The 144179-nt window shown below is 50.1% G+C and overlaps 1 protein-coding gene, 1 long non-coding RNA gene and 3 pseudogenes across 6 annotated transcripts; 2 read left to right on the top strand and 3 right to left on the bottom strand.

Moving 5' to 3' along the window:
- Nucleotides 1–34441, bottom strand: part of LOC144330566 (uncharacterized) — a 39522-nt pseudogene extending 5081 nt beyond the window's left edge.
- Nucleotides 34442–34468: 27 nt separating this feature from the next.
- Nucleotides 34469–44029, top strand: LOC144330565 (presequence protease, mitochondrial-like; annotated as a pseudogene).
- Nucleotides 44030–84714: 40685 nt separating this feature from the next.
- On the bottom strand, nucleotides 84715–127156 carry LOC114680388 (uncharacterized). Of its 4 annotated transcripts, XR_013397040.1 has the most exons (8): nucleotides 126934–127156; nucleotides 118175–118338; nucleotides 94555–94734; nucleotides 93228–93378; nucleotides 89966–90088; nucleotides 89102–89264; nucleotides 87939–88138; nucleotides 84715–85100 (listed from the first exon to the last, which is right to left on the bottom strand). XR_013397040.1 is itself a non-coding variant. In XM_077942949.1 (7 exons), exons 2-6 carry the CDS (start codon nucleotides 118212–118214, stop codon nucleotides 87961–87963), a joined length of 672 nt encoding a protein of 223 aa, XP_077799075.1. In that variant the 5' UTR covers nucleotides 118215–118338; nucleotides 126934–127156; the 3' UTR covers nucleotides 84715–85100; nucleotides 87939–87960. The 4 variants fall into 4 exon arrangements, 3 of the variants coding, with proteins under 3 accessions (XP_077799075.1, XP_077799077.1, XP_077799076.1); XM_077942949.1 differs by lacking the exon at nucleotides 89102–89264; XM_077942951.1 differs by lacking the exons at nucleotides 89102–89264; nucleotides 118175–118338; nucleotides 126934–127156 and adding exons at nucleotides 107137–107322; nucleotides 107769–107915.
- On the top strand, nucleotides 124361–127301 carry LOC100423322 (uncharacterized; annotated as a pseudogene). The gene has a single exon (XR_013397039.1). The product of XR_013397039.1 is annotated as an uncharacterized LOC100423322 (transcript).
- An 8856-nt stretch (nucleotides 127302–136157) lies between these two features.
- Nucleotides 136158–137854, bottom strand: LOC114680387 (uncharacterized). Its single transcript, XR_013397641.1, has 3 exons — nucleotides 137725–137854; nucleotides 136845–136940; nucleotides 136158–136314 (listed from the first exon to the last, which is right to left on the bottom strand). It is a non-coding gene; the product is annotated as an uncharacterized LOC114680387 (long non-coding RNA).
- Between the last annotated feature and the right edge of the window lie 6325 nt (nucleotides 137855–144179).

Genomic DNA, 144179 nt, shown 5'->3' with positions numbered 1-144179 from the left:
GTGAAATATCCAGGCCCCAAGACCCACTCAGGAGCAGAAAACGAGGAAGGATCCCCGGACAGACCCTCGGGAGGGCAGTCAGCAGGAGCCACGGAGGCCACCAGGAGGGAGGGAGGCAGGCAGGGAGGCCAGAGGTGATGTGGCTAGAGGTAACATGGTGGGGGGATGACACGACGTGGTGGGGGGAGGAGACGTGGCCAGAGGCAATGTGGCCAGGGAAGGAGATACGGCTGGAAGTGACAAGAGGGGTCTCCAGGCCTCAGACTGTGCCTGATTTATGGATGACATTTTAATTAAGATGTTATCTCTAACTTTAAAGTAGCAATTTAGAACCATTGTGTACATTTCAAGCACGGTACAAATATAACACATTTCCCAAACCGAAGAACAGTGCATTGAAGGAAAAAATAGCAGCTCACCAATAAAAAGAGTAAAGAAAAAAATTCATTTTAAGATCAGAAATAAAGAGATCCTACAGCTCTTCTAGTCCAATCCCCACCCTAATGTGAATGGGGGGAAAGGGAAGTAGATTCTAGTCAGTCAGAATTCAAGGCAAAACCGATCCACTTTACTTTCTACTTGACAGAAAACAAGAAGCTCATCAAGGAATCCCTAGGAACAGTAGCTTTAGGAGTCCCCAAAATGCAAAATTCACCTTCAAATTAAATCAACTGCTAAGTGTGTATAAAGTTATTGTTTTCATTATTGCCTTCCTCATTCCCAGGGGCTTTATTTAGACATTGTTTCCCCCTAATTGCCTCCAACACACCCAGGAAATTTAAACCCCACAAGTAAACCATCTCGATTAACACACAGCATCCTTTAGGAGCAGACAGTCCGTTGCTCTAAGACGTTCTTGTCACCTAAGCACTGAGTACAGCCTGAGAACGCACCACACACACACACACACACACACACACACACACACACACGAACTTGGACAGACAACAGGTGAGATGTGGCACATGAGGAGGAAGACGAGACAAATGAGCTTCACCGACTTCACCGACACCCTGGATCCATGAAGAAGTGACACATGCAGCCTGCTCGGGTGCCAGTGACTCCTCAAAAACAGCCAAGGGCAGCATTTGGAGAAGCAGCACCGCAGGCCAGGAGGGTCTGTGGGCTTCAGAGGGGAGGGGCGCCCCCGACCAGGTGTTGGGGGCTTCAGAGGGGAGGGGCGCCGCTGACCAGGTGGCTGGGGGCTTCAGAAGGGGAGGGGTGCCCCAACCAGGTGCTGGGGACTTCAGAAGGGAGGGGTGCCCCGATCAGGTGCTGGGGCTTCAGATGGGAAGGCAAATATGTCCAATTCATCCTGTCACTAAAAACAAAATAATCTGCTATCTCCATCACAGATGATGCAGTCAGGTTTCCATCACCGGGGTGGTTTTTTGTTTGTTTGTTTTTTTGACATGGAGTTTCTGCTCTGTCGCCCAGGGTGGAGTGCAGTGGCGCGATCTCGGCTCACAGCAACCTCTGCCTCCCGGGTACAAGCGATTATCCTGCCTCAGCCTCCCAGGTAGCTGGGATTACAGGTGCCTGTGTCACCATGCCCGGCTAATTTTCATATTTTCAGTACAGACGGGGTTTCACCATGTTGTCCAGGCTGGTCTTGAACTCCTGACCTCAGGTGATCCTTTCAAGTGCTGGAATTACAGGGGTAAGCCACCACGGCCTACGATTACTAGTGTAATTTCTAAGCCACTCTCTCACACCCACTCCCCCCCCCCCTTTTTTTTTAAACCAGCTTTATGGCTATATTTTTTCCAAGAGAACACATTACCCATTTGAAGTACAAATAAGACACCATGTTTAAAAACCAAAAATGCCAATTCAGATAGAAATCTCCAAATACCCAGTCGATTTGAGCCTTGAGAATAAGATCAAGCTGTTGGCTGAATACAACTTCCCTTTCCATCTGTCTGCCTGTTAGACACAAAGACGAAGCCACGAGCTAGGGACATAAAGGCAGCAACCAGGAAGGCAGCCGAGACTCCAAATAAAAGCTTGAAGGACCAACACAAAGGTACCACACCCTGCACGCCCTCCTCTCCTTCCTTTTCAGAACTTCCAGAGGATGAAACAGGGACCTCCTCAGATATCCCATGGTGCAGGCGGCGGCAGCCTGAATGAGGCCACCAGGAAATCACATTCCACAAACAGAAATTCTCCATGTGCTTTACATCCTCTGTCTCTGAAGAACTATGCCAGTCTAACAGTCTCTAGAAAACTGCATTCAAGTGTCATTTCACATTTCAAGCAAAAAAACAATGGTGGAGCATGAGGGAAAAACATAGCCATGTGTTCTGGGGTATTAAAAATAAGTTTTCTTCTGTTATAAACGTATAATTATACATTCTCAGATTTCTGTATAATTGATATGCTTCCTAATTAGCAGACATAGTAATAAAAAGTGAATTCCAAGTGTAAGATCGGAGGACCCATTCACATGGCTTCAGGTTCTGCTACTGTGTTTCAACTTAAGAAAATGGTTCTGTGTATTGGTAACAAGGCGTGAGTGTCTGTGAGGCTGTAATCAGGGTTCGTGTTGGCTCCCTAGCAGAGGATGTTACACTGTTACATTATCTTCTACAAAAAATCCTGAAAAAATGAAGGCTGAATAGACATACACACCCTCCCAAAATAATCCAAATACCCATCGATATGAAAAACAGATGAATTACAGTTTCCATCATGGAATATTCCTCAGCAGTGAAAACAAACTATAGTCACAGGTTCCAACTAGGATAAAGAAAACCTTTTAAACACGCTTAAAGTGAACTGACTAGGCAGAATTCCTCGATTACAGGCATCAGCTCCAAAAGGGTACAGTTCTGAATCCTGTGATGTAGAATTAGTTATCAACCCTGTTTAGGGACACATCTAGAAAAAAGCAAAATAATGACTACACAATTTTACATTCTTTGCAAATTATAACTACTATGAAAATTCTAAAAATGTGAAAATCTTCCCAACTCTTCCTTTGACAAACTTCAAAATAAATGCCCTGGCATTGCTTGCCACACCCACGGGTGTGCCAAAATAATTGAAAATATACCCAAGTTAGTAGAATCGAAACTTGAAGATGTACGAGTGGTCCCTGCCTCGCTATCTCTACATCGTGTAGAAATTTAAGAGCAGGTAGTGGCACTGCAATGCAAGGCTCAAACCAACTGGGTATTTGGAAACTTCTGTGCAAATTGACATTTTTGGTTTTTAAACATTGTGTTATTTGTACTTAAAACAGATAACTGTTTGGTTCCCTTGGAAAAAATACAGCCATAAACCTGGTTTAAAAAAAAAATAAAACGGGAGTGGGTATGAGAGACAATAGCTTAGAAATTTTACCAGTAACGGCAGGGAGCAGTGGCTCATGCCTGTAATCCCAGCACTTTGAGAGGCAGGACCCACAGGGCCTTTGAGGGCACCGGTCTCCTCTGTTGCCTTCCTGCCAGACTGACCCCAGGACATTCACTGGGTTTCCATCCCTGTCTCATTCAACATCCCCCTCAAGGGTAGCCTTCATCCTCATCTGGGGCTGAACTCTGCCCAATTTCCTAAATCTCTGCCTTTAGAGCCTGAAAACACCCACGCCCAGGGTAACCCTATGTCCACGTTTACCCCAGAGAGTCCCGATTTTATCTGTTTCCCCAGCATCGCCTTAGTGATAATATATCCTGTAATATCGAACTGCCTTCACACCTCACCCACACTGTCTCCCAGCAGACCCCACTCAGATGTACCTGCCCCAGACCCCACACCCGTCTGTGCATGCTGCCCTGCTCCGCCCATGTGGGGACCACCTCTCTTTCTTGAGGAATCAGCTGGCGATCATCTCCTTGTGGAGGGCTGCCCTGACTTCCAACCCTCACCAGCAAAGGTAGAAGCCGTCCTCGGCACTTCCCCCAAAACTCAGGTCAAGTATGAAGATGGTGCAGATGCTAGCTGTGCCTGGGATGCCATGGGCAGGGTCCCCAGATGCTCTGCACATGGCCCGGGGCACAGCCTGAACACAGCAAATGCTACAGAAATAAAACCGACATGCGCTGACCTCTGATAGGGCCTCCTTCACCATCCACATCTGTCTCCCCTCTGGACAGTAAAATCCATAAGACAGGGAGGGCTTGTCTCACTCATCTTCAAACTCCCAGGGTCACCCTGGCAGGTAAAGGGGACTCAAATGTCTTCTGAAGGAAGCCGCTGGTTAGCTGCCAAGTTAAAGGGCCTCTGAAAATCAGAGCTCAGCATAGGAGTCCAGCACACTTTATGATGAATGACTCCAACCACGGCAGAACTGGCCGTGGAACCAGTGCTGACCAATTCAGGGTTTGTTCACTGTTTCTCAGTTCATTATCATAACTCACTCTAACACAGCAGCCATGCACAGATCCTCAGACATCTACACAGAGTGGGACGATGGCGCCGAGTCGCGTAAACGTCCCATTGCAGCCTGGGAGACACCAGTCACACGCGGACCTAGGGAGAGCGCAGACCTCGCATTAAATCGGCTCCGTGTAAACAGCACTCCCTGCCAGGCCCTTTCCTATCTGCACAGCTTCTACAAATTCAACTCTCGCACCTGACACCTAAGAATACTGCATACCCCTATGTGAACGCCCCACTTACCTCCCAAAATGACCCGGCATGGCCGAGTACAAACCATTTCAACATAAGGGAACTGGAGGGCATGTGGGGCTTTCCTGAGTCCCTGCTGCCTCCTGACTGGAAGGTCCAATGCTTCACACACCCCTAGTGAAGGGCGGGTCTCTTTGGCCCCCTCAGAGTCAAGAAAACCCTTGTTCACTTTCTCAAGACCACACACAACCGAGTCACAAAGCAGGGCAGAACCTCCACTCTCCGGGTTCAGGTCATGTAGAGTTTACGACCTGCTGCTGTGATCACTGCAGGAAATGATGAGCCTGATTCCGGCTTTGACCTCGAGCTGATCAGCATTAACTAATTTCACTTTCCAGGACCAACTTCAAAGGCCTGCAAAGCCAGAGAAGGGAGAGAAGAGGGAACACGCCCTCACCCCAGACGTGCTGCAAGCACGCACTTCTCAGATGCGTCCCAAGGTGCACAGCGTGTCCGGTGCCTGTTCATGTCCACTGACCTGCAGGTCTTCTATGTGGTATCAGCCTCCTGGGCACTGGGGCAAGAGGCATAATGACAAGTCCCCTCAGCAGCAAAGGTGAGGTGCAGGGACCCAACGCAATAGAACTGACCTTTTTCTGACAGTCTTAAAACAGAAGGAAAATACTGTACAGCCAAAGTCCCCTCACGCAGGTTTATTTACCTGTGACTCACAGGCCATGACAGACAACTTCAGGTTCTTACCGATTCCTATTTTCCCCATCCAGGAAGCCTTTCTTTTTTAATATCGTACAAAATTCCCATTCTGTAGGCCAAAAACAGCAAATATTAGCAGTTTCCTACGGTTCAACCGAATAAAACATGATCACGACCTTTTGTGAAACCATGAAGAAAAGGTTCATATCTCAATATGTGTTTCCAGACTGGCTTTGTTCCTGAAGCACTAACTCTGTTCACTCAGGATTTTAGACTCTGAAGAATAAACATCAGTATCCCACCAAGAAAACCAAAAGAATGAAATAATTTTGCATCCACCTTGGAGCCTTTTTAGGACAAAGCAGGACACAAACTTTTAAAAAGCTGCCGTTGTCCCTCTGTATACACAGGGACATGGATTCCAGAACACCCCCCGAGTTTACCCAAATCTACGTATCCACAGGACCCCGCGGCCACCCTATGGAACCGCATGTAGGAAACGTTGGCCCTCCACAAAGCCAGGTTTTTTCAGTAAGGGTTAGGTTAGAAAAAAAATTAACATAAGTGATCCTTCGAAGCTCAAAACCCATGTCGTTCAGGGTCAGCTGCATTTACTATTCGTGTCATACCTGAGGTCTGAAAGCCATCATTCTCAATACCTTAACATGATGGTTAACAAACTAACTGTTCTGATTAGAAAGAGGAAAAAGCTTATTTTTAAGCTGACAGAGTGGGCGCTGCTACGGTGAACGAAGAACAGACCTAAGCAAGCACCAAGGCTGGGGTGACTGCCTGTGCTCAGACCCACCAGGGCCCGTTCCTCCATCTCCCTCTGCTGAAAGGGATAACCGCTTCTCCCCCATGACTAAAGGGCCTTTTTAAAATATTCACACGAGAAGTGCTATGAAAAGCTGAAAGGTCACAGATGACATTTTTAAAAATAAACATTAACTTAAGCATTTAACAAGCCCATTATGATTTAAAAAAAAAAAAAAGGAATTAAGTTGCTGGGTGTGGTGGCTCATGGCTGTAATCCCAGCACTTTGGGTGGCCGAAGTGGATACATCACCTGAGGTCAAGAGTTTGAGACCAGCCTGGCCAACATGGTGAAACCCCGTCTCTAACAAAAATACAAAAATTAGCCAGGCATGGTGGCAGACGCCTGTAACCCCAGCTACTTGGGAGGCTGAGGGAGGAGAATCACTTGAACCTGGGAGGGGAGGTTGCAATGAGCCGAGATCGTGCCATTGCACTTCAGCCTAGGCATTCAAGTGTGGAACTCCATCTCAAAAAGGAAAAAAAGTATAAAGTTTTCCTTCCAATGAACCTATCATTCAGCCACTGAGGTAACCTATAGGTACTTATTCAGCCATGAGATACACCACAGGAGACATAGGCGAACAGGACACAGTTCCTCCCTGAAAGAAGGCTGCACCCCAACAGAAGGCAGGCACACACTCCGAATGGAATCGGCATAGGGAACAGATGCTGCTGCAGGTGGAACTGGCAGCACAGAGCACCCGCTCAAGTGTCTGAGAAATAAGGAGCTGTTGGTAGCATCACCTACCGCACCTGAGCTGGGGCGCTGGGGAGCCTGTCATCACCACCATCACCCGGGGCAAAGACCCCCAGAACCACACAACGACCTTACAAACTCACCGAGGAGATGACAGATATGTGCCTGGAGTGATGTGAACACGCAGACATCAGGGCCACGCGCGGCGTTGGTTTTGTGCATTGACTTGAGCGTGCCCCAGGTGCCCAGATGGCTGGTTCTGCATTATTTCTGTGTGAGATGCATGTTTGCCTCTGGACTGAGTGGAGACCCATCCTCACCAGTATGGAGGGTACCACCCTATCCACCCAGGGCTCGAGTAAAACAGCAAGGCGGGGAAGACTGGGCTCACTCCACCTGTCTGGCTGATGGGCCAGTGACATCTGTCTTCTGCCGCCCATGCTCCTGGGTCTCAGCTCCTCAGACCCGGGTGGGATCTGCACCCTCCGCTTTTTAAGTCTTCAAGCCACACCCTCCCAGGGCTCTAGCTTGCAGGCTGTGGGTCCTGGGGCTTCCTGGACTCCGTAGCCCCTGCAGCAAGCCTCCCTCTGGAGACACACACACACCCGGCTGGCTGTCTCTCTGGAGAGCCCTGACTAAAAGCCGCCGTCTTCACAGTTTCTTTCTAGCCCTAAGATCCCAGCGCCCCTCCTACAATTCTAGGCGGAAAGGTTGACGGAAACCAATGGACAGAGATGTGTGCCGAGGACACGCCAGGCAGCGGCGCTTGGCAGGAGGGCACTAACCCTCTAAGCAAAGAATCAACGTTGCTTGCCACAAAAATGAGAACGGTAAAGATTTCTTCAAACAGAAATGAGTTTGTTTCATGATTTGCTCTTAATCATAAAAGTAGGCCTATTAACAATTACATAAGTCTTTAGAGGCCCCTGAACTACTCCTGTTCCTTTGTGTTTTTATACAAAATAAGCCTGAGGTTAAAGAGAGTAACGTCACTGGCCGCAGCTGGGGCCACGCGAGGACACAGCTTATACCCATGAGGTCCCTGGGTGCCGAGTCCTTCCCTTGCTATTTATGGAAATATGGGAGAAACCAGGAGGTCTGAGCATGGACCTGGCCATGCTCCCAAGGGTCAAGGAAAGCACCCATCTGTCCAGTCTTCCCTCCACCCCACGGTTCCCTCCTACCCGGACTCTTGGGCTGACGCGGCTCATGCACTCAGCAGCGCCACCATTAAACGTTTAGCTTCGCATCACCAGGGCCTCCTCTGGCCTCCTCTGACCACCCCTGGACCTGCAGTCAGCACTAGTCTGCAGGACATGCGTGGACAAGGCTGATGGATCACGGCCTTCAACCAGGAAGGTGCCAGGCAAGGAGTCGGAGACACTGGGGATGGAGCAGCACTCACCTGGGGAGGCGAAGGCCGGGCACCGGCCACCACCAAGGACCTCCCTTCTCACCCTGAGGGCAGCTCACCCAGGGAGGCTAAGGCCGGCACCGGCCACCACTGAGGGTCTCGAGGGCCCTTCCCACCCCGAAGGCGGCTGCGATCACATTTCCCATCGCACCAAGAGACCCCTGTATTGAGCACAAAGCTTTTCAACATTCGAATCAATAAGGAATCACAACACGGACATTCCCTCAATCCAAATGGCCAGCCCATGAAACAGACACGCAATCCTCATACACATTTCCTGTGGGAAAGTCAATCCGTCCCTGGGGCCTTGCGCCAGGGGTGGGGGAGCATCATGGGGAGAAGCCCCAGCCTGGCTCCTCCCCCTACAGCTCCTTTTCCCTCTGCCTCCCGGCCCCCCCACCCCCTCCCTAGCTTCAGAGGCTCCTTCCTCAAATTCTTTCCCCTTGATGAAGTCATTCATTCCCAAAACACAAAACAAAGGCATGGGGGCTCAAGAGAAAATCCACACCATGGCTCCTGTTTTAGATTCTCGTAAGTTTGAGAATAACCAAGCAAGAATCTTTGGCATCTGAATGTGGTCTGAAGGCATCTGAGCACAATGCCCGGCACTGGCCAGGAGTAGATCATGGGTGTCTGGGACATCTTCATAACTCTACACCAATTATTTTGAAACATCACTAGCAAAATAAAACCATGTGAATAGCTACTTCTCTGTTAAAAGTAGGAAAAGACTCCAAGCTGCCCTCAAGGAACATCCTTCCCATGAGGAGTTTCTGCATCGAGCCTTTCAGGCACAGGTGTGGCCCCCGGGCCCGACTCCCTCATCCCCGTGTCATAAAGCAGCAAAGACGGTGGGGAATAAAGCAAGTAAAGGAGTCAGTCCCGCACAAAACGGGCTCCAGAAGCCACAGCCCCTCTCGCAGTGTGGGAGCCAAGTCCAGAGACCTGGAAACCCCCGGGTTCCCAGGGAGGAGGGCAGAACAATGCCATTTCCCCCTAGTTTAGGGAGATAGCACCCCACGTCCTCTGGCCTTAATGGAAGAGATACTTCACATAAATGATTCGAATGAATCCACCACACACAGAAAATGGGCTAAGGGCTAAGACACCCATTTAAATGCCTGCAAAAACACATTAAAGGAACACACAAATAAGCAAGGTTCTTCTCTTATCCAAGAAATATTCAGAAACAAATCCAGCAAGCAATCTCTTTGCAATCAAAAGACCAATTCAGAGGTGCAGATTAAAAATCAAGACACAACTGAACCCTTAATACACCAAGAACCAAGTTCCATGGAAGTGAAATCACGTCACCACCTCCCAGCTGAAGGAAGCAGCACTGGCCACTGACCAGCTGTTCAGTCGTGGGTCAGTGAACGAAAGGCAATGCTGCCCAGGACAACGACGAGATGTTAACCTGAACAGGGCAAAATCGCAGAGGCTGGAGGGACCTTCCAGGTAACCCGGCCCCCTCAGTGGACAGAGGACCCCCGTGAGGCCACAGAGCCCAGAGCTCCAGTGTGCTCGGGACAAGCTCTCAACTGCAACCCTGATGTCCGAACGCCTTCTGCCCTTCTCTGTCTCTGCCCCATTAACAGGGAATCCGTGAATGCTAAGGAAATGTGATGCATTTCACAATACATTTAGATTTCTAGCAAATTAAAGATAAACAGTGAGAAACTTTGGGAATTAACCAAAATACAGTTCACTGAATGCCCAAACTCAAAGCTAGTCTCCAAGAGGTGATAAGCTGTGTGTGGTGATTAATGCCTGTATATCCCAGCAGTTGGGGAGGCTGAGGCAGGAGAATCACTTGAGCCTAGAAGGTTGGGGTTGCAGTGAGCTGTCATTGTACTGCTGCACCCAGCCTGGGAAACAGAGTGAGACTGTCAAAAAAAAAAAAAAAAAATTAAAAGAGTTCAAATGAATTCGCCCATACCCTTTAAATTTTCATTTGGGTGCATGAGGTGATCTAGTTCCTTTTTCCCTTGCAATACATGAATAATCTAACAAATAATTAAATATAATCTAACAATTACATGGGAAAATTTAATTATTTTTCCATTTCATTATTCCCTATATCAGGGAAAAAGTTAAAATTATTCCCCTCTTTCAGAGAAAAAGCTAAAAATCATTTTAAACCTTCCTTCCACAAAACAATGTTCAGTCATCTCTATCTGCTTTATAACGTGGAATTCAGCTTCACATGTCTACAACACAGTTTTTGTTAAACAGCGTTTACGTAGACAGGCAAGAGAAACACGGTCTATGTAGAAGCAGCAGAAGACACGTTTTAACAGAAAAGGGGGAAGATACCACCGTGCGGATCTTCTGAAAATTCTGTCCTCATCTTGCCCACACAACACACAGAAAACAGCCAAGCACGTGTCTAGTGTCCAACAGGAGAACAGAAAGGACAGGGATCCCACCAGCTGTTTAGTGACCAGCCCCACTTGTCACCGCCACATAACAAAATCTGCACGGCAACTTCAGCACGTTTCATTCATGATTCCACAGAAATCAGGCTGAAGAACTGGGAGATGTTTTATCCACCTTTAAAATCCAAGTGTGGGACTAATAAACACATTATGGGTTCACTTAACTTTTCCAAATTTTTACTTGGAGAAACCTATTAAGTTCTTGTCAGTTACATCCTTAAGTTTTTCAATAATTTTTAAATGCAAAGGTCGGGCAAGACTTGTAAGGAGGTACACACATACGGCCCAGTGCGGTAGCTCACACCTGTAATCCCAGCACTTTGGGAGGCTAAGGCGGGTGGATCATGAGGTCAGGAGATCGAGACCATCCTGGCTAATACGGTGAAACCCTATCTCTACTAAAAATATAAAAAATTAGCCAGGTGTGGTGGTAGGCGCCTGTAGTCTCAGCTACTCGGGAGGCTGAGGCAGGAGAATGGCCTGAACCCAGGAGGCGGAGCTTGCAGTGAGCTGAGATCACGCCACTGCACTCCAGCCTGGCGGACAGAGGGAGACCATCTCCAAAAAAAAAAAAAAAAAAAAAAAGGAGGTACACATACATGCCACGTTCTTCTCTCAAAGAGAAGGGCCCTTTTTTAAGATTCCAGATGGAAATATGGTTGTCTCCCTGCTTTTGAGAGGATGGGCTGTTTTAAGCATGAACAGACTTTTCCTCCATGCACCGAGGATACACCATGGGGGACATTGCTGCCGCCGCCTCCCCAGTCTCTGCTCAGGGTGGGGCAAGGGGAGCTCATCTGTCTCCCGTGTACACTGTCAACAGGCCAGGGGCTCAGGAGGGGACTTCCAGGACTCGCTGAAGGCATTAGTTAGCAGGGCAGGCAGTGCCTCGTGCTGGTGGGCATCCAGCAGTAAGGGGGTCTTGCACTTTACTCCCCAGGCCCAGCCCCAGAGGAGAAAGAGGCACCTGTATCATAACTAATATGTATTTATAGATACACAGAGACTCTGCAGTGCAAGGCACAGAACTAGAAGGAATCATGGAAATAAGAGGGAAGACCTTTGGTTACGACTGGCACAGCCACCCCAAGCCTCGTACTTCCTGCCGGAGCCCTCACTGACCAGACTCCTCCGGGGTCACTGCCGCTGCCTTGCCCAGCTCACGACAGGGCAGATGGTGACAGAGCCTCAGAACAACCTCCCACTCCTTCCTCACCAGCCCAGGGGACGAGCTGCTCATGAGTGTCCCAAAGCCTGAATGCGGGAACACAGAGGTGACTGAGCAGAAAGGGGGACAGCCACAATGGCCACGGGTGTACGGATATTGCTGGGCAACCCAGCAGCGCTTTCCACCTTAAAGAGGACGGCCACGGGTGTGCAGATGCTCCCGCGTGACCCAGCAGTCCTTTCCACTTTAAAGGGGAATGGCCACGGGTGTGCAGATATTTCCGGGTGCCCCAGAACCCTTTTCACCTTAAGGAGATTTTCACAGTCTCATATCAGTCTCCAAACTATTCAGTGAGGTTGGAGGAGTACCACTGTGGACCAACACTGATTGGCACCAAGTAAGGGCAATTTTATAACCAAGTCTCGATCATAAAAGAATCAGGTCTTTGGCCAGCTGGTCAAAGCTCTTTCTGTAACAAAGTTGGATAATTAAGTTGCACTTTGGTTTTCCAAATCTTGCTACAGAAACCACATCTTCCTAGGTGTGGCTCCGTGGTGTCACGTGCACACATCAGTAGCCAGGCTTGCCAAGACTCACGGCACATTACACGTTCACCTGAGAAGGCTGCTCTATCATTGAGGGCTCTGGCGTGCTCTGAAATGAATTTGCCACTTCAGCCTACACTCTACTTCCTTGTTTGGTTAAAGAAAACCAAAAGGCAGAATTCGTTTTGGCCAATCGCCTGCTGACCCAACTGCAGAGGTTTTAATTATAGTACTTTCATTGCATCCTAGAAAGCAAAGTCATATAGATCAACTCATTATTACCACTCCAAAGGTTTAGTAAATCTCCAGATAATCAGGTCAACATTTTAACAAGCTACATTAAGGGTTATAATACTCAAAATTTAAAACTACATCCATGCTTCAAAGACCACCATTCCCATTTTAGATGGCCAAATGCATATGAGAAAGAAATGTGCTGAGTGCATTTTTTTGCTAATCTTATAGAGAAACTGCCACTTTAAAAATGGCTCTAGTTCCTGGCTCCAGATGGGTGTGGTGGGTTGCCTCACTCATTTTCAACTCCACCTGAAGCTGGGAAACTAGAAATTCATTCCCAGAATTCAGGGCATGAGAATTCCCACTTCTGGAAACAGCCTGGAATGCAGACTTATAGCAGAGAATTCTTTCCTGCCCACCCTAACCGTCCTCTGTGGAAGGCCACAAAGACAAGTCCACCTACCTAGGTGCAACTGCACCACGAAGAATCATTTCAAGGTGGGAGGTGCCCACTGCTCCAACGGCAGGCCTGCCGGCATCTCAGAGCAGCCAGAACTGCTCCCTCCTTCACAGGGAAGGGGAAACAAGGCCAGGAGGAAGTGGTTGGGGAAGCAAGCGATGGGGTGGCTGATGGGGGATCAGATTTCCTCAGAGGGGCCTCAGGTTCGGGTAAGGAGAGAAGAGGAGGAACCAAGATTTGGCTAACAAGCGTTTTGTTCCGATTGATCAGTGGGAACAGGCAGTTTAGCTAATCCCTTATAAGGCAGAGATGGGGGGGTTTGAAGGCCTGTGCCTGGGCTTGTCCTCAGTAAATGGGCATTCGCAAGTCAGCCTAAACCACATGGGAAGGGGCTTCTTGCAGTAAACAACGTGGGGGCGTAGTTGTGGGGAAGGAGAATGTCTTAACAATCACTGTTTTACAGGATCACAGGGCTCAGGCAATATTCAGTATTGTCACACACCAAGGTTTTTACAGTCTGAAGAAAACTACAGTCCTAAGGTGTCAGTTCTCAAAGCCCTTAAGTTCCTACTGCTAAGATTCCCAGAGGGTCTCCACTTCCTGCACCAAACCCCAACTTGCACAGGCACCTGCATCTTCCTCCTGCAGCAAATGCAGATGAGAAGGCTGCGGCTCTGTTGCAGTAATGATGCCATGGCAGCCCTAACACGGCACCAGAGCAATGGCTCTGGCCTGAATGTCCCCAAAACCTCATGCTGAAACCATCTCCAATGGGATACATTAAGAGGTGGGGCCTTTGGGAGGTCCCGCTCTCAGGACTGGGTTTGGTGTCCTTGTTGGGAGGCCTGAAGGAGCCCTCTTGCTCCCCCACCATGTGAGGCCTGATGAGATGCCCGCTGCCACGCAAGACCTGGCCAGATGCTGCCGTCTGTGAGCCACAAGCCCTGGGGCACCAGATCTGCAGAGGTGCCTTGACCTTGGACTTCCCAGCCTCCAGAGCTGTGAGCAATAAATGTCTATTCACAAATAACCCAATCAACAGCAGCCAGAGACAGTAATGTTACATTAGTCACTTTCTCAGTGGGCCAGAGGCCTCCCCATGAGCCACCACTGTAAAGCAAGAACTTCCTGAAGGATGGAAAAGGGTTCACAAGGAATTCTACCCAGCACCAAGGTGTCTGTCCTTTCTCACAGGAAGACAGCTGAGCCATGGCAGGAAACTACGGGGTGGGTGGGGCTGGATAGTAACCTGTCACCTGCTCATCTAAGCCTCAGTCTCCCGCCTCTTGACAGCAGGGGTAACACCCCTCACCTGAGCTGTTGGGAGAGGTAAGAGTGCTGGGTGATTAACAATTGTTAGCTCCACAGAAATTAGGCAAAGAATTCGCCCCTACGTCTTATAAAACCAAACCAGCCCAGGAATTCCACATCACTACTAATTTGCATGGGAAAATGCTGGATTCTCATAAGCTCTGGCATGTCATTTGTATTAATAAAGTTTGCAGAGGTTTCATATACTAAGTATATAAAACAGGAAAATAAATCATGCAATTTGGAGGCTGAGGCTTGGAGGCTGAGGCAGGAGAATCACTTGAACACAGGCGGCGGGGGTTGCAGTGAGCTGAGACCGTTCCACTGTACTCCAGTCTGGGTGACAGAACGAGACTCCATCTCAAAAAAAAAAAAAAAAAAAAAGATATTGCTACTTGATACTAGTAAAGTGGGCAGATTCTACATGCCAACTCTTATTCAAAGGTCACCTAACACTGACTCAGGAACTCTGTCCCTGATGTGCTTGAAGTTTTAATGCTAAGAGTGTTAAAGATCACTCCCCCAGGAGCTCTGAACAAGTATTTCTGGTATACGCTGAACGAGACCACACACTCTGTGACCGAAATCTAACTTCACAGACCCAAACTACAGAACCACAGAAGACACCGCTTCTGTCCAACTTTGTGTTCTGCCATCGTTTGTGTCCATTATTTCCTCCAAACCATCTCATTAGAATTTAGAGCACACAAAAGGCCCATACAACAGGGTTACTTTTCAAAGGTTTGGAAGTGAAGAACAGATACAATGCATTAACTTCCTATTGCTGCTGCAACAACTTACCACAAATGCAAACCTCCTCTCAACCCTGGAAGTCAGGAGTCCCAGGGCTGAAGTCAAGGGGTCAAGTAGGTTGTGTTCCTGCCTGGAGTCTCCCAATTCATAGAGGCCACAATGCAGCTTGGCTCACAGCCCCACACCCCTCCGACCGCTGCCCCAGCCTCAGCCCTGCACCCCTCCAGCCCCTGCCCCACCCTTGGACCCATGCCCCTGCGGCCCCTGCATCACCCTCCCACCCCCACCGCCCTCAGCCCCACAGCCCTCTGGCCTCTATCTCCTTCTCAGGTCTCCTCCTCTGAGGCAGACCCTCATACTCCCTCTCAACCAGGCACATGTGAGGACACTGGACCCCACCTGGACAACCCAGGGTCCTCCCCCATCTCACTGTCCGTTACAGTCACATCTGCAAAGCCTCTTTTGCCATGTAAACTTCATTATACAAACATAATCATTTAACAAGTCCATTCTAATGATGTGAAAATTGGCATTGTTTTCCTAATGAACAGATCAGTCACCCATGTAACCTATAAATATTTCACTATTAAATATACAATACTGTAGGAGACAGAGATGAGGAAGACGGTTCCTCCCTGAAAGACGACGGACCCTAGACAGAGGGATGAACATTCTGAACAGAATCAACATAACTCAACATTTGAGTCGGAGAGGCCAAGCAATAAGACTTTCAAAAAAGCAACCAGAAAGTATGTACCAGTGCCTGTAGTTCACAGCTGAGCCTGGTGTCATGAGCACGAGCGTGCGGACATGCACACCAGGCCCAAGTTTAAGATCAAATATAAGGAGCTTTCCAACTATAGTATTTAACTAACTCTTTCTACAAAAATAGCCTCTTGATTACAGTTTTTATCCAAAAAGTTCTTTGTAATTAAAGAAATTAATTTTTCCCTAAAAGACATTTCTCTATCTATTGCCCCATATAAATGAAATGGGTATACTAAAGAAAAAAGACAAATGTTTGACTTAGCGGGTTTGCCTATGACTTGGATAAGCATGATTTTCTTCTGACCAAGCAGGGAGCAGCTGGACCACACTGGAGGGAAGGAAAAACAAATTTCCACTCTGACCTCAGTTGGGCACCAGAGTCTTCCCTGTCAGAATGTGGGTGTGGTGCTTCCCACACACCAGCCTCTGACAAAACTCAGCCCAAGGGTGTGGGAAAAGGCCATCTACTTCTGAAAAATCTATAAAGTGCAGACACATCAAAAGCTTCAGAAGACTGTAAAGCGCCAAGGAGACCACTGCACCCTTGGAGTTTACAGCAAATGGTCAGCATCACAGGTGCCTGAGGTCCAGGGTCAGCTCCCAGCTGCCGCGACGCCATGAGCGCAGCCCTGGCTTCCCCTCTGACACAGAGAGCTGGTCACTCTGCCGGCAGCACTCAGAGCTCAGAACATTCTAGATGAAATCAACGTGTTCCTTTTAAAATGGGGAACTGGACAGCATAACTGAAGCTCTACGACTATCTCAACTACTGGGCTTCAGGGTAGCATTAGGAAATCATGAGAATCCAAATCTCAATTTCATACAGATTCCAGATTCACTGCAGGTTCCAGAATTTCCTGAAACATTCTTCAGATTTACTCAGGATTTCCTTGCCAAAGCTAATAAAGTCTACATTCCTTATGGAAAGCCACCATAAGCACCACCACAAATAAGATCAACTGGGGCCCGCCCTTCACACCAAACATATAAACTGTTACTCACACAAGACTGTGCTGGAGGCAGCTCTCAGCTGAAGCTGAATCCGTGAGACTTCATTATCCCCATTTTGGATTGAGTGTGAAGACTCTCAGCAAACCAGGGCCCCAGTGTGAAGGAGAGAACAGATCCTCTGATGCCTGCCTGAACATTTCCTTCCCACCTCTGTCTTGGATATTGAACACCCTCAGAGCTACTGAGTCACCCACATTTGCAGATCATTTATCCTACTACCAGGATAACATAATTATGCGATAAAAATGCCTTCTCAGGGCTTTGTCATACTCAACAAGGAAGCTCAGAAGGCTAGGTAAGCCCAAGAAAGGGGGAAGCAGCCTCCAGACAGACAAAAAACAAGGAAAACCGTGCAGCGACTCTCTCAAGAGAGCAGAAACAGAGCGCGCTGTAGCCTTTCAGGCCCTGCTGGCCGCAGCCCTGCATTAGGTGGCACCATTTCCACAGATGCATCCTGCTGGGCCCACTTGAAAGGTCCCGCTTGTGAGACATTCACCCCCACCTTCCAGCTCCTGCAAGACCCGCTGCAGCCCCATCCATCCCGGTGGCCGACTGTGCAAGTCTTCCTGGGAGATCCCTCAGAGCCTGCACAGCGACTGAGACTAGGAAGCACCAAGTATCCAGAAACGCACAAACCCGTTCTCGTGCTGCTTCCTGGGTTCCAACTTGTCTTCAGAACGAGTCCTGCATAAACCCCAGGCTGGGGAGCCAGCCACGGCCCAGCAGCACCCAGTTCATGCGCTCCACACAACCCACAGGGGACCACCGAGACCCCAGCACGCTCTGTCCTCGGGGCAAGACTCCAGCCATAGCCACAGTTCAGGATTGGCCACCCCCCCCGCTGCCGTAATTACCTGCTGTGATCTGAATTCTCATTGGTTGGGAAGGGGATGTCACTGCTCAAGCACTCCCTGCTGCCTCCTTGCAAACAAACAAATATTCAAAACCCCTCTTAAAGAACGTTTACTATAACCTCAAAACAAGACCCATCCTGAGACCAGGGAAGATACACACGCATTTCTGACATCTGGTGGGCGTCAGTGACCGACACCACGGCTTCCGTGTGGTGTGTGAAGCGGGAGGCCTGTCACGGTGACTCAGGCTGGGGTCTGAATAGGGGTCTTCCAAGCAACTAGGCAACCAGGACCCACACCCCAAAACCCACGTCCCTGCACTCATGTACCTGCCACAAATGCTGCGTGGCCATCGACACCAGTTGTGAACCAAGACCGATCTGTGTCCTGTGGCCCTCACAACATCCCTACATGCCTGGGCCCAGCACAGGCCTGCATGGCACCCTGCTTGCCTCCAGTGGGGCTCTCTCCTGCCAAGGGGGATGGCCCTGAAGTCCGTTGAGATTTCCAAAGCTCTACAAAGTCATCCTCTCTCCTGCTTGTTCAGAAGGCCTAAAGCCTTGAAGATACCAGTGAGAATTGAGCTAGCCTCTTAAGGCAGCTCAAACACCTAAACACAGGAACGCTGGACCTCTCTGCCCTCGAGAGCAGCTGATAACCCACTGGGCTGAGCAGAAGGCACAGACGTCACATCCAGATGCCAGTGGCGCTCACGTTTGCATCCCAGGAGCCACCATGTGAGTCCCTCCAAGGCTTCCAAGTCCCACTTGATTGTTTTCATCGTATCTCTGTAACATCAGAGACTTTATACCTAATGGTATCTATGAGATCGTCTCTACTTTTATGAGCACACATGCTCCCTGACTTACCATGGGATGAAACTGTTCCAATAAACCCAACGTAAGCTGAAAATATCCTAAATAGAAAGTGCATTTGACATAATAGTTTCAACTTACAACGGGTTCATCCAGAGGCAGCCCATCTCGGGCCAAATAATGCACTGAATATGACTAGTTCACACCATCACAAGGTTGAAAAAAAATCACAAATGTAACCATTGTGAGCCAGGGACCTCCTGTATTGTGGCTCCTGTCTTCAAAGACAACAGAAACCTCTTCTTAGACAAGAATCAATTTATAATCCTCAGAATGTTAAACTAAAATTAGTTTAACAATCTACAGGTTCAAACAAAGCCAAAGTAGGCCCACAAGGCCATTTGTGCCATTCGCTAACACACATGACTCTGCAATAACCCTCACCACAGTCCCTCAGGGTGGATCCCAGAGGCGGCTGAGGCTTGTGGCTATGGACACTAATGACACCAAAATCAGAGTACGCAGGTGCAGTCAAGTCATATGACTTCTCCACTAGAATATGCACAAATGTTCATCAGCAAATCTGATCTTTGCTTTATCTCCCTCCCATGACCTAAAAAGGAGTCCACCACACACACCACACTTCAAAAACATAATTCATACTTGCATTCAATTCTGGGCATTCGGAATAGACCTAATGGGGAATTAAACCTCTCCTCCAACCCATTACTTAGTCTTCTTAGAGGATGAAGGATTTTGCATAACACAAGGCAGCATATAAAAGATCTTGTATAGAAACGTACTTTCAAGTGGTCCTCATTATAGTAATTCAACTAATATACAAAGGACCCAACACACAGCACAATGTCTATTAGATGATTAATTTGTTCCCCTAAAAATCCTAACATCTACACAGAGAAAATACCCGATACACATTTTATCATTCTTTACCACTATAGTCATACAAAGGAGTATCACAAAAGCAAAAGAACACATTTGGTTTGACTCGCAGTTCTAAATTTAATATAAAATTGCTAAAACCACCAAGACAAACATGACTATGAAATATTTAACGACCTTCACCTAAATTCAAGTCACCTTTCAACCACCAATACCTCTGCTCTCCTTACAGGAACTTTTCAAAAGTAAATCCTGGAATTAACAGGACAAATTTTTCTGGTGATAGAAATTAGGAAGAAATGGGTTGAAGGCTGTCCCTTGGCTGTCAAACTTTTTCTCAATAATATTTTGTATAATAAAAGCATCAAACAGATCTTTGCATTAACTTACAATCTGTCAAGCAATACTGGAGCAAGCTTTAAATATTAGCCACATTCTGTCAGGGCTGACTGACATTAAATCAGCATCAGTCTCATGTCTTGCAGCATCCACAGCTCGTCTTCTCAAAACCACTTAAGATTTCATAATTAACTCAATTAAACAATGGAAGTCATCCCCTTGATCTTTGACATGAAGGGACAATTTTCCCCCAAAATATTACCTTTCCTTCACATGATTTAATCTGTGGTTAGAGTATTTAACAGGATTTCTTTCCTTCTTAGAAAATAAAATATACACATTTCCAATATGAAACACACTAACTGATAATGCTATAGCTTAACCAGGTCAAAAGCGTTTTTTTTTAAGTTAAAAAAAGAACCTAACTACATCTTTGGACCTTATGTGAGGTGGTGTCCAGGGTCACTGGGACCCCTGCTTGGTCAGTGCAGCGGGGTACCAAAGACAGAAACCCAAGCGTTCAAAGCCCCTTCCCAACGGTTCATCCTAGTGGAAGCCATGGGCACAAAGGAATGCGGCATTCCACGGAGGGCTTTGGGGGAATGGCTGCTTGAGAACATCAAAGTGGCTCACGCCCCCCGAATATGAAGCCAGTGACTGCTCCCAGCTTCAGTGCAGCACCATCCACAGCAGCCAAGGTCCAGAATCACCTGAGTGCCCGTCAACAGGGGATGAAGGGAATGTGGCCCAAACATACACAGGAGCAATACTCCACCACACAGCGCAGAGCCTTGTCATCCGCGACAGCATGGATGGAGCTGGAGGACATTACATTAAGCGAACGAACCAAGCAAAGAAACAGTGCGTGTTCTCACTCATAAGCAGGAGCTGAGAGCAGATCTCATGGAGGCCAAGAGTGGGTGGTCAACAGGGCCCAGCAGACCCACTCATAAACAGGATGGGCAGAGGCTGGTAACAAGCACAAACACACAGCCTAATGGGAGCACAAGACCTACTATTGACAAATCAACAGGGGCATGGCAGTGGGTCATCTACTGTGTATTATCAAAACAGCTAGAAGAGAATAATTTGAACATTACCAGCACAAGGAAAAAATATTTCAAGTGAAAGACATCCCAAGTACCCAGATTTGATCAACATAGGGATGAATCAAGATATCACGTGCACTCTGAAAATATGCACATACATTATGTATCAACAAAAACAAAAACCAATGACAGAACCATTTGCGAAGCAAGTGCAGGAGAAGAATGGGAAGCCCGACATGGTGTGGCTGTGTGTCCCCACCCAAATCTCATGCTGAACTGTAACCGTGTTGGAGGTGGGCCCTGGTGGGAGGTGATTGACTTATGGGGGTGGTTTCTAATGGTTTATCACAATCCCCCAAGTGTTGTCCTCATGATAGTTCTGAGATCTGGTTGGAGGTGCATGGTACCTTCCCCTTCACTCTCTCCCCCCTTCCAGCCATGTGAAGACATGCCTGCCTCCCCTTCACCTTCCACCATGATTGTAAGTTTCCCCAGTTGTAGAAGCGTGTACAGCCCACAGAACTGTATGCCAATTAAACTTTCTTCCTTATTACCCAGCCTCAGGTAGTTCTTTATAGCAGTGGAAGAACAGTACAGTCCTCAGGACCAGCAATATTTTCCTTCTACCCAGCGGCCAACAAGGGTCCCACACCCTAGCTGATTTTCCCAAGCCTTTGCCAGAATGCTGAGGCTGTTTTGGAGATATTAACTTTCCCCATCTCTGGCAAACCAGATGGGGCATCCTATTTGCCTCTTACCACCTTTCTCAGAGAAACCCTACCTCTAAAACAGCCTCTGCCAGGGGCCTCCTTCAGCAGCAGCAAAGCTGAGTATTCCTTGCACTTTCCTTCTTCTGAACAAGTAAACATCTTAAGCTTGTTTTTCCATCTTCCCAGCTCATTGAAAAAAATATCTTATGCTTTCTATTTTCCTCACACACACACACATAGAAGAGAAGTGCCGTGAGAGCATGGGCTCTTGTTTTCCTGGATCTGAACCTGGCCCTCAAACACTAGTCGAATTCATACTAACACGATATCCAGAGGCAGAAATGCAAATATCCCCACCACTTCAAATACCCTAAGGATCTAACAGGCCGAGTGGCCCATGTAACTATGGTTTATGCTGGGCCATTCAACTGGTGTCCAAATCCCTGTCCAAGCGAGCCCTTTAATTTTGAGACTTTTCAGACAGCTTTTTTGTTGTTGTTCTGTTTTTATTAAAGGGATCTATTACAATTACAATCAAGAATATCCCAGGCCAAGTGTGGTGGCTCATGCCTGTAATCCCAGCACATTGGGAGGCCAAAGTGAGCGAATCACCCGAGGTCAGGAGTTCAAGACCAGCCTGGCCAACATGTTGAAACCCCGTCTCTACTAATACAAAAATGAACAAGCCATGGTGGCAGGCACTTATAATCCCAGCTACTCAGGAGGTTGAAGCAGGAGAATGGCGTGAACCATGAGGTGAGGCTGCAGTGAGGCAAGATCGTGCCACTGCATTCCAGCCTGGGCAACACAGCAAGACTGTCTCAAAAAAAAAAAAAGTAAACCAATACACCCACTTAGTTCTTCACCAATGTCAGATACATCATTAAAAGAAAAATAATATGAAAGCATGTTTTTAAATTTCAGTGTTCAATTTAACCATATCTTTTAAGAAGATATGAAGACAGAATTTCCCCAAGGATTGGGGGAGAAAAAAGCAGTTAAGAAAATTTTAAAATCTCAGGAGAAAAACGAGTGTGGGGTAAGACCTCAAGGCGAAACTTTTTCTTTGCACTTCGATTTCAAAAGAACAGAGATGCCCAAAATATGAACTCTCCCATCTGCATTTTATATTCCTCTGTGTCCTTTGAAAGGCTGGAGATGGGATCCCAGGTTCCAAAGTGCCTGGCCATGGCTCACATCAGGTGGCATCTTTCACAGCCTTTTACTCCCCTGACTGTGCCTAGAGAGCTCTGTGGCCCAATTTACACAAAAAGGTCCAAATTTACACATGTTCATCACTTTGAGCAAAGTCTCAAGGAATGAGACAAATATTGACACTCCACAGAAGCAAGTATTCTCTTCCGAAAAGTCAAGTGTCAGGTTCCCATGAGCCAGGCAGTTTGGTTACAGAAAGTACTGGCTGACTTGCTGGTTTAGTGTTAAATGCATTTAAAATGTTAAGTGATCCGGCCCCCCTCCCAGTGGGTGTGCGCGTTGAGCTGGCTGCAGTGGTGATGCTCACTGACCAGGTTCTTTCCTTTGGTTTTGCTTCAAGCAGCGCACCCCACATCCAAGAAGAGACCATAGGAGGGCATTGAGGTCTAGGACTGTTCTAAGGAGAGCTGCAGGCCAACCGCCTTGTCTGCAAATAGTCTCTCATTTCAGAGGAAATCACTGAACAGAGTTCATAACACGTGAATTTTAAAAATTCCTATTTCTAATTTCATCCCATTAGAACTTTTGAAGAACAGATGTGCACCTGATCCAACTCAATGAGAGGAAACTCGGACAGTCCCTCACAGGTCCTCGGCCTCCTCCTCCCACCTAGAAAACGTCAGCTCAAGCCGATCACAGCACAGTGTGATTTTCTGTAAATAATGTGCACGCCTGCATCTGAGCTGAGGTGTGAATGTCTGGAATGTGCCTGCCAGGCCCAGGAGGAACTGCAGCAGTTGTGGGGACACAAGCCGCTAAGGAATCCGATTTGGAAGGAAATCAAGGCAACTAAAACCAGTTCCACGGTTTTTTCTTGGCAGGGCTTGACCAGGCAAACTGCTGTCACTGTTGCTAATTCATGGTAAGTGGGATGGGGACTTAACAGTAAGTGATTAGAGCAATTACTGAATTTGCTGTTCAAATACAATGGCACAGATTCCTGAGAATGGAAGAACTGTTGCCCAGGAATAGAGTTCAACAGGTCCTCCCCACGCCCCAGGAAACATGGCATTTCCTCGCACCTCCGCTTTGGTCCCCCGGCCACCACCCTCCTGATCTCGGCCATCTGATGGCATCACTCCCCACAGCTGGAAACAACTGACCTCTTGTCACCCTCCCATCTACCCTGTCTTCCTCCAGCCCAGCATAGTCAGGGATGCCCACATACAAGACCAAGAAACCAGGGTTATCCTAAACCAGTGCCTGCATTCAAAGTACTCCACAGCAGGACAATCACCAATGGCCAATAATCCCAGAATCTTCCACCTCAAAACGGGAGCACATTTAGATTCAAGTTGACAACACTGCATTCTCTTTGCCATGTACACATGGAGGCATGTCAGGTTCCACCTAAAGCTATCATCAGGTTCCACGCTGCCCAGGGGCCCAAGCCTAGTCACTCTGCATGATCTCAATTCACCACCCACAGAGAAGCCTGCAGTTTTCTTCTGGTGCACGGTGTGGATGGTGGATGGATTTCCCCTGAAGACTTGGAGACCAGTCAGCAAGGCCCGGACTTGCCCTTCTGCTGTCTACACACAGTACCCAAGTCTAGCAGTGCTGACCCTGTGGTGGGATCCATCTGGGCCTGCAGAGGACCCGGGGCACAGGAACCGTGCAGCCTGGCTGCCGCCAGAGGCCTAAGGCATCCCCACGAGGCTCTCTAGCCAAGGTGCCTTCACCACAGGCAGAACCATGCAAGAGAACTGCCTGCTGAACTGGAAACGTCCCAATCTGCTCAGCCAACACTGAAAGACGACAGCCACCTACAGCTGCTGAGCCCCAAAGTGTGGCCACTGGGCCTGAAGGGCTGAATCTGGAATTTAATCTGTGAAGTTCTTTTCAAATGTGTTTAGCTATGTAATCAAATCTTTATTCTAATTAAATGTAAAGGAGCCTCCGGCTATGGGCTCCCTTGTCGGGCATCACAGCTCCAGGGAGTAAGAATGGGAAGGAGAGGCCCAGAGCCTCTCTGCATTCTCCAAGCTAATTCAACATGTCATCATAAGGAAAGGCACTCCAGCAGGAGAGGTGTGTATGGAAAGAATGGGGTTGCCTCTGACACAAGCATGATCCCCATGGCATCACAACTGCCTCAGCCAACAAGCAAAAGACAATGATGCCCACCTCGACAGGCCACCGGATGTGAAGACGCACCCCAAGCCCTAGTCCCACAGCAGCCAGAGACCACCCGCTGCTCGTCCCAGGTAAAACAGGCAGAGCTTCCCGAGCCCTCAAAAAGAGGAAGAATTAAGGCAATTCCCGTGATTCCCACGACATACATGACACTCCTCACAGACAGACAGACTTCGCTGTGAATGTGCAGAGGACGGTGCAGTCCCTAGGTGGGCTGCTTCTTCCATGGATCGGGGAAGAAACCAGATCCGTTTCCTTGTAGGAGAATCATTTGTACCGTGATTAGACAGAAGATAGAAGGTGGCTGATGTTATCAAATCACCAAGCACCGCACGGCTGCTTCTCCAAGGAGGACCTGGAAACTTGCAGCCACCGGCGTAGGGGCCGCAGTGTTTACAATGGAGACACGGGTGACTGAGGTCTGGCTTCCTCAGGGAAGCTAAATTTGAACTTTCACCACTGAGGAATCGGTCATTTACAGTCACTCACCCTCAATGCAGAAGAGGGCTCAAGACACTGCACCAGACTTCAACACTCAGGGTTAGCGTCAGGGTTAAATTCACAAGTTTTACAAAATGTATTTACTTGGGATGCCAGAAGAGATGTAGCTTCACAAACACCGCCCCCCCCCCCATAAGGGTTTGCTTAGCTCTTTCACCAGTGGATCCCACCAACAGATGACACATCCACACCTCGTCCATGGCAGCACAGAAAACCACTTGGAAGACGGCCACTCCCACCAAGCTTCCTGGCTTTGGTGTTTAAAATCTGCATCTCAAGCTACCAATGAGTTTCTACACAGAATTGGAAAGAACTGCTTTAAAGTTCATATGGAACCAAAAAAGAGCCTGCATCACCAAGACAATCCTAAGTCAAAAGAACAAAGCTGGAGGCATCACACTACCTGACTTCAAACTATACTACAAGGCTACAGTAACCAAAACAGCATGGTACTGGTACCAAAGCAGAGATATAGACCAATGGAACAGAACAGAGTCCTCAGAAATAATACCACACATCTACAGCCATCTGATCTTTGACAAACGTGAGAGAAACAAGAAATGGGGAAAGGATTCCCTATTTAATTAATGGTGCTGGGAAAATTGGCTAGCCATAAGTAGAAAGCTGAAATTGGATCCTTTCCTTACTCCTTATACGAAAATTAATTCAAGATGGATTAGAGACTTAAATGTTAGACCTAATACCATAAAAACCCTAGAGGACAACCTAGGTAGTACCATTCAGGACATAGGCATGGGCAAAGACTTCATGTCTAAAACACCAAAAGCAACGGCAGCAAAAGCCAAAATTGACAAATGGGATCTAATTAAACTAAAAAGCTTCTGCACAGCAAAAGAAACTACCATCAGAGTGAACAGGCAACCTACAGAATGGGAGAAAATTTTTGCAATCTACTCATCTGACAAAGGGCTAATATCCAGAACCTAGAAAGAACTCAAACAAATTTACAAGAAAAAAACAAACAACCCCATCAAAAAGTGGGCAAAGGATATGAACAGATATTTCTCAAAAGAAGACATTCATACAGCCAACAGACACATGAAAAAATGCTCATCATCACTGGCCATCAGAGAAATGCAAATCAAAACCACAATGAGATACCATCTCACACCAGTTAGAATGGCAATCATTAAAAAGTCAGGAAACAACAGGTGCTGGAGAGGATGTGGAGAAATAGGAACACTTTTACACTGTTGGTGGGATTGTAAACTAGTTCAACCATTATGGAAAACAGTATGGCGATTCCTCAAGGATCTAGAACTAGATGTACCATATGACCCAGCCATCCCATTACTGGGTATATAACCAAAGGATTATAAATCATGCTGCTATAAAGACACATGCACACGTATGTTCATTGCGGCACTATTCACAATAGCAAAGACTTGGAATCAACCCAAATGTCCATCAGTGGCAGACTGGATTAAGAGAATGTGGCACATATACACCATGGAATACTATGCAGCCATCAAAAAGGATGAGTTTGTGTCCTTTGTAGGGACACGGATGCAGCTGGAAACCATCATTCTTAGCAAACTATCACAAGAACAGAAAACCAAACACCGCATGTTCTCACTCATAGGTGGGAACTGAACAATGAGATCACTTGGACTCGGGAAGGGGGACATCACACACCGGAGCCTATTATGGGGAGGGGGGAGGGGGGATGGATTGCATTGGGAGTTATACCTGATGTAAATGACGAGTAGTTGGGTGCTGACGAGTTGATGGGTGCAGCACAGCAACATGGCACAAGTGTACATATGTAACAAACCTGCACGTTATGCACATGTACCCTAGAACTTAAAGTATAATAATTTTAAAAAAGCATAAAAAAAATCTGCATCTCATACGTGAGATTACACTCCTCTGAACATCAGACATTGCGACTGTCATTTCACCCAAAAAGGCTTTAGGAAATGACACGTGGCCCAGACGCCAGAGGATGCCGGCTGTCTTACTGTAGCCTAATTCCTTTGTGCCTGTATGGAGGCTTCACAGATACAGCCCGGTCACATTAATGACCGTATGAGAAGCTCAGGGCATAGACGAACTCAGTACTGAATTTTTCCACATTTATCGCCCTTTTGTTTTATCCAGAAGACAGCTGAGAAAGGCTGGGGCAGATCATCTCCTCGAGTGTAATGACTCCAACCACTTCTCTTCACCCCAGGTCACCCCTGTCACATGCTTTTGAGAAACCAAAGCAATCCTGTTCTCTTCACTCCGGGTTCCAAGTACCAAATTCCTCCGTTTTATCAATTAGATTATCAAGCAGCCATTTGTAATCTGGAATGCAATCTGATACAAAATTTAAAGTTAATTTAGGTTGCTGTAATAGCTTATTTACGTTATAGACAAGGCATGAATGAAAACTAATCTGTTTGTTCATAGGACCAATTTTGTAAACAATCCAATTATTCAAGCAATGATTGTCTTCAGTCAGATGCAAATTTGCTCATAAAAGATTTTCCAGCAGGAATTTTTAAATCCATGGTGTGTATTTCCTGAGCGTGTCTCTGCACCTCCCCAAGTGCACAGCAGGACTTCCCAGGGCATCCCATCAGCAGGCCCACTGAACAGAGTAAGCCCGCAGCCCCCAGCCCAGGAATCAAGTCCGAGCCCCAGCAGCCGCTCGTCCAGCCGGGGCTTCCTCACCCAGCACAGCACCCAGAGGTCTCCCAGGTTTAATGCCACATGTGTGTGGAAAATAGAGTGCTGGAAGGAGCACAGTGGACATTCTACAAATGCAAATTCCCTCCTGGAACAGCCCAGCAACTCTCTGTACCTTCCTCAAAGTACCCACGCCCGGCAGGCATAGAGAGTCTAATGGGGTGCCTAGGAATCAGCATTTAACATGATTCTGATGAATAAAAAAGTTTGAGAGGCTGCCGTGGCCTCCACACATCTGCAGGCTCTGAAGAGACACAGATTCAGGTAACAGGCCAGACAGGACAAGGATGGGGAGGTGGAGGGCAAATTCCATGGACCACCAACCACCCCACCATCCCCACTGAGACTCTGATTTAAGGAGAGGCAAAGCCAGGGAGAAAAGATGCCCGCACTACGCGAGGGACTGAGATTTCACCTGAAGTGCGCAGTATGTGTCTGAGGGCCAAGGTTGGGCAAGCCGGGAGCACAGAACAGGGTTCACAGGCCCAGAGGTGACCCCCAGACCCCACGCAGATCTCCCAAGCACTGCCTGTGTCTCCTGCCTGGTTTATTTCCTGCCCCCCTTCTACTGTGTTGGTTTCTCAGCTGCTCCCTGAAATGCACGACCTCCGCCCCCCACCACCACACCCGCCTCTCTACAAGTTTGGTGGACTGAAAACAGCAGGGGGTGTAAGAGCTGGGCTCTGGGGCCAACGTCCTGCCTGAGACATTAGTTCCACCCCACCCAGCTGTGATGTGAGCCCCTGAGAGTTCTCAAATGTGAGATGGGAAGGTAACTGAATCCACGTCCCAGAGCGGCTGTGGAGACTGAGATCACATGCTGCCACACCTCGGCATCCAGCACACGTGGGACCCCAGCTGTGTTGCCCCTGATGGGAATCCCTCTATGCCCCCTCTGCCACCAGAGCCAACTCCCAGCAGTAGCTGTGGAGGGTACGTCCTCTATTCCCACTCCACTCACCTCCCATCGCTCCACTCAGTGACCTGCCACGCAGTGGCCACCAGCAAATCTGGCCCCATTGGATAACCGGCCACCACATCTCCCCCACACTTTGGGGCGTCTTCCACTTCCGGTTGTGAAGGGGGCCCAGAAACCGCCCTCAAGGGCGCTCACCTGTTCCTTATTGCACGTAATTACCTGCCACGCAGGACCACCAGCAAACCCGGCTCCACCATCCAGGCTCCGGTGGATAACTGAACCCCACCCCATCCCCCACCTTGGGGCGTCTACCACTTGCAGTTGCGAAGGGGACCCAGAAACCGCCCTCAAGGGCGCTCGCCTGTTTCTTATTGCACGTAATGACCTGCCACGCAGGACCACTAGCAAACCTGGCTCCACCATCCAGGTTCTGGTGGGTAACTCCCCCCATCCCCTGCTTCTTCCTGCATTGGGAGTTATACCTGATGTAAATGACGAGTAGTTGGGTGCTGACGAGTTGATGGGTGCAGCACAGCAACATGGCACAAGTGTACATATGTAACAAACCTGCACGTTATGCACATGTACCCTAGAACTTAAAGTATAATAATTTTAAAAAAGCATAAAAAAATCAAATAAAACAAAACCTGAAAGGACAGGTCTGTGTAGAAAAACAAACTACTTGCGATTCATCTTCCCAGTTCAGGCTACAGGAACCTCATTTCAGCCCTCACTGTGTTCTGACTGTGGCTTGGTTCCCATAAGAAATAAAGTCAGAATTCCAGTCCCTGTCTCCTGGGCGGTGTGGCAGGCATATATACCTTCATTTATATGAGGAAAGGCGTGGCGAGCCCCCTTCCTTCAGTAAAACTGCACAGTTCCCCGAACCCTGATGTCATCCCCCTCACACCACTGTGAACACCGGGACAGAGCACATTTCAATGCGTGCACCTTCGTGGGCTAGTTTTCTATTTCTCCACTAAATCACCCCAATTTAGCACCCTAAGCACTGACTTATTTTCTCACGTTTCTGGAAGCTGGAGTTCAAAACAGGTCCCACCAGCTAACGTCGAGGTGTCGGCAGGGCTGGCTCTGGGGAAGCGACCGTCTCCTTTCCTCCCACAGCCTCTAGAGGCTTCCGCATCCCCTGGTCCATATCGCACCTACTGTCTTCAGGACCCACAGGGGCCCTGGCAGAAATATCAGGAACCCGGGCTCCAATGCTAGGGCCAAGCCTCCCCCACCCTCCCAGCTCCTCACGCATGCCCGTGCGAGCTAATATAGATTCCACTTTAACTAGTGTCACCTGTGTAAGTGCCCAGCTGTGAACTGGTTAATCTTGCCCACACAGACCCCGGGAATAAACTCACAGGCCATGGACCACTCCACAAGCAATGAGTGACCACCTGCTCGGGGATCTCCATGGCCCAACAGAGCCCTCCGGTGCCTCCCTATGGGCTCAGGGACCGGCAGCCGGGGTCTGCTGTGCCAGAGGGCCCTGGATAAAAAAGACAGCTCCCATATCAGGAGGCACCCGCCCACGGTTGGGTTCCCGGTACTTTAAATAGCCCAGGTGGACAAGCCGCGCCGCGTGCAACTCCATCACCAGAATAACGACTGCACGTGGTGAGTGCATGGGTGGCCACCCCTCAGTCCAGCTGGCCGCACTAAGCACATCACCGCCGTGACACCCAATCAGACTCAGCTGCTGGCACAGTCCAGGCATCAGCCCCCCAAGAACATTCTGGATCACAATTCACAGTAGTGATTGCGATCAGGGCCACACGTGGCTGAATGTATTTACAGGAGGACGCCGCAGCCAATCTGGCTGGACTGAGAGCATTTCCCACTGTACATTCTTACAACATCATTTTATTTGCACTTTATTAAAATTTTATGGCTTTTTTCTGCCTATCTACTTTATGGGAGTGTTTCTTGTTCTTATGACTGCAGTGATACTGCGAGCTACAACTATCAATGTGTAAAATTAAACATTTCACAAGCAAGCAGCCAGAGGCACCTAACCCGGAGGCCTGTTTTCTTCTCTGAGCCAAACCTACATTGGACTCAAAGAAAACGGCACACGGAGAGGGGCTGGATCTCCAGCGCCCATTCCTAGGGGGCCTCCTGGGGAGCAGATATGGAGGAAGAAGCCCTGGGCAACTGCACTGTCCTACTAAAGAAATGTACATTTGGGTAAATGTAAGCACCAGACTTAAGAGATTAAGCAAACCATGAAAAGAAACCACTAATCACAGCTTCTCCAAAACAGAACTAAACTCCCTTTAGTTTCAATTGGAAAAGCAGAAGTGATGATCAGGATACAAAAAAAATGACAAAGTATGTGAACACAGGAGAATGAACAAGGACCACTGTCTCTTCCTGTGTCAGTGGGAGCCTCGCATCTAAGCTGGATTTAGAAGGTTGCTACTTTGGACTGAAAGTTATCCCCACCCCTAGTTAGTAAGCAAGTGGAGCAGAACGCTTCAATTATTTCAAGGTTTACGGGTAAAGCTCTGCAACTCTCAAAACCATTTTAATCGGTGTGAATTTTAAAGTGACTCAATCTGTTGGCTGGAGTATCTAACGGCTTAACCATGGGGTCATGTTGGAAAATTTTTCCAATTGCTTTTGTTTTTCCCTACTGAAGATGGATTTGAACGTTCTCGCAGTTTGCAGTTGGCTGGTTCTGATGTTTGGTCCTGAGGAGGCCCAAGTACCCAGAGAGGAAGAATCTGAAACCTCAAGACACTCGAGTGCTGTCTGGGGAGATGGAGACCCCAACCCCAGGGCCACTGATGGACTCAGCACGGGTGCAGGGCCGCCCGACGCAAGGGCCACATATTTGCCGCTTACAAAACAACATAAGCACCCACCCTCAGGTGTGCACACATGCTCTGTACACGCTCACGTCTGTCCATGCCAATACCAGCACACACCCCCAGGTGTGCACACATGTTCTGTACATGCTTACGTATGTCCGTGCCAACAAGAGCACACACAACCCCCGGATGTGCACACACGCTCTGTACACATCTGTCCCCACCAACACCAGCACACACCCCCAGGGGTGCACACACGTTCTGCACATACTCATGTCTGTCCATGCCAACAACAGCACACACCCCTGAGGTGTGCACACACGCTCTTTACACATCTGTCCCCACCAACACCAACACACACCCCCAGGGGTGCACACACGCTCTGCACATACTCATGTCTGTCCCTGCAGCCTGAGTCAAACAGTCACAGAGAGGCAGAGGAGGAGAAGGAAGGAAGCGATGGGCACTGAGGTCCTGGGCCGGTTCCCCTCCCTACCTCAGGAGAGACCCCTCATGTGATTCTGCCGTCACCCACCCTTCCGCCTCCATCCTCTGTCCTCCCACATGGATCAGGAGGACGCCCACTGCACAGAGCTGTGATGAGCATGAACAGAAGATGGCAGGAGCTCATGCCAAGGTGCTGAGCACAGGGTCTATAGAGTGCTTCTTTCTGCTGTGGCTGACATCATCAAACAAGAGGCTGACATGGCTTCCAGAGAGAAAGTCACTCGCTGAGAAACTGAAACGTGTGACCTAGGAGCCTGTGAAGGTCTAAGAACAAACCAACAAACCAAAGTTTTGTTTGTTTTTCAAACACCATAGCCTGTTTTTTACTTTTTTTAATGCTCTACCTTGGGTATCACTTAGTTTAATTTCAAATTAAGTCCAATAAATACACAAAATCACAGGACTGAGCATGGAACATTGTTTCACTTCATGTCCTCCAGCCTTTAGGACACATTAAGGAAAGACATGATTCCAGGATTCCCATTAGAAAGGCTGCCCTGAGGCACCTGTTGCAGCAGCCAAATTGCAGCTGTTGATGCTGCCCCCAAGCTGCTTGGATGAAGCAGAAGATTCCAGAGGTCTCCTCTCTTCTGCCCCTCGCCCAGAAGAGGTGAGGGGAGAAAGGTGAGAGAAGACAGGAAGAAGGAGGAGGGAGGGAGGGAGGGAGAGAGGAGGGGAGAGGTAGGGAGACGGGGGGGGGCGCAGGGGGAGAGAGGAGGGGGAGGGAGGGAGAGGGGAGGGGGGAGGGAGGAAGAGAGGAAGGGAGAGGGAGGGAGGAGGGGCATGTTCCATCCACCAAGGCAGCTGCACTGCAGAGAGAATGGAGGGTGTGTTGCCTCTCAGGACAGCAAGTTCAAGCTGTTTATAATTGTTAGCGTAAACAGTGACCAGCTGAGGACAGACTTGGCTTCCATGGAATTCACAGATTCCAGTCATTAAAAATCCCTTCTGAGTTTTCATCTGGAAAACTTTGCAACTGTATTTAGGGACAAGAGGCAGAAGATGAAGCCAACACAATTGGGCTCAAACCGCCATCCTTTTCCTTCTCTCCGCATCCAGGACCCGCCCTGAGCCCCTGAGTGTGAGGACCCGGAGCTGCCCAGCCCAAGGGCGCGGCCCCTGACCAGAGGAGGGAGCTGCACAGGGGGGCCCCCAGCACGTGGATGGCAGGATCTGTGCTATCTCAGTCCCAGGGTCCCAAGCAGAGAAGGTCTGGGGCTCCCAGCTGAAGCTTTGCTGTCTCCTCTGTCACCAAAGTCCAGAAGGACTGAGTGGGACCAACGCAGGACCTGCCGGTTCCTCGGTGGCTGCCAATGTGGCCCTCAGGTTGCGGGTGAGACCCTCTAGGGGAGCCCAGACAGCGGTGAGAATCACAGGCAGGAGTGCTCCAGGGGCCCCAAAACACAAGTGCAGCCTGAGGAAGGCAGTGCCCACTCAGATCCCCGTCCAGGCTTGTGTGCCACACTCGAGAGGCACACGGCACCAGAATATGGTGCTTTAAGTGGCTTTGTGGGGTGTAGGAACACAAAGTGGGGCCTCGAGTGGCTCAGAAGTCACTCCCACCAGCCCACGGGGACCCGGGCGGCCCCTCTGGTCGTGGCTGGAATCTCCCCAGGGCAGGCTCCAAAGTCCCGCGGAGGAGGTGAGCGTAGGTCTAGCTCTGACCTGAGGAAGGCCCCTGACAAGTATCCTGAACATGCAGCCACACAGCTGGCTGACTCATCTGAAGGGACCTGCTGAGCCATGAGCCAGGGATGGCTGGAGAGAACTCGACTAACACATGATCCCTGCCCAGGCGCCCACGTGGGGCTCCCACTAGAAAACTACGGAAGCTGTGAAGACGGAGGTGTGCATGGGGCTGTGAGAACCCAGGGAGGAGCCGCAATGGGGACCGGGAGGGACAGAGGGCTGGGCCCCACAAGCAAACGAGGGAGGCCCTCAGTGCCATGAAGACCCCCTGCACCCACCGCTGCAGGCTTGGCTGGCAGCACGACCTTGGCTGCAGGGGCCCAGGAGCACGTGTGTTTGGCAGGAGCTGCCCTCCTGGAGCCGCACTATGGGTACCATCATTTTACAGGCAGGTACCTGATATCAATGATGACAATCAACCATGCCACTCTGAATTACAGCCATGTCCTCAGCGGGTCACTATTTACGCTGACAATTACAAAGAGCTTGAACTCGCTCTTCCAAGAGGCAACAAGCCCTTCATTATCACTGCGGCAAGCCTCGGTGCGGCCCTCCTCCTCCACCGCTTCCCGTCGGGGCAACCTGAAGTCCCATGACGGTGACTCAGAGCCAGCCCAGTAGCTTCAGTGCAGGAAAAATCACAAAATCTCAAACACATCCTAAACATGGGCAGCTGGTAGGAGCTGATTCCTAAATTAAACCTGTTCGGAGGCTTTCTGGGCTAGCACAGCTCTGATCACAGGCTTGCGCTTTCTGCTTCCCCTGAAGGGCGGCGAGGAGGCCAGGCTCTGCCATTCTGCAGGCTCCGCTAGGTGGAGTCCGCCCTGTGGCCTCGGTGGCCTGTGCCAGACAGTGTGACCGCCGCCCGCAGTGAACACTCGGCACAGCAGAGCAGGCTTGGGGAAGAACAGAAAGTGACCTCTAAGCCTGCAGAAGACGCTAAGCCACGCACGGCCTCACGCGCACTGCGTGTCAATCACGGCCTAAGCAGGAAACAGTTCTTAATGGTTCCAGTAAATGCAAAGGCCCCCCTGGAAAACTGCGTGAACCTTTCTGACTGCTCATAGGTGGAGAGCCACTGCCTGAGACACAAAGGTAAAGAATTAACCTGAAACTGCATATTATAAAACTTATTTTTAAATGACGGTACTTAATTTAAAAGACTCCCAAAGAATACTGCATTAGAAAGTGACAGAGTGAAACTGTGAGGCTGACCACAGGAGTCCCTGGAAATTTCACCAAATGTTGTGTCAAAACTGGGAAACAGAAGAACCGCACCTGACGAAACATTCGATTAATCACTCGAGTCCTCCCCACATACGAAGCTATGTTAAAAAGTGTTCCCAGAAGGTAAAGTGAGCAGGAGGGCTGTGAACACACAAAGAGAGAGCCACTTCGTCCACGGACCACAACAAAAGAAACGCTAACGAGTGCCGACGACACGCTGGAGTCCAGGACTCCAGGCGCAGCTGTGAAGGTGACACTCAGGGTCCCACTGTCCAGATGGGAAGCCAGGGTGGAAACACCAGGGAGCCTGCCCCAGGGTGCAGAGCCAGTGAACGGTGGTTCATACTGGGCCAATCCCAGCTGCCAGGCTTTGGGGCTCCTGGGGACAGAATCCTGTTGACTTCACTCTGGGGTGCGAGAGGTGGCAGCATCCCCCAAAGGCACCGGGAGAAGTGGTGTTACCCTCCATCCCCTGTCCCCGGCATTACCCTCTGTCCCCTGTCCCCAGGTTGCTCACCATCCTCCTCACCTCCAGGCCCCTCTTCCTGTCCTCCCTCATTTTCCTGTTCACCCAGAGCACGTCACATGACTCTTCCCTTTTCAAGAGGCTCAGCTGCACCCAGAGGCATTCCAGCCTATTCGGGACGGGACACACACCCTGGGGAAATGCCAGCACAGGGCCAGAAGGGCCTGAGACCCTCTCACTGTTGCCCAGGAAGGATGGAACAGCCCACCATCATGTTGCTTGTCAGGCAGGATGAAAACTTCTGTGTCCAAAATGTTCTTTTCACTAGAACTGTTCAGACCATTCGTGAACGAATCGGTTAAATACCAACAAGGGCTATTCCCACTTATTCTCTGGCTACAGTTTTCCACCCATCAGCAACCACACTCCTAGGACTTATCCCTAACGAAGTATCAGCGCCTTGTACCTTTTAGGAAAACCTCTTTCTCTCCAGCTTTGTCCTCCTTCCACAAAAGGTGCCTCTGACTGCCTCACTCGCCGTACCAGCATTTCACTTGGCTACAGAGGAAAATCTGCATGGGGCTCAGAGGTGGGTGGTCCCCGCATGGGCAGCAGCTCTGTGACATCCTCTGAGGAGCCTGGCCCAGGCCTGCCCCACAGGCCAAGACTCTGGCTTCTGGCACTTGGGCCCCCAAAGCTGCTTTCCCTCCAGGCATCATGCCCCAGGCAAGAAGGCCGGACAAGGGCTCAGGGCTGCTGTGGGTCGAGAAAGCCTCCCGACACCTCCCACTCCAGGACCCCCCATCAGCATCCCAGCATCTGGACCTGTGTCACCAGCCGCTCCGCCGTACAAGAGAATTGGATTTTCAGCTGGGTGTGCTGCTTCCCTAAACAAAGTAGGGTGTTGTTACTGAGGAAAAAGGAAAAAGCTGGCATCTTCTTGGCAACCCCGTGACATCCAGCCACCGGTTCTCACCACCCCAGAGATGTCCACCCAGGGCAGATAGTGTCTTCAACCAAGTGTCACTGACCCAGAAGTGCAGTAATTAGTACACTTTCACCAGAGTCACCCACTCCTTCACCTTTACACCCAAGAAAAACATGTTTGCCAGGCAAATTAGATGTCTGTGAGGTGTAAGGAAACCCCAAGCCTGCTTTAAGCCTCAGACTTTTGAGACAGTTGAGGGCCATGCACACAAGAGCAAGGCTGCACCCGAAAGCTCTGCTCCTGCCGGACGTCACGGAAAGACTGCACGGCTCAGCCACAGGGACCCTTCCAGGAATTCACCAGAGGGACCTCCGTGGTACACGCAACGATGTGCACTTCGTTCAGCCTCGAACAGACCATGCCCTCGTTCCAGGGTCGGTGATCCACCTCCTGCTATCAGCCCCCCACCTCACCGAGGGTCTGCGTCTGCATCTGTCATAACTTTGCTGTTTTACCCGGGTACTAAAATGCACCATCGGGATGTTTAAAGGTCTTTAAGTACCAACATTCTGGGTGCAGTTCTTGACACTTTAATGTGGTCACTCGATACAGGCCTCACAACTCTGAGGTAGCTCATACCTTTCCTACCTAACCAAGGAAGAAACAGAGGCATGGAAGGTGTAGCTCCAAAGGAGCAGGTTAGTATTCAAACCAGTGATCTTCGTCACATGCTGACCTACCTCTCAGGCTGAGATAACGTTGAAAATTAACCAGGTAGAACAGTGTTCCATAAATCAGCTGGAAATGGTCCTTGTGGATGGGCCTGTGGTTATTCCCTGAAGAACAAGACCATTAGCCCAAAAATCCACCTATGTCACACTCAAATGTTTACATATCCAATTATTTTTAAAATACTCCAATCAAGCATGTTTACAGCCATTTAGAGCCATATAGATTGTCTGCTTTGCTGACAACCCAAGACCTCTGTCAGCAAAGGACACGGTGCCAGAACCAGAGAAGGTGGGACAGAGACACAAATAGGAACCGCTCCGTCGCTGGGAGCCTCGCTCTGATGGGCCCTCGAGGACATGTCACAGACCACCGGGCACAGGCAGATGGCAGGCCAGGAGAAGGGGCTGTGCTGCCGGGAGGCAGTGCTTTGAGCTCTAATGGATGGAACACTGCTAACCAGCGAAGGTGGAGAGAGGGCACCCGTCTGAAAGGATGAAGAGGCAGCAAAGCACAGCTGGCCTCAGGGAACCGGAAGCCACAGGGACATCAGGCTGGGTGCTGCTATCTGCCGGCCACTGGCTGGGGGACTGTACTGGGCCTGGAGGGACATCTCTGACACTCTCCACCGGATGCCAGGGGCACCCCCAGCCCCAGGTGAGAACCACGGATCCCATGGTGAATGAGGCCAGCCTGTGGGAAGTGGGGCTGGGACAGCTCTGCACAGCTTAATAGAAAAATTGGATTCTATTTTGTGGGGCTTTGGTGACGCCGATGGCTGGTCAGTGCTGTCCGTCAGGAAGTAATTTGATGATAGATTAGAGAAGGGGCTGCCAAGGCCAGTGGGGCACTCGCTGCCTGGGTCCAAGGAAAAGGAAATAAAGGCTGGCGATGTGACAGTGTCGGGGAGCACAGAGGGAAGGAACTGGTGGAGACACAGGGCTGGCCCTGCCCAGAGCTACGAGCAGGTACCCGGGGGTTGTCCTATTAATTCTTCTCACAGCACCAAGAGGCAGCTGTGAGGATCCCTCTCCTGAGGACAGAACTGCTCCAGAAACACACAGCGAGGATCCACAGAACCAAGATCCGGGCCAGCTCCACAGTGGGCGATCTTGACCCCTCACCCATGGTCCTGAGGCAGGGATCAGAGCCCCCTGGATACACAGACCCTCCCAGGAACTGCAGGAAGGGGAAGCAGACGCCCCGGACCAGCGGCAGGACCCAGAGATTCTGCCCTCCAGGTCACATGGGGACCAGCCACTGCACAGGTGGACACACGGTGCTTTAACCCGCGCTGGGGGAAGGAGCCCTCGCTCTCAGGGTGGAGACCGCAGCTCGATCGGGCCGGCCTCCCTGCTGGGCACAGCCTGAGCCAGAGGACCAAGGCCAGAGAGGATTACCAAGGTTCACCTGGCCCAGCTTCCGGCAGCCCCCGACTAGGCCACTACCCTCACCTGAACAGACCGGTCCATCACCAAGCCCCACCCTCTTCTGCCAGCCCTGCCCCCACAAGGCCCCGCCTCTCGCATGCAAGCCCCGCCACCAAGGCCTAGCTTGCCTGCAGCCCCGCCCCACTGGCTCCACCCCATCTCCTGCAAGCCCCATCCTCAAGGCCCAGCTCACCTGCATCCCCACCTACTAGGCTCCACTCCTCACCTGCAAAGAGCCACCCCTCACTAAACTCCTCCCATCACTTGCATAGCCCCGCCCAACATAGCACGCCCTTCTAGAAACCCTAGACACACTAGGGTTTCTGCCACCAAACCTGATGATTCGCTGAGTGTGAGCACGAAGACTCAGTGCCCTGATCTGTTCAGTCAGGTTTTGCCATCAAATAGTTTGCTCTAAACTTCTGCAGAATCTTTCAGTTTTCTGAGCCATTTGGGTTTCAAAATTATAAAGAAGAAATTGTGGACCTATACTTACTTGGGTTTATATTAAAATTGATTCATTTGTTTTTTGTTTTGTTATTTGCTTAAACCTTTTCCTTTTTTTTTTTTTTTAGCATAGTAACTAAAAATGACAACACTTCACATATTTGGCCAGCTGTTGGCTCTGTGCTATGCTTGATGTTGTAGCAAATGTAAAAGACAAACAGCTTACTGTCTAGAAAGCCTGATGCGGCTGTGACTGGAGGCACATGGTGGATGCCATGCAGAGGGCCAAGGACAAGGGCGGGAGGAGGAGTGGGAGCTGCTGCTGCTGGGGGGAGAGGGAAGAGTTGGAGAGGGTGGTGTGAGAAAGCAGCTGCCTCTGGGCAGGGCTCCAGAAAGGGAGCCAGACAAGTGACTAGGGGGTTCCAGGCAAGGTCCAGGCATGGGAGTCCTGACAACAGACTTAGTGCATTTGTGAAATCCTGCAAAGGCCGGGCAGACACCTGAGTTTATAGTACTGGCTAGTATTAATAAGGGCCTCACCCAGAGTGGTAGATTTTTCTCCTTTGTTTTTCAAATTTTATAGAAATGTACTTATTTTTCAGACTGGGACTCACCCTGTCACCCAGGCTGGAGTGCAGTGGCATGATCTTGGCTCACTGCAGCCTCGAACTCCTGGGCTCAAGCGATCCTCTCACCTCAGTCTCCCAAGTAACTGGGACAAGGTGCCACCACGCCTGGCTCATTTTGTGTGTGTGTGTGTGTGTGTGTGTGTGTGTGTATGTAGGTGTAGGTGTAGGTGGAAACTTTGTTGTCTAGGCTGGTCTCAAACTCCTGAGTTCAAGTAATCCTATTGTCTTGTGTATTAGTCTAATCTCACACTGCTATGAAGAAATACCCAAGACTGGGTAATTTATAATGAATGAGCTAAAAAGTAAAGAGGTTTAATTGACTCACAGTTCTGCATGGCTGGGGAGGCCTCAGGAAACTTACAATCATGGTGGAAGGCACCTCTCCACAGGGTGGTATGGAAGAGAATGACAAGTGAAGGGGGAAGCCCCTTATAAAACCGTCAGATCTCGTGAGAACATACTCACTGTCATGAGAATAACATGTGGGAACCGCCCTCATGATTCAATTACCTCCTACCAGGTCCCTCCCACAACATGTGGGGATTATGGGAACTACAATTTAAGATGAGATTTGGGTGGGGACGAGGCCAAACCATATCACCTTGGCCTTCCAAAGTGCTGGGATTAAAGGTGTGAGCCACTGCGTCCAGCCATAGAAACTTACGATAAGTCATGTTTCTTGTTTGAGAAATAGCTACCATGAACGCTATTATTATTAAAGCTATATATTATTAGAAAGCAGACATCTCACTGTATCTGCTGATTTTAAATGCATTGATCATCTGATACAAAGTACGGTACGCTTGGAAACAAGTAATTTAACAGCGGTAGATGATGCAGGTCGTAGTGGGCCGCTTATGCATGACTGTTGGATGGCAGGCTCCCTAGATTGGGCTGAGGAGACCCGAGGTCTCACCTCTGCCAGTGACTTGCTGTGCGCGCTTGGCCAGGTGACTCACGGCACCTGGACGGAGGGAGTGGCAAGTGGCGTGGTGATCACAGGGACGTGGTATGTGATTGAGGGAGAGGGCCGGCTGGCCTGACTGGAAGAGAAGACAGTTTCTTTCATACCGAGGAGTATGGACACTTACCAGGAGGCTTGCCTAAGGTAGGAGAAGATCTTCCACCCTGCCCCAGGAGTGGGGAGTCTTTCATCTTTTTGGGGGGCATTTCTATCCTCCCAGCCCCTCCAGCTGTTCTGGAAGCACCAGCTTTGTGCTTACAGCTACCACCGAGAATCCATCCCAAACTAGGAGAAGCAAAGACTGATCCTGGACCGTCTCCCCGCTGTCGCCGGCTAGCCCACTCCAGCATTGCCCCTCCTGCAGGCCCGTGCTTCGCACTACAGGAGATTCTATGCACAGAAACAGGAGGCACACAGCCGATGTTGGAAGGGGTGCTGTGTTACTGAGGTGCAGTACACAAAAGCAGGAGGCACTCAGCAGGTGTTGGAAAGGGTGCTGTGTTACTTAGGACTTAGGTGCAGCACAGTACCGTGGGAAGGGCAGACACCAGGGCGAATCCTGGCTCTGATTCGGGCAGCTTGCTTCATCACCCTGAGCCTCAGTTTTTTCATCTGTAAATGAGGATGAGAATACCTCCGTCACAGGATTCTATGTGACATGATTAGAAAATGCCTAGCCAAAAAAGAATAAAAAATTTAAAAAATAAAAAAATGGAAAATACCTAGCCAGTAATAAGCACTCAAAAATACACATATATACACACACATTCTCATCTGCCTTTTTTAGGTCTTACTTTCCTTGTTTGTAGGATAAGGGACTTGGACAGGATGGTTCTATTCTCTCCAGCTCTGAAGTACTGGCTTCCCGGCACCATCTAATTTCAGGCAGAAAAGCCAGTTTTCTCAGTGTGTCGAAGATCACCATTTCACAGGCTATTTTGTCTACATTTAACTGCTCATGTTTTTCTGGTTAACTCAGGTGACATGTGTTCCCGAGTTGTTCCTGACGGCCATGAAGCTCAGCCACGATGACAGAGGAGCCAAGTATTTACACCTGGCCAGAGAAGACACGAATAATCTGTTCAGGTATGTGGTGCATGGTAAGAACATGGTCTTGAACGTTTTATTTAAATCAGGGATGTCCAATCTTTTGGCTTCCCTGTGCCACATTAGAAGAACAACTGTCTCAGGCCACACACTAAATACACTAACACTAAGGACAGTTGATGAGCTAAAAAAAAATAAATAGAGGACCTCAATGTTTTAAGAAAGTGTAGGGATTGTGTTGGGATGCATTCCAAGCCATCCTGAGCATGTGGACTGCAGGCTGTGGGTTAGACAAGCTTGGTTTAAAGCACTGACTGTATGTTATGTGGTTTAAATATCATCTCACTAGTATTTTTATTGACAGAGCATCTTGAAAAATAAGGAAAAGCTTACACGGACTTACAATCTCATCAAAATACAATTTTTAGTCTGAATCAATGATTTACATTAGAGTTGGGAAACCCCGTGTTGGAGGATTGTGGTGTCAGAATGATGATTTCTAGTAGCCTGAGGTGATGATGCATCTGGGAACTGTGTCCGCAGCACTTAGATGAACGTTTTGTATTCGGTCATTCTCCTTGCCTAGCGTTCTGTTCCTCTCCCTTCCCTGGCATGCCATTCCTTCTTCCCTAGCGTGCAGTTCGGCACCACTCCCATGGACAGTACCGGTGTTCCTCACATTCTTGAGCATACCATCCTTTGTGGGTCTCGGAAATATCCGTGCAGAGACCCTTTCTTCAAAATGTTGAACCGGTCCCTCTCCACGTGCATGAACGCCTTCACAGGTAAGACCAGCATCCTGAACGGAAAACCGTGTTTGGGTTTGCCAGGCACACCCACTGGAATTCAGTTAGTTTCTGAGAAGGGATGAGAGGAGTGGGCAATTAATGTTCTAGAAAAATTTTTCTCTCTCTCTACTTGAAGGACGTCAGAAATTTCATCCTTCAGGAAAGTCACATGGTAGCGAGGTTATAAAAACTAGTGTTTGAATAAAACGTACGTGAACTTTTCCCAGAAAGGTTCAAAACAATTTTCTCCTGGGGATATCGCTACAATGCCAGGCCTCCAGAGTTACCACTAACATTGATGTTTGACTTTTAGTAAGACTGACGCTAGTGAATAAGGTGACGATGAACAGTGCACTCTGTGAAGGAGTGACATCGTAGAGCAAGTTAAATCCATGCTCTTACAGAATGAGGTCATCTTTGTAGACATGTGAAAGTCTCTGGAGACACTTGAGAGAGTTTAGATGTTCGCTGAAGAAAGACCTGGTGCCCGTCCAGTGCAGATCCTGAGATGGGATGGGAAAGCCGGCACTCAGGGCAATGAGCTGGGATGGCTGCTGGGGTCGGGGGCCAGAGCATGGAGCCACTGCCCCATCTCAAGAATAGCTACAACTTACTGTCCTAAGACAAAGGGGAAATGAGGCTTAAGATTCAATAATTTTAGTAGAAATCTGTTAAATTTTACAATTTCACTTTTCATTTGTACCGAGCTAGTGATTATACTCTGTATCCATTTTCCACACAAAATCCCAAGGACTTTCAGAATCTCCTCTCAGTGTATTTGGATGAGACCTTTTTCCCAGGTTTACGTGAGCTGGATTTCTGGTATGTCATGAGTGATTAACTAGTTGATACAGACTTTAGTATTTGAGTCACTGTCAGCTTATTATTATTTGTCCTCAGGCAGGAAGGATGGCGCCTGGAATATGAGAACCCCAGCGACCCCCAGATGCCCTTGGTCTTTAAAGGAGTCATCTTTAATGAGATGAAGGGAGCATTTGTAAGTTTTCTTTTTTATGTTGTGTTCAACTTACCTTACCCATGTACTGTATCATGATATAGACACATCTGGAAGATGGTTGATTTTTCTTCAATATCCTCATTATAGGTGACATGTTCTTGGATTAGCTGGGGTCAGTGCTGTGAGCAGAAGCCAGGGGGTAGCAGGGCCAGGCTGCTGTTCTTCGCAGCAGGTCTCAGACCATGTCTGATGACCCCCGTGTATGATCTGCAGCGAGAGAAAAGCTATTTTCATACCACTATCAACACATTGTCTTTTACACTCATTCTTGCCCAAGCACATGGTGTACTTTCTAGAGGCTGCGTGGCGAGGTGTGTGACACACAGCAAGCTGGATACAGAGCAGATGAGGGAGTCCAGCTTCACCTCTGAGCCAGACACTACAGAGATTTGCAAAAAAGGCAACACAGCATCACTCTAAGTAGTCAGTGTTTTACTTTGTTATGAGAAGTATTTTTCAAACATATTTATATTAACATGTAATGATGGCTTACCTTAATGCATAAGTATTTTTTAATACTTTAATTTTTTAATCAACTTTAATTTAGAATATAGAAAAATTATATAAACACACACGGGTACCTACACAGGCAAAAAAAGCCTACATAATCAAAAGCTGTTTGGGTCCTCATTAAAACCCATTTGTGCCTAGTGTTCCATTATTGGAATCCTAAGCTTGTGGGAGTTATTTATATCCTACAGCTCAAGGTCATTGCCAAGGTCTGATTTTTACAAAAAAAATTGCAACCTCAGGCATAAATGGGTTAATTTTTCAGGGTGTAAAGGAGTCTTGAGACCATTTTGGATTAAGAGCTGCTGTCCTGGGCCCATGTCTTCATGTCCCCTTGTGACCTTGACAACCTGCCTGTGCTGGTGTCCCTGAGGCTCACAGGTGGCCTGCTCTCTGATTTCTGTAGCCCCCCTCAGCTGGTGAACTATTTCTTACCTTTTCATTCTCAATTTGGTGGTCTTTTCTTCCAAGGAGTCTTCTTGAAACTCAAGTTGGGGTGACAGCTTCTCCCCACTTGCCTGGTGACTGGTAGGCAGACCTGGTGATCCCTCCGGTTTACAGCCCTCGGCTATGAGTTTGTTGCAACACACATCAAAAAGTCCATTGTTCTCAATCCTTGGGTCCTGTTTGCATGGGTGATGAGTGATTGAATACAGTGTTAAACAATGCCTGCAGGGGTGTCTTTTTTTTTTTTTTTTTTTTTTACCTTTAAAACAGTTTTATTTGCAGAGTATTACAGACATATGCACCACAATGTGATCGATTGGCTATATTGTAAGTAATGTAGTGTGTGTGTATTAGTTTATATGTACATATTCTTATTTATTTACTTCACATTTCAAGACAGACAATGAGAGGATATTCTCCCAGCACCTTCAAAACAGACTTCTTCCCCACCACATGTACTCAGTGGTCTCTGGGGGTGACCCACTGTGCATCCCGCAGGTTACGTGGGAGCAGCTTAAGCAATTTCATGCCACTCACGATCACCCAAGCAATGCTAGGTAATATTTTGTTGGAAAAGTTTGATGGTGGATTGTGAAAAGTTGACTTGTTTGTGTTCTTACATTTTCATGACATGGCTTCTCTCACATTTAGCGATGCTTAAGAAATATCTAAGTGTAGGTAAGATTCTTGGCCTAAGTTTGCCTATCTTACTTGGACATTGATTTTGGACATTTACAATGATAGTCTTCAGTGGGCTCAGCATGGTGGTTACAAACACGGTGTTTAGAGAACCCTAGAGAAGGGTCCTGGCCCCCAGCTTCTTGCCTCACTTCCAGCTTTGTTGCATGGAGAGTGGGGGTGCATGGATGGTGCCCACTCCGACCCAGGGTGTGTGAAGCTTCGAGCCTGTCCTTGGCACGGGGAAGTGCTCTTCTGATAGTGGACGCAGTCACAGAACCTTAATTACATCCTCACTTTCTGATTCATCGCTTGTTTCTTATGTCACTAATATAAGGTCATTATCATAATAATATAGTTATATGTATTATATAAAACACTAATAATTTACATATAAATGATAATGTAAAAACATATTTGCAACATTATTTTAGTAAAAAGAATTATGAAAACTTTCAAGCATACTGAAAAGTAGACTAGGATAATGAGCCCCTAAACACTTATCACATAATAGATATCCTTTTCCTTGTGAAGTTTTTGGAAGTAAATTATAAATGTCATCATTTACCCCTAAATATTTGAATTTGTGACCCTAAAACATGAGGATTCTTTCTTACATGAGCTAATGCCATTTTCAGTTTTAATAGAATAAACCATACTTTCTTAAAACTGCCTATTTCTTATTCCATATTCAAATTTTCTAGTTGGCCTCAAAGTGTTTGTGGCACAGGGTCCCACAGATCACAGCTGCTCAGCCCGGGTCTCTCCCGGGCACCCTCTCGGATGGCAGAGGAGTGTGCAGGCCGGGTTTCCTCCGGGCGCTCTCACTTTCCAGGTGGCCTGGCTGCTCCTGTGTGGTGTTGGGTGCCATGTTCCTGTGTTTCCTGAGAACTGGAACTTAGATCCAAAGACTTAGTTTGAGTCAGGCTGCGCCTTTTGAAGCAGAGTCCCTCATGGGGAGCTCTGCATAGATGGCCACATCCTACCTTCGTGTGAGGCCTGCTTGCCTCCACTGGGGGTCTCACGCCAGCGGGGTGCATGCTGAGAGTCGGCCACTGTCTTGTGAAGATCTGCTTTCTCCCTTCAGCCACGGAGCAGCTGGTGCACTTGAGTTTCTGGTGTCCTGTGATAATGAGTTCCTCATACACCTATTAATGGTTTTCATGTTCATTGAGGATTATTGCCTGAATCATTTATTAGAGTTTGTGAAGTTTTCAAATTCTGTAATTCTTCATTCGTTTGCTGGACTTCTTCAAAGAAGAGCTCCACATCAGCTGGGGCTGTCGGGTTATCTTGAAATATGGTTCTGTGGAAAAGGCAGGGGCGGCTGCTCTCCCTGGGAAGTCCAGTTTGAGGAGGAGTTAGGGTGGTGCAGGAACTACCTCTAATGATGACAGAAGAGGCTGTCTTTTTTTTTTTTTTTTTAAAGACAGGGTCTGGTTCTGTCCCCAAGGCTGGAGTACAGTGGCATGGTCTTAGCTTACTGCAGCCTCAGCCTCCTGAGCCACCTCAGCCTCCTGAGTAGCTGGGACTACAGGTGTGCACCACCATGCCCAGCTAGTGCTTATATTTTTTTGTAGAGACAGAGTCTCGCCATGGTGCCCAGGCTGGTCTCGATCTCCTGAGTTCAAACAATCTGCCCACCTTGACCTCCCAAAGTGCTGGGATTACAGGTGTAAGCCACTGCGCCCAACATGGGGAAGAGAGTTCTTTCTTTTCTTCTTTTTTCCCCTTGTCTTCTTTGTTTTGTTTTTTAGTACCCCTGTGACCTCACAGAAATATTTCTGTACACGTACATATTTGAGACTATGTGATCAGATGGAATTTAGTTTTATGCCCACATTTGCCCTAGCTGTTGGCCCATTTTGGTCTCACTTCTTTGGTTTCTACGCCCCCACTCCCACCTCCCTAAAGCATGCACAGCCAGGCCCTCCCTGCTCCAGAGGCTCAACTGTCTGTTTCCCAGGCAGCTCTGATTTCTGTGGCTAGTGGGGAAGGGCCTTTGGAGAGTAGCATCTGGACACTAGGGGTGGTGATTGCTCCTGGATTCTCTCAACCCCAAGAGTATAAAGTTTGTTTCTAAATTCTAGAATGAGACATTTCTGAAGGTTCTTTAAGATACTAGTTCCCCAAACCTTAACCATAGCTCAGGCAACATAGTAAAGAAAAAGATAAATTCTGTCATTGTAACCTTTTTCCTCTGGTTGAATAAATGTTATCTTTATTAACATGTATAACCTTGAACTTGTTAACAAAAATTGAGCTTTGTGAAATTGTCAGTTGGATTACTCTATTACTGTACTAGGGTTATAAAGTATTTTAACAGATACCTCATTTGGTTTTTGTCACATCTCTAGATGAAGTTTAAAATGAAAGATCAATGTTTGGCTAGGTGTGGTGGCTCATGCCTGCAAATCCAAGCAGTTTGGGAGGCCAAGATGGGAGGATTGCTTGAGGCCAGGAGTTTGAGACCAGCATGGGTAACAGTGAGAACCCATCTGTAAAACTTAAAAATTAGCCCACTGGGCGTGGTAGCTCATGCCTGTAATTCCAGCATTTTGGGAGGCCGAGGTGGGGAGATCACCTGAGGTCAGGAGTTCAAGACCAGCCTAATCAACATGGTGAAACTCTATCTCTACTAAAAATACAAAAATTAGCCGGGCGTGGTGGCAGACGCCTTCAGTCCCAGCTACTCAGGAGGCTGAGGCAGGAGAATGGCGTGAACCCGGGAGGAGGAGCTGGCAGTGAGCGGAGATTGCACCACCCGCACTGCAGCCTGGGTGACACAGCGAGACACCGTCTCAAAAACAAAAACAAAAACAAAAACAAAAAAAAAGGCTGGACATGATACACAAGGTGACCCCAGGAGACTCCTGTGCAGAGTAAAAATGAACCGCAGCACTAAACTCAGTCCCTGAAGTCCCTGCGGGATTCTCCCCACCTCCCACCCCTGGGTCCACCTGCACCCACCCAGAAAGAACAGTGACATGACCCCACAGCAGGAGATCACTAGTGGTGGCCGCCGCACCCCAGGTAGCTGGGCCACCCCCAGGGTTTCACAGGTGGAGAGGGAGCCTGGGAACTTGCATTTCTAGCAATTTCCAGGTGACAGGGCACCACACTTAAAAATACACAATACTAGGTCCTGAAAGGACTTCTATTCACTTGCACATTGGTGGGATGGAGCCCTACATTGCGAAGGGCTTTTCTTCACGTGTCGTCCTTGAGCTCAGGGGCTGGCAGACAGGAAGCCCGCAGAGCTCCTGACACCTCCCTGGAGGGATGAGAAAGTTGAGGCTCTGAGGGGGATAAACTGATTACTGGAATGTAACGATCTTAGTGAAGTGGTGAAGCTGCAGTGTAAACCCTAGTCTTATTTCATTTTAACTTTCAAGACTTCCTGATTTCCTCTATTACAATGCCTGTGCCTTAGAGTCACCAATGGGAACTTGAAGGAAAATAATGCCTGCTGAGGCCAGATGCTCACTTCATTGCCTGGGGGTGGAGCCTGTGTGGTTCTAAGCCCTCCCTCTGAACTTCTGAATGGTGAGGACGGCAAATCAGCTGCCTCCTGCTGGGCCCTGCAGGGTGAAACCTGAGGAAGCCCCAGGAACATTCAGTGAGGGGTTAGGTTGGAGGAGAACATGGTTGGATGAAAAGTAAGAAGGAAATGCACCAGCATTTACTGGCAGGCTCTGTCACCCACAGGACAGGGAGGAAGACATGCACACCTGCAGTACGGGCTTTCAAACGTCACCTGTTTCACCATCTCCTTAGGGCTCTCTAGGGCCCCAGCACACAGCTATTTGGGACAAAGGGCAGTTTCAGTGTCTTTCACTCCACACTCAAGCTACAGATTGTCCTTATATCTCAGGTATCCTGGGGATAATCCATCTCGTTTCGTTTTGGTTTTGGGAGCCCAACCCAAGAACCGAATAACTTTCCTAAGGATTTCCAGGAGAAAACATCTTCCCACCAAAGAAGAACTTTACCATTTGGAAAAACACCTCTTCGTCATTTGCAAAAACCCCAGTTTTCAGGGAAGTGATAATCTTGTCATGAGAACCAAAGATAAAGTTGGAGATAACGCGGGAGTGGTTACATAGGAAATACGTGGTCATTACTCTGACCAGTTATTAAATCACTTTCTTCACATGACATACTTTTTAACACCTTCTTACTAAACCACAGTGCGGGTAAGAGAGTCACAAGACCGCTTCTTCCTTGAGTCAGAGTCATCCCTGGCCCACACCAGGGCCAGCAAGAATGACTGAGGTCACCCTTATTTCCTGGCTACTTGGAGGAGCTGGATTTCCCATTTTACAAATCTCAGTTTCCTGGGATTCTGCTCTGATAAAATCTAAACTGTATTTAAAAAAAAAAAAAAAAAAGGAAGGAATAGGCTGGCTGCGATGGCTCATGCCTGTAATCCCAGGGCTTTGGGAGGCCAAGGCAGGAAGATCACGAGGTCAGGAGATTGAGACCATCCTGGCTAACAGGGTGAAATTCTTCTCTACTAAAAATACAAAGAAAATTGAGCTGGGCGTGGTGGCATGCGCCTGTAGTCCCAGCTACTTGGGAGGCTTAGGCAAGAGAATCGCTTGAATCCGGGAGGCGGAGGTTACAGTGAGCCGAGATTCCGCCACTGCACTCCAGCCTGGGTAACAGAGCGAGATTCCGTCTCAAAAAAAAAAAAAAAAAAAAAAAAAAAAGTAAGAATAGATGAAATCTAATGAAATAATCTAATTCTATCCTTTTACCTCCTCCGTTGTCTGGAGTACTAAAGCTCCCTGCCTCACCCTCTCTCATGGCACTGAACTGCTTTTCCTGAATTTTCCCACACTGCTGATCACTCACTTGTTAATTTTGATGCATACATTCGTTTTGAGAAATAAAGTCAGTTTGCCGACTGCTGCCACTGGTTTGTCAGAAAATGAGCTTGCACTGCGCTGATCTCACTCCTGCTGCCAAAGCTCCTTCTAGGGGTCTCTCCTTTGACAATGTAGGGATTAGGTAGGCATGGGGAGGTGGGATACCAAGGGGGGATTCTGTCAACGTGCTGTTCCCCCCTCCCCACCTCCGCCGGGTCAAAGTCATCGAGCCGGGGGCCTCTCTGACTATCTGGACTGTGCAGACCACCATGTCTTCCGGTAGGGTCAGGGGAGGGCTTGAGATAAATCTGTAGTGCCCTTCACTCAACCACCGGCTCATTGTCCACCTCAAGTGCCCCAAGCGCCATCGCTGCCGGGCGATATGTGGATGTGTCTGTGACAAAATGGAAAGTCTCTGGTCCCGGCGGAGCTTGTTCCGATCAGGAGAGACCCGAAAGCAAGAAACACAGTGAACAAATGCATGATGCCCAGGGGTGGATGGCCATAAGCACTAAGGAGAAAAATAACAAGTGGGGTGGGGGTGTTAAGAGGGTGGGGAGGAGGAAGGGCTGCCATTGACAATCGGAGAGCCTGCAGACTTGCCTGAGAGTGACGTTTGGGGAAAGAAGGAAAGGGAAGAAGGGAAGGGAGGTTAGCTAAGTGGACATCTGGGAAAGAGCTCAGGCAGCAGAGGGGCTGGGGCGGGGGGGCACTGGCAGCGTGCTGCATTCCAGGGTCCTCTGCGTGGCTGGGTGTCAGCCCTCCCCTGCACATCCCTCAGGGCCTCCGCAGAAACACCCACACGGGGACCTTCTACATACAGGCAGGACACGCCACCCATCGCCGTGACCACACTGTCCCTCAGAGGAGTCGCTGGCCACGTGCATCCCGTCCACATGGAGATGAACTTTAAGATTCTTTACACAATGGATTTCAAAGACTTAGTATGGAAAACGGTGTAAAATATTAAACAACACAATAACTGATTGTTATCAAAATAGTGGGCTGAATGCTGAATATTAAACAGTTTTTTTTTTGCGTTTTTTTTTTTTTAACTTTTTTTTCTTTAGATAGGGTCTCACTCTGTTGCCCAGGCTGGAGTGAACCTGTGCAGTCACAGCTCACTGCAGCCTCCAACTCCTGGGCTCAGGCAATCCTCCCACCTCAATCTCCCACGGGGCTGGGACTGTAGGTGTGCACCACCACATCCGACTCATCGTTTTGTATTTTTGGTAGCAACTGGGTCTCTCCATGTTGCCCAGGCTGGCCTCAAACTCCTGGGCTCAAGTGATCCCCCTGCCTTGGGCTCCCAAAGTGCTGGGATTACAGGCGTGAGTCACGGCACCCAGTGTCCCCCTCTCCCGGCCCGCCTTTCTTTAATGTGGCAACTAGATCATTTAAAATTGCATAAATAACACAAGCCACCCACACAGGCCCCAATCCTGGGAGATGCTCCCGTTGGAGAAACCTCCAAGAAGCGGATCTGCTTGGATTTGCAAACGGCCCCTCTGGCCCCAGGGGGATCTGCTGTGCAGAGCTGCTCTGGAATCGGCTCTTCAATACCGCCCTTGAGTGTACTGTGCACCTGCTGACTTTCGACCAGCACAAAGCTCCTTATTAAACGCTGACAAAAATTCCTTCCATTCCAGGTGCCATAATGGATTCATTAATCTCCTATTGATAGGTTTTTGCTGGTTTTCCCACTTTCTACTATTCTAAGCACTGCTGTGAAGACTCTCCTTTTACCCCACCGGCCCGTGTCTGCCGCAGCTCACACGCTCTGCCTTCCAGCGGTAATAGCTGAGTGCCCATTTACCCGCCGCCCCAACACACTCAAGTCCCTGGGTCTCCTCGGCGGGGTGTGTCTGTGGGCACAGGGCTGCCCTGCCACATGCCCCACCCCATAAGCTTCCATCTGTGGCCGCTCCTTGTGAGACCCTAAACTCATGACTTCCCCTCCTGTCCTCTCCTCTCCACAGAGCCACCCTTATCGGAGACAGTCAGTCTGCTTCCCAGTCAGTCGGCTTCCCTCCACCTGCTTCCCAGTTCCCCTAAGGCAAATCCAAGGTCCTCCTCTGGGCCACCCTCCTCTACCGACTCCTCCCTCACCATGGGGTCAGGTCAAAGGGCCCCAACTAGAGGCTCCCCTGGGCCCTTTCATAAGACAGGAAATTTTCTTCTCAGGTCCAGCTACAGGCACATTGTACCCGTACCTCACCGCAGGAGTGAGAGCTCCAGGGGCATAAAGGGCTTGGTTCTTTTGCCTAAAACCTGCCCTGACTCACCGAAGGTGGTCCGTTAATGTGTGAAATGATTACAGAAACACAGTAATAAGGCTAGGTGTGGTGCCTCAAGCCTGTAATCCCAGCATTTTGGGAGGCCAAGGTGGGTGGATCACTTGAGGTCAGGAGTTCGAGATCAGCCTGACCAACACAGTGAAACCCCATCTCTACTAAAGATACACACACACACACACACACACACACACACACACACACAACCCAGGTGGGCGTGGTGGCGCAAGTCTGTAATCCCAACTACTTGGGAGGCTGGGACAGAAAAATCACTTGAACACAGGAGGCAGAGGTTGCAGTGAGCCCAGATCAAGCCACTGCACTCCAGGCTGGGCAACAGAGGGAGACTCCATCTCAAAAAAAACCCCACACACAGAAACAAAATCTTAATTGTAGTAAGACACAGCTGAAAAGATATGAAGGAATGACTCCCCAAGGCTACTGGATGCCAAACTTTCAATCATTTTCCATTCAGAAAACTTCAGATCAGATCATTTACATATGTACGTTAAGACAAGGGGTCCTGTATTAATGAATCTTCTCCGTCAAAATCCTGGTCAAAGTCAGAAAACAATCCCAAAGGACTCCTGGGAGCATCTCACGTTGGAGAAACCTGGAGAAGTGGAGAAGCTGATCTGCAGGATTTGCAAACCGCCCCACTAGCCCCAGGGGGACCCACAGCACTGGCGCCCTCCCCCTACCGGTGAGAGTCGGAGCCTCACTCAGACCCACACAGTCAGGATCTGCACCTCCGAAGGCTGCCCCAGGCGACTCTGGGCACATGGAAGCTGGGAAGACAGCAAATGGGCTCTGGGGTCAGGGGGGCCCAGCACAGTCCAGCCTTTTCTCTTTTGCCTCCTGAAGACTTTCACTGTAGACGTGTGTTAGGGAAGAGGGGAGTGAAGAAAGAGACAGGGAGAGAAGACAGAGACCGAGTGATGCCTCCATTCTGCAGAGGAAAACACTGAGACCCTAATCAGCACTCCAGACTGCCGGGCCAGGGCGGGACTTATAAGTAAGTCTCTGCCTCTCAGTGCTCTGGTCTGCCATGTGTCTGGCTGCCTCTTCCATCCTGACAAGCACAATGACTGTATTTCCAAACAAAGAACTGGGATTTGGGGGTGAAGATGGAGAGAACCGAGGAGTGGGGAGGGAAACGTCAGCCTCTGGGCAGCTACTCTCTAATATACACAAACACACCAGAAAGGGCTTGTAGAAAAGAAACACAAAACGCAACCCAACTACTGACACATGGCCCTCTGTTCCATATTCACCCGCACGTTCTTAGCAGAAAGGCAACTGTGAACGTGCAATCTGGTATCCTGAGGTTTGCCCTGACCACGTTGTTACCGTATCTTCATCTTTCTAATTTTAATTGTTTCTGACGGCCCATCTGATTGGTAGAGCTTATTTAAACAGCCCTGATTCTCCCTGATAAAAGGTTGGAGTCCTGTATCAAAAGCTTTTAGTTTTATGTAACCAAGAAGGAAAACATGCTTCTTTTGAAAGATGAGAAAATGTCTAGCTTCGAAGGGTCCTCCAAGTATGGCACACAAAGCGGTCTGCATTCATAGAAAATGATGCCATCACACAAATCTCCCACTGTGCCACAGGGTGACACTATCACTCATCATCTGCCTCCCAGACCCAGTAATTTCTGCAAAATCAATTACTGCACTTTACGCTGAAAAGATCCCATCAAAGAATGTGTGTGCACAGGATGGTGAGGGGCGCCGGAGCTGTGTGAGGCGAAATGGCACTGTTCTCAGTTTCCCCTTCCATCCTACTGGGCTCCGAAGCATTGCTTCAGAGATTTTCCATTTTATCTTATAATTAAATAATATGAACTTTACCGGGGGAAGAAAAGCAGCCCATCACATTGGTACTAAGCCTTCATATCATTTTTGCTATCTTGACTCCTATCGCTATAAAAAGTCATTTTCCATTGCCCTCACAAAACCACCCAAAGAATATCTGTGTAATTTTGAGCAAGTTGGGTTTTGCTCACTTTTCAGTATTAACTAGATTAAGGAGCTTCACCAAGAAACACCCCTGAAAAGCATGGTGGAGGCCTGACATGATGGCTCATGTCTGTAATCCCAGCTCTTTGGGAGGCCAAAGCAGGAGGCTCACTAGAGGAGGCCAGGAGTTCAAGACCAGTCTCAGCAGCATAGTGAGATCCTGTCTCTACAGAAATAATAATAATAATATTAATAATAACAATTAGCTGGTCATGATGGTGCATTCCTGTCTTCCCTGCTACTCAGAAGGCTGAGGCAGGAGGATCACTTGAGCCCAGGAGTTTAAGGCTGCAGTGAGCTATGATGGCACCACTACACTCCAGCCCGGGTGACAGAGCCAGACATTAGTACTCTTGGTGGTCTAAGGGACAGTACAATATTTGGAATTAGGATCTGTTTTGCTCCTACCACAATCATGTACGCACCTCATGCCCTTACCTAAGTTATTTTTCTTTGTGAGTCTTTCTCCCCACTTCCAAAATGAGGGCATGCCTCTCTTGGGATCATGTATCTAGGCTTGGAGATAAGAATTGTAAAGCTCCTAGTATACAAAATATTTTCAAAAATGGTAGCTATGGTCATTTTAATATATGGAATTTTACCATAATTTCACATCTGACAGATAATTCCCCTGAAGTTAATACTTGAATGGGAATGTGTTCTCTGATCTCTAGCTACAGGCAATAGTCTTCTACGTCAGGGAAAATCAAGTACTAATATAGAATCAGAATAAAATGGCAAAAAGAATGGGGGCACAACAGATAAATTCTCGAGGAATAACCTACTTACTGTAAGAATTTGTAAATCTGTGGCAGCCAAGACCGGGCCCTCTGAGCACATCTGGAGGTGAACTTCCTTAAAAGAAATGCGTCCAAATGCTCCAACAGGTTCAAGATCATATCTCGGAAGGGTAAAGCTCTTTACAGAGTCTACAAAAAAATTGTGACTTCAGCTCTGCCAGGGAAAGAATGCCCAGGCGACCCGCCGTGGCGGGCATCCCCAGGGACAGCCCAGGTGTGACCCATGTGGGCTCGAGGCCACCGTATTTGAGGCCACCTGCAGAGCTGAGGGCAGCTGTCTCCTGTTAAGCCGAGGCTGTACCAACCAAGCCACGTTCCCACATAATATTGGTTTCCAAAGTACCTTTTTCCCCAGAAGAGAAGAGGCGTGGACTTACTAACCTTCAATATGTGTAATTCCTCCCAGGTGGCAAAACCAGGGTAACAGAGAACACCGCGATTCTGCCAATGTATCCTAATCTCACATGCCTGTACACAAACTCCCAAGCATTTTAGCAAGCTTTTGGACATGGAGCTCAAAAGAATGACCTATAAATATTTTCCAATACATACAGCATCTTAATGTGTTTTTCTTTCTTTTTTTATTTTTTGTAGACACAGAGTCTCACTATGTTGTCCAGGCTGCTCTGGAACTCCTGGGCTCAAGCGATCCTACGGCCTCGGCCTCCAAATGCACTGGAATGACAAGCATGAGCCACCGTGCAGGAAGCACAGCACCTAAATTCCAAAATAACCTTGAACCCCTGACCTTCCGCCCGCCCTGGTGACTTCCAGAGATCGGTTCTTCTTCCCGTGCCAAAGGTTTCTTGTCTTTCGCGGCCCTTGCCACATCCACTTCGCCCTGTTCTCCCCTTCTCCGTCCGTCCCTCCCTCGCCGCCGATAGGGGCGCGCGCACCTTGAACATCCCCGCCGCTGGTCAGCATGCCCATGGCCTTGCGGGCCCCGGAGAGGTGCTCCAGAAACTTCCGCAAGGAGCCCTTGGGGGCCCGGGAGTCGTCCGCGTCCATGGCGAGAAGGCCGAGGGCAGCCGCTAGTCCGGCTGCGCAGCAGGCAGTGGGGACCCTGCCCGCGCGCGCCCGACTCGGAACCGCCGCCAGGCCCGCGCCCCTGCTCCGCCCCAGCGCCAATGGGCGGGGCCCGAGCGCACTGGAGGGGCTGCGGGGGCGGGGGAGCGGCTAGGGGCAGGGGCACGGCTAGGGGCAGGGGTAGGGGCAGGGGCTGGCGGGGGGACACGTGTGGGCAGGAGGACCTACGCGGGGGTCGTCGTAGGTGGGCGCCGCGCTAGCGGTGGGGAAGGCCGCAGAGGCGGGGGTAGAGCCACAGGTGGGCGAGGTCCATGCGGGTGGGGCCGCGTTGCTGGTGCGCGACGCTCGCGGGTGGGTTGGAGGACTCTGGTTGGGGGCTTTAGAGATGCCCCGAGCAGCACAAGTGGGGACAGGGGCAGCGTCCTGGGGAGGGGAGACTGCAGGGGGGCGGGGTCACATCGTTTACCTGGCGCGCCAGGGCGGGGCGGGATAGAACGCGGGGAGCATCTCCCGGGGGGGCGAGGGAGACCCTGAGTGGGCGCGAACGCCAGGACCGGTGGAAACCCCGCACTTGCTGGGGGCGCCGATGGCGGGGCGGGGTGGAATTGGGGCGCGGAGACCCCACCTGGACGCGGAGGCTCGCGCCCGGCCGCGCGCACAGCTTTTGGTTGCCGGCAGGATTCCTCCTGGGGCTGCGCTGGGAGCCTCGGGGCGCGGCTTCCTTGATCCCCGCCCCCAAGTTTTCTGTGCAGCCTGAGGTCGGGAAGGACGGACGGAGAGTGGATCCTCCAGGTGGTGGGAAAAGCTGAGCACGGCGGGCTTAGCTTTGACGAAGCTGCGATTTCCCGGGCCTACTGAGGCTGTGGCGCTCCTGGGCCCCCAACCTGGCCCCTGGGGAGAAGAAGCCTTGGGGTGGAGGAGGGTATCGGGGCGCGACCCTCAGAGACGCCTGGGTGCGCGAAAGTCAGAGTGAGGCAGGAGGAGGCGCAACAGGACTAGCCTGGAGGGGAGGCGGGACGACCCTTCCTCCCCACGGACAGGCCCGCTGCTGTACGCTGTGCCGACTTCGGCCAGCTTCAATGACCAACTCCACGTGCTGAAATACGCACACCCAATGGGATGTGCGGTTGCCCATCCGCAGCTTAACAGCCTGGTGCCAGTTACCCTGCGATGGGAGAGGGGGCAACCCCCACAAAAGCACGGGCTTATGGGGCCCCGGTTCCTTCAGGGCTCACCCCACGAAGACGGGCTCCCAAACGGCCCCACTCGACGGCTTACCGGAGGATGGTCCTGCGCAGTGGGTGTTTGTTGAACAGATAAGAGACAACAAAAGAGACTAAGAAGAGGTTTGTTCTATGAACCGGGGAAAGTGAAGCAGTCGCAAAGGAGAGTCTCGCCAAAGGGCAATCCTGGGGAAAAGATGGAGAGGCATGGATTTTTCTTGGATGTGTGCCTCATCCTGGGGCTCATCCCGCTGACAATCAAATATTCATTGCAAAAGAGGGAAAAGAAATATGCTGCGGACTATGCTGGATGGTCTGATCTCTCCCTTGGCCAGAATTAACGGGGCAATTCCTAACCCCTTGTGGTCCTCAGAATCACCTGGCCTATGCACACTCCCACTAAACCACTGAAGTCCAGTTTCTGCGAGCGCAGCCAGGGAATGTGTATTTTTAAACAGGCCACCTAGGTTACTCTGATGAATGCAAAGTCGGAGAGCGCTGCTCTCATGGACTGAGCCTGAGCTTTATTCTATTAATAAAAAAGAAGAGGAGAATCCTGGGTGTCTTAAGGTGGCAGTTGAGTGGCCTTTGCCTTCTGGCGGGTAGGAGAGGAGACCGGTGCTCTAAGCACCCGCACCCACCGCTGGGCTCAGGATCTGTGCTGGAGAATAGAAGGGCTAATTTAATTACTCACGCCTTTTTAGAGCATAGTACATGTGGAGAAGGTGGGGCACGCTAAATTTTATTTTAGCCAAATACCCCTTATCTCCTTATATAATTGATATTTTATATTGAACATTAGGGGATGGGTCATTTGTCATCAAATTGCCTGTATTACAAAAAACGATAGATACAACCTAACAGTTCAAACATGATGAGTTAAATAAATGATGGTAAAAATAGACACTGTAATAATATTTAATTGCTGTTACTGCTACGAGGATGAATGTCTACTGACGTGGAAATATGTTCAGGACATAGAAATAAGTGAAAAGGCAGTCCTAGACACAGTGTGAGCCTGTGCGTGTGTGTGTGAGTGTGTGTGTGAGAGTCTGCATACATATGTAAATGTTTCTGAGCATTTTATTTCCTTTCTTTTGCTTAGTATAGGTAATGCTATTTTTCTCTCCGATGAACAGGTATTGTTTAGGGAATAGAAATAGTTAATTAAAAACAATAAAATTTAGAGTGTCAAGACCCCCAAGGTTACGGCTTATGTTGAAAAGTTTGTCTGTGTATAAGGGCTGGGGTCAGGGCGGTCACTGACGGTCCTCACACATCTGTGCTCATGAGTTTGGCCCATTGCTCAGTCAGTCAAGGAATTAACATATATTAATATATTCCTGTAGCTAAGATGGAAGAGAATAGCTATGGCTCTTTTTTAGTCTTTTTGTTTTGTTTTGTTTTTTGCAAGTCATGTATTTTAATGGTGCTACAACTAGAGGTATTTTTTTTTTTAATCGTTGGCCTTAGCAATGAATCTTCTAATTCAAGAGGAAGATATTACATGCCGTGCTGACCGTACAGCTTCCACCCAGTAGGACCTGAGGTGTGTGTTTGTTCTTTATTGTCCCTTGACAGATTACTCCAAACTGTGGCCCAGCCACACCAGCACACAGTTAAACCACAGGAATGATTACTCCTGGGGCCAGGAGTGCAGGCTTCACTGAGCCCTCTGCCCCAGGGGCTCTCCGCGGCTGCAGCAGGTGTCTGCCCAGGGCTGCCGTGTCTTCTGAAGGCTCAGGCTCATCAGCGGAGGAGCTGCTTCCACGCTCGCTTCTGTGTTGCTGGCAGGATTCTGTTGCTTACAAGCTGTTGGACTGAAGGCCCCAGTCTCTCCGTGGCATCAGCTTCAGGCCACCCTCTGCCCTGGGCAGGTGACTGGCTTTGCCAGAACTAGCAACTATCAAGAGCCAGGGGGAGAGTTCCAGTGGACGGAACTTGCAGCGCCCCCCCCCCCAGTTCAATCTCAGGAGAGACTGCCATCTCTTTTGCCTGGTTCTATTCATTAGAAGTGAGCCGCTGAGTCCAGCCCTCTTCGAGAGTCTGTCTGTGAACACTAGGGGCAGGGGCCAAGGGGAGCCACTTGGGAGGGGAGGTGCTGCCTGGGACCTGCCTAGGACAAGGTGAAGGAGAACATGCATAGGCACAGATGCCTTTCCCACTTCCCCTCTGTGGTGGGCACAGGAGGTGCAGATGTGCCCTAAAGGAGTTGTGGCATCCAGGAGGGAAGCAGCTCCCAGCCATGAGGGCACCAGGACCCAGTGCCCCAGCATGTCGGGCTGCCCATTCCAGGGCTACCTGAGCTGCAGCCTCTTCCCCTCCCCTGCCGTCTCTGCCTGTGCATGGAGTGGGCGTCTCAAATCTGCAGGGGCCAAACTGAGCTCAGGCCTCTGCACCCCCGCACAACCCCCCACCGCTCAGTCTTCCTCACCTCAGCTCCTGGTGACTCCATCCTCCGGGGACTCAGGCTGAAACCTTGCAGTGCTCCTCCACCCCGGCATCTAAGTCCCTCAGGAAAGTCCCTCTTGGCTCTTCATTGCATCTGGAGCCACTGGGGCCAACCCACCACCTCTGACCTGGACCGGCACAGGCTCCCTCCCCATCCCCTGCTCTGCCCCCACCTCCACCCCACCTCCATGCCTTAGGTGTCCTCAGCTTCAAAGTCAGGGTGCATCTATCAGGATGTAATTCAGGCATATTCTCTGCTGGCTCAGAGTCACAGGCCCCACACGGCCCACTGGCCTGTCCTTTGGTCCCATCAGATCCTGGTGCTGCCCAGAGGCCCATGCGGGCACCCGACAACCTCAGGCCCCCGACAACCTCAGGCCCAGCCTGCTCTTTCCTCAGGCCAGGCCCTCCTCTCCCTACCCACTCTGCCCACCTGCCTCAGGTCTGTCCTGAAAGGTCTCCGGCATGGCGAGGCTGAAGCCTGTCCCCTAGTGGCTGACATACAGTGGTGACACTCTCTGTGTGGGGGAAAGAAAGAGATCAGACTGTTATTGTGTCTATGTGGAAAGATGAAGACATAAGAAAGTCCATTTGGATCTGTACTAGGAAAAATTCTTCTGCCTTGAGATGCTGTTAATCTGTAACCCCAGCCCCAACCCTGTGCTCACAGAAGCATGTGCTGTATTGCCTCAAGTTTTAATGGATTTAGGGCTGTGCAGGATGTGCCTCAGTAAAAATGTGTTTGCACCTCCTGGGCTCCAGGCTGCCGGCTGCCTGCCCAGGGTCTGAATGTCCTACTGTGATCTCTTTCCTCACCTGGCCCAGAGGACATATAGGGAAAGCTTGTTTTGAGAATTAGGCAGGGTAATCCCAGTCAGCCCTCATTGGCTTGCCTATCCTCCAGGTCTTTTTGATTTCTTTTTTCTCTTCTTTGTTATGAAACTCAGAGAATTGTCCCCCAGCATGTCTTCAGCTGGGGAGGTGGAAAGACTGGACCATGCCCTTGACTTCAGGACCCTTTGTGTTCCCCTCCTCCTAGGGTTTTTAAAAGCATATACTTAGCAACACACTCTGTACCTGAGGGAGCTGCAGAGAACATCCTGCGTGTCCAAACCAGAACACTTTTTTCCCTGACCCCAGGCCCTCATCACACCCCAAAGCCCAAATACGTTCATGTGGCCAGCTTCAGACAAGAGTCTGAACTCAATGCTTGTTTTCTGGGGTCTACACAGGACCATATGATGGGGCTACCTCCATTCTACCCCTGTGCCTCCCCCAATCCATTAGGGACCTCAGCTCCAGTGATTCCTAACTGGGAGCAAGGTTCCCCAGGCAAGGAATGCAGTCCTCCCCAGGATGCTGGCCTGGCCGTGTCCCAATGGACATCAGTCCTGGAGCAAGAAGTCCAAGGCAGGGAGTTTCACCCCCCATTTCACCAGGTGTGGTGACCTTTCTGGGTTCCTAGCCTTTAAGATGGGATTTTTACAGTGTGCCACAGTGGGGGAAACCGAGGCCCAGGGCCAGGAGCGGTAAAGAAAGAAAACCTCTGTGACTAGGAAACGTGTCACTTGCCCAGCACAGCCGCTCCAGGATAGCACCCTTTGGGATGTACCGCTGAGCTGTTCCTGGCACGTGGCATGGCACTGTGGTGGAGGTCAGCAGCTGGTGGATTTGGGGGTGGGGGTACTGGCAGGAGCGGGTAACTTTGGACCCACCATGGGGAGGAAGGGGACATTGCCCCTTTCCCCACACCTTCAGCACAGCAGTAATTTTCTTCTCTGATGTGTGTGGGCACCAATGCCTATATGGGTGTGGGTGCGTCCTCCCCTTTTGTTGATGAGGAACCTTCCTGCAGCCATTGGGGTGGGTATGGGCACCACACGTGCCTGACAGCAGGGTGGTGCCTGCGGAGGCTTGGCTACTCTATGTCTCACTGCCACCTCTCCAGGGGAAGCAGACCCTGTGCCCTAGTGCCCCTCATACCCAGTCCCTCACATTCTTCACTTGGCATCTCCCTGCCTGATTCTCCCAACTCAGCCCCTGCCAGGTTTCTCCAGGCCCTGTGGGCCCTAGGATGGGATCAAAGGAGACAGCAACTGTGCTGTCTGCCTCTGCCTGAAGTCAGGGATCCCTGGCCGCTACTGGCATCTGGTGGGCAGGGTAGGTGGGGAGGTCAGGGCTCAGCTTTTCCACTCCCTAGCCTGCACTGGCGAAGTCACCAGGTGTAACTGGCCTGGAGGCTGATCTGTGTCCTCCACAGTCCCTTGATGCGTTATATTGAAGCCAATCCTTGTGTGAATGACTTGACCTGTTGTTACCGCCCAGATCAAACCAGAAGCGAAAGACTCTTGCACTTGGGCCCAGAGCCTGGGGCTGAGGCCGCCATGACAACCCTGTTCTCTTCCTTCTGGGGTCCCTAGGAAGCTGCCAGGACTGAATGATCCCCACAAAACACAGTGACCAGGAAGGGAGGGCTGGAGGCCAACTCCCCCCACCTCTACCACCACAACCAAGAGTCCCCATGGAGGTTGGCCCTGAGCTGTGGGTCCCTGTGGGATGCAGGTTCCCACGGATACTTCGGGGGACAGCACTGGGCCTAGCCAGGGAGCCGGGGACTGGTGTGGCCAAAGTGGGTAGCAATATGTTGCCAGAACAAAACTACAGTGCAACCAGCCCAGCTGGTAGGGAGAAGGTGGCCTGCCTAGCAGGACCGTCCACCCCTGTCCTGGCCCCAAGCCCAGACTGCCTGCCTGTATTGGACATTGCCTGGTCCAGGAGGCCTGGGCATGAGGGTCAGGTGGTGTGTCCCTGGTTTCGAGACTTTGGTGGTCCCTTGGGAGCTGAGTATCCTCTGGGCAGGAGGAGGGCCAGCGGTCCACTGTTTGCATCGGCCCCTGGGGCTGTGCGCCTACCCCAGCTTCTGAGCCTGCACAGGGACGTGGCCAGGGCTCCTCCCCTGCTCTATGGCTCCAGCTCTGAACAGCTCACTGATGACTCTGACAGCTTCCTCCCCAAAGCTTGGGTCCTCGTCTGTGGGAATGGGGTGTCCCAGGCCCCCTGCAGGCAGGAACCCACCCCCAGCCCCTCTGGTGGGCCCTCCTGGGTTTTCTTACCTACTGGCTTGTGAGACCCGGTTGGCCAAACTTGGTGTCCTATTTTTATTTTGGCCTTTTTCTTAGTGTGTGTTTTCTGTAACTATTGCTGTGTAGATCTTCTATTTGAGTTTTAGGTAGAGAATCTTGCCCACCCAGAGAGCCCCCACCCCAGAGAGCCTCCACTTCAGCCCCCCCTGGGCTGGTCCTGCCTGTGCTCCGCTTGGTGTGAATGTTGAGTGTGATGGATCCACACGGCTGCTTGACCCTGCATCTCCTTCCTTCTTGTTGCTGAGGCCGGTTCTGTTCTCTCTTTCTCCACCTGAGCTGCACTTGAAGCCAAGATGAAGGATGAGAAGTGGTTGCTACGCCGGACCCTCCTGCAGCGAATCTGCTGTGAGGAGGCTGCACTGGCCCAGCCTGTCATTTCCTTCTCTAAGCTCATTCCAGAGGTCGGCCAGGGGCAGCCCGTACCTGCCTGCTCTTGTGGCCCGTGAATCAAGAATGGATTTTACATTTCCAAATGGCTGAACAAATAAAAAAAATAACAATTCATGACACTGAGAAGGTTCCATGTCCATAAGTAAAGTTTGATGTGGGTGCAGTCATGCCCATCTCTTCACAGGCCACCTGCAGAAGGCTGCTGTGGTGTAGCCATGGCAGAGTTGCATTCTTGAGGCAAAGATCAGTTGGCAAAGCTGAAAATACTGACTCCTGGCTCTTTAGGGAAACAGTTTCCAGTCCCTGGTTTAAAGGCTGTGTGGCAGGACCCCAGGATCTTGGTCAGCTTGTTCCTCCCTCAGGGCCTGCTGTGGCCTTCGCTAGTATGTCTGCAAAGTCTGCGTGCTATGGGGTCTCTCATGGGGGCATTGAGCTCTGTCGTGCTAGATTTCAGGGTGTCTGCCTCATGGTCACCTGTCTCACCAACAGAGACCCTGTGGCCAGATTCAAACTAGCAGGAGCAGTTGGTCTTTGGCAGCAGGGATACCTTCAAGCTGAGCTGCCACCCGCCCTGAGGTGGTCCCATGACACTCACTGTCTTGGTCAAGGTTGGGGCAGGGGTGGTGTCCTGGACTGCCCTGCGATGTGGATCGTAATAGCCAAGGGGGAGAGGGGGTTGCTATTACTCCCCATATCATGGGGAGTGCCTCACCCCCTGCGATGTGGATCGTAATAGCCAATTACTCCCCCCTGCAACGTGTGTCCATTATTAGCAGTCTCTTTTATTCAGGATATTAGGAACAATTTCACAGGTTGTGTATACACAGCCTGCGACAGGAGAACGAACACCATCCTCTGCACCTCCGGATATTAGGAACCATATCACACAATGAGGGTACACTTTTTGGGAGATTTGGGGTAATGTCGCCCTGTGTTTCCCTGAATATTCGGAGACATATCACAGGGTAGTTGTACACCCACTACTCTCTTGGCAGGAACATCATACTTTACCTACTGGAAATTAGGAGAAATATCACAGACTGGGTATCAAGCCACTGTCATACTGGAAGTAATATCATGCTCTCCCCCACAAGTTATGAGGAATAATATCACAGGGGGGTGTGTACCTTCTCCGGTAGTGGGAGTAGTAATATCATGTCTTCCTTTAGATGACAGGAACAATATTGTCCATCCCTTCAATATTGGTACTAATACCATCTTCTCCTTTCCTGGACATAAGAAATAATATCACAGGAGGGGTGTACACCCCTTGCAACGTTGGTAGTAATATCACCTCTCCCCTGTGGTTATTAAGGATAAAAATCCCAGGGTGGCTGTACGGTTCCTACTTTATTGCGAGTAATATCATCCGTTCACCCCCTGGATAAGAGGAACCATACCACTGAAGAGGTGTCCACCCCCTTCGATATTGTCAGCCATGTCATCTTCTTCCTGCCTGGATATTAGGAACGATACCCCAGGGTTGGTGGCCGTGTATACCCCCTGCGATATCGAAAGTAAAATCATCCTCTTTCCCGCTGGATATTAGGAACTATATCACAGGTGTATGTGCACCTTCTGGGATATTGGGAGTACTCTCAGCCTCCACCCCGCTGCATATTAGGAGCAATATACAGGGGGCAGGGTGGTCACACCCCCTGCGATATTGAGAGCAATATTCTTCTCTTTCTCCTGTACATTAGGAACTACATCACAGGGGCCTGTACACCTTCAGCGGTATTGGGATTCATGTTATCCTCTCCCCCACTGAAAGTGAAAAACCAAATCACAGAAGGGTGCACACCCCCTGCGATATTGCCACTGGTATCATCGTCTCCTTCCCAGGATATAGGGAACAATATCCCAAGCGGGTGTACATCCCCTGCAATATTGGGAGTAATGTCTTCCTCTCCCCCGCTGGCTATTACGAACAATGTCACAGAAGGAGTGTACACCCCCTGCTCTATTGGGGGTGATATCCTCTCCATCCCTGGATATTAGGAACAATATCACTAGGCAGTGTACATCTCCTGCAATACTGAGACTAATCCTCTCGCCCCCTGGATATTAGGAATCATATCACAGGGGTGGTGTACATCCATCGCGAAATTGGAAGAAATATCATCCTCTCCACCTTTGGATGTTAGGGAAAATATCACGGGGGAGGTCTACAACCCCTGTGATATTGGGAGTCATATCATCCTCTCCATCCCAGGATATAAGAAACAAGATGACCGAGGAGATATACACCCACTGTGATAGTTTCAATAATGTTATCCTCTACCCGATGGCTATTAGGAATAACATCATAGAGGGGTGTACACTCTCTTCGATGTTGGGACTAATATCATCCTCTCCCCACCGGATATCAGGAACAAATCTATTAATTATTAATATTAATAAATATAATAAAAATTAATAATCATCATCGATATTAATAATCATAATAAAGATAGTAAAAATTAATACTGGTTAAAATGTTAACAAATAGTATTAATAATTAATAATAATATCACTATTAATAATTAATGATATCAGCAATTAATATTGCTTAAGTCAATAGTAAGAGATGTTGGTAATAAAATAATGATTAATATTAAGAACTAATAATATTGTTAAATGACATTAATATTAATAATTAATTTTAAGTGTGCATAATCATGTATGTAAAATAATTATCCGTAAGTAATAATGGTATCCAATTAATTAATAGTGTCATTGATAATTATTAAAATCAATCATTGATGTTTAATAATTAATCATATTATTACTCCTAATACCGCAAGGGGTGTACACTTACCTATGATGTCGTTCCTAATATTCAGGGACGGACAGCATGATATTAGTTTTAATATCATAGTATGTGTACACTCACGCTGTGACACCGATCCTAATATCTAGGGTGATACAGTATGACATGACTCCCAACATAGCAACGAATGGACAGCCACCTGGTGATATTGCTCCTAATATTCACGGAAGAAGCATATGATATCACTCCCAATATCGCAGGGAGTGTACAACTCTTCTGGGATATTGTTGCTGGTATCTGGAGGGGGAGAGGATGATAATAATTCCAGTATCGCAGGCTGTGTTCATCCGCCCTGTGATATTGTTATTAACATCCTGGAAGGGAGAGGATGATATGACTCCCCATAGAGCAGGAGGCGTACACCCAGCCTGGCATATTGTTCTTAATATCCATGGAGTGGAGAGGCTGATATTACTCCCAATATGGCAGGGGTGAACATTCACCCTGTGATATTCTTGTTAACATCTCAAGGCCGAGAGGTTCACATTACTCCCAGTATCGCAGACACTGTACATCCCCGTGTGATACTCTTCCTGATATCCGGAAGGGGAGAAGATGGTATTAATCCCCACATCGCAGGAGGTGAACACTCACTCTGTGATATCTTTCCTAATTTGCAGGGGGAGAGAGGATAATTTCATTCCCAATATTGCAAAAGGTGTACACGCTCACCCCGTGATATTGTCCTTAATATTCCAAGGCAGAGAACATGATGTTACACCCAATATTACAGAAAGTGTACACCCCCAGTGATGTTGTTCCCATGACCCGGGAGGGAAGAGGATGATATTATTTTCAATATCGCCGGGGGTGTACAGGCCACCGGTGATACTGTTCATAATTTCCACCTGGGAGAGGATGATATTACTCAGAATATTCCAGGGGTTATAAACACTACTTTGATTTTGCTACTAATAGCCAGGCAGAGAGAGGATGATATTCCTCCCTATACTGGAGAGGGTATACACCCGTCTTTGATACTGTTCGTGATGTCTAGAGGAGGACATGACATTACTCACAAAATCGTAAAAACGCTGTGGATCCATCGTGGATTCTAATATCCAGGCAGAGATATTACACATCAAGTCGAGGGGAGTGACTACCGCGGCTGTCATATTGTTTCCTATACCCAGTGAGGAGAGGATGACTTCGCGACGAATATCGAGGAAGCCAAAACGCCCTCTGTGATATAGTTCCAAATACCTACCAGGGACAGGATGATACTACCTTCAATAAAAGGGGTTGTCCAACTCGCCGGACATATTTTTTCAACTATCCAGAAGAAGAGAAAATGATACTACTCCCAATATTGCTGGGGGTGTCCTCCGTCATGTGATATTGTTCTCAGGGCTAAAGGGAGAGAAGATAATGTCATTCATTGAACTACAGGTGGTGCACACGCAACGGTGATATTGTCCGCAGGGGGGTGAGCCACCCCCCGCGAGGTGGGGACCAATAGCCACCCCCTCTCCCCCCCTTGGCTATTGGGAGCCACCTCGCAGGGGGGTGAGCCACCCCCCGCGAGGTGGGGACCAATAGCCACCCCCTCTCCCCCCCTTGGCTATTGGGAGCCACCTCGCAGGGGGGTGAGCCACCCCCCGCGAGGTGGGGACCAATAGCCACCCCCTCTCCCCCCCTTGGCTATTGGGAGCCACCTCGCAGGGGGGTGAGCCACCCCCCGCGAGGTGGGGACCAATAGCCACCCCCTCTCCCCCCCTTGGCTATTGGGAGCCACCTCGCAGGGGGGTGAGCCACCCCCCGCGAGGTGGGGACCAATAGCCACCCCCTCTCCCCCCCTTGGCTATTGGGAGCCACCTCGCAGGGGGGTGAGCCACCCCCCGCGAGGTGGGGACCAATAGCCACCCCCTCTCCCCCCCTTGGCTATTGGGAGCCACCTCGCAGGGGGGTGAGCCACCCCCCGCGAGGTGGGGACCAATAGCCACCCCCTCTCCCCCCCTTGGCTATTGGGAGCCACCTCGCAGGGGGGTGAGCCACCCCCCGCGAGGTGGGGACCAATAGCCACCCCCTCTCCCCCCCTTGGCTATTGGGAGCCACCTCGCAGGGGGGTGAGCCACCCCCCGCGAGGTGGGGACCAATAGCCACCCCCTCTCCCCCCCTTGGCTATTGGGAGCCACCTCGCAGGGGGGTGAGCCACCCCCCGCGAGGTGGGGACCAATAGCCACCCCCTCTCCCCCCCTTGGCTATTGGGAGCCACCTCGCAGGGGGGTGAGCCACCCCCCGCGAGGTGGGGACCAATAGCCACCCCCTCTCCCCCCCTTGGCTATTGGGAGCCACCTCGCAGGGGGGTGAGCCACCCCCCGCGAGGTGGGGACCAATAGCCACCCCCTCTCCCCCCCTTGGCTATTGGGAGCCACCTCGCAGGGGGGTGAGCCACCCCCCGCGAGGTGGGGACCAATAGCCACCCCCTCTCCCCCCCTTGGCTATTGGGAGCCACCTCGCAGGGGGGTGAGCCACCCCCCGCGAGGTGGGGACCAATAGCCACCCCCTCTCCCCCCCTTGGCTATTGGGAGCCACCTCGCAGGGGGGTGAGCCACCCCCCGCGAGGTGGGGACCAATAGCCACCCCCTCTCCCCCCCTTGGCTATTGGGAGCCACCTCGCAGGGGGGTGAGCCACCCCCCGCGAGGTGGGGACCAATAGCCACCCCCTCTCCCCCCTTGGCTATTGGGAGCCACCTCGCAGGGGGGTGAGCCACCCCCCGCGAGGTGGGGACCAATAGCCACCCCCTCTCCCCCCCTTGGCTATTGGGAGCCACCTCGCAGGGGGGTGAGCCACCCCCCGCGAGGTGGGGACCAATAGCCACCCCCTCTCCCCCCCTTGGCTATTGGGAGCCACCTCGCAGGGGGGTGAGCCACCCCCCGCGAGGTGGGGACCAATAGCCACCCCCTCTCCCCCCCTTGGCTATTGGGAGCCACCTCGCAGGGGGGTGAGCCACCCCCCGCGAGGTGGGGACCAATAGCCACCCCCTCTCCCCCCCTTGGCTATTGGGAGCCACCTCGCAGGGGGGTGAGCCACCCCCCGCGAGGTGGGGACCAATAGCCACCCCCTCTCCCCCCCTTGGCTATTGGGAGCCACCTCGCAGGGGGGTGAGCCACCCCCCGCGAGGTGGGGACCAATAGCCACCCCCTCTCCCCCCCTTGGCTATTGGGAGCCACCTCGCAGGGGGGTGAGCCACCCCCCGCGAGGTGGGGACCAATAGCCACCCCCTCTCCCCCCCTTGGCTATTGGGAGCCACCTCGCAGGGGGGTGAGCCACCCCCCGCGAGGTGGGGACCAATAGCCACCCCCTCTCCCCCCCTTGGCTATTGGGAGCCACCTCGCAGGGGGGTGAGCCACCCCCCGCGAGGTGGGGACCAATAGCCACCCCCTCTCCCCCCCTTGGCTATTGGGAGCCACCTCGCAGGGGGGTGAGCCACCCCCCGCGAGGTGGGGACCAATAGCCACCCCCTCTCCCCCCTTGGCTATTGGGAGCCACCTCGCAGGGGGGTGAGCCACCCCCCGCGAGGTGGGGACCAATAGCCACCCCCTCTCCCCCCCTTGGCTATTGGGAGCCACCTCGCAGGGGGGTGAGCCACCCCCCGCGAGGTGGGGACCAATAGCCACCCCCTCTCCCCCCTTGGCTATTGGGAGCCACCTCGCAGGGGGGTGAGCCACCCCCCGCGAGGTGGGGACCAATAGCCACCCCCTCTCCCCCCCTTGGCTATTGGGAGCCACCTCGCAGGGGGGTGAGCCACCCCCCGCGAGGTGGGGACCAATAGCCACCCCCTCTCCCCCCCTTGGCTATTGGGAGCCACCTCGCAGGGGGGTGAGCCACCCCCCGCGAGGTGGGGACCAATAGCCACCCCCTCTCCCCCCCTTGGCTATTGGGAGCCACCTCGCAGGGGGGTGAGCCACCCCCCGCGAGGTGGGGACCAATAGCCACCCCCTCTCCCCCCCTTGGCTATTGGGAGCCACCTCGCAGGGGGGTGAGCCACCCCCCGCGAGGTGGGGACCAATAGCCACCCCCTCTCCCCCCCTTGGCTATTGGGAGCCACCTCGCAGGGGGGTGAGCCACCCCCCGCGAGGTGGGGACCAATAGCCACCCCCTCTCCCCCCCTTGGCTATTGGGAGCCACCTCGCAGGGGGGTGAGCCACCCCCCGCGAGGTGGGGACCAATAGCCACCCCCTCTCCCCCCCTTGGCTATTGGGAGCCACCTCGCAGGGGGGTGAGCCACCCCCCGCGAGGTGGGGACCAATAGCCACCCCCTCTCCCCCCCTTGGCTATTGGGAGCCACCTCGCAGGGGGGTGAGCCACCCCCCGCGAGGTGGGGACCAATAGCCACCCCCTCTCCCCCCCTTGGCTATTGGGAGCCACCTCGCAGGGGGGTGAGCCACCCCCCGCGAGGTGGGGACCAATAGCCACCCCCTCTCCCCCCCTTGGCTATTGGGAGCCACCTCGCAGGGGGGTGAGCCACCCCCCGCGAGGTGGGGACCAATAGCCACCCCCTCTCCCCCCCTTGGCTATTGGGAGCCACCTCGCAGGGGGGTGAGCCACCCCCCGCGAGGTGGGGACCAATAGCCACCCCCTCTCCCCCCCTTGGCTATTGGGAGCCACCTCGCAGGGGGGTGAGCCACCCCCCGCGAGGTGGGGACCAATAGCCACCCCCTCTCCCCCCCTTGGCTATTGGGAGCCACCTCGCAGGGGGGTGAGCCACCCCCCGCGAGGTGGGGACCAATAGCCACCCCCTCTCCCCCCCTTGGCTATTGGGAGCCACCTCGCAGGGGGGTGAGCCACCCCCCGCGAGGTGGGGACCAATAGCCACCCCCTCTCCCCCCCTTGGCTATTGGGAGCCACCTCGCAGGGGGGTGAGCCACCCCCCGCGAGGTGGGGACCAATAGCCACCCCCTCTCCCCCCCTTGGCTATTGGGAGCCACCTCGCAGGGGGGTGAGCCACCCCCCGCGAGGTGGGGACCAATAGCCACCCCCTCTCCCCCCCTTGGCTATTGGGAGCCACCTCGCAGGGGGGTGAGCCACCCCCCGCGAGGTGGGGACCAATAGCCACCCCCTCTCCCCCCCTTGGCTATTGGGAGCCACCTCGCAGGGGGGTGAGCCACCCCCCGCGAGGTGGGGACCAATAGCCACCCCCTCTCCCCCCCTTGGCTATTGGGAGCCACCTCGCAGGGGGGTGAGCCACCCCCCGCGAGGTGGGGACCAATAGCCACCCCCTCTCCCCCCTTGGCTATTGGGAGCCACCTCGCAGGGGGGTGAGCCACCCCCCGCGAGGTGGGGACCAATAGCCACCCCCTCTCCCCCCCTTGGCTATTGGGAGCCACCTCGCAGGGGGGTGAGCCACCCCCCGCGAGGTGGGGACCAATAGCCACCCCCTCTCCCCCCCTTGGCTATTGGGAGCCACCTCGCAGGGGGGTGAGCCACCCCCCGCGAGGTGGGGACCAATAGCCACCCCCTCTCCCCCCCTTGGCTATTGGGAGCCACCTCGCAGGGGGGTGAGCCACCCCCCGCGAGGTGGGGACCAATAGCCACCCCCTCTCCCCCCCTTGGCTATTGGGAGCCACCTCGCAGGGGGGTGAGCCACCCCCCGCGAGGTGGGGACCAATAGCCACCCCCTCTCCCCCCCTTGGCTATTGGGAGCCACCTCGCAGGGGGGTGAGCCACCCCCCGCGAGGTGGGGACCAATAGCCACCCCCTCTCCCCCCCTTGGCTATTGGGAGCCACCTCGCAGGGGGGTGAGCCACCCCCCGCGAGGTGGGGACCAATAGCCACCCCCTCTCCCCCCCTTGGCTATTGGGAGCCACCTCGCAGGGGGGTGAGCCACCCCCCGCGAGGTGGGGACCAATAGCCACCCCCTCTCCCCCCCTTGGCTATTGGGAGCCACCTCGCAGGGGGGTGAGCCACCCCCCGCGAGGTGGGGACCAATAGCCACCCCCTCTCCCCCCCTTGGCTATTGGGAGCCACCTCGCAGGGGGGTGAGCCACCCCCCGCGAGGTGGGGACCAATAGCCACCCCCTCTCCCCCCCTTGGCTATTGGGAGCCACCTCGCAGGGGGGTGAGCCACCCCCCGCGAGGTGGGGACCAATAGCCACCCCCTCTCCCCCCCTTGGCTATTGGGAGCCACCTCGCAGGGGGGTGAGCCACCCCCCGCGAGGTGGGGACCAATAGCCACCCCCTCTCCCCCCCTTGGCTATTGGGAGCCACCTCGCAGGGGGGTGAGCCACCCCCCGCGAGGTGGGGACCAATAGCCACCCCCTCTCCCCCCCTTGGCTATTGGGAGCCACCTCGCAGGGGGGTGAGCCACCCCCCGCGAGGTGGGGACCAATAGCCACCCCCTCTCCCCCCCTTGGCTATTGGGAGCCACCTCGCAGGGGGGTGAGCCACCCCCCGCGAGGTGGGGACCAATAGCCACCCCCTCTCCCCCCCTTGGCTATTGGGAGCCACCTCGCAGGGGGGTGAGCCACCCCCCGCGAGGTGGGGACCAATAGCCACCCCCTCTCCCCCCCTTGGCTATTGGGAGCCACCTCGCAGGGGGGTGAGCCACCCCCCGCGAGGTGGGGACCAATAGCCACCCCCTCTCCCCCCCTTGGCTATTGGGAGCCACCTCGCAGGGGGGTGAGCCACCCCCCGCGAGGTGGGGACCAATAGCCACCCCCTCTCCCCCCCTTGGCTATTGGGAGCCACCTCGCAGGGGGGTGAGCCACCCCCCGCGAGGTGGGGACCAATAGCCACCCCCTCTCCCCCCTTGGCTATTGGGAGCCACCTCGCAGGGGGGTGAGCCACCCCCCGCGAGGTGGGGACCAATAGCCACCCCCTCTCCCCCCCTTGGCTATTGGGAGCCACCTCGCAGGGGGGTGAGCCACCCCCCGCGAGGTGGGGACCAATAGCCACCCCCTCTCCCCCCCTTGGCTATTGGGAGCCACCTCGCAGGGGGGTGAGCCACCCCCCGCGAGGTGGGGACCAATAGCCACCCCCTCTCCCCCCCTTGGCTATTGGGAGCCACCTCGCAGGGGGGTGAGCCACCCCCCGCGAGGTGGGGACCAATAGCCACCCCCTCTCCCCCCCTTGGCTATTGGGAGCCACCTCGCAGGGGGGTGAGCCACCCCCCGCGAGGTGGGGACCAATAGCCACCCCCTCTCCCCCCCTTGGCTATTGGGAGCCACCTCGCAGGGGGGTGAGCCACCCCCCGCGAGGTGGGGACCAATAGCCACCCCCTCTCCCCCCCTTGGCTATTGGGAGCCACCTCGCAGGGGGGTGAGCCACCCCCCGCGAGGTGGGGACCAATAGCCACCCCCTCTCCCCCCCTTGGCTATTGGGAGCCACCTCGCAGGGGGGTGAGCCACCCCCCGCGAGGTGGGGACCAATAGCCACCCCCTCTCCCCCCCTTGGCTATTGGGAGCCACCTCGCAGGGGGGTGAGCCACCCCCCGCGAGGTGGGGACCAATAGCCACCCCCTCTCCCCCCCTTGGCTATTGGGAGCCACCTCGCAGGGGGGTGAGCCACCCCCCGCGAGGTGGGGACCAATAGCCACCCCCTCTCCCCCCCTTGGCTATTGGGAGCCACCTCGCAGGGGGGTGAGCCACCCCCCGCGAGGTGGGGACCAATAGCCACCCCCTCTCCCCCCCTTGGCTATTGGGAGCCACCTCGCAGGGGGGTGAGCCACCCCCCGCGAGGTGGGGACCAATAGCCACCCCCTCTCCCCCCCTTGGCTATTGGGAGCCACCTCGCAGGGGGGTGAGCCACCCCCCGCGAGGTGGGGACCAATAGCCACCCCCTCTCCCCCCCTTGGCTATTGGGAGCCACCTCGCAGGGGGGTGAGCCACCCCCCGCGAGGTGGGGACCAATAGCCACCCCCTCTCCCCCCCTTGGCTATTGGGAGCCACCTCGCAGGGGGGTGAGCCACCCCCCGCGAGGTGGGGACCAATAGCCACCCCCTCTCCCCCCCTTGGCTATTGGGAGCCACCTCGCAGGGGGGTGAGCCACCCCCCGCGAGGTGGGGACCAATAGCCACCCCCTCTCCCCCCCTTGGCTATTGGGAGCCACCTCGCAGGGGGGTGAGCCACCCCCCGCGAGGTGGGGACCAATAGCCACCCCCTCTCCCCCCCTTGGCTATTGGGAGCCACCTCGCAGGGGGGTGAGCCACCCCCCGCGAGGTGGGGACCAATAGCCACCCCCTCTCCCCCCCTTGGCTATTGGGAGCCACCTCGCAGGGGGGTGAGCCACCCCCCGCGAGGTGGGGACCAATAGCCACCCCCTCTCCCCCCCTTGGCTATTGGGAGCCACCTCGCAGGGGGGTGAGCCACCCCCCGCGAGGTGGGGACCAATAGCCACCCCCTCTCCCCCCCTTGGCTATTGGGAGCCACCTCGCAGGGGGGTGAGCCACCCCCCGCGAGGTGGGGACCAATAGCCACCCCCTCTCCCCCCCTTGGCTATTGGGAGCCACCTCGCAGGGGGGTGAGCCACCCCCCGCGAGGTGGGGACCAATAGCCACCCCCTCTCCCCCCCTTGGCTATTGGGAGCCACCTCGCAGGGGGGTGAGCCACCCCCCGCGAGGTGGGGACCAATAGCCACCCCCTCTCCCCCCCTTGGCTATTGGGAGCCACCTCGCAGGGGGGTGAGCCACCCCCCGCGAGGTGGGGACCAATAGCCACCCCCTCTCCCCCCCTTGGCTATTGGGAGCCACCTCGCAGGGGGGTGAGCCACCCCCCGCGAGGTGGGGACCAATAGCCACCCCCTCTCCCCCCCTTGGCTATTGGGAGCCACCTCGCAGGGGGGTGAGCCACCCCCCGCGAGGTGGGGACCAATAGCCACCCCCTCTCCCCCCCTTGGCTATTGGGAGCCACCTCGCAGGGGGGTGAGCCACCCCCCGCGAGGTGGGGACCAATAGCCACCCCCTCTCCCCCCCTTGGCTATTGGGAGCCACCTCGCAGGGGGGTGAGCCACCCCCCGCGAGGTGGGGACCAATAGCCACCCCCTCTCCCCCCCTTGGCTATTGGGAGCCACCTCGCAGGGGGGTGAGCCACCCCCCGCGAGGTGGGGACCAATAGCCACCCCCTCTCCCCCCCTTGGCTATTGGGAGCCACCTCGCAGGGGGGTGAGCCACCCCCCGCGAGGTGGGGACCAATAGCCACCCCCTCTCCCCCCCTTGGCTATTGGGAGCCACCTCGCAGGGGGGTGAGCCACCCCCCGCGAGGTGGGGACCAATAGCCACCCCCTCTCCCCCCCTTGGCTATTGGGAGCCACCTCGCAGGGGGGTGAGCCACCCCCCGCGAGGTGGGGACCAATAGCCACCCCCTCTCCCCCCCTTGGCTATTGGGAGCCACCTCGCAGGGGGGTGAGCCACCCCCCGCGAGGTGGGGACCAATAGCCACCCCCTCTCCCCCCCTTGGCTATTGGGAGCCACCTCGCAGGGGGGTGAGCCACCCCCCGCGAGGTGGGGACCAATAGCCACCCCCTCTCCCCCCCTTGGCTATTGGGAGCCACCTCGCAGGGGGGTGAGCCACCCCCCGCGAGGTGGGGACCAATAGCCACCCCCTCTCCCCCCCTTGGCTATTGGGAGCCACCTCGCAGGGGGGTGAGCCACCCCCCGCGAGGTGGGGACCAATAGCCACCCCCTCTCCCCCCCTTGGCTATTGGGAGCCACCTCGCAGGGGGGTGAGCCACCCCCCGCGAGGTGGGGACCAATAGCCACCCCCTCTCCCCCCCTTGGCTATTGGGAGCCACCTCGCAGGGGGGTGAGCCACCCCCCGCGAGGTGGGGACCAATAGCCACCCCCTCTCCCCCCCTTGGCTATTGGGAGCCACCTCGCAGGGGGGTGAGCCACCCCCCGCGAGGTGGGGACCAATAGCCACCCCCTCTCCCCCCCTTGGCTATTGGGAGCCACCTCGCAGGGGGGTGAGCCACCCCCCGCGAGGTGGGGACCAATAGCCACCCCCTCTCCCCCCCTTGGCTATTGGGAGCCACCTCGCAGGGGGGTGAGCCACCCCCCGCGAGGTGGGGACCAATAGCCACCCCCTCTCCCCCCCTTGGCTATTGGGAGCCACCTCGCAGGGGGGTGAGCCACCCCCCGCGAGGTGGGGACCAATAGCCACCCCCTCTCCCCCCCTTGGCTATTGGGAGCCACCTCGCAGGGGGGTGAGCCACCCCCCGCGAGGTGGGGACCAATAGCCACCCCCTCTCCCCCCCTTGGCTATTGGGAGCCACCTCGCAGGGGGGTGAGCCACCCCCCGCGAGGTGGGGACCAATAGCCACCCCCTCTCCCCCCCTTGGCTATTGGGAGCCACCTCGCAGGGGGGTGAGCCACCCCCCGCGAGGTGGGGACCAATAGCCACCCCCTCTCCCCCCCTTGGCTATTGGGAGCCACCTCGCAGGGGGGTGAGCCACCCCCCGCGAGGTGGGGACCAATAGCCACCCCCTCTCCCCCCCTTGGCTATTGGGAGCCACCTCGCAGGGGGGTGAGCCACCCCCCGCGAGGTGGGGACCAATAGCCACCCCCTCTCCCCCCCTTGGCTATTGGGAGCCACCTCGCAGGGGGGTGAGCCACCCCCCGCGAGGTGGGGACCAATAGCCACCCCCTCTCCCCCCCTTGGCTATTGGGAGCCACCTCGCAGGGGGGTGAGCCACCCCCCGCGAGGTGGGGACCAATAGCCACCCCCTCTCCCCCCCTTGGCTATTGGGAGCCACCTCGCAGGGGGGTGAGCCACCCCCCGCGAGGTGGGGACCAATAGCCACCCCCTCTCCCCCCCTTGGCTATTGGGAGCCACCTCGCAGGGGGGTGAGCCACCCCCCGCGAGGTGGGGACCAATAGCCACCCCCTCTCCCCCCCTTGGCTATTGGGAGCCACCTCGCAGGGGGGTGAGCCACCCCCCGCGAGGTGGGGACCAATAGCCACCCCCTCTCCCCCCCTTGGCTATTGGGAGCCACCTCGCAGGGGGGTGAGCCACCCCCCGCGAGGTGGGGACCAATAGCCACCCCCTCTCCCCCCCTTGGCTATTGGGAGCCACCTCGCAGGGGGGTGAGCCACCCCCCGCGAGGTGGGGACCAATAGCCACCCCCTCTCCCCCCCTTGGCTATTGGGAGCCACCTCGCAGGGGGGTGAGCCACCCCCCGCGAGGTGGGGACCAATAGCCACCCCCTCTCCCCCCCTTGGCTATTGGGAGCCACCTCGCAGGGGGGTGAGCCACCCCCCGCGAGGTGGGGACCAATAGCCACCCCCTCTCCCCCCCTTGGCTATTGGGAGCCACCTCGCAGGGGGGTGAGCCACCCCCCGCGAGGTGGGGACCAATAGCCACCCCCTCTCCCCCCCTTGGCTATTGGGAGCCACCTCGCAGGGGGGTGAGCCACCCCCCGCGAGGTGGGGACCAATAGCCACCCCCTCTCCCCCCCTTGGCTATTGGGAGCCACCTCGCAGGGGGGTGAGCCACCCCCCGCGAGGTGGGGACCAATAGCCACCCCCTCTCCCCCCCTTGGCTATTGGGAGCCACCTCGCAGGGGGGTGAGCCACCCCCCGCGAGGTGGGGACCAATAGCCACCCCCTCTCCCCCCCTTGGCTATTGGGAGCCACCTCGCAGGGGGGTGAGCCACCCCCCGCGAGGTGGGGACCAATAGCCACCCCCTCTCCCCCCCTTGGCTATTGGGAGCCACCTCGCAGGGGGGTGAGCCACCCCCCGCGAGGTGGGGACCAATAGCCACCCCCTCTCCCCCCCTTGGCTATTGGGAGCCACCTCGCAGGGGGGTGAGCCACCCCCCGCGAGGTGGGGACCAATAGCCACCCCCTCTCCCCCCCTTGGCTATTGGGAGCCACCTCGCAGGGGGGTGAGCCACCCCCCGCGAGGTGGGGACCAATAGCCACCCCCTCTCCCCCCCTTGGCTATTGGGAGCCACCTCGCAGGGGGGTGAGCCACCCCCCGCGAGGTGGGGACCAATAGCCACCCCCTCTCCCCCCCTTGGCTATTGGGAGCCACCTCGCAGGGGGGTGAGCCACCCCCCGCGAGGTGGGGACCAATAGCCACCCCCTCTCCCCCCCTTGGCTATTGGGAGCCACCTCGCAGGGGGGTGAGCCACCCCCCGCGAGGTGGGGACCAATAGCCACCCCCTCTCCCCCCCTTGGCTATTGGGAGCCACCTCGCAGGGGGGTGAGCCACCCCCCGCGAGGTGGGGACCAATAGCCACCCCCTCTCCCCCCCTTGGCTATTGGGAGCCACCTCGCAGGGGGGTGAGCCACCCCCCGCGAGGTGGGGACCAATAGCCACCCCCTCTCCCCCCCTTGGCTATTGGGAGCCACCTCGCAGGGGGGTGAGCCACCCCCCGCGAGGTGGGGACCAATAGCCACCCCCTCTCCCCCCCTTGGCTATTGGGAGCCACCTCGCAGGGGGGTGAGCCACCCCCCGCGAGGTGGGGACCAATAGCCACCCCCTCTCCCCCCCTTGGCTATTGGGAGCCACCTCGCGGGGGGTGAGCCACCCCCCGCGAGGTGGGGACCAATAGCCACCCCCTCTCCCCCCCTTGGCTATTGGGAGCCACCTCGCAGGGGGGTGAGCCACCCCCCGCGAGGTGGGGACCAATAGCCACCCCCTCTCCCCCCCTTGGCTATTGGGAGTCATGGTGGACTCACAGCCTGTTGACGCTATTGTGAGTAGTATGGTCTCCCTCTCTGGAAATAATGAACTGTTTCACATACGGGTGTACACTCTCAGTGTATTGCTCCCGGGACAATCATATAATTAATTATTATACATCAAGGATCCATTTTAATAATTATCAATAATACTATCAATTAATAGTTTACCATTAATTATTAATAATTGTTTGAATAGGTTATGATCTACTCCAAGGATTAATTTGTAATATCAATGTCATTTATCAATATTAATATTTCTTAATAATTATTATTATTTTATAGCCAATATCACTTAGTATTGATTTAAGTAACGTTAATTGTTGATATTATTTCATTATTAATTGTATTAATATTATTAATTATTAATTATTAATTCTCATCATTAACTTTTTTAACCAGTATTAATTTTAGTATCTTAATTGTGATTTTTAATATCTACAATTAATATTTATTATTTATATTTATTAATATTAGTAATTAATAGACTTTTTCCTGATATCCGGCCAGGAGAGGATGATATTACTCCCCGTGTCGCAGAAAGTGTACGCTGCTCTATGATGTTATTCCTAGTATCCAGGGGGTAGAGGTTATTATTAAAACTACCGCAGTGTGGGTATATCCCGTCGGACATCTTGTTCCTTCTTTCCAAGGTGGGAGAGGATGATATGACTCCCAATATCACTGTGGGCGTGGACCTCCACTGTGATATTTTCCCTAACATCCAAAGGTAGAGAGGGTGATGTTTCTTCCGATTTCGCAGGGGTTGTACACCACCCCTGTTATATGTTTCCTAATATCCAGATGGCGAGAGGATGACATCAGTCTGAATATTGCAGGAGGTGTACACTCCCTGGTGATATTGTTCCTAATAGCCAGGGATGGAGAGGATGATATTACTGCCAATAAAGCAGGGGGTGTACACCCCTTCTGTGATATTGTTCCTAATAGCCAGCCGGGGAGAGGAAGATATTACCGCCAATATCGCAGGGGTGTACACCCCCTTGGGATATTGATCCTTATATCCTGGGAGGGAGGCGATCTTACTAGTGGCAATATCGCAGGGGTTGTACACACCCACTGTGCTATTGTTCCGACTAACACGATATGACTCCCAATATCACGGGGGGGTACATCCTCCTGTGATATTGTTTCTTATATTCAGGGGGAGAGGATGATATGACTCCCAATATCGCAGGGGTTGTACACACCTCCTGCGAAATAGTTCCTAATATCCCGAAGGGGAGAGCATAATATTACTCTCAATATCTCAGGAGGTGTACACCTCCTTTGTAATATTTTTCTTAATATCCATGATAGGAGAGGATGATAAGACTCCCAATATGGCAAGAAGTGTACAGCCGGCTGTGATATAGTTCCTTACATCCAGGTAGGGAGAGGATGATATTACTGCCCATATCGTACAAAGTGTAAAACCCCTTCGATATTTTGCCTACAATCCTGAGGGGAGAGGATGATATTACTCCCAATATGGAAGAAGGCGTACACCCCCCTGGGACACTACGCCCAATATTCACGTTGGGAGATGATGACAATATGCCCAATATCGCAGGGGATGTACACCCACCCTAGCATATTGTTCCTTATATCGAGAGTGGGAAAAGAAGCTATGACTCCCAATAACGCAGGGGCTGTGGCTGTACACCCCTCCTGTGATGTTTTTCTTTATATCCTGGGGAAGAGAGGATGATATTACACCCAATACCGCAGGGGGTGGACACCCACTCAGTGATGTTGTTCTTAATGTACTCCACCTCCCACCACCAGGGATATCGTTCCTAATATCCAGGGGAAGAGAGGATAACATTATGCCCAATATTGCTGGGGAGTATACACACCCTCTGTGATGTTGTTCCTAGTATCCAAAGGTAGAGACGATGATATTACTGGCCATATCGCAGGGGGTGTACACCCTTCTGTGATATCGTTTTTGACGTTCAGTTGGGGGAGACAATAACATTAATCCCAATATTGAAGAAGGTGTACATACCCCTGTGATGTGGTTCCTAATGTACAGGGGAAAGAGAAGAATATTGCTCTCAATATCGCAGGGGATGTAACCACCCTGTCCCCCCTATATTCTCCCTAATATTCAGTGGGTTGGCGGCTGACAGTACTCCCAATATCCCAGAAGGTGCACACACACCTGTGATATAGTTCCTAATATCCAACAGGAAAGAGGCTGAGTTTACTTTCGATATCACAGTGGGTGTACACCGCCCCCAACCCCGGGGTATTGTTCCTAATATCCAGGCGGGAGGAAGATGATATGGCTGACAATATCGAAGGGGGTGGACACCTCTTCTGTGATATGGTTGCTGATATCCAGGGGGTGAGTGGATGATGTGTTCACCCCACCTGTGATATGAATCATAAAACCTAGAAGAAGAGAGAATGATATTGCTTCCAAAAACACACGGGGTGTACACCCACCCTGTGATATTGTTCCTGTCATCTAAAGGAAGAGATGACGATACTACTCCCACTACCGGAGAAGGCACATACCCCCCTGTGATATTGTTCCTCATAACTTGTAGGGGAGAGCATGATATTACTTCCAATATGACAGTGGCTTGACACCCAGTCTGTGATATTGGTTCTGCACACCAACTCTGTGCCCCTCGTTTCCCATGTGTTCTCTCCTCACTGTTGGAACCTCGGGGGAGGCTTTGTCTTTGGTTACAGATGAAGACACGAGGGGTCTGAGAGGTTAAGAAAGTTTGTTACTGGAAAGGGGTCCCAATCCAGACCGCAAGAGAGGTTTCTTGGATCTCACGGAAGAAAGAATTCGGGGTGAGTCCATAAAGTGAAAGCACCTTTATTAGGAAAGAAAAGGAATAAAAGAATGGCTACTCTGGCCGGGCGCAGCTGCTCACTCCTGTAATCCTAGAACTTTGGCATGCCGAGGCAGGTGGATCACCTGAGGTGAGAAGTTCGAGACCAGCCTGGTCCAACATGGCAAAACCCTGTCTCCACTAAAATACAAAACATTAACGGTGTGGTGGCAGGTGCCTGTAATCCCAGCTACTAGGAAGGCTGAGGCAGAAGAATCACTTGAACCCACGAGGTGGAGGTTGTAGTGAGCCAAGATCATGCCACTGCATTCTAGTTTGGCCAACAGAGCAAGACTCCATCTCAAAAAAAAAAAAAAAAGGAAAAAAAAGAATGGCTGCTCCATAGGCAGAGTGGCCCCAAAGGCTGCTGGTTGCCCATTTTCGTGGTTATTTCTTGATCATACGCTAAACAAGGGTTGGACTATTCATGAGTGTTCCAGGAAAGGGGTGGGCAATTCCCAGAACTGAGAGTTTCTGCCCTCCCTTCCGAGACCATGTAGGGTAACCTCCAGATGTTGCCATGGCATCTGTAAACTGTCGTGGCGCTGGTGGGAGTGCCTTGTAGCAGTTAACGCATTATAATTAGCACATAATGAGCTGTGAGGACAATCAGAGGTCACTCTCGTGGCCATCTTGGGTTTGCGGCTTTGGCCAACTTCTTTACTGCAACCTGCTTTATCAGCAAGGTCTTTATGACCTGTATCTTGTGGGGACCTCCTATCTCATCCTGTGACGAAGAATGCCTAGCCTCCTGGAAATGTGGCCCAGCAGGTCTCAGCCTCCGTTTACCCAGCCCCCATTCAAGATGGAGTCGCTCTGGTTCACGTGCCTCTGACAAGTTGGCCTGGGTTGAGCGTTTCCTAGTGTGCGGTTGTTGGAGCTATTCCTAGGAGTAAGAGGGATTGTCAGTAGGAAACAGGCCTGTTAGCCCTGGGGCTGGCACTCTGCCCCAGTATGTCGGTCTCATTTTAGTGGTGACAAAACTGGGGCTCAGAGACATCAACTCCCTCATCTCGAACCCCCAGACTGTCAGTGGTGGGCTGGGGTTGGAATGTGGGGCTTGAAGACCCATCATCTCCTCTGGTCCCCCAGTCTCTGCTGCCCAAGAGGAACAGGATCCCAGGATCCAGGCCCCTCATGGCACCAGCCAGGGTGGGTGGAGATGGGAAGGCACAGTTCCAAAGCCCCCCGGACTCTGAGGCAGGTCGGGGGCCGAGAGCAAGCCGGACCTGCGGACCCCACCCCGAGAAGAATGGCTGCAGGCCCGGCCCAGCGGGCAGGAGGTCTGTGTCCTCAGTCAACGTGACGGCGCTTCCCACTCCTCCAGCCAGGCCGTGCCGTCTTCACGTTTCCAATCATGCGGCCTCCTCTCCAATTCCCAAGCCCAACCCACAGAGACAGCGATCTGGGGTCCACGTGAGGTTTGTCAGCAGCTCTGACCCGCTGCTTCCCGCCAGTCTCGCGGCCGGTTCTGGAAAGCTCTCTGCTGCCCCCTGGTGGGGAGGCTCGGGGCAGGGCTCTGGCTGCAAGCATGGGGTCCGAGAACCTCCTGGCTCTGTCACCTCTGCTGGGTGGAAAACCAACCCAGGACTGAACCAGTGACACCTGTGGCGCTCCCAGAACCTCCTGGCTCTGTCACCTCTGCTGGGTGGAAAACCAACCCAGGACTGAAGCAGCAGATGGCTGCCTGATTCCCTATGATCAGAGCTCCGCCCACTGGCAAGTCTCTCTCTGGGCCTCAGTTTCCCCTTCCATTAAACGAGGGGCTTGGGGGATACCAAGGAGGGGTGACAGCTTAGTGAGGATGGCAGGTTTCTTCTGGGGAGATGAAAACATTTTGAAACTAGATGGCGTGAGTGGTTGCACAGGACTGTGAATCCACAAATGCCACCACATTATTCGCGTTGAAATAGTTCATTGCATGCGATGTGAATGTCACCTCATTTAAAGTGTTTAAAAGAGGGGGCTGGGAGAGTGCAGTGTATGTGAGAATCACGTGGGACACCCACAGTCTCTGAACCTCGGTTTCCTTGCTGTAAACTGGCAAAGAGACCGTGCGAGCTGTGTTCCCTAAGGCCAAGAGATTCCAACAAGGAAAACCTGGGATTCCAGGGACTGGGATGAGGGCCGGGGACCGGAAGGGGAGGGGTGTGTGGGGATGGCTTGGGGGCAGCCCAGATAAGGCTTTCAATACTGGGTAGCAGCGTCTACACAGGCAGAGATCCCTGCATCTCACTTCCCGCAGGGCTGACCAGTGGCCAGAGGTGGGACTGGCCAGGCTCAGCCCAACCAAGTCTGGGAGCAGAGGACACTGAGTGAGGGATCCCCAGGGCCACCCTCACTGGCCTGTGGCTCTCCCGACACCACAAGAGAGGTCCAGGAGCTGACCTTGGGTCCTAATGGGGGACACCTTCCTGGCTGCAGGCTGGCAGGGTGGTGTGGTGGTCAGTGTACTGGGCTCTGCGTCTCTGCCCCTACCTGCTGTGTGACGGTGGGCCAGACACCTAACCTCTCTCTGCCTCTATTTCTTCAATGGCGAACAGGGACACTAGCAGCCCCCACATCCGGGCACAGTGGCCTGAAGGTTAAAGTCAAGGGCGGCACGAGACCTACAGCAAAAGCTCTGAGCAGGGAGAGCAGGGAGCTGCCCAGAGAGTTCCACCACCATCTCCCCTCTGGCCACCGAGGAAACCGAGGCTCATGGTGACCTGGCCCAGGTCTGTTGAACTCACGGTCCTTCTCATCCCCAAGATCAGAGGGCTGCCACCAGGGAAGGAGCTGGCCCCTAGACACAGCCCAGGAAGCACACAGGGAAGGATGCCCTGGGGACTTCGGTATGTTATTGCAAAGAAAAATTTATTGCTATTTGAACCCTGCTTTCATGCCCCATTTCCCAGAAAATGAGCCACGGGAGACACCAGGAGAGGGAGGAGACCATCCTCCTTGCACAAAACCCACTCCCTCGGATGCTGTCCTCAGCGAGGGTGGCTGGGGGCAACCAGGGGGCCCACCCGCAGAGTGGCAGAGGAGGCAGGTTGACCCTGCGGATGTTGAGCTCTGTGGCGAAGGTCCTGGCCTTCTGGTAGAAGAGGAGCGACTTCTCACGGTCCAGGAGGAAGTTGTGGGAGACGGTGGCCGGCCGCGTGTAGATCTTCAGCTGTGCCTTCTTGTTGCCCAGGTCCACGGCGGCTGCCAGTGCCAGCTGGTAGTACTCAAACGGGTCCTGAAGGGGACAGGTCATGCTCAGCAAAAGGGGGACTCGGAGCCCATCTTCCCAGAGGCCGTTCCTGTCTCCAGGTCATTCCACATGTCCAGCCAATGCTGGCTCACCCCATGAGCCCTGAAACCTGTTACACTGCTGTGGTCTCAGCTGCAGGAAGTGGGGACGACCCTGACAGCACTGGAAGCCTTCCTGACTGTCCCTACGCCCCACTCACCCCAACCGTCCTGCCCCAGTGCCACCCTCTCTGCAGGCAGTGGCTGCTGTCCCCATGGGCCGAGGTCAGGGCAGATCCTGCCTGCTCTGAGAGTTCCATGCAGGACCCGTGGCTCCGAGCCACAGCAGGGGCACAGCGTTGAGTGACCCAGGCTCCCCTCTGGCCCCTGTCCATGCTGACCATTTCCAGGCCCTCCACGGGACAGGCCAGGTACAAAACCATCTCACAGGTGTCCTCTCTGGCAATGTTCCCTGAAATATTGACGGAGTGTGACGCCCCAGACATCCACTCCCATTTTCAATGCATCTTTGGCCCAAACTCACCATCCCTGGGTTGGGATGCCGCCTCCCAGAACTCCTCCTTCACCCTCCCATCCCACACTCGGCTTCTCCCCAGGCGCCTCCTCCACATGGGGGTCACCCAAGGAACCTCTCTAAGACCCATGCCTGGCCTGTCCCTCTTTACCATCTCAAGATGGCTCCCAGGGTCAAGGACAAAGTCCAAGATGCAGCAGTCCATTCCCCCACTGCCCCGCCCCACACACGGAGCAGGGGCATGAGAAGGCCCCGAGTCACCGCCACTGCTCATCCAATGCCCCCGGCCCAGCCGAACACTGGACTCTGTGCTGGGTGCGTGGCTGAGCCTAACGTCCTTGCTCCCAGTCTGAGGGACCTGGGAGTGAACACTGACCACACAGGGTGGCCCGGGCTGTGGCAGAGGGAAGCCCAGGAGCCTGTGGGGGGCCCAGGAGGCCCCAGACTCAGCCGGGGGTGGAAGGCAAAGGCTTCCTGAAGGGGTGGGGGCTTCCCAACTAAACAGGAAGGAGCCAGCCAATGCATATGTCTCTGCGTGTGCCTGTGCCTTTGTGTGCCTGTGCGTGTGTCTGTGCGTGTTTGTGTGCCTGTGTGTGCGTGTCCCTGTGTGCCTGTGTGCATGTCTGTGTGTGCGTGTGTGCACCTGTGTGTGCGTGTCTGTGTGTGCGCAGCCTGTGTGCGTGTGCCTGTGCCCGTGTGCATTTGTGTGTGCATTTCCATGTGCCTGTAGTGTGTGCAACAGCTAGTGAGTGGCAGGCTGAGCCAGGACACACTTAATCTTCCCTATTCCAGGGCTCACTCTCACGTGTACACTAAAGGGGACCCCGTTTTAGAGGCAATCGGCAAAGATGCCCATTTACCCCTGCCTCTCTGCCAGCCTTCCAGGCTCCATGCAGCCCGGCGTTTTCTCCTACTCCTCTGGGCCCTGGGTCCAGAGCCTCATACAAGGAGGAGGGTGTAGCCTTGGAAAGGTAGCCGCCCTTGGGGAATTCCAAGGGGGCCTCCCTGTGGGAAGCTGGCCTGCGCTGACAGCATAGTCACGATGAGGCCCAGAGGGCTGTGCATGGGAAGGAGGTGAAGGAGGACTGTGCATGTGAAGGAGGCCTCTGCCCCTCAACCCCAACCGTGGACTTTGGCCTCTCAGGTACTACTTGGCCCTTTCCTTCCTCCTGGGCAGGCGGAGGGGGCGGCAGGCTTGACCAAGAGAGATAAAGGCCTCTTCTGGGAGGCCCGTCTCCCTGGGTCCCAGGCGAGCCCCTGAGCGGTAAGTAGCGTCCCTCCGGGTCTGACACTTGGCACCTCCCTGTCTGGCTGGGACTTGGGAGGCCACAGGGACCACTTCTGACCACCAGGTGTCGCCAGCACTGGGCGGGGGCCTTCCGGGCAGCCCCAGGCCTGCGGTGGGGGATACATACGGGGCGAGGTCGTAGGGCTGCCCCAGCTCCTCATGTTGTTCTAAGGACCCCAAGATCTCGGCCCTGGACTGGAGTGCCCTGGCCCCTCAGCCCATAAGGAGCACTGATGCGGTGCCCGAGCGATGCTGAGGAGGGGCGGTGCCTGCTGGGCAGAGGGGTGGAGACATGCCAGGTCTGAGTCTGACAGTCCCAGCTCTCCACCCCTGCAGGGCTGGGGGCAGAGGGAGCACAGCACCTCCGCTCCAGACAGATGCCACCCAGCAAGGCCTCAGCCTGGCTGGCTGGGGCCCCGCCCCACTGCACCTGCCCTGAGCTGGGGTTTCCCTGTCTGTGAACCCGATGGTAAGACACTGGTCCCACCCCACCCTTCCTGGGTGATGTGAAGATTCAAGGTGTCTCGGGACTCCAGGAAGGAGTTGCTCAGTGCAGGCTGGCACCCTGGGCAGGCTTCCTAGAGGAGGCGCCAGGATTTGGGTTGGATCTTGCAATGTGGATTCAATGTGAGGATGATGCCGTCCTCCAAAATGTCCTTCTCCTGACCCTGTTTTCTTTGTTAAATGCAACTTGACACTTGACTGTCAAGACTCAGTTTTGTTGTCACCTCCTCCAGGAGGGTCCCCCTGACTACAATCCCCCTTCTTTACCCAGAGGCCACCGTTGCCCACTCATGTGTCAGCCTCCCTGGCTGAGACTGAGTTCTTGAGGGTGAGGCCTGGCCAGCTTGGGAGCTGGGTTGTATCTGCTAACATTGCCGGTTCCTCCAGCCGCGTGCAGAGCTCCAGGGAGGCCACTGGGCCATTCCTAAGGCAGGCTGGAACCCAGGCCTCTGGGTCAGGGTAGAGATCCCACTCCAAGGGGGCCGGGAACACCCCAAGCCCTGCCCCTCCCCACCCACCTTCAGGTCATAGAAGATGATGTCACCGAGCACCAGGTACACCTTCTTCACGTAGTAGAGGGTCTCCTCGTCGAACTCCAGTGGCGAGTTGCAGAGCTACAGGGCCTTGAGGTAGAACTGCTCTGCCAGCTTGCCCTGGCCCAGCTGATGGTGCAGGGCGGCCAGCCGGTGGTAGGCCACGTGCTCGTTCAGCCGGTCCCCTGGGGTGCAGGCCAAAGGGGCAGGTGTGAGGACGCGGCTCCCTGGGGCAGGGAGGGCACAGGCCCCTCAGGAGCAGGTATGCAGACCCCAGGCAGCACACCCGGCTTGCCTCCAGGCACCTGCGGTCGCCTGGGCAGCTCTGGCCAGTCCCTTCCAGGTTCCCAGACTCACTTTCCCATCTGCAAAGCAGAACTAATAAGGCCTGCCCCTGTCTACTGTGAGGCTTTGGCAAAGTCGGACTTGGATGGCCCAGCTCTGTGCCTACACATAGCCACCTGCCTTTGCTCACTGGTTTTAACCAGGGGAGCCCAAAAGCCATGCAGTCCAGGTGCTCCCGGGCACCCCGGCTCCAGGCAACCCACAGACGTGACATCCGACTCCTCCTGCGTGTGTCACAATCAGAGCCCCCTACTTTGGGGAGTCAGCTGCACACCTACTGTGTACTGGGCCACGGGGCACAAGGTGCTGGGGCATGCGGCCTGCCTAGGGTTGCCTGTCTCTGGAGGGGGACAGATGACCCTGGCACAGCACCAGGGGATGCCCGGCCTTAAGGGGCAGACTGCTGGAAGGGGAACTGGGATTTTATCAGCCAGAGAGCCGTGTGGTTGATGAGGTTGGGAAGGGCACAAGATAAAGGGAATGTGCCACTCAGCCTGGCACATACAGGGACCAACGAGATGCCTGGCATGTCTGGAAGGCAGAGGGCACACTGGGTGGCCCTTGTGGTCAGCAGCGGGAACAGGCAGAGGAAACAGAGCTCAGTCAGGCAGGGAGCTCTGCACTGCGTGAGAGACCTCGGGCTGTGCCCCATAGCCGGACGGGGAAGCCAGTTGGGCAGATCTGCCTGCCTGGACAGGAGACCAGGAAAATCCAGCAGCTGTTTCAGCTCCTGCCCTGCAGACCTGGAGGCTGGGCTCTGGCAAAGTGTGGGTCCTGGCAGGGTGGGGGCTCAGGGGACTTACCCAGAGTGATGCTGAGTGCTAGGGCCATGTAGGCAAACTCCAAGTCCTCCTGGGGCTCCTCCAGTGTGGCCAGGAGTGCCACCAGCTTTTTGCACAGCTGTAGCTGCAGCTCCGCCTTGCAGTTGCCCGTAGTCACTGCCAGGGCCAGGGCCAGGACCCGGTCCTACCACACAGGCAGGTGGGGTCAGGTTTCCCGCAGCACCCACCTTGCCCAGCGCCCTCCTCAGAGCTCAAACATGTGCTTGGAGCTTCCCACGCCCCAGCTACCCCTGCACCTCCACACAGCTCTGTGCTCTGGGATAACACACAGTTCAGACACCCAAGTTGGGGGCTGAAGAGTCACCTGAGGCCCATCCAGCTACACCCAGCAGCCTCAGACCAGCCTCTCCCACCTGGGCACCAGGGGTCTGACTGGGGGGAGCCAGCACTCCTCTCTCCTCTAAAAACACATTTATCTGTGCCCAGGGCTGAGCCACACCGTGAGCTCAGAGGAAGGGAGAAGCCGTCCCACTTCGGGGTGCAAGCAGACCTGGGCCTCCCACTGACATGCTGTGTGTCCTTTGACATGTCCCTGTGCCTCTCTGAGCCTGTTTCCTCATCTGGAAGATGGGGACAGGACTTCTCGCTCATGGTTGCTTGAGATCATCAGGTACAAGGGTAGAGCCATTGTCACATCCAGGCCCCAAACGTTTGTCCCGGGCAGGGGCACGGTCAGTATCATTCCCGGTGAGAACACTGGGAAACTAAGCATGTGCATGGGTGGCCCTGCCTCCAGGTGGGAGGCCTCTGCCCTGCCACAGCTGTGCCTCAGCCCTCCAGGTGCCCCCCTGAGGCCCACCCACATCAGCCCACAGGCCAGCTCACCCGGTAGAAGGACACGGCTTTCTCCCGCTCCCAGGCCACATTGAAGAAGATGTCTCCAGCTGCCTCAAACAGCTGCAGCCCCAGGTTGGGGTCGCCTGTGTACAGGACCACATTCTGTGCCACCTGAAAGGAGACAGAAGTTCCCTCAAGACCCACATCTGGCGAGGTGGCCACACCCACCTTTGCCAGCCTCCTTCCTCTCACACACTACAGGTACACCTGAGCATTTTTCAGACCCTGTGCATTAGGGATGCCCCCACCACTGGCATGAGGACAATGAACTGATGCACCTGAGTGCCAGGAGGTGACTGAGCAGCTGCAGCCCAGGAGCCCGACACCTGTGAATCCTACCACCAGGGCTAGCCCTAGCCCACTTCCCCTGCACTCAAACCAGTCTCCGTGGCCCCCAGACTGCTGGGAGCCCAGCCCCTGGCTCCTTTCTGCGTTGCCACATCCCTGCCACATCAACAGTGTTTGTGGGTGGGCCTGGTCCCCTCTTGGCCATGAGCTCTTGATCCCTCTCCTCAGCTCATGGAGGTATACAGCAGGTGCTCAATAATGAAAGCTTCACCAGGCTCGTGGGCTTCACAATTTGTTCCAGATCACACTGTGTTTGGGAAAGCCTCTCAAAACAGCCACTATGATAGATTCATTTTGTAAGGAGATGTGCCATGTGTCGCTTGGAGCAAATTCTTCCGTGTGTTAACTGAGTGGTCACATTATTTGAGCATATGCTGTATACCAGCAGGTGCTGGGCACTGTGAGGGGCCGCGCCTCTGCCCTCAGGGAGAAGATGCTGGCCACTGGGGGAGGATGTGCAGGAACCAGTTGGAGGGAGGGAAAAGGCACACAACAGGTGCTCAGCAGTGGCTTAGGAATGAGTGGATGGATGGATGAATGGATGAGGAGATGTAGACACATGGATGGATGGATGGGTGTGTGGATAGATTAATGCTGGGATGGATGGATGGATGGATGGATGGATGGATGGATGGATGGATGGATGGATGGATGGACGGATGAATGGATGGATGGACGGACGGATGAATGGATGGATGGACGGACGGGTGGGTGGATTAATGGATGGATGGATGGGTGGGTGGGCGGAATGATGTGTGTATGTCTGCATGTATATATGGGTGGGTAGATAATGCATTGATGGGTGGAGGGTAGATGATGTATGTGCATATTGATGGGTAGATGGTGGATAGACGAATGTATGGATAAACCAATGAACAGATAGATGAATGGAGGGATGGATTAATGGGTAGATTAGTGGGTGGATGGATGAATGATGGATGGATGGATGAATGAATGGGTGGATGGATGATGGATGGATGGAAGGACGAACAGGTGGATGGATGGATGATGGAAGCATGGATGGATAATGGAAGCATGGTTGGATGATGGATGGATGGATGAATGGATAAATGGATATGTGGATGGATGATGGATGGATGGAAGGATAAACAGGTGAATGGATGGATGATGGAAGGATGAATGGACGGATGGATGGATGAACAGGTGAATGGATGGATAGACGGGTGAATGGATGGATAAAAGGATGGAAGAATGATGGATGGATGAATGGACAGATGGATGGACAGATGGATGAATGGACAGATAGACGGATGATGGATGGATGGATGATGGATGGATGGATGGATGATGGATGGATCGAAGGATGAACAGATGAATGGATGCATGATGGAAGGAGGGATGGATGGATGGATAAATGGATAGATGGATGAATGATGGATGGATGGAAGGATGAACAGGAGGTGAGTGTGATGGATGGATGAATGACGGATGGATGAATGGTGGATGGATGGAAGGATGAACAGGTGGATGGATGAAAAGATGAACAGGTCAATGGATGGAAGGATGAACAGGTGAATGGATGGTTGATGGAAGGATGAATGGACGGATGGATGGATCAACAGGTGAATGGATGGATAGACGGGTGAATGGATGGATGATGAATGGATGGATGATAAATGGATGGATGATAAATGGATGGATGATAAAAGGATGGATGATAAAAGGATGGATGGATGATAAAAGGATGGATGATAAAAGGATGGATGGATGAATGGACAGATGGATGGATGATGGCTGGATGGATGATGGATGGATGAATGGATAAATGGATGGATGGATGATGGATGGATGGATGGAAGAATGAACAGATGAATGGATGGATGATGGAAGGATGGATGATGGAAAGATGGATGGATGATGGAAGGATGGATGGATGAATGAATGGATAAACGGATGGATGGAAGGATGAACAGGAGGTGAGTGGATGGATGATAGAAGGATAGATGGATGATAGATGGATGGATGGATATATCAATGAATGGATAAATGGATGGATGGATGAATGATGGATGATGGAAGGATGGATGGATGAATGGACAAACAGGTGGATGGATGGTGGCTGAATGAAGGGATGATAAAAGAATGGATGAATGATGGATGGATGGATGGATGGATGGATGGATGGATGGATGGATGATGGATGGATGAATGGAAAGATGAACAGGTGAATGGAAGGATGAACAGGTGAATGGATGGATGCTAGAAGGAAGGATGGATGGATGGATGGAAGGATGAGCAGGTGAGTGGATGAATGATGGAAGGATGGATGGATGATAGATGGATGGATGGATGATGGATGAATGGATGGATGGAAGAATGAACAGGTGAATGGATGATGGAAGGATGGAAGAATGGATGCAGGGATGGATGGATAGGTGAATGGACGGATCATGGATGGATGGAAGATGGTTGGATGGATAATGGAAAGATGGATGGAAGGATGGATGGAAGGATGGACGAACAGGTGAATGGATGGACGAAGAGGTGAACAGAAGAATGATGGATGGATGGATGGATAGAAGGATGAACAGATGGAAAGATAGATGGAAGGATGGATGGATGGACGAACAGGTGAATGGATGGACGACTAGGTGAATGGGTGGATGGACAGGTGAATGGATGGATGATAAAAGGATGGATGGATGATAGATGGATGGATGGATGGAGGGATGGATGATGGATGGATAGATGGATGGATGCTTGGAAAGACGAACAGGTGAATGGATGGATGATGGAAGGATGGAAGGATGGATGGATGGATGAATGATGGATGGATGGATGGATGGAAGGATGAGCAGGTAAATAGATGATGGAAGGATGAATGGATGGGTGGATGGAGAGTGAACAGCACAGGGGTCCTCCTGCATCCCTTGCCACTCACCTGGATGTACAGGTCCACCAGCTCACTCTGCTGCAGGATGTAATAGATCTTCCCTGCTTGCAGCCAGGCATGCGCCTCCTTCTCTTCCTTCTGAAGGTCAATGAAAATCCCCAGACTTCCTTTGGTGTAGTCCAGAGCGGATCTGCAGGCCCTGGAATCACACACAGGTGTCAGAACAAGGGTTCTCATCCTCCTGGAACCAGTCTGCCTCCTCCCGTGGGTCTGGTGACAGATGAATCTGGAATGTGCGGACTGGGAACGGCCCTCTTGTGTGTGCAGTGTTCTGCCCTTCCCAGGCTGCTGGGAGGGCCAGGGTGAACACACACGGCGTGGAAAAGATGAAGGACATCCTTCTGAGGGAATCGAGCATCATGCTGCCCTGTGGCAGGAGGAGTGTGCTAGTCCATCTCCCCTGCCTCCCAGACATGACCTGTGTCTTCTCCAGACGCACCAGGAGCCGTTAGTGTTCAGGGGCTATCTGGGCCGATGGTTCTCAAGGTGTGCAGGCATCACAGTCACCCGGAGGCCAGTCCTTATAACTTGCTGGCCCTGCCCCCACAGCTTCCGGCTCCACAGGCCTGGGGCAGGCCCTAGAACTCCCACTTGCCACAGGCTCCTACGTGACACGGATGCTGCTCTACTGGTCCAGGAACTACACTTTGAGAAGCATGGCTCTAGCACACTGGCCCATTTTCCTTCTGTGAAACTGAGACCAAGACTGGAGCCAGTCTCCCGGGTGCCCATGGAATCTGGCTCCTTCCCTGCTCTCTCAGTAAGTCTGACACTCGAGGGGGTGTGACTGCAGCAATGTCACTGGGCCCTGTGGGTGGGGTGGCCAGGGCCATGGTTACCCCACCAGGTCAGGATGCTTGGGGGAAGCCGAGTAGACCACATATGGGATGTGAGACCTTGAAACCCTGCCACAGGGAAGCAGGTGACACAACTGGCTCTGTCTTCTGTGGGAGAGAAGCCACAGGTGGGTGATGTGGTCACATTTAAGGGGACAGATGAAGGCCAGGAGTGAAGATTTGGGGCAGGCAGAGGTCAGATGACAAAAGCCACCATAGTAGGAAGAACAGCCCAGAGTGCATGTACTGCCTCTGCTGGGGTTGAGATGACCTTTGACCCAACAAGGGAGGCTCAAGCTGGGACTCATGGCCCAGCAGCAGCCCTGGGACGACCCCAGGCCCACCAGCTCAAAACATCTGATGCCAAGGAACCAAATGATCAAAAGGAGAGGGGCTGCTGGGGTCCTGGGCCAGCTTCCCTGTGTCCCCCTCCCTGCCCTGCCCGCCCCTACCTCCACCACTGCAAAGCCAGCCCTTACCGCTTGTTGCCCAGGACAGGTAGAGTTGACTGATGGTCTCCAGGAGCTGCCCCTCCAGCACCTTGTCGGCCACCTTGCGGGCCAGGGAGAGCTGGAGCTCATGGTAGATGACACACTGGGCCTCGCTGGGCATGACGGTGCTATAGAAGTAGCACAGCCAGTGAACGGCCCGCAACTGGCCTGGACAGAAGACAAAATGGAAGACGTTCGTCTCCCAGCATCGAAGCGAACCTGGCTGGGCTCTGAGGCCCCTGTACCGTGCTTGCCTCTTTCACACCTCTGTGAGCCTGGGCCCTATAGGCGGGGAGACTGAGCGCAGATAGGCCATGCACCCGTGCCAGGGCAGACGCCGAGCACACAGTCACATGGGCACACCTTGGTGCAGATGCTCACGGTAGAGGCCGGCCTTCTTTACAACTCCCAGGGCCGAGGTCCTGGCCAGGCTCGGCGCCTGCACCAGGCCATCTATTTCTGCTTCACAAAGCCCCTCTGGCCAGGACCAGGGCCGCCTTCAGCCTGAGCTGATGAGGCCAGGGGCACAAGGAGCCCCTGTCGCAGATGGAACTCCGAGAGAGCAAAGCCAAGTGTCATGTCTGCCACACACGGCATCATGTTGGGGGAATGGGGTTCAAAACCGGGCCACGGCGTTCCCACACATGCTTCTCTCATGTAACCAGGCTCCCAAGCCACACGCTCACTGGCCTCTCCGAAAGCCAGGGTGCTGGGAACGGTGGAAAGTTTCTGATTTTCTAGTGCCAGAAACATTCCGGAGATTAACACAGGAAACCAGGTACGCCGAATGGACATCTGTTACACACGCCACCCAATGACAGCTGAATACACAGTCCTCTCGAGCACCCAGGGGACATTTCCCATGACAGACCATGTGCCAGGCCACAAAATGAGCCGCAGTGAATGGAGAAGGACTGAGACCGAAGCAGAGGTGTTCTTCAGCTGTACTGGCACAAAACTGGAAATCAAGTGAAGGAAATGTGGGAAATTCAAAAATATGTGGAAATTACACACTCCTAAACAACCAGTGAGTCAAAGAGACCATCAGGGAAACTGAAAACTAATTTGAGAAGAATGCAAACAAATGCACAGCCCGGGCCAGGGTGGTGGCTCACGCCTGACATCCCAGCACTGTGGGAGGCCGAGGCGGGAGGATCGCTTGAGTCCAGGAGTTTGAGAACAGCCTGGGAAACATGGTGAAATCCCGTCTCTATAAAAAATAAAATATAAAAATTAGCCGGGTGGGGTGGTGCACGTCTGTAATCCCAGCTACTCGGGAGGCTGAGGCATGAGAATGGCTTGAACCTGGGTAGAAGTTGCAGTGAGCCAAGATTGCACCACTGCACCCCACCCTGGGCAATAGAGCAAAACTCTGTCTTAAAAAAAAAAAAATAGCACAGTGTATCAAAAATTCCAAGATGCAGCTAAGGCAGTGCTGAAAGGGAAATTTATAACTGTAAATGTCTACATTCAAAGAAAGAAGAAAAATCTCAAATCAAATACCTAACCTTCCACCTTGAGAAACTAGAAAAAGAATGAACTAAACCCAAAGCAAATAAAAGAAAGAAAATAATAAACATGAGAGTGGAAATGGGAAGTAAAAATACAGAGAATGGAAAAACAAAAGAGATAATCAACAGAACCAAAAGTGGGTTTTTTGAAAATAATAACAAAATTGACAAATCTTTCACCAGACTGACCAAGAAAAGAAAGACGGGACACAAATGACTAAAATCAAGACTGAGCACCATGGCTCACGCGTGTCATCCCAGCGCTTTGTGAGGCCGAGGTGGAAGGATCGCTGAGGCCAGCATTCAAGACCAGCCTGGGGGAACATGATGAGACCCCATCTCTAATAAAAAGAAATAAATAAAAAATTAAAAACCAAGTTTCTAAAATCAGAAATGAAAGAGGACACATTATTGCCGACCTGACAGAAATAAAAGGATTCCATGAAAACACTACGAACAATTGTACACCAACAAATCAGACCATCTAGACACAACAGCCAAGCTCCTAGAAAGACACAAACTACCGAAAGTGACTCAAAGATGACCCCAAGTAAGCATGTGGGATAGCAGCCCCGCCCTCGGTCTCCTCGACCATTCAGCGCAGGGTGGGGAGATAGGGAAGCATGATCGTCGTTCCCTGGCCTGCATTTCCAAGTCTGAATCCCCCAGCACCCTGGGGAGGGCCTCGTAGGAGGAGGTGCCACAGGCTATTGTGCCAGGAGCCACGGGAGGCTGCAGTGGGGGTTGGGGCGCTGGATTCCTGGAGGGTCTCCTTCCAGTCAGAGAATGCCCCTGGGGAAGAAGCCTGGGTCTGAACCCCCCACCCCTCCTTGGGCAGATGTGTGGGACCGGGGCCCCTTCACACGGTCCTTCCCAAACTCTCATCCCTCCTAGGGCCAGGAGTTGGTGCCAGGCCTGTGATGGGAAATGGGCAGATTTGGCCACAGCCCCTGGGGCTCTGGTCCAGGCCACAGGAGGCACCTCTGAGTGGTCTCACTATGCCATGACAAAGCGCTGCAAGGCAGAGGGGACCCACAACAGGATCCCTTGTCTCGGCCATTTCCCTGGACTCAACTTCCTCATCTATCCTCTGTGGCCTAGATTTCGGACAGCCCTGCCCACCGACTGTCCGTTCACTGCTCAGTCTGCAGTGACTGTTCGATAGCACTCCATGGCTCCCCAGTGCTCTTGGGGAAAAGGCCAAGCCACAGCCTGAGGCCCCAGGCCCTGCTTAGCTCTCCAGAAGAGCTTCTCACCATCCAGCACCCAACTCACCCACTCCTAACTCTGCACCTCCCTGCATAAGCCCTGCTCACTCACCCCTGCTCACACCCCACTTATCCCCGCTCACACTTCCGCTCGCTCACCCCAATCACACCTCCGCTCACTCAGCCCCACTCACTCATCCCCGCTCACTCACCCCCACTCACTCACCACCACTCACCCCCACTGGCTTATCCCTGGTCCTTCACACAGGCTACACCAACAGCCCCTCCCCCACCACCTATTACTTGACTAAATCCTCTCAACCCTCTGGTCCCAGACTAAAGAGGCTTCCCTAACCCGGGGCCAAGTGCTGCCCCGCCATCACGCCACTCCCCCTTTTGTGGCTTCTCTGGCCTAAAGCTCACATTCCCACGCTCAGTCCCTGTTACCCGAGGACCCCACAAGCCCCATTTGTGGGTGGGGCCTGACACACACTGCACAAGAGCTGCTTTTGCATGAACTGCTCTGCGGCTTTGGGCAATCACCCGCCCCGTGTCCTCTGTGAAGTGGGATGACAGGTGCGCAGGCTGCCAACATACCAAGCAGATAACACGGGCACAAGAACCGGTGTTCAGGGCCTGGCTCATGGAGGGGCCCCAAGTCCCAGATCAGCAGAGCCTGCCTTGATCCCAGGGTTATGGCTAGGGATTCCCAGCACGCAGGACTTTCCGTGCTCAAGGCAGCATGGTCCCTGGGCAAACTGGGAAGAGCTGGCTGCCCCAGTAGGGCAGAGGGCCTGGCCCTGTGTGGGAACCGCCTGTCTCCAGGGCGCTTGCCAACATCTGCTGCTGGCCATGACTCAGCACTTTCGATGGTGGAAAAACCACCACTTGTTTCTGAATCACAAACCCCAGGTGTGCCCTGACCCGAGTGGCCCCGGGAGGCGCACAGAAGGAACAGGGGCACTCACTCTCCACATGGCCCAACCCCACAGTGACCAGAAGGGCCCACTCATAGTAGCCCTTGCCCTGCTGGGCCGGACCCTGGTGGGTGCAGAGGTGGCCCAGCTGCAGGAGCACGTGGTGAAGTCCCGGCCACACTCCCTGCAGGGCAGCCTCGATAACAGCCACACGGCCTCCAGGAGGTAGTGCTGGGCCATGCTGCTGGCACCCGCGTGCAGGCACAGGGTCCCGAAGTTGGCCAGCACCACTGCCTGGTTCCTCTGCTGGCCCAGGTCCTGAGCTGCCCGCAGGGTGCTGTAGTAGCCCTAGGCTGCCTGTCTCGTCCGGCCCAGCAGGGCAAGGACTACTATGTCTTCAGAGCCACGTCTCTCTCTTGTCATCTAACCCATTTAAACTCTCCTTTCAAACTATATGCCAGACCTAACCACTTCTCACCTTTCTCATCATTTCCAACCAGGTCCAGCCCTCATCATAGCGCTCTGGGTTACTGCAAAAGCCTCCCAATCACCAGGCACAGTGGCTCATGCTTGTAATCCCAGTACTTTGGTAGGCCAAGGCGGGTGGATCATCAGAGGTCAGGAGTTCAAGACCAGCCTGGCCAACATGGTGAAACCCCTCTACTAAAAATACAAAAAATTAGCCAAGCATAGTGGTGGGCGCCTGTAATCCCAGCTATTCGGGAGGCTGAAGCAGGAGAATCACTTGAACTCAGAAGGCAGAGGTTACAGTGAGCCGAGATCGTGCCATTGCACTCCAGCCTGGGTGACAAGAGCGAAACTCCATCTCAGAAGGTTTAAAAAAAAAAAAAAGCCTCCCAACCCACCTCTCTCCTTCCACCTTTCACCCTGACCTGCATTCTACCTTCCACTCTCAAACATTTCAGAAAAAAAAAATTATATCTACAGAGAGAGAAAGAGAAAGTACAAATGGGGTGAAATGTTTGGGGAATCTGAGGGAAGAGTATATGGGAATTCTCTGTACTATTTTCGCAACTTTTCCATAAGTCTGGATTATTTTGAATTCAAGAGTTAAAGAAAAAACAAAAACAAAAACAAAAACAAAACACTCTCTCCCTTTGTGAACCCATCCTGTCTCTCCCCTGGTAACTGACGGACGCTCTCAACTAACACATCTATTTTCTCATGAACACTAAAAGAACCCTTGCCTAGTTTTGACTTTCTGTGCTTGGCAGTAGAATTTCATATATATGTGTGTGTGTACATATATGTGTGTGGTGTGTGTGTATATACAGAGAGGGAGAAATATATATGTGTGTATATATATATAAATATATATTGTAAATTTACAATGGTAATGTGTATATATATAAATATATGTGTGTGTGTAAATATATATAATACATACCCCATAGCCTGTCCTTAACCAGTTCTAAACTTAGTCGGAAAAACACATACCTAAGCAGAGAATTTCAAAATAATATGATGAATATTTTGATAGAGGGATGTGTTGCTATGGAACACGCTGCTAAGACACAAAACCTCCTAGATGGGGCAATGAATGAATGAAGTTTTGCACCTATAGGCACCCCCTCTGATAGCCCCTCAAACATTTATACTTATATGCATTTGCTTCCCCTAGGACCCCATTTCATAAGGGTTAGTCCTAGAGCCTAGCGAGTTCCTACTACAGCTGGCACACATATGCCATTCAAGAAACAGTGGCTGAGTGAATGACGAGTTAAGAACCATTTGTCAGCCAGTGCTCAGTAATACAACATGCACTGGTATGCAAATTATATTTTTGTTGAAAGCAACGGCAGGATCACAAATTATCTTTTCAGAGAAAGCAAACCTCAAAAGCTTCTTTAGCCTACTAAAGCACGTTCTAAGAAGCTCCCCTTATATAAAAGAAAACCTCCTCATTCGTTATCAATGGCATGTAAACCTAATAAGCCTTCACCTCTGATGACATCTCTTCCATCCCCAGGGCTAGATGAAGGAGGTTCCGGAAGCCCTGGTAGTTGTGAAGGTGGCCCCCAGCTCTGACAGTCTTGAACCCTGCGGGCGCGGAGGCCACACAGCAGAAGAACAACAGAGGGAAGCATCATCAGGCTTCGAATATGTTTGAACCAGAGATGGCAAATAGGCTGCAGCCAACTGAAAACACCAGAGATTCCTGGTGGCCACCTGAGGGGTTGTGCTCTTAAAAAACAAAAATTAAAATTAAAAATTAAAAAATTAAAAAAGGAAGGGGTCAAGAATCCATCAGGTCTGACTGAGATGTGTATCAGTGACTAACACCCCATATGGCAAAAGTATTCCGGTGCGCTTTGGGTACTCACAGCTTCTGCAGTATTCAAAGGCGTGTGCTTCCCTAAGACTAAGCCACGGGAATACCCCCCCAGCAACAATGCCAGGAGAAACATCTAACATGCATTTGGCTAGAAATACAGTTGTCTTTAACAAATTAACACTGAATACATCCTGACTTATTAGAGCCTGCGAGAATGACATTCTCAATGATAACAGTTATCACTACAATCTCCAAACATCTGTGATCCTACAAGGAGGAACTGTGACAGCGCAGGCCACGTGTCCAGACTGCTTCCCAGACCGCCTGTTACAGAATAAAAGAAATGAAATCCCCCCTAAGAATGTCTTCACTCACATTTAGCCAGTTGTTCCTTTGTGTGCATCTCTGTGCTGAAATGGCCATTCTTCCCCACAGCCTGAAGTCATATGCTAAAATAAATGAGACTCACATGAAGCCAGAAACATGCAGATGCCAAGGAAACCAACACAAATGAAATGGGCTGGAGAGTGTGGCCAGGAGGATGGTACTTCCCAGGAAGCAATTACTTCATCTCTGCCCATGAAGCAGGCAGCTGTCACTGTCCCCCAGGCCCACGCCAGCCACTCGAAGTAGGTTCTAACCAAACTACCTCCAACAATCAACGTAAATACACCACACAATTGGCTTCTGAAAGGACACCTTGCAACCAACAAGAAACTGTAAGCACAACTTTGAAAAACTGTGCAAGTAAAATCCTTGGAAAGGGATCAACACTGCCACATTTTGACTCAAATACTGTTTCGTGGTAGCACTGCAATAATTCACTGAAACAAAAGAATGAATGAGGAACATTATATAAATGAATATAAAAGAATGAATGAAGAATGAACATTATATAAATGAAGGTTTATATAGGAATCAGAGGAAGCATGACTAATCATTTAAAGAAATAGGTCAAGAAACTGCTAGGTTCAGATGCTACCGTGAGACACTGTCAGGGCCTTAGGCAAATTCACTTCTCTTGGTCCTGTTTCTAGGTTCATCAAAAACCAGCTTTGGACTAGGGAATCTGTTGCTTTCCAATGCCTTCCTTCTGTGATTCCAGCCCAGATTTTAGGACTGCTCTCCCACTTGGTATATGAAAGCACTTTCTATGTATAATAGCAAGAGTACATTTCTGTGTTGAATGCGGTTTGGGACCTACTCTATGAGGCAGAATATCACCATGTAATTTTAAGCATGACGACAAGGCTCACTCTAGATAAGAACAACACATAAGACGTGGCCATACACCTGCGCGTGCCTGGCAGGGAGATGGGGAAGTCTCATTTAATGAAGCCGGGGTGCCTGTTGCACCTTAACATCCTCAGTCCACATCAAGTTCACAACGTCCTTCTGACATCCAACCACAGGTATCACATACTTTTCCACACTTTCCACCCAAGATTAAAATATGCAGAGCACCGTGATAAAGACGCCTCCATCCCCAGCATGTGGGCTCTCGTTCTGTAGAATTACATACTTTCGGGGCAAAATGGTGACCAGGTTGTAGCGGCAAGAAAGACTGGGCTCCGTGGGGACAGCAGGCCCTGCAACAGCCACCACTCCTGTCGCCACAGTCTGACGCAGCTGCAGAGAAGCTGTGGCTGAGGCCATTCACTTTGTGAGAAAACCGCACAGGAGGGGAAAGCTAGGGAAGGTAGGGACGAGGGCAATGTCAGGCTTCTGAGCCCAGGCCAAGCCATCGCATCCACTGTGACTCCCACGTATTTGTCCAGATGGCCTGAAGTAACTGAAGAATCACAAAAGAAGTGCAAATGCCCTGTCCCACCTTAACTGATGACATTCTACCACAAAAGAAGTGAAAATGGCCGGTTCTTGCCTTAAGTGATGATAGTATCTTGTGAAATTCCTTTTCCTGGCTCATCCTGGCTCAAAAAGCTCCCACACTGAGCACCTTGTGACCCCCACTCCTGCCCACCAGAGAACAACCCCCCTTTGACTGTAATTTTCCTTCACCTACCCAAATCCTATAAAATGGCCCCACCCTTATCTCCCTTCACTGACTCTCTTTTAGGACTCAGCCCGCCTGCACCCAGCTGATTAAAAAGCTTTATTGCTCACACAAAGCCTGTTTGGTGGTTCTTCACACGGACGCACATGACAGGCAGGTGCAGAGCCAGGGAAGGATCTGTGATGAGAACAGAAAGGAATGCGCCTCCCTGTACACACACTCGGATTTTATGACAATGTGCGCAGGGGGCTGAACTGGATGCCTGAGAACATTCCTCCAAGTTCCTTTGCTGATTTTCTAAATATTGGTGTGAAATCTGAACTCAGAAAGTTTTTTTAAATCGCTTCAATCAACATCTTTGTCTGGTGCTCAGCATCATGTCTACATGATCATCTGGAAAACCAACTTCAGTTCTAAGGCTCACATCCTCCTATAAAGTCCCAGGGATTTCACCAGGGAATGCACCTCTCATTCGCATCAAGAACACACATAACTACCATTAAAGAAATGCTTAATTTGCTTACACAATTTTTTAAACACCCAGATTTGAAATACAATAGAGAAGACAACTTTTTGATAGCTCTGCTTTGCAACTGGGAACTGCAGGTAGAGAAAATAACCTGCCATGATTTCTAACCAGCCAACCACCTGTCTTCCCTGGCTGCAGTAGGAGCAATCTTTCTGAGCTCAGGATGAAAAAGAACCCAGCTGGTTAAGGGACAGATAATCATCAGTTCTCAGCAGGCCTCCCGGGTCCCAAATCCCCATGTGATACGTGGAAGTAAAAAGCTATCAATGACCAAGCATCTGAACGCTTATCCCACCTTGCCATCTGCTTCTCCTGCCATGCAAATATAAAATTAATAAGCCTGGTATTAGAGAACAGAGTTGGTGCTGCATCTGTCTTCCTAAAATTACGGATAATTACCAGCCCACAATGGCTTCTAATCAGATTTGAGTAGTCCCTTAGACAGGAAGCTAAAGTGCCTCAGCCCTAAACTGAGAAGAAAACAGAAACTGGAATGTTCTAGGATTGATTTTTTTCCCCTTGTTCTAAAGTTGCTGTTCCCAAATCTCCTTCTACTGTCTTGTTTATAAAATGTATGAGAAACAAGGAAATTTAAAGACACTACAGAAATGGCCACTTTTTCTATGTACAAACCTTGTGAACATTATTTTCAGCTGCTGGGCTTTTTCTCCACAAACTGTGAGCCTGGAGTACATTTTCTCCCTCGTGGTTACACATTCAGAGTCAGGAAAAGTGGCTTTAGCAATAAAGAGGGGAGTGCAGTGAGAAGTGACCGGGCACTGAGAAGGGCAGACAGGGACTCTACCTCAGTGGCCTGTAGCACTCCTGGGCCTCGACCTTTACTTTTCTATCTGTACAAGGGATCTAAAGGCCCGTGATTCTAGGCCATGACAGCTCTTCATACACACATACACAAACATCACACGCTTATGTGAAGAGCTGTGACACTTGGCTGATTTCCTGAAGAAGTTGTCTTGTATCATTTCTACTCAAGTATTCCACCTCCTTCCAGACAAGTATCTGAGGATGATGGGTTATCCCACAGCAATGTGTGTAACCTCTCCTGCTTACGATCCCCGTTCACATAGCATTTTCCAAAAGCATTTGCTGTGAAGTGACAGAAGAAAGAAGAAGAAGGTTCTTTCAGCCCATTCATTCATTCATTCATTCATTCAACAAATATTGACTGACTATCTACGTGCCAGGCACTGGTGATATACCAGGGAACATATATTTTTGTAGGTAGAGACAGACAACCAAAAAGCATGTTCAAGAGTGATCAATGCTGTAGAGGAAATACACCAGGAAACAGGAAAGAACAATACCCCTAGCCACCCTACACTGGGGTGATGCTAGCGTTACAAAATGGAAACAGCGGCCGGGCGCGGTGGCTCACACCTGTAATCTCAGCTCTTTGGGAGACTGAGGCAGGCAGATCACCCGAGTTCAGGAGTTCAAGATCAGCCTGACCAATACGGCGAAACTCTGTCTCTACTAAAAACATAAAAATTAGCTGGACGTGGTGGCACACGCCTGTAATCGCAGTTACTCAGGAAGCTGAGGCACAAGAATCACTTGAACCTGGGAGGCAGACGTTGGAATGAGCCGAGATCGCGACACTGCACTCCAGCCTGGGTGACAGAGCAAGACTCTGTCTCAAAAAAAGTAAAAATAAAAATAAAATGTAAACAGAAAATAAGATACCAAAAGAAAGAACATGAACGATTAATTGTAACAAAAGCCTTTGTGAGCTGATACTTTCCTTCCTGGATCCTTGTCCCTTACAAATGGAAAAAAAGGGCAGGTAGGAGGTAGCATCAAAATGATGTTTTCGGATGGCTTCGGGTTTCCGATGTCTGACAGCCATACTCATGTACTTCAAGGAAAAAGCTCTAGCTCTATCAGCCATCTGGGCAACGGTTTAGCGTGTTTTTTTTTTTTTTTTTTCCCATGGAGTTTTTAAAATACAGGAAAACATGTGTGTTTATTTGGCTGCTCTGTGTCCGCACACATGCAAACTGTGCTAAGAGACTTTTTCCATGTTTTCCTGAATTTGCCAGCTTGCCATAAACAGGCTTCCATGTCTTGTCTATAAATAACACAAACACATAAAAATGCAAATCAAGACAAGCTGTCCCTTCAACTGCTGCTGCCATGATGACAGCGAACGACAATTGGCCAAATCAATACGCGGAGACTGAAGCTGTCCAGCAGACAGCACAGGGTCCACTGCTTTTCCCATAGCATTTAAAGAAACAAGCGGAAACAACTCTCCACACAGGACAGACACGTCCTTTGTTCTTTGAATAAATGCTGCCAATGCCCAAAATACTTTCTCCATCACACTATCTATATGGAATTCAAGTTCTTTCCAACACCATGAGTAATGCCAGTGATAGACTGTGTTTAGCCATAGTGACCCATTAGCATTCTTTTTCCTCTAAAATGTTGAAATAATAACATTGAGTGAGCACTCACGAGGTGCCAGGCTCTCAGTTTGATCTCATTTAGTTCTCATTGAAATCCTGTAAGATCAGTACCATATTCTCTCATTTTTCATAGATGAGGAAACTGAGGCACAGAAAGGCTAAGTAAGTTGTCCATGGTCACAGGTTATTTAGGAACTTTTCTCCAAACTTTCAAAAGTTAACTACTGCCACTATTACAAATGGGTTTCTATTTGTTTGTTTTTGTTTTTTTTCGAGACAGGGTCTTGCTCAGACCAGGCTGGAGTGCAGTGGTGTGATGATGGTTCACTGCAGCCTCCACTTCCTGGGCTCAAGTGATTCTCGCACCTCAGCCTCTCCAGTAGCTGGGATTACAGGCATGAGCCACCACACAGGGGTAATTTTTTAATTTTTATTTTTTGTAGGGATGGGGTTTCACATGTTGCCCAGACTGGTTCCGAACTCTGGGCTCAAGAGATCCTCCCAGGTCAGTCTCCCAAAGTGCTGGGATTACAGGTGTAAGCCACTGTGCACAGCCCTACACATGTGACTTGTACAAAGTCAGAGCAGTGAGCAGGAGGAGAACAGAGACTTCAGCGAGTCTCCTGGCTGTTGCAACACCATATCCCTCCTCCATACCGTAATGTGTCTACACCCACCAAGCTCCTAGACGTTGAAGGCAGGCCAGCTCAGAGACGAAACAGCAGTCAAGAAAGAGAAGATGCAGACATGTGTCCTGATTTCAGCTCGAGCGTGCCTCTCTGCCCTGCAGCTGCACAGGCAGAAACCAGGGGCCGTGAGTCTGAGGCAGTGTGTTTGGTTCCTGGCAGGTAATCTTTTGGGAGACCATCCCATACAATTAGTGTTACACTTCTCAAAAAGGAAGTGTGACTTTTATAGAAAAATCGATTCCATTTGGGAGAAAGGTCTAATAAAACCACAAAAGGATAATACATTCATAGAACAACAAATTCAATTCATCTGTCACAAACTGAAATCCCAAAGCCCTCTGGGCACACAGCTGCTTTTCTGAGCTGAAATTCAGCTCCAGTTGAGAAACAGGTCAACTTTTCTAAAACGATTTCTTTTCCACATGCCTTCAATAAAAATTCCTTTCCCTCACTTGTCATTTTCCAGATTTAATGGCTCTGTTGGCCTTCCTCTCATTTAGGCCATGAGCACTGACTGAATGTCTGCCACAGCCGGGACTCCAAAGGAGGCACCCTAGGGAACACAGATGACCGCAGCACAGCGACACCCTCAAGGAGCACACACGGGGAAGGCAAGATGATACCATCGCAGCCTTCACACACAAAAGAACTTGGCATCCATACCCCGTCCCATTTCTGGAAAACAACGATGCTGAGTCAGTAACATTTACGGAACAGCCTGCAGTGTGGAGGCAGGCGCGAGGGGGCTTCATGCGGGGACGAGCACCTTCAGAAGGGGGCATGCAAGCAACGTGGAGGCAGGAGACGCCCCCACACACAAGGGCCAGCCTGAGGACCTGCAGAAATGCCCATGCATCTGGGAGGAGGGAGAGAGGACAAGATACTTAAATGCTCCAAAATGAATAGAAGCCTCCCAAGAACCTCCCCCAAAATGGGGCAGGGATTTACAAAAGACCAAACTGAGCATGCGCAGTTACCTGAGCAGAGCGCCACCAGAGCCAGCTATCCAGGAAGAAACAGGGTCACTAGAAGCCTGAGCCTCTACTCCCAGCTCTGCGACTCATTCACCCTATGACCTTGGTGAAGGCTCTTAGCTTCTGTGAGCCACAAGAGAATCACGGGAAAACAGAAGATATGAAAACTGCTCTGCCTTTTTCACTGAACTGCTGAGGGAATAAAATCAGATAATGGATTTTTAAATTCTCTGTGAGTTACGAAGAAAAATACAAACGCATGAAATCATTCTTACCATTAATAACAGCACTGTCAAATTAAGAGCAGAGTTAAGACCACAGCATTTCCCACCCCCCGACTCCCCAGAGAAATAGTGAGTCCAGCCGATGTATTTGGGCAACCCCAGTATCTAGGCTTTGAGAGCCTCAAACAGCTCATGAACTCTGACAGTATCACTCCAGCCCAGTGCTCACTAAGTTCTCCAAGAGAGCCAACTGACAGAAAATACTACAGATTTTTCAGCTGGGCTTGAAGGCCTCCAAGCTGACAGCACAGCTCAACAATGAAGAAGAGGTTTTCTGCCACTAGGCTCAAAAGCTGGCTTTTGTAGATTCCCATAGAAAGAACATTCAAGGCCAGGCGTGGCGGCTCATACCTGTAATCCCAGCAATTTGGGAAGCCGAGGCAGGAGGATCACCTGAGGTCAGAAGTTCAAGAACAGCCTGGACAATATGGCGAAGCCCCGTCTGTACTAAAAATACAAAAATTAGCCAGGCATGCTGGCGAGCACCTGTAATCCTAGCTACTTGGGAGGCTGCGGCAGGAAAATCGCTTGAACTCAGGAGGCCGAGGTTGCAGTGAGCTGAGATCACGCCACTGCACTCCAGCCTGGGTGACAAGAGCAAAACTCCATCTCAAAGAAAAAAAAAAAAAAGAAAGAGCATTCTTTTTTGCTGATGTTAAATTTCCTGTGCTTAACACAGAGAAATCATACAACACTGAAAAACTGAAAAACATATCATAAGAAGCATTTAGTGACTGAAAAGATATTCAATATGACCTGTAACGGTGAGTTCCCCTCCCCTTTCCAGCCAGCTCCACTAACGCTGTGACCCTTAACAATGCTTTCCCTAACACAGAGGAAAATTAATAGGACCGCTTACCCCTCTCAGCTGACAGCTAAACCAGTGCTTCTCCATGGGCTCACTAAAGATGACCTTAACCCAAAACCAGGCTGCAACGAACCTGTACATGTTGACTACCAATTTCAAAATTCCCATATTCTTTGTTCACCCCTAAGGAAGATGAACTAAAGCCAGGTGTCTCCAAGTCAGAACTGACAGAGGCCTTAAACATCAGATGGCCCATCCCCTTCTTTGACAACCAGGGAATCTAAAGCTGAGCTTATGGAAGAAAACAGCCTGTTTAGTAACAAAGTGAAAACCAAAGCCTAGTCACCTAACCTCTGGTCCAGAACTCCTGCGACAACCCAGCACCCACATAGGATGAGTCTCCCTAACCAGAAACTCTGAAATCCACAACTTTTTCAGTGCCGACGTGACGCTCAACGAAATGTTCATTGGAGCAGCTCAGATTCTGGATTTTTGAATTCAGGATGCTCAACCAGCAAGTATAATACAAATATTCAAAAATCCAAAAATGCAAAAAAATCTGAGACACTTCTGGTTCCAAGCAGTTTGAATGAGAGATTTTTAACCCGCATTTTTTTTTTCCTCTAATGAAGGAAATTAAAAACGAGGCCCGAGCATAGTCATTCAATCCATACTAAAGCCATTCAATACTTTAATTAGTACCCATTTAAAGTTAAGTGCTACCCACAGATATCTAAAAGGATGAAAACATACATGCCTATAATCCCAGAACTTTGGAAGGCCGAGGCGGGAGGATCACCTGATGTCAGGAGTTCAAGACCAGCCCGGTCAGCATGGTGAAACTCCATCTCTACTAAAAATGCAAAAATTAGCCAGGTGTGGTGATGCACACCTGTTATACCAGCTACTCGGAGGCTGAGGCACGAGAATCACTTGAACCTGGGGGGAGCACGTTGCAGTGAGCCGAGATCACAGCACTGTACTCCAGCCTGGAGCAGAGAGCAAGATTCTGTCTCAAAAAAAAGAAAAAAGAAAATTAATTTAAATTGTGTTTTCACATGGAGCCCATGTTCCCAGAACACAAGCCCTGCTCTATGCTCCAAGGGCACAAAGTGTGCCCCTTTATCTTAATACTCACCATATTCCATGGCAGTCATTGGCACATGTCTGTCCATCGCACTAGACTTCCTGCGCATGAGGCAGGGATCATATATTATTACCTTTCTGTCCCCAATGTCTGGCCTAGAAGACACTCAGTAAATGATTCCTGAACTAAGTCAGATACTAAGATACGTTAAACTTGTATTAACAAAATTGATTTAATAAGTTTGACAATGCAGCATTCATACCACACAGCTTAAATCTCAACCTGCAGATTTATCTTGTGTTCTGTTAGATTATCACCTATTAACATTCAGGAGGCACCTAGTATTTGCTGGGCATTACTAATTGCTGGGGACCTAGCAGTGACAAAACAACATTCCTTGTTCAAAGAGAAGTTCTAGTATAAAGAGGAATAGAAGGAACAGGCTAGATTGATGAGAGAGCTAAGAAAAGGACAGGCTGCCATGGGAAGCACCTGGTCTTGTCTGGATGGTACACAGTTAACGAAGTCTGAGTGCTTCGTATAGCATAAGATCATCTCGGCCGGGCGCGGTGGCTCAAGCCTGTAATCCCAGCATTTTGGGAGGCCGAGACGGGCAGATCACGAGGTCAGAAGATCGAGACCATCCTGGATAACACGGTGAAACCTCGTCTCTACTAAAAAAAATACAAAAAACTAGCCGGGCGAGGTGGCGGGCGCCTGTACTCGGGAGGATGAGGCATGAGAATGGCGTAAACCCGGGAGGCGGAGCTTGCAGTGAGCTGAGATCCGACCACTGCACTCCAGCCTGGGCGACAGAGCAAGACTCTGTCTGAAAAAAAAAAAAAAAAAAAAAAAGATCATCTCCTCCAAAGAAGCGAATGAAGCTTTGATTCCCCAGTACCAGAAGTCACCAGAAAGGTGCCCACAGCCACATGCTTAGTGTAGGAAGTGAAACCAAACAAAGCTCCAACTTCCAGAGGCAATGGTCCAATTATGAAATCTTCTGGCTATGTTCAATTGAAATTCAAGGTATTCAAGAGGCCAATATTTAAGTGATAAATTAACCCAACCACTTAAAACTAAAGTAGTCTTTGGTTCAAGGGGTAAGGGTATACTACCTTTTACAAACTTATTAGCTCTTAATATTTACATTTGAATATGATGATGATGGTGTAATAATAACTTTACTGAGTAGTTACTATGTGTTAGGCACCAAACTAAGCACTTTACACACACATTTGCACGATCCTGTGAGATGATGATGACCCCTTGTCATCCCATTTCATAGATGAAAGTCAGGTTTATATAAGCTTAAAAACTTGCCCCAAATGACACAGCTAGTTAGCAAAACCCAGGCAGCCTGACTCCATAGGCCTTGTTTAAAGAAGTAATATTTATAAACTGTCCAGCACAGAGGTGGTACAAACGAGAGTTCAATAAATGCCTAAAGAGCACTTCATACCCAAAATCGTTTCCCGCCAATCAAACTAGACTTACTCTGGTTCTGCACAACCAACTGTCAAATTATTGTTCCATGAAGAAAAGGTGGAATGGGTAGAGATCAGAATAGAGTGAATAACTGGTAAATATACTTCATGGCAGGTAGTAACAGGATGTGGCATTTAGGCTATTTCCACATTTGTTTGCATAACACTTTTTCACAGTTCTAAAGCACAAGAACCATTCTAAGCTGGTGAAAGCATCAGGCATGTCTATGATCCAGGACTCCAATTCACTGTGGATCAGCGGATCTCAGCCTTTACGGTATATCAGAAGCACCTGGGGGGTTTTTAATAGCACTAGAGCTGCCCAGGCTCCATTCCTGCAAATTCTATTTCAACTGGTCCGGAGGAAGCACGCATGCTTTTTTCACAGCCCCCCAGGTGCAGCTAGGTTTACACACCACTGTCCAAGATGCTCTCACACTTCCGCTCAGTTCAATACACACTCACTGAGATTCTAAACACTACCAATCAGGCTAAGTTAACAAGTCAGGCTCCACTCCCTAATAATATTGGCAAAGAAACCAATATCAGAGATTTATTCCAGTCCAAACCAAATAAATTGCCGGGTGAAAAAAATGCCCTGGCATAGTTTGCCATACAAAACAACTTCCTGTATCTTCCCGGTCAGTAGCCTAGAGACTGACTCTGAGCCATGAGAATTCAGAATCAGGGGAAAAATCCAGTCTGAGGCATCTGTCACACTCCTAGCACACCCCCAAAAGCGCCCAGCTACACTTCACATCCACTGTCCTAACAGGGGTCGAAATAGGGAAGAGCAGTGCAATACAGAAAACAGAGCCTGCTGGGTACCAAAAGGCTGGGAAATACCAGTCCTAGCCCTGCAACCAATCGCTCTGGTCACTTCCCTCTGGTCCTAGTGTGGCCAACAGTTACATGAGAGGGTGAGGCATAAAAACACAGATGTCAGGCAAGCTCCAGCATCCAAAATACATAGAAATTAAAAAGCATTAAGGTGATATCAAGGAATGTATGCCATCAACCAGAAAAGTAACTGAAGTATTCCTTTTCCCATTCATAAGAAATCAAAAGTGGAAGCAGAAAATTGAGCAATCAGCCTACCAAGTTGACTGGGGCAACAGAATACACTCACGGATTCTGTTCACAACATCGGGGGTGACAGACCAAAAGAAGAACAGCAGAGCGTCCCTCTCTCCTCTATACACCCATGCCACCAGCACGTGAGTGCGTCCACATGCAGAGCCCAGTCTCCTGTTCCACTGACGCCAGCGTCCACTCTCCGCAAGCGTACTAAGTGCCACATGTGCTATGATGCTCCCTCATCTCATCACCATAGACATCCCTGCTGGAGGTGAGTATGTGACAGATAAAAATCACTGAGGCCTAGGGAGGTTGAGACCTGCATTCTCACTGCGGTGAGGGCGTGCTTGAGAGGAACCCCACGGCTGGGCGTCCATGCCGCTCTCCTCAGTAATCACTCTCAGACCAGAGCAGCGAGGGGGAATTTTCTTCCTCTCACTATTTTCAGCCCCTTGGCTGACCCAGCATTCCCCAGAAAGCTATCGAGTTCTGGCAGCTCTGAGGCCACAAAGCCATAAACGCATGGGACACACAGCCCATCTGTCTCTAACGGGTCTTTTACTTGTCATGCTGGCCATTTCTAAGAGCAGATGGGTTAAGAAAGACGTGGCAAGTTACCACGAAATGACCCCTCCACTCCTCCCTGGGGGAAGGCTGACTAGCGAGCAGTCAGGCCGGCTTTCTTCCCCCACTCCCTGCATTCCTGTCCCTAAGGAGCCACAGACAATCCCACCAAATATAGGCAGGAGACAGCCACCTCCTTCCTACAGCTGGAGGGGGGAAGGGTCCTCTCGGGCCTTTCTAACTGCATGAAAACCAAACTGTGAGCTGTACTGACCCAGGGCTCACCCATGTTACAGGCATGTACAACACAGGTGCCCAGTGGTATCATCACACAGAACTACGAATGTGCTTTCCATCGTTTTCATACAATGATTCCAGAACCGCTATCCACACAGCTCCACTTCTCACACATACGACGTGCTTCACGGATTACACAGCATTTTCACCAAGCCCCTCATCCGCTCCTCCCAGCAGCCTTGTGTGATCCCTTCAGTATGCTTCCTCATCTCCATTTCTTAAGAAATGGAGTTTCTGAGGTTATGAAACCAAAACTTTCCCAAGAACATCCAGCTAGTGTTAGAACCAGGATATGAGGGCTTCTGATTCTAGAACCAGTATTTGTGCCACTGTTCCACACGGGCCCCTCCAGGGACTTCTGCCTGATCTTGAAATGCAGACAGCAAATCCATCTCTCTACAGTCCTGGGGTTCCCTATAGACAAGAAGTCAAACTTCTAACAGAAAGCTTATACTTATTTGGAAGGATACCTGGGATATTCCTTTTAAGTTAGTTTGTTCGTGTTTTGGAAAGATTGTTCCAATGGCAATGCGGGGCATGAAGTGTAGAAAGGATTCCATGATGAGGCAGAGAAATAATTCGGTGGCTCTTACAACAGTTCAAATGAGGCATGAGGTGCAACTAGAAAGGACAGAGGGAAAATGCATTGGAAAGAAATGCAAAATGAAGTCCACTCAGACCCAGGATGGAAAAAAGGGGATTAAGCATGATGGTGGTTTCTAGTTTGAAAGACTGATGAACAAGGATGTCATTAACTACTGCAGAGTGGTGTCTGGGGCCCGGGTGCACCAGTTTCTTTAACCATTCACCTGCTGAACAGTCGCTGGGCTGTTTCCAGTTTCTAGCCTTTATAAATAATACTGCTATGAACAGATACATAAAGGCTGTTGTGTGAACATAAGTCTTCATTTCTCTGGGATAACTGCCCATGAATGTGAGTCCTGCATCCTATGGCAATTGCACATTGAGTTTTTAAAGAAACTCTCAGCTGTTTTCCAGAATGGCTGTGCCATCTTCCATTCCCACCAGCCAAGTGTGAGTGATCCCGTTTCCCCGCATCCTCACCAGCATTGGCCTTGTTACTACTTTTTATTTTAGGCATTCTGATAGGTGTATAGTGACGTGGCTTTAGTGTGCCTTTTTCTGATGGCTCATGATGTTGAACATCTTTTCATGTGCTTATATGTTATCTGAAATGTCTCCTCAGGTCTTTTATTCATTTTCAAAGTAGATGGTTCGGTTTCACTGCTGAATTTTCATAGTTCTTTATATATTATAGATATGAGTCCTTTATCAGATATATGGTTTGCAAATAGTTTCTCCCAGTCTCTAGCTCCTCTTTTCATCTTTATTTTGCATTTTACATTTTAGTCCATGATCCATTTTGATTTAATTTTTGTACGAGGTACGAGGTTTAGATCAGAGTTCAGGTTTTTTTCCTATGAATAATCAGGTAGCCAGTAACTTTTTTTAAGAGACAAAGTCTCACTCTGTCACCCAGGCTGGAATGCAATGACAAGAACAGAGCTCACTGCAGCTTTGACTCCTGGGCTCAAGTTATCCTCCTGCCTCAGCCTCCTGGAGTAGCTGGGACCACAGGCAGGTGCCACCATGACCAGTTAATTTTTTTAGTTTTTGTAGAGACAGGGTCTTGAGCCATGTTACCCAGGCTGGTGTGGAACTCCTAGGCTAAAGTCATCATCCCACTTATATGGGGCCAGGCAGTGGCACATGACTGTAATCACAACACTTTGGGAGGATGAAGCAGGAGAATCACTTAAACCCAGGTATTCCAGATCAGCCTGAGCAACAGAGGAAGGCCCTGTCTCTGCAAAAAATTTTAAACATTAGCTGTGCATGGTGTCGTACACCTGTGGTCCCAGCTACTTGGGAGGCTGAGGTGGGAGGATCTCTCGAGCCTATCAGGCTGAGGCTGTAGTGAGCCATGATTGCACCACTACCTTCCAGCCTGGGAGAAAGTGAGACGCTGTCTCAAACAAACAAACAAACAAACAAACAAAAAATGCCAGAGCATCACCCATATTAGACAGGTATTGTCTTTTTGAAAATTTAATTACAGTTATATAATAGACGTGTAAAATGTCCACTTTGAAAGCTTGAAAAATATATAACTCTAAGTATTCTTACCTTAAAATTCTGATTCCTACCTAAGATATCGCATACTGTTTACATAAGTATCACAATGCCTGGACAACAACTAAAAATGTGTACGAGGGAGAAAAATGAGCATGTATGCCTATTAATTAAGGTATATTTCCCCCTCATTACACAAAAAGTCATCACGGCAAACCCCTGTGACTGTATCTAAAGCAAGCCTACAGTTTTACTTCTCTGTATAATAAAATGCAAGGCTAAAATTCAAATACTAAACATTTCCTGAAGCCAAGGGTAGTTTACTTAAAATAAATGCCCAGGGTCTATATCAAAAATATGAAAAAGCTAGCTACTTAGCTATTCCAATCTAAGTTCAGCTTTTTCTTTTTTAATTGACACATAATTGTGCACTCTACATATGTATGGAGTACACATAGTGATGTTATAATACATGTAATGTATGTGATCAGCGTAATTAGCATATCCAACATCTCAAACATTTATCATTTCTTTGTGTTGGTAACGTTCAATACCCTTCCTCCAATTATCTGGAAGTATATATTCGTTTTTTGTTTTTTTTGAGACAAAGTCTTGCTCTGTTGCCCAGGCTGGAGTGCAGTGGTGTGATCTCAGCTTACTGCAACATCTGCTTCCCAGGTTCAAGCTATTCTCCTGCCTCGGCCTCCCTGGTAGCTGGGGTTACAGGCACCCACCACTATGCCCGGATAATTTTTGTATTTTTAGTAGAGATGGGGTTTCACCACATTGGCCAGGCTGCTCTCAAACTCCTGACTTCAGGTGATCCACCCACCTCAGCCTCCCAAAGTGCTAGGATTACAGGCATGAGCCACGGCGCCCAGCCTGAAACTATACATTCTTGTTAACTATAGTCATCCTATGTTATAAAACACTAGAACTTACTACTTCCCAGGTTCCAGTGGTTCTCATGCCTTGGCCTCCTGAGTAGTGGGGATTACGGGCATCCGCCACTGCATCTGGCAAATTTTTGTATTTTTTAGTGGAGATGGGGTTTCACCACATTGGCCAGGCTGGTCTTGAACTCCTGGCCTCAAGTGACCCGCCCACCTCAGCCACCCAACAGTGCTGGGATTACAGGAGTGATCCACCACTCCCAGCTAATTTTTGTGTTTTTAGTATAGACAGGGTTTCACCATGTTGGCCAAGCTGGTTTCAAACTCCTGACATCAGGTGATCTGCCCTTCTCGGCCTCCCAAAGTGCTGGGATGTCCACGTGCACCCCGCGCCCAGCCAGCTGCTGTAGTTTACAACCCCCTACACCCCGTAAGAGCTCCCTTGTCTCCATATCCTCACCAGCACTTGTTATTTTTTTCTTTTTGATAATACCCATCCTAATCGGTGAGATGATACCTCACTGTGGTTTTGATTTGCATTTCTCTGATTATAAGTGATACTGAACATTTTTTTCACATATTTTTTGGCCATTTGTATGTCTTCTTTCAAGAAATGTCTGTTCCGTTGGGTGTGGTGACACTAACCTGTAAGCCCAGCACTCACAACGCTAAGGCAGGAGGACAGCTTGAGCCTAGACCAGCCTAGGTAGCATAGCAAAACCCTAGCTCAAAAAGAAAAAAAGAAAAAGAAATATCTGTGTCTGTTCAGCTTTTTGACCTCCAAAAATTAAGAGCCCATTTTGGAATCGGACGACCTGCCTGATTCAGAGACAATCTGTGATTGGTTCTACTCTGCTACTTCCTATGTGACTTTGGGAAGTTCCCTTAGCCACTTTGAGCTCAACTTCCTCAACATTAACTAGGAATAAGTAGCACCTGCCTCTGCTGGTTAACGCTGAGGACTGAAAGGAGAACCTCCACAACGCCACTTGACAATGCCGCCTGGTGGAAGCCCCTCAATGCGGGGCTGGTAGGATCATCTGAAGCCAAATACAACTTTCCTTTCCACTGTCCCAGGCTCACTCTGCATGCGATTAGCAAGGAATAGTGAATAAAGGAAACCAAAATAATTGCTTAATTTTTAATAAAAAATTATTAAAAAGTGGGGGTGGTGGCAAAATAGGAGGGAGAGGAGGGGAAGGAAAAGCAGCCAGTCACAAGTTCTAGTCCAGGGCTTATCTCCAGCCTCCTCACTCAGGCAATCACCAGTCCCCACCTCCTGGGGAGGGGTACTTTCTCCGCTGGCTTCACCTACAGAGAAGGCACTGCCACAGGTGTTCAGAAACCAGGAGCACCTTGAAATGGGCAATGTGCTTTGGGTAGGAGACCTACAATTTCGCCAAAGAAACCATGGCACAAAAGTGACCCACATAAGAGGGACCAACGGCTGTAAATACTTGGTGGCAAAAACGGATGTCGTACCTTCTGTACAGGAGACACACACCCAAATAAAGTTGCCAAAATAGCAGAGAAAAAAATACAGCAGACATCCAGTGCCATTCTGTTACAGAAATATTTATATCCCAAAGCCAGGGACCTCTCTGGAACACTGTCTTTATTTCCACGTTTCATGGAAGATGTTTGAGTGCACTCACGTGTGTCTCAACAAACCTCCAGCCCCTGCTCTAAACCCTGTGGCTCCTCAGCAAAACCCAAAAACAAGTATCAGTTTTCCTTCCAAATGGGAAATTTCCTGACCTAGCGAAACCAGCATCAAATCCACTTATTATGAGATAGCTGATTACAGGCGAAGTCCTCTAGTCCAGGATGACTCCCCTCCTGCAGGAGCGGGAAGGATGGGCAGAGCACTGGCCTGCCAGACCACATCTCCAGGCAGTTTGAAACCATGGCTGCTCAGGTGAGCCGTGATAAAAATCAAAACCAAGTATCTCTGAAAAGTGTACATGGCAAGACCCAGACCTCGGACCTGACTCAGCAGAAATGGATGTTGCAAGGTTTGTTCAGAGACCTCCTCTCCATGCCCCCTCTCCCCAGGACCTCCCTCCTTGCACTAGGGTTCCAGGGCCAATGGACCACTCCCTTACCTCTAGCCCAGTGCATTTTCAGGACCAGCTCCCAGACTGTACCAGACCCTGAAATGTACTCGCTGAATGCACTATTTCTTGAAATGATCATAAATCACCTGATGATAACAACAATTGTTTTAAAAGGGTTCTCTGTCTCTCAGGAATCGTGCCATGAGTTTGAGCAAGCAGCTTTGCTTCTCTCTACTGCAATTCTATCATTTGCAAAATGTTAACAATTACTGTGTTCACCCATAGCATTGTTGTAAACAGCCTTAAGACCCACTTCATGTAGCCTGCCTGGAGCACAGACCCTGTCACATGGTAAACGCCCACTGAAGGTGAGTTATCTGTAGCTATTATTACCTGCCACTCCAGCGAATAAAAGGAGTCCATCAGGTCTCATCGTATCACCGTGAAAGGATGTCCATGTAGACTGTGGAGTGGGAGTAGGGAACTCAATGTTTATCAGGTACTATTTTGCTTTTTAGAATGTGTACATATATATTTGTAGGTACACTGGAAAAGATCTGGAAGGAAATATACCCAGTGTTAATAGTGACTACCCCAAAGACACATTCATCCAAACACACAGGAGAAAAACACTATCTTTCTGTCTTCCATATCATTTGAACTATTTTCAATAAGCATCTATGGCTTTTGTAAAGTTTTTGAAAGGAACTTATTGCATTTTTTTTCTGGAGAAACAAGCAGGAGCACGAAAAAGGTGGAAACAGAAGGTAAAATGGAGTGGGACTCAATGGAAGTGAGTCCCAGCCAGGCTCAGCAGGCACACGAACCACGCACCTCTCACTACAACTCAACACCAGCTCTCTCTTCTCTTGGTCCAATGGCCCAAGACTTAGAGATAAAATGTTTATTGTGATCACATCAATCACACCAAGGAGCTTGGAACCACCCTTCCAAACTCCTGTGGTTCTGTGTACCTGCCCGGGGCTGTTAGCTTTCCTCCTGTGTCTTTGGATGGCCTGTAATCCCCTAGTGGTGGAAATGTACCCTGACACTTAGCCATCATCCCCACAACACTCAGCACCGCATAGAGACCAGGGCAGTGATGCCCACTCGGACTGTGATTCTACTTATAAAGCAAAGGACCAGGGGCCAGATGCGACTTGTCTTTGGTAACTCACCAGCTGTTGCTTGAACCACAACAAAGCCAGGTCTCCTGATGCCCAGAAAAGAGCTAGTGCCTGTCCCGCTAGAAACGTGGTGAAAATGTTTTGCTTGCTGTAAAAAGACGCACTACTGGAGAAGATGGGTGCAACTTCTCATGGAGCCACTCAGCCCAGATCACCAGGAAACAGGGCTGCCGGATGAGACACTTGGCCCAGATCACCAGGAAACAGGACTGCCGGATGAGACACTAATCACGTCCACTGGAAAGGAAATCTGGCTGGGCAGTAGAGGGAAATTCACACACATTACCCTGCCCCAATGGCAGCAACAACATGAACAAAACAAAAAATACCTGACTGGAAAGCCATAGCCTGGCTAGCAAATTCAAAACAGAGCCACAATCCTAGCAGCACATATCACTGCAACACAGAGCTTCAGTCAGTGTGCGCACACTTTAAGTAGAAAGGTAAAATGTCCATGTTTTTGGAACAAGGGGGCTATTTTTGTGTGTGTGTGTGATGTCAGAAGAAACTGTTGGCAAGGAAATAGAAATAGGCGCCCTTACACATTGACAGTGAGATAACGGTATGGCCCTAACGGAAGGGAATCGAGCAACACCCATCAACATTTAAAATGTGCAGAACCCTGGATCCCACAATTCCATTTCTAGCAATGCATCCTATGAACATATTCACGCAAATATGCAAGAATTACATACAACTCAGCATTGATTAATTCAAACGGTTGGGAACAACCTAAATATTTACCAGTGGGGAATTGGAGGAGAACAGTATTTATCTTATGCCAACATCTGTGTTTTTAAAAAGAAGATACATAGGCTGGGTGCAGTTGTTCACACGTGTAATCCCAGCACTTTGAGAGGCTGAGGCAGGTGGATCACGAGGCCAAGATATCCAGACCATCCTGGCCAACACGGTGAAACCCCGTCTCTACTAAAAATACAAAAATAATCTGGGCACAGTGGCGTGCGCCTGTAGTCCCAGCTACTCAGGAGGTTGAGGCAGGAGAATCGCTTGAACCCAGGAGGTGGAGGTTGCAGTGAGCTGAGGTCACACCAGCCTGGTGACAGAGCAAGACTCCATCTTGGAAAAACAAACAAGCAAACAAACAAACAAAACTGGCAACAGTGGTCACAGAGCAGTGATGGGAGTAGGACTGCCTTTCACTCTCCAGGACCTTTTGAATGTCGCTCATATTACATATTCAAAATATATGACTACAGTAAATATTTTCAGAGTAACTATGAAAAACTGGGGAAATAATAATATCTAACACACAGGACTACTGCATAATTAAAGAATGAAAAATTTTAATCACTATCAGAGTTTAAAGGAAGAAAGATTAATTCTAGCTTGGATGTCAGAGCGGGGATCATGTAAAGGAAGTGAGTATTTCAAGTCTTGAAGGATGGAGAAGATTTAAAGAGGCAGAAGTGTGGAGATGATGTCCCAGATGGAGATAAGAACATAGACGAAGAAGATGAAGAGATGAGAAGGTCTAAATTCTAAGTGCAGCTCTCAGGCTGGGCTTCAGAACAGGGCTTAGGCAACAAGCTGGAGTGCAAGGCTGATGGCGGGAATGGAAACACTGAAACCCAAACTTCCGTATCACTCCTGGATCATGAGCCTTGAATGCCAAGCCAGGGAACCCCTCCTTGATCTTAACAATGAAAAGTCACTGGGCTGGGTGTGGCGACTCATGCCTGTAATCCAGTGCTTTGAGAGGCTGAGGTGAGAGGACTGCTTGAAGCCAGGAGTTTGAAACCACTCTGGACAACACAGCAAGACTTTATCCTTACAAAAAATTTAAAAATTAGCTAGGCAGGATAGCACACCTGTAGTCCCAGCTACTCAGGAAGCTGAGGCGGGAGGATCACTTGAGCCCAGGAATTTAGGGTTACCGTGAGCTGTGATGGCATGCCTGCATTCCAGCCTGAGCAACAGAGCAAGGGCATGTCTCAAAAATAAAAAAAAAAAATGAAATAAAATCACTAAAATTTGTATAGACATAAAGTATAAAATCATACCATATATGATTTAATCCAGATATATAATATAAATCAGAGGGGGAAAAGAGAAATTAGGAAGCTATTATAAGAAGACAAGACTCAACTAAGACACGAGCAAAGGCCCTGGGCTCACAGCGCTATCTTTATATAAAGGAATGAACTACCACATTTATTTTCATGGCATCACCAACTTAGATACAGGCCATTATCAGATGGCCATAATACCATAGGCAAATACCATAAAAAACACCATAGGCTGTGTGGTTTAAACATTAGTTTATTGCTCACAGCTCTGGAGGCTGGAAGTCCAAGATCAAGGTGTTGGCCAACTCAGTTCCGAGACAGGGACCTCTTCCTGGCTTGCAGACAGCCATCTTTCTTCTTGTTTCCTCACACCAGGGCAGTGGGAGCTCTCTGCTTTCTCTTTTTTTTTGAGACAGAGTCCCACTCTGTCACCTGGTTGGAGTGCAGTGGCACAATCTCAGCTCACTGCAACTTCCGACTCCCTGGTTCAAGCAACTCTCCTGCCTCAGCCTCCCGAGTAGCTGGGATTACAGGCACGTGCCACCACACCCAACTCATTTTCGTATTTTTAGTAGAAACAGGGTTTCAGGATGGTCTCAATTTCCTGACCTCGTGATCTGCCCACCTCAGCCTCCCAAAGTGCTGGGATTACAGGTGTGAGCCACCACATCCGGCCTGGTTTCTCTTCTTCTAACTGCACTAATCCCGTCAGACCAGGGCCCATGCTCATGACTTCATCTAACCCTAATCATCTCCCAAAGGTCCTATCCCCTAATACCATCACACTGGCAGTTAGGGCTCCAGTACAAGAATCTGGGGGAGACATAAACATTCAGTTTATAACAATGTCTTTTCAATCCTGTTGAAAAAAACAACCAAATGAGTAGGCAAAGAAGTACCTTATATGTAAACAAGTCAGGACTTTTCATATTTCTGCTAACACATTAAGGTCAATTTAAAATGTCTGATAACAAGAGTCAGAAGCAGAGATACGTGAAAGTTAACTACTCTGCATTTTAGGCCCACATTGAGCTGTCTTTCAATGACATTGTGGCACAAAGAACACTGCTTTCTATTCCTGGTTTTGCCACCAAAGAAGCTGGAACATTTCCCTGTATTTCCGTTTATCTTGAAAATCACTGGGCTGACCTAGCAGACCTCCAAGGTCCCTTCCATTCACAAATTCCACAAATAACTTCCTACCAACAGAGGCTACACAAATAAACTACACTGATGAAGGGGAAAGCTAACACTAGCAAACAATGAGATGCACACAAGACAAGACGTATAGAGAAGTGGATCAACCACAAACTGGTGGACGATGAGCCAGCGGGGGATAAAAACACATTCCCTAACGATGGACAGACAGGCAATGGCGCTGAGGTAGTATTGTTGAAGATTTCCTATTTTACATCTTCAAGATAAATGGCCCAATTGTTTATATTCATTCTGATTAAATGTGAACGTGAAAACTTCCTCCAGGGGACACAGACATCTAAAAAGTTCCCAATGTATCCAATATGTCATTTGATACTTTTACTGACAAGAAAAATGAGGGACTGAATATACAAACAGACCATGCCTGATCATATGTATAAAGACAGAACTCAGACCACAACCGGTAGCTGCCCACCCAGGAAACCAATCCCCTATCTACAATCAACAGCCACGAGGCCAGCCAGGCTAGCACATCAGACAGGAAGCCAGACTGCTCTCTCAACAACCCAGAAACTAAACCACAACTCTGTCCCATGTGGCCAGGACTTGACTCAAAACCGACAGCCACCCTAGTTTTGGCCCCTATTTCCAGTTAGGATAATTCAGAGAAAGCCATATACGCCCCTAACCAATCACGCAGGACACCCCACTTCTGCACAGCCGCCTCCAGCCCCCACAACAGCCTCCACTGGGAGCCGTTCTTTTCCATCCTGAAGCTTCCCCACTCCTCATCCGCCACTCACTGGCATGTCAGTCTCTGCCACACGCAAGTGACGGTGCCGACTCCCTTGCCACAGCAGCTCTGAGAAAGTTGCCTCTGCCTGTCCCATGTGGGCGGCCTTCCTTTATTTCCCCCAAAGAGTAAGTCTTAAATGAGGGGCTTCTCTCTATATGGCCAAGCTATACAATTCAGAAGCCCAGCATGGCATATTCCAAGCCTGGAAAGACCATACACCCCTCAGGTCTTCTTTCCACAAAATACAACTTCCATGAGTTCTTCAGTCACTCGCCACCAACCGGGGAAGGAACCACGTGTTATGGAAAGATCAAGGGCCGTGAAGTCAAACTTCTGAGTTCATCAAGTACTTCATCTTTCCACTTAAATTACATGGCCTTGACCAGGCGTGTTGGCTCACACCTGTAATCCCAGCACTTTGGGAGGCCGAGTTGGGCAGATCACCCAAGGCTGGGAGTTCAAGACCAGCCTAACCAACATGTAAAAACCCCATTCCTACTAAAAATACGAAATCAGCCTGGTGTGGTGGCGCATGCCTGTCATCCCAGCTACTCGGGAGCCTGAGGCAGGAGAATCACTTGAACCTCGGAAGCAGAGGTTGTGGTGAGCCAAGATCATGCCATTGCACTCCAGCATGGGCAAGAAGAGCAAAACTCTGTCTCAAAAAAAAACAACAACAACAACAACAAAAAACAAACAAAAAAAAAAAAACGACGTGACCTTGAACAATTTTCATAACTTCTCTAAGCCTCTATCTTCATCTTCAATAAAATAATTTTACCTCCAAGATTGTATTAAATGGAATCCCACATGTAAAACAGCTGACAAATATTAGGGGCCCAACAGCTGTGTGCTCCTACTGCCGCCCCACTTTACCCCAAGGGAGAAGCACAAGATGTCCAGAAAAAGCCTGTTGATCCCTACACCTCAGCATCCTGTGTTCACACAAGGCGCAGTGGCATCCAGACTTACCAGGGTCACCCAAATACAAGACATGTTTTGATTTTTCAACTTAGGTACACATGGCTTCTAACGTTCACCATATATGATCCATAATTTAGAAGAGATTTTCCTACACTACCCCGTGGTTCTATTTTAGCAGACTTAGATGTGCCATAATAGCTCACTCTCTTAAGCCCTCTTCAGTATCAAAAACAAAACTTTAATCTGTAACACAGTTATCAGCAGTGAAAGTGGAAAATGTACCTATGAGTCAAAATGACCCTCTGCCCCGCCCCGCCCCACCCTACAACAAGCTGTTCAGGATTTGGGCTGGTTATGAGAATGCTGTCTGCATTCCCAGGGACAGACAAATGCCTACGCTGGTTAGAAGCTGCACTGCTCAGCCTCCAGGGTAGAAAGCTCCCCACGCCCTCTACCCAAGGAGAAGAGAAGCAAATGGGGTGGCCAGGCTCCAGGACGTGGACTGTGTAGTGTGGTTTCTGCAGTCCAGGTCACTGCCATGGGTGAAGCTCTTCCTTCCTTCTTTTCCACCCAAGTGGCCAAGGTCCTACAGCTGCTGTAGGGTCTCTTCCCTAGGATGAGTCAGCCCAGCCATTCCCCTTCCCTCTTTTTTTTTTGAGATGGAGTCTCACTCTGTCACCCAAGCTGCACTGCAGTGGTGCAATCTTAGCTCACTGCCACCTCTGCCCCCTGGGTTCAAACAATTCTCCTGCCTCAGCCTCCCAAGTACTTGAGATTACAGGCGCCCACCACCACGCCCAGCTAATTTTTATATTTTCAGTAGAGACAGAGTTTCTACTTGTTGGCCAGGCTGCTCTCGAACTCCCGACCTCAGGTGATCCACCTGCCTCGGCCTCCCAAAGTGCTGGGATTACAGGCATGAGCCACCACATCTGGCCGAGTCAGCCCAGCCATCCTGACTTTTTGTTCTGGCAAAATTACTCTTCCACGTCTGCCTTCCAAGTAGCTAAATCAGAGATCTGGCCTTGGGGCAGGCTGGAAGAATCCCTGTTTTTGGTCCTCAAGAGGTCCTACCAGGGTCTGGGACAATTCCAAGACTTGTGTTCTTAAAGAGGAAAGAAACCTCACATACACGGCTCTCGCAGAGCTCAGGCAGAGCTCAGGCAAGGCTTGGGAGGCGGCCCTAAGGTTTGGGTGTGCCATCTATGATAACAGCTAAGAGATCTGAAGCCAGCTGTCTGGGTTCAAGCCTCAATTCCAACAGCGCTGGCTGTGTGATGTTAGACAACGTCCCCAGCCTCTCTGTGGTTCCGTCTCCTCACCGTAAAAGGGCCACAATAATAGAGCTGCTCTAAAAATTAAGTGAATTCGTGCATATAAGGTATTCAGAACAATGCTTGGCACACGGGGGAGTTCAATAGACACGTATTGAACAGAGTAACTTAGCAATTAGTAAATATACTCATGCAGGCCAGGCACGGTGGCTCACGCCTGTAATTCCAAAACATAGCAATGGGTTGGCAGGAGCTGATGACTGGAGGTGGCGCAGTAGCGTTGGGGTGTGGGACAGCGGAGGGCAGAGAAGGCAAAAGGGCCTGCATGACACCCTACAGGGCTAGGAGCCACAGCTGCGGTCATTAGTTCAGTTTTGTCGGCTATGCCTGTTACTTATACACCATCTCTTGTTCAGAAAGAACTTCAGGTTGAGTATTTGGACTCCTTGAGCCTTCTGCTGTTTGTCTCCGGGACGTTTAACACTCTTAAAAGGGGAAAACTGTCCAGTTCGATTTTCCTTCCTGGGACATTACAGGTTTTTCAAAAGTTTGATGATAGCATTCACTAAGGAGTGACTCCACTTCCTTCGGTGGCTGAGAAATACAGCGTCTGAGGGGCAGCATCAGGTCTTCCCATCAAGCTGAGGTCTGAGTCTCCCCACCCACGGACCTCACCCTCGCTCTCCCCTCATAAATCTGACCTCTAACTGTAACTGCCTTGGCCTCATTCCGTGGGTGTGGGTGCTCCTGCTTGAAACTCATTTTCCAGCCCGCCAAATTCTTGGGAGAGTTTCTTCCACTCTCCAAGCGCTGAGAGCTACAAAGTTCAATCTGGCTTTCCAGATTTTTTTTTCTTCCCATTACTAATGGAAGAAATCAAGAAGCGCCGGGCAGAAGGGCCCTGTTCCCTCGAATCAGAGCCCCGCCCAGGGCCAGAGCAGGAAGCACTGCAGTGGGACTCGCGGTGACAGCCCATGGACCCCCGGGTCCCGCCGGCCAGGGCAGAGGGCAGTGCGGTCTGTGTGGACGCTGCGCGACAGCTCCGGGCCCGCGCCTCTTGCTTCCTCCCGCCGGGCAAGTGAGAGGATAAACCATGGGGCGGGGGCAGTGCGCCCCCACCAACCGCGCCCCCCGCGCGCGGACCCCCACTACACGCGCGTCCCAGGCGGGGTCGACCCAGACGAGCCACGGGGCGCCGCACAGCCCCACTAGCAGGGCGGCCAGGACCCACGCGCCACCTATATAGGTGACAAAACACTCAAGAAGCTGTCATGCGGGGCCGGGAAAGAGCCCCCACCCAGAGTCACGGACTCCCTCGTCCGAGGGTCCGCACAGTCCCCTCGTTGAGTCTGGCGAAGCAGTCTCGCTGCGAGGGAGGGCGGGGAGGGCGGCGGAGTCTCCCACTCGCCGTGACCCGGACCCCGCCCCACGAGTGGGTCCTCGCAGGGCCCCCTCTGCCGCACGCGGGGAACAGCCACGCCGCGGGGGACTGGGCAGAAGCCAGCGCCCGGGTCCATGCAGTCCCCTCCGCGGCAGACACGGGGAGCCGGGGAGCAGTGGGGACCGGCCCCCACCCGCAGGGCGACCATGACCCCCGCGCGGGCCCACGCGGTATCGCAGCAGGGGCGAAGCCCCCGGTGCCACCCGAGACCGAGACAAAGTCCAGGCGCAAGGACCCCGGATCCCGACCTCGGACCCTGCGGAGCCCAGCTCGGAGCTGCCACGCCGGGGGCAGAGACCCCCGCCCGGTCCGGAGACCCGGTCGCCCATGGCGCCGTCTCACCTCAGACCGCCGCCTCGCAGCGCTCGCTCCTCGCCGCCGCGCCTGGGCCGACTGGAGCACAGCTGAGCAGCCAACAGAGCCGCGGCAGCCTCAACAATGGAGCCCGGGGGCGGGGCCGCTGCCGGCGCTTCAGCCCGTGTTCCACGCTCAGGATCCGGCTCGGATCAAGGAGCTGCAGCTGGCGCGGGGCTGCGGCCGGGAAACACACCGCGCAGGTGCACACGGCCCCGCCCGCCGCCCGCCGCCCGCCGCCCGCCGCCCGCCGCCCGCCGCCCGCCGCCCGCCGCCCCGCCCCCAGCGGAGCCGGGCGCCCAGGGCCCGCCCCCCGGCCAATGGGGAGCGAGCTACGCGGAGAGGGCGGGGCCTAGGGGAACAAAGGGAGGTTGGGCGGGGCGGCGCTGGGACTGGGCGTGCGGGGTCCCGCGGGAGGACCGGATCCAAGAGCTGGCCGGATCCTGGCCTCCTAGAAGACCCAGCTCAACGTCCACCTGGAGTCTGCTCTACAGGACGCGCTCATCTCAAGCCCAGAACTCAGGCTTTTAGGGCAGAGAGCGAGAGACAGGCTTGCTTTACAAAAAGGGAAACTGAGGTCCAAGGAATAGGATTGCCTGCTGCCCGAAGTCACGTAGTCCCATTCACTCGTTCACCTTGTCATTCAGCAAACATTTGGAAGCACGGATGGTGGGCGTTAGGAGTGAAGTAGGGCCGGGCGCGGTGGCTGGCGCCTGTAATCCCAGCACTTTGTGGGGCCGAGGCAGGTGGATTACTTGAGGCCAGGAGTTCGAAAACCGCCTGGCCAACAAGATGAAATCCCGTCTCTGCTAAAAATACAAAAACTTAGCCGATCGTGGTGGCGCGTACCTGTGGTTCCAGCTACTGGGAAGGCTGAGGCAGGAGAATCGTTTGAACCCGGAAGGTGGAGGTTGCAGTGAGCTGAGACGGTGCCACTACATGCGCTCCAGCCTGGGCGACAGAATGAGACTCTGTCTCCAAAAAAAAAAAAAACATTAATAGATGGGAAGTAGAAGCGAACTTAGGCCTTCCCTGAAGGAGCTCGGCCAAGGAGTACCTGAAATGTCTCTGCATCTCTTTAAGGTCTGATAAAGGAACCAGGAACGAGCACTAATTACTTCCATTTCCTGCCTCAGAGCTTTCATGTGTTTGCTGTTCCCCGCCTGAAATGCCAAGTACCAATGGTATTTATTTATTTATAGAAATGAGGTCTCCCTATGTTGCCCAGGCTGGTCTCAAACTCCTGGCCTCAAGCTATCCTCTCCTCAGCCTCCCAAAGTGTTGGGATTGCAGGCATGAACCACTGTCCCCAGCCCTGATCGTCTTTAAAACGTCTTTCCTCATCTTATTTGAGCTTCCTGCTTCATGTGACCCCACACCCTTGGTTTCCTTGTACTTCCATAGCTGCTCCTCCGTGGGTCCCAGGGACCCACCCCCTTCTCTGCCCAAATTGTATATGTCTGGGCTCAGGCCAAATGCCCTTCCATTTGCAGTGGGCACTGCCACAGGAAATCTCTTGCCCTTCCGGGCTTCACAAACCATCCACATGCTCTGCTGCCAGCCAGAGACATCCATCCCAGTCAGATGCCCAGCCCTGACCTTTCCCAAAGGCCCAGCTGGACACAGGGAAGCATCTCAAATTTTCCGCGGGCCAAAACAGAGTGCTTTATTAGTGCCCTAACCTGCTTATCCACATTCTTGTGATTCTCTGTAAACAGCCCCTCCATCCACTCAGCTGCTCAGGTGAAAATCTCAAATCCTCCTCCAGTCCTTCCTCCCCGAACCTCTCATGCAGCCCTCTGCCTTCCTAGGACGCTGAGCACCCCTCACTCCCAGCGCCAGCTGGGGTGCTGTCTGAGTGGCTGCCACCCACTTGACATGAAGTGGGACCTCTCGCCCGGTGTGGTGGCTTACGCCTGTAGTCACAGCACTTTGGGAGGCTAAGGTGGGCAGATCGCTTGAGGCCAGGAGACTGGGACAAGCCTGGCCAATATGGTGAAACTAAAATACAACAATTAGTCAGGAATGGTAATGCGTGCCTATCATCCCAGCTACCCTACCCAGGAGGCTGAGGCAGGAAAATTGCTCGAACCTGGGAGGCAGAGGTTGCAGTGAGCCAAGGTCACACCACTGCACTCCAGGCTGGGCAACAGAGTGAGAATCTCTCGCAAATTTAAAAAAAAAGAAAAAGAAGAAAAAGAAAGAGAAGAAGTGTGACCTTTCTAAGGCCAGGCAGTGTCCCACTCTGATTCACTTCCATGTGCAAAACAGGACCTGCACCCTGAAGGCACTCACTCAGGGAGGCTGCTGGGATGGGTGGATACACAGTTAAGGTCTTCATGGTGGCTGGGGCTGACCCCATCCCCATCACTCTTCCCACACACACCTGCACACTCATCACTCCCACGCTCACACCCACCACTGAAAGCCTGGCCGCTAATCTGATTTGCCTAACAAGGTCCCCGGATGAACAACACATGCTTCCCTACCTCTCCCCTGCTAGGGCCCCACCGTGTTGTGGGATGTACTCAGGGATCAGGAGAACAAAACCTCAGGGAGTGAAAGGACATTCCAGGGTGCAGGCCTCTGCATCCCCCTCCATGCCCTCACCCCTGCCTGACACACCCTCACCCCTGTACCTGGCCAGCTCCTACCAACCCTTAAAGTCTCACCAAGTTCAGTGGTGGCAGCCACACCCTAAAGTGACTGACCCCCCAATGACCTATGACCTTGCATAGTCTTCCTGACCTTGGGTACGAGCAAAACCGGTGACTGGCTTCTAACCCATAGGGCCTGGCAAAAGCAATGGGATGTCATTGTCACAGTGCATCACCTTCGCACACTAGAGAGAAAGGTTCCGCCTGTAGGCGCTGCAGGAGGGAGATGCTGTGCTGAGAAAGGACCTTTGGAGGGGCCCCACAGGCAAGGAAGCAAAAAGCTGGGCCCTTGCCAAGCGGGTCCGAGGAAATGAATTCGGCCAGTAACCTCGGCGGACCTGGAAATGGATTCTGCCCTGGTGGAGCCTCAGATGAGGATGCAGCCCAGTTGCTTAGCGTGAGATCCCAAGCACAGGACCCGCTAAAATGTGCTCAACTCCTAGCTTGCCAAAATTGGCTTAAAGGAGTGTGTTGTTATAAGCTTCTAAGTTTTTAGTTATTGCCTATGAAAGTGTTAAAATATGAGACAATAACTTAAGTCCTCTCCCCATCACACACATTCTTCTTTCTGGCATTCATCACAATTATACTTATTGATTTAAAATCTCCCTCTTGATTGGGTGCAGTGGCTCAGGAGTTCCAGACCAGCCTGGCCAACATGGTGAAACCCCATCTCTACAAAAAATACAAAAATTAGGTAGATGTGGTCGTACAATCCTGTAATCCCAGCTACTCGGAAGGCTGAGGCAGGAGAATTGCTTGAATCCAGGAGGCAGAAGTTGCAGTGAGCCGAGATTACACCATTGCCCTCCAGCCTGAGTGACAAGAAAAAAACTCTGTCTCAAAAAAAAAAAAATTGTCTCTTGCCACCAGCATGAAGGTCCCATGAGAAGAAAAATGGAAACTCTTGCTCATAACAGTGCCCCAAATGCCCAGCACGGTGTAGCTGTAGGGCAGTTAGTCGATGGTGGACGCTGCTGGTTGGAGGGCCCAGCTGGCCCTCCCAACTGCCTTCTCCCTGGTCACGTTCCATTATAGAGAACAGAATAGTTTCTTGCCTTTCCAGAGTCCCTCTTAGTGGGGATTGGCCAAGTGACATTGTCCTGCCCCGGGAGACATAAGTGGAAGTTGGCTGAAAGGTTTCTAGTCTTGGTGTGCTGGGATGATTTGAACCAGGACATGACAGCTGACCGTCCATGGTTCGGGAATTCTGAAAGTTGGTTGTTCAACACATTCAGTACTTAAAAATATTAAATAATATCAACTCACAAATTAAAAAATGCATTAGACTAGATGCAGTGGCCCACGTCTAACACATTGGAAGCCTGAGGCAGGAAGATCACTTGAGCCCAGGAATTCAAGACCAGCTTAGGCAAAAAGGAAGATCCTGTCTCTACAAAAAATTTTAAAATTAGCTAGGCATGGTGGTGTGTGCGTGCAATCCTAGACACTCAGGAGGCTGAGGTGGGAGGATCGCTTGAGCCATCTGTTCAAGGCTCCAATGAGCTATGGTAGTTCACTGCACTCCAGCCTGGGTGACAGAGCCAGACCCCGTCTCAGAAATAAATATATTTCATATATTAATAAATTTATAATAAATGTATGTATATACACATTTATGTATTATAACTATATATTTAGATATAAATATATATTTCTTGTTTTATTTATTTATTTATTTATTTTGAGATAGAGTTTAACCCTTGTCACCCAGGCTGGAGTGCAATGACACAATCTGGGCTCACCGCAACCTCCGCCTCCTGGGTTCAAGTGATTTTCCTGCTTCAGTCTCCTGAGTAGCTGGGATTACAGACACGCACCACCACGCCTGGCTAATTTTTGCATCTTTAGTAGAGATGAGATTTCTCCATGTTGGTCAGGCTAGTCTCGAACTCCTAACCTCAGCTGATCTGCCCACCTCAGCCTCCCAAATTGCTGGGATTACAGGTGTAAGCCACTGTGCACAGCCTATATGATATATTTATGTATTATAATTATGTATATTAATTTTATATAATTATATATAAATATAAATATAAAAACTTTCCTAGCCTTCTCTTGTTTCTACCTACAGTCAGTCCCATGACTTCAAATACTATCTACATGTAGTAATTTTAAATGTATAGTTTTATATATATATATATATTTATGTTGTTGTTGTTGTTGTTGTTGAGACAGAGTCTCGCCCTGTTGCCAGGCTGGAGTGCAATGGCGTAGTCTCAGCTGACTGCAACCTCTGACTCCCGGGTTCAAGCGATTCTCCTGCCTCAGCCTCCCAAGTAGCTGGGCTTATAAGCGCCCACCACCACGTCCAGCTAATTTTTGTATTTTTAGTAGAGACAGGGTTTTGCCATGTTGGTTAGGTTGGTTTTGAACTCCTGACGTTTACTGATCACCCACCTCGGCCTCCTAAAGCACTGGGAATACAGGTGTGAGCCACCTTGACCAAAATATTTTTCTGTTTCCAAACATTTTACATGAGAGGAAAGCGGAGAATAAATCATCTGACACTCTACTGTAAAAAAATCTTTGTGCCTCTCTTCTTTCCATCTTTCCTAAGTGTACATATGACCAAAATGTCTTTAGGTTGAGTTCCCCCCGTGAAAACTTTACAGGGTATTGTGTCCTCAGCCACCCTCCTGTCTTTTCCTAGTCCTGGCATTTTAGAACCGTCTGGGGATGACCCAGGATACCCACAGTGGCCACGTCTATTGGAGGGTCTAGTGAGTATCAGCCCCGGGGTCATCTCATCCCCAAGGACAGCCTGAGGTAGGGGGTAGAGTCTCTCAGGGGAGCAGCTGGATGCTCTTGGCCTTAGAGGAATCTCCTGGTATAGTTTCATCTAAAATGGTGACCCCTTAGGGTTATTAAAATTTTAGGACATTAAAATGAATGGACAATACAACGTAATGTCATTAAAGCTAAGTCATTAAAACTGTTCCTCCAGCCGGAGCTTTTATTCCTCGGAGACACATTGACGATCTGCAAATGGGATGCTGATATTGAGAGGAAAAGGCAGAAATGATTTCTGCTGTCTAGATTGTCTCAGACTTGCGAAGAGAGAAAAATTGTCCCAAAGGATGAGGAAAACCCACCCCAGAGAGGATGTGCAAGAACCTGAATATGAAAATGCACTGAAGGCACACAGGCGGACAAAGAACAGTGCCAGTGCCTCCTAGGTGGTCACTGAGTGCTTTACTGAACAGGTTGGGTGTCCTGAGGAATAGAATGGCCTGCCGTGACACTTAGAAAGGTCTGTGTTGGAGTCAGCACTGCCTCTCCCTGAGTTTGTTACCTTGATAAGGCTTGTCCTCTTATTTGAGTTTCAGTTTATCATTGACTATAAGATACATTTTGTCAGTACAGCTTGAAAGATAAAGGTACTATTTCCAAAGTAGCAAGGTAAAATGACGTATTTTATTTGCTAAAAATTCATATTTATTCCTTCCCCTGAGTGAGTGTAGTAAGTTTTAAAGGTCTGTTCTTTTCAAGGGTATTTTCAAATGGAATTGTAGGACTTAGCTTTGTCAATGCTACTGGTGAAATAAAAGTATGATAGATAAATTGATGATTTACAAAGATTCACCAAAATGTCAGTTCCCCTCTTGTAGCATGGTGAAGAATTTATGACCGTGGACACATCTGTATCCTCTTATCTGGATATCTGAGGGGTTTTTTGGTGTTGTTTTTTGTTTTTTTGGAGACACTGTCTTGCTCTGTAGCCCGGCTGGAGTGCAGTGGCACCGTCTCTGCTTACTGCAACCTCTGCCTCCCGGGTTCAAGTGATTCTCCTGTGTCAGCCTCCCGAGTTACTGGGATTATAGGCACCCACCACCACACCCAGCTAATTTTTGTATTTTTAGTAAACACGGGGTTTTAGGCCTGGCACGGTGGCTCATGCCTGTAATCCCAGCACTTTGGGAGGCCAAGGTGGGTGGATCATGAGGTCAGGAGTTCCAGAGCAGCCTGGCTAACATGGTGAAAAACTGTCTCTACCACAAATACAAAAATTAGCTGAGCCTGGTGGCAGGCACCTGCAATCCCAGTTACTCGGGAGGCTGAGGCAAGAGAATTGCTTGAACCCGGGAGGTGGAGGTTGCAGTGAGCCAAGATCTTGCCACTGCACCCCACCCAAGCGACAATGCAAGATACCATCCTCACACTTGACATAAACCCTGGCTGCAGAGTAAAATCAATCACTTGTGGAGATTTTTTAATATAATGACGTGTCAATTTCAACCATGGATAAGGCCATTTAGCCTTAGTAAGGCCTATCGTGTTAAGATTGTGCCTGTTTTGCAAAATTTCATGTCATCATCCCACTTGTTATTCAGGAAACGTTTTCTTTTGAGTTTTAGGTTCAGTACTGAGTCTCCCTGATGGACAATACATTTTCCAATTCTGAGGACAAGGCAGAGGAAGCCCCCTCTGTGAGAACTTTCATTTTGCTTCTGGAAAAGTACGTTGAATCAAATATAGGAAAGGCTTGCATGGCGGCTGACAGGTTCGCCTGCTTTATCATGCTGGTGTTTTATCTTCTGGACAGAAGTAAAAGGAACACAGCTGTGTCTGTCTCTGTGTAATAACTCAGGACTTACCTGAGTAAACTCTGGGGTGTCATGAGATGAACTGCTACCTCCACTTAGAGAGGCTTCAGGGACAAAATTTCAAGAGATTTCTGAGAGATAGAAGAGCAGGGCTGCCTTATTCTCTGATCCCAGGTAACTACTCAGAGACAGAGGCAAGGGCTGGGGACACCCAAATGCATATACTAGGTGTCTTCGATACCGCCTCCATTTCCTTGCTAAATCTATGCAATGACACACTGAGAAATCTGGCGAGTGGGGCTGAAGATCCCTGATGTGTCAGTTCCAGAGTTGGATGGAAACAAGTGGTTTCAGTGGACATTGAAGTAAAGGGAGGTGAGCTGTGAGGAAAGAGCCGTCGAAGACTGGGGAGACTCGGAAGTTGGGGTAGAATGTCGACCCATAAGCCAAGGAGTGCAGATGCACATCGATTTGTTAGGGCTGCATAAATGGAAGAAGGACTTCGCCAACACACTGAGTTTTTTCAACAACCGATTGTATTCTTTCAATATTTGTAAGTATTGATCTTTTGGAAATGTTTAATGAGATTTCTTATATAATTCTGCATTCAATTTATGCCCAGGTCACTTTGTTATTATACATTTATGTGCTGCATTTTTATGAATAGACATTTTCTCAAATTTCTTAATTATTTTGCTAAACTATGTGTTAAGAGTTTTTTCTAGAGGTCCACCTTCTTGACTCACTTTTCTGATGAGAAATCTATCAGGTTTCTCCACAGTGATTTTCAAATTTGATAGCTCCTCGATGTGAGAAACTTAATGTCAACTAAGAAATGAATTACCACTAAAGAATCTTCTCCTTTCAAGATGCTAACCGTGTTTTGTCCAGTGTGAAATCTCACATGTGCCACAAGCGTTACTCTGTGAAGAAAGGAATTCTCATGATTTTTCAAGGCATAACTTCTCCAGTAAGAAGTGTTTGGTATTCCAAGGGAATTCATTGCCCTTGGAAAGACTTTTCCTTCTTATTTAGCTTATAAAGAATTTCCTCTCTTATTTTCCATTTTAGCAGCATTTTATCACTGTGTTTTCTTGTGAACATCAAGCCTAGTGCTTGGCTGAATGTTTATTCACAGAAAATACAAATAAAGGGTTCATCCAAGTAAAGTTTTCTTAGGTTATTTGACAACAAATTGCACATAAAAACATTTTCACACTGAACACAGAACTAGAGATTCTCTACCTGAAAGTCCCACACGTTTTAAATTATTAAAACTGTTGCTGAAGACTTTTAGTTTATCATGTTGACAGTTTCAGCTCTCCCGTGTCATTTATGATCAGATCACTAACAAGTCTTTGGTACACACATGTCGTACAATTTCTCTTCCATATGAATTTATTGATGTGGACTGAAGAATAAAGGCAACTGAAGTAACGTCCATGTTGGGTATAGTAATTCTTCAAAATGTGAGTCCTTTGGCATGTTTAGATGTTACAACTACAGCTGAAGTCTCTTCCATATTCCTCACATTCGTCATTCCTAACACCATGTCATCTAAAGTCAGAATATGTTCTGAAGACATTTATAAGTTTCTCTCCAGGGTGAATTTTCTGATGTTATTTAAGATTAGTACGTTGACTGAAGGCTTTCCCACATAAATGGCATTCATATGGCTTTTCTCCAGTGCATGTTCTCTCATATCATCTAAGGTCAGAAGATAGACTAAAGGCTTTCCCACATAGAAGACAAGCATGTGGTTTCTCTTCAGTGTGAATTCTTGTGTGTCCTCTAAAGCCAGAGCTTTGACTAAAGACTTTCCCACTTTTATCACATTCATAACGCTTTTATCCAAGGTGAGTTCTCTTATGTCTTCGAAGGTTAAAGGATTGAATAAAGCCTTTCCCACACTGATGACACTTCTACGGTCTCTCTCCCGTGTGAGTTTTCTCATGTCTTCTAAGGCGAGGACGCTGAGTGATAGTGCCAGCCTAATTACACTCAGGTGACTGTGCGTCATTACTAACTTAACCCATTACCAGATCTTTAACTTAGATGACTGGTATACACAGCTATAAAACTCACCATTGTCATACCGGTGGATGCGTCTTTTCTGATAGGATGCATGGATATCATGTGTTTTTTCTTAAGGGCACTTTCCTTGTCTGAAATAATTGAAAAATAAATTGTTACCTTGGTATTATGGTAATAAAATTAATTGAAAAACCCCAAGGCCTGTTTACTTTTTTTCAAAAATTGACACTTAGATGTGGCAAATGTGTCAAATGAAGAAAATACTTCAATAGAAGAAACAGATCGTACAGCGTCAGCAATTAGAAAAGAGTTTTAAAATTAAAATGTGAAAAGAGTTAAAATGGACATGAGATATCAGGCAGGTAAATAGAGGGATAGTCTTCACAGGGGTATCGGGAAAAGAGTCAGCATGTGACAGTTTAACCCCAACAAGTACTGAATTATCCTTTTCCTGAAAGTAAAAGAAAAGGCAAGAGGACATAAGAGTAGCATCTGACATATGAACAAAATGATAATAACATCTAAGGAATTCTGCTCCAGTAGCTTAACCTACATTTTAGAAATTACCACTCATTTCATAAAACCGCTAATTAATATTTGACTGATATTATTCATTGACAAAGCACCTCCTCCTATTAGAGCACAGGACCCTGTTGCTTACCCAGATTCTGGCCTTGGAGAAATTCTCTTCCTTCCCGCCAGAGCTCTTTTCCTTCCTCCAGCTGCAAAGTTATATAGGATTTGCTTATCTGGTACCCTGTTAGTGGAAACAGTACATGTGTTTTGAGTTCACTGTCAATAAATGTGCATTATCACCAACTGTAAGGCAGGCTATCAAGGAAGAATAAAAACAGTGAAGGTCAGCTCAAGCCACAAGACCTAGAACACAGAAAACTCCCCAGGATTTTTTTGACCCAACATGAGACTAGAAAATAAATCCAAACGAAAGGTCCATCAGGAAAAGGAAATTTAAAACAGGCAGGACCTATGAATGCTGAGTCCATGCCTAAGTTCCAAGACACAATGCATAATACACAGTCTTTTCAGAAAGAGATTAATTAAATCTCTGCACAGTATGTTTATTATTATTCTCGTGCAGAAGAAAAAAAATTTGATTTACAAAAATAATTGGTGTTCTATACAGAAAAGATATTGCTATTGTTTTCACTAATTGGTCTCAGCCTAAGCATAGCGACTAAAGCAGAAGAGTTATTTAGAAAATATTTAATTTAATACATTGAAAATATTCATTAAGTTCCCAGGTCTGTTCTGATTATTAGACACTGAGTACCAAGGAAATCATGAAATCCTTGTCAAGATTACATTCTAATTGAGTGACAAACTAAATAAAACTAAATAAAATAAAATAAAATAAAGATATTTCTTTCAGACAGATTTAGAGAGCTCAAACTTTTTCAGATAAGATCTGTGAGAGAATCAGAGAAGAGATTAGAGTGAGATATGGGGAAGCTGTTCCAACACTTATTGAATGAATGAGTCAATGTGTGTCTACATACATATGTGAATGTTGAGGGACTCACCGAGGGACGCCAGGTGACTGTTGTTTTCCAGCATTACATCTCTGTACAGCTTTCTCTTGGATGTGTCCATCATGGCCCACTCTTCCTGGGTGAAGTCAATAGCTACATCTTCAAAAGTCACTTTCTTCTAAAACATCACAGACATTTTAGTTTAGACAGAGAATCCCTGTTAACGTCCAGAGGAGGAAGGCTGAGATGACATAGGTAGGAGCTGGGTATGCAGAACTCCCAGTGTTTTAGGTTCCAGCCAGTTCATTCTCAATACTAAGCTGGTATCTGCCTTTCAGATTCACTCACAGAGACGTACCCACTCTTAATCCATTAAATTTTACTATAAAGAAATATCACATGAGGTGTGGCATAATATAGCCCAGATATTTTTCAGTAATGTGTTAATCACCTGTACATAACTGATTATAAAATTTTCACTTGAACCTTCATAAATAAAACAAATTTACCATGAATTTCAAGTAAATTACAGATTTGTCACAAGGCAAATAACCATGATTTACTACTTTTTAAACACGACCATGATTAAATAAATTATTTCTCTAGATAAACCACAGGTTTCTCACCAATCAAATGGTTAAAAGACCTATTATGTGCTTTGAATAGTCTAACGAAGTAATAGAAAACATGTTTCCTATCTAGCAAATATTTATTAAATACAGGTCATTGGTCCCTTATTCATTAAAAAGATAGAAAGTAATGAACCAGACTCCAGCATTCTTCAGAACTGCACAAATTTTACGCAGAATATAGGATTCAATTTATACATAGAGTCACTCTAATGTTATGTCATTCAGGTGTTCATGACAAGGCTTGAAGACAGTCCAGCAGCACAAGACCGCTGAGGCTGCTACACTGAGGAAGTCTTAGTCTGATGATTCCTGTGATATGAAGCCTCCTGTTCTCAACTTTCTCTGGGCAATCCAAACATCAGTTATCACTGCCTCTCTTTTAACTTTACCTTGTCACTTGGCTTGTTCAAGGATAAAAAGGCCTCTTTACTGTTTTGTTTTTTTTCTAACCAGCCCTTATAAAGCATTTCCACAGAACCCTAAATTGTACTCTATCTACTATATTCCTTCTCCTGAGTGTGCAACCATAATTAAGTAATTGTATTTCTTATATGTTACTTTCAGTTACCAGAAGGTGAAAAGGTTAATTATCAAAAGGTAAAATGAATGGGGATAAGAATAATAATGACTTCTTTAGTTGTCCTTTTGCAAAGTTTTTAAAAGCACAAATATATTTTATCAAATTCTTCTTTTTCCTCAACTCTGTGCAGCTCTTGCTCAAGGCCTATCACACGGGATTTATTGAACTCAGCTGCTAGAACATCAGCCTCATTATTGGGCTGTGATCTTCTGCTCTTCACCCATCTCTATTGCCTGCATTCATCACAATCCTAAGTCTATTTCAGCCAACGGTACAGTTAATGGGTCAATTATTTCCCTATGAGGTTATAGGATGGATAGAAGAAAAGGAAATACATAAATGAGACCTCTCATGTCTTTTTTGGTAAATAGCCTGAATGGGGCTGGAATAAAGTAGTGTAATATTAGAAATTATATTGATAACTTAGGAATCTTTGACACATGATACCCAACCCAGAGTCCTGAGAAAACTTAATTGGAGGCCAGATACCTGAAAGTCTCCTGATTGCATTTGGAACACCCAGGCTGGATGGATTTTGCATCATAAAAACAAACAAAAAAAAGAATAAAAATGAAACACCCATGCAAACTGCAGAAAACTGCCCATTTGCCAGCAATATGGGTGTCATTTCAGTAGAAAGAGGCATCCCCTACTCACTAGTGAACGCATTGTCAAGAACTCAGTCTCTCTCTGTCTTCTTCTGGATTTCCACTTGCAGACACTTCAGGCACTAAGAAAAGCTGAGGTTGGAGAAAGAACACGTGAGACACCAGCCTTGTACACAATTTTCAGACCAACCTGTGATGAAAAGCCAGACCTTCACTGAAGTGTGACACCACCTGCACCACAGCCTGACCAACAGACACAAACACACAGAGGCCTCTCCTCTTTTCCCATGGTCAAAATTAGGAAGCCTATGACTATGGTTTCTGACAAAGAAGGAACACAGATATCTTGTGAACGAGAACATCAAAAGCACTGAGTTTTGTATGTTAATTGACACAAGTCCAGATATTCAGTTCCCTCACTGATTTTAAAACACAGGGATCCCTGACTCCGCCCACATGTGGAATATGATTTCCACTTGCAGATAAACACTGTGGGATTTCTCAGATTTTATTATCCCAGCTTTATGCCCTAGCAATGTTTCTCCAACACCAATCACAGCCTTCTGAAGCCTCACTCCACTTTTACTTTCTCTCAATTTCTACTTTTGTATTTCCCCTTGGAACTTGGAAATCAATCAAGTAAGAATCTGTTTTAGGGTCAAGTGCAGTTGCTCTTGCCTGTAATCCCAGCACTTTGGCAGGCCAAGACAGGTGGATCACCTGAGGTCAGGAGTTCGAGACCAGCCTGGCCAAAATGGTGAAACCCCATTTGTACTAAAAATACACAAATTAGCTGGGCATGGTGGTGCTTGCCTGTAATCCCAGCTACTCAGGAGGCTGAAGCAGGAGAATCGCTTGAACCCAGGAGGCAATTACAGTGAGCCAAGATCCTAACACTGCACTCCAGCCAGGGCGACAGAGCAAGACTCTGTATCAAAAAAAAAAAAAAAAAGAAAAGAAAAAAATCTGTTTTAGGATGGGGATAATCAATTCAGGAATTTATTTCACTTGGAGGGTCAACACTCCCATCCTGCTGATCTAGCCCTTAAAATCCCCTGCATCAGAAATTCGCAGCAGTACCCTGGGTCATGGTGTTTCTGTCCTGTGTATACAGTCACAATCCTCTAAGATGCTCAGAAATACAAAATGACTTAGGGCTGAGAGAAATGTAGCAGCTCAATCTGATATTTTACTAAGGTGGTATCTAAAATTCTTGCAATCATGGTTTATATTAGTCTTTGTGAGTTGCAATATCTCTGATTATCATGATACATATTTGCTGAGAAATACTGATGTCCATGTGTATATTCATACATAGATATGTAGGTATATAGATGGATATGTTTATATGAATGCATGTGTTTGAGATGGGGGAAAACATGCGTGTATTATTTCCCTGCTAAAAATATAAAAATAATTAAATATATTTTATGTACAAATGATACTTATGTGTCATAAACTTCAAAAAATTTACTGACCCATTTGTACATGAAGTCCAGGAAAAATAAAAAGGGTAACTTTGTATTAATTGTGATGTTTTGCTTACAGATATACATAAATTTCCTTTTTTAACCCTTATAATAACCCTGCTGATTATAGTTTATTTACCAGTTCAATAAATGATCAACAGAGTTTGAAAAATATGACAAAATTACAAAACTAGAAAATGACACAGCAATACTTTTAATTATATTCTGCCTTGTCACTGCCTCTTCTTGCTTTTTTGCAAAATTACTCCCCTAACCAAGGTTCTCTATGATTCTGGGGACTCCAGGATTTAGACCCCAGTTCCCAAACTTCACTGTGTCTATTTTTACTGCCACATTTTAATGCACATTTACAGACTTCAACAAGCACTTTTCGATATCAACTTTTTTCTTATTCCTTGGTCTATTTCCTACATCTGTTCATCAAAGCTCCAGTAACATATGACTCCATCTGCCTGTCCCTTCCATGAATGTACCTGACAGTACATGTATTATGTAGTCTATAATTCAAGCAGAACAGATATTCCTTCAAAAAAATAAGGTATTAGAGAATGCCTACAAAGCTTCAGTGAAACCAGCTGTAACCCTTAATATTATTACCATGTAAACTCTTCCTCGAATATCAAAATAAGATTTGGACTTTAGAGAATATTTGTGTGTGATTATAACCCAAACATGAACTAAAAGTAATTTAAATGGTCATATACAGACTGTGCCAGGGACAAAAAAGGACAACTATTATAAGAAAATCAAAGCACACTTATTTCCTAAAGGACTCTTGTGTGGAATCTATAAAAACTATTTCAAGATATAGAGATTAAATATATTTCAAAACACACACATACACAAGCAATCTTTAGGATAAATTTTTTAAAACTTATGTTATGGGTCTAAAATTTTCATTAATTCATGGAAAAAATGTATTGACAAACTTCTCACCAGAGCAGGAATAACAACTTATGTATTTGGTGACTTCAAGATGAGAGCCTGCACAGCTTAGTATCTCCCTCCAGATCTCTCTCTCTCTCTCTCTTTTTTGTTTTTTAATAGAGTTTCCCTCTTGTTGCCTAGGCTGGAGTGCAATGGTGAAATCTCAGCTCACTGCAACCTCCACCTCCCAGGTTCAAGCTATTCTCCTGCCTCAGCCTTCCAAGTAGCTGGGATGACAGGCATGCGCCACCACGCTTGGCTAATTTTGTATTTTCAGTCAAGATGGGGTTTCTGCAATTTGATCAGGCTGGTCTGGAACTCCTGATCTCAGGTGATCCACCCGCCTCAGCCTCTCAAAGTGCTGGGATTACAGGCATGAGCCACAGTGCCCGGCCCAGATCTCTTAAAAAGTCATGAGGAAGGAGCCATTCTGCATCCTCAATATTACCTTAATATTTTAAGGACACCCATAACAATTAAGAGGCTGACTTGTGACTTTCTAGCCCTTTCAAGGCTATTTAGGCCCACCTTAGTGAAGTATTAGGAATGCAGTATTAGGTCTCAAGTTCCTGGACACCAAAACCATGTTCTCCAACAGATCTTCAGTAAAAATAGCTGATGTCTATATTCTTTTGCCTGTCCTTTTCCTTCCTTTTAATTCAGAACTGCGGTCTGGAAAAGTGCTATTATTTAGCAGATTCTCTCAATTCTCAACACCAGCGCTATACAGTGTTGAGTAACATCTCAGGTGCTAGGGAAACAGCAGCTGACATTCTAGCAATGCACAAATAGAAAAGCAAAGATCACCACAGACTAAAAGAGAATAGATTTTTTAAAGTATGAAACCAAAACGAGTATATATCAGATTACAGTATAAATGGAAAATCCTATTATCTTGACTGGATTGCAAGTCAAAACCTCTCATGGCTTCCAACATCCAATATATTCAAAGCAGTTCAGGAATGGTGAAAGTGGAATGGAATTTAAAATTATTCTAAGGTTGCATGTGTGAAAGCACCATGCCCTGAAACAAAATATTTATTTTTAAAGTGCATAATAAACACTTCATACAAAGTTTGTATAACCAGAGAGAGAAAAAATCTCATATTTTTAAAAAAGGAATATGCAACATATTTACATATAATAAAATAAAATTAAACTAAAATAACAGCAATGGAAGACACAATCTGACTTCTGAAAATCAAAGGAGAAATCACTTTTAAATAAACGGCACAATTTTTAAAGTAAGTTATGAAAAATAATAATACCTGAATATAGTATGTAAAAGTATCAACACAATAAAGCTAAAACAATATCCGTGGAAAAATTATTTGCTGTACATTATTTTAAAAAAATGATCTAAGTACTTTCCTCAAGAAGGTAAATGAATGAAATTTAAAAATTGCCTGAGAAAATCTGTGAAAGGAAATGAATATAGAGAAGCAGAATATAATTTAACTATAAACCACACAAATAGAATTTAAAAATAAGGCCAGGCGCAGTGGCTCATAACTGTAATCCAGCACTTCGGGAGGCGGAGGCAGGCGGATCACCTGAGGTCAGGAGTTTGAGACCAGCCTGACCAACATGGAGAAACCCTGTCTCTACTAAAAATAGAAAAAAAACAAAAAAAAAACAAAAAAACAGGCGGGCGTGGTGGCACAAGCCTGTAATCCCAGCTACTAGGGAGGCTTAGGCAGGAGAATCGCTTGAACCTGGGAGGCGGAGGTTGCGGTGAGCTGAGATCATGCCATTGCACTGCAGCCTGGGCAACAAGAGCAAAACTCTGTCTCAAAGAAATAAAAAATAAAAATAAATTAAAAATAAGTGGCAGCCAACATGCCCCACATGATTTTCTGTGATGAAACAAATGCTCTGTATCTACATTGTCCAATGCAGTAACTACCACACATATGTAGTTACAGAATTTCTAGTTTGGCCACGAATTTGGCTATTACTACTAAGGATATGCCATTTAGTTATTTAATTATAATTAATTTACAATTTATAGCCACATGTGACTAGTAGTTACTCTATTGGTCAATGCAGATCTAGAATCTTGGAGAAGGCAGTTAAAATAATGAGATATGGTCAAAACAAAAATGGAAAAGGCACACAAATAGTGAACACAGAATATGAGAATGTGAAGTAACAATTCACACAGTAAAATTTACTAATGAGATGCTGCCTTGATGGGACACATGTCTAATGCTATTCAAGGCTTGTCTTGTTACAGGTAGAAGAGCAGGAGCAGGGCAGGAGAGGGCTC

This window comes from Macaca mulatta, chromosome 8 (genome assembly GCF_049350105.2).
Source record: "Macaca mulatta isolate MMU2019108-1 chromosome 8, T2T-MMU8v2.0, whole genome shotgun sequence".
NCBI lineage: Eukaryota > Metazoa > Chordata > Mammalia > Primates > Cercopithecidae > Macaca > Macaca mulatta.
This window is presented reverse-complemented; position numbering and strand designations above follow the sequence as displayed.

Excerpts from the sequence above, each read along its gene's own strand:
- LOC114680388 (XM_077942949.1), bottom strand. The coding sequence starts at position 118,214 with ATGAGACCTGATGGACTCCTTTTATTCGCTGGAGTGGCAG. Across the intron at positions 93,379-94,554 it reads CCTGTCCTGGGCAACAAGCG|GGCCTGCAGATCCGCTCTGG; the intron begins GTAAGGGCTGGC and ends GTGTGATTCCAG. Across the intron at positions 88,139-89,965 it reads AAGCCGTGTCCTTCTACCGG|GGGACCGGCTGAACGAGCAC; the intron begins GTGAGCTGGCCT and ends CCTGCACCCCAG.